The sequence below is a fragment of the Ovis aries genome, chromosome 13 (assembly GCF_016772045.2).
Source record: "Ovis aries strain OAR_USU_Benz2616 breed Rambouillet chromosome 13, ARS-UI_Ramb_v3.0, whole genome shotgun sequence".
Lineage (NCBI taxonomy): Eukaryota > Metazoa > Chordata > Mammalia > Artiodactyla > Bovidae > Ovis > Ovis aries.
This window is the reverse complement of record NC_056066.1, coordinates 37783480-37896514: the sequence shown is the minus strand read 5'-3', so window position 1 is coordinate 37896514 and position 113035 is coordinate 37783480. Positions and strand designations below refer to the sequence as shown.

General features: G+C 47.5%; 3 protein-coding genes, 1 non-coding gene and 1 pseudogene across 14 annotated transcripts; 3 read left to right on the top strand and 2 right to left on the bottom strand.

Moving 5' to 3' along the window:
- Positions 1–6745: 6745 nt before the first annotated feature.
- Positions 6746–33249, top strand: OVOL2 (ovo like zinc finger 2). The gene is made up of 4 exons (XM_015099647.4): positions 6746–8718; positions 9402–9622; positions 19853–20042; positions 32559–33249. Exons 1-4 carry the CDS (start codon positions 8619–8621, stop codon positions 32870–32872), a joined length of 825 nt encoding a protein of 274 aa, XP_014955133.2. The 5' UTR covers positions 6746–8618; the 3' UTR covers positions 32873–33249.
- A 21228-nt stretch (positions 33250–54477) lies between these two features.
- On the bottom strand, positions 54478–65347 carry MGME1 (mitochondrial genome maintenance exonuclease 1). Of its 3 annotated transcripts, none has more exons than XM_004014287.5 (5): positions 64967–65347; positions 62394–62975; positions 58830–59049; positions 55987–56119; positions 54478–55639 (listed from the first exon to the last, which is right to left on the bottom strand). In XM_004014287.5, the coding sequence occupies exons 1-5, from the start codon at positions 64986–64988 to the stop codon at positions 55478–55480; spliced, it is 1119 nt and encodes a 372-aa protein (XP_004014336.1). In that variant the 5' UTR covers positions 64989–65347; the 3' UTR covers positions 54478–55477. The 3 variants fall into 3 exon arrangements, with proteins under 3 accessions (XP_004014336.1, XP_012043896.1, XP_027832529.1); XM_012188506.4 differs by lacking the exon at positions 64967–65347 and adding an exon at positions 64816–64915; XM_027976728.3 differs by lacking the exon at positions 64967–65347 and adding an exon at positions 64370–64688.
- SNX5 (sorting nexin 5) lies at positions 65086–89767 on the top strand. 9 transcript variants are annotated; one of them, XM_042230665.2, is made up of 15 exons: positions 65135–65244; positions 65496–65573; positions 74442–74497; positions 75600–75704; positions 76742–76852; positions 77687–77808; positions 79263–79386; positions 80117–80212; positions 81363–81468; positions 81552–81627; positions 82591–82630; positions 82729–82815; positions 84780–84939; positions 87793–87878; positions 89024–89767. In XM_042230665.2, the coding sequence occupies exons 6-15, from the start codon at positions 77735–77737 to the stop codon at positions 89072–89074; spliced, it is 900 nt and encodes a 299-aa protein (XP_042086599.1). In that variant the 5' UTR covers positions 65135–65244; positions 65496–65573; positions 74442–74497; positions 75600–75704; positions 76742–76852; positions 77687–77734; the 3' UTR covers positions 89075–89767. The 9 variants fall into 9 exon arrangements, with proteins under 9 accessions (XP_012043901.1, XP_042086597.1, XP_042086599.1 ...); XM_042230664.1 differs by lacking the exons at positions 65135–65244; positions 65496–65573 and adding exons at positions 71036–71194; positions 72217–72335; XM_060397464.1 differs by lacking the exons at positions 65135–65244; positions 65496–65573 and adding exons at positions 71036–71726; positions 72217–72335.
- LOC114117660 (small nucleolar RNA SNORD17) lies at positions 71036–71271 on the top strand. Its single transcript, XR_003591325.1, has one exon. It is a non-coding gene; the product is annotated as a small nucleolar RNA SNORD17 (small nucleolar RNA).
- A 12736-nt stretch (positions 89768–102503) lies between the features above and the next one.
- Positions 102504–103044, bottom strand: LOC105613249 (small ribosomal subunit protein uS12-like; annotated as a pseudogene).
- Positions 103045–113035: the final 9991 nt, after the last annotated feature.

The window sequence follows — 113035 nt, the reverse complement described above, 5'->3', positions numbered from 1 at the left end:
GGAAATCAATCCTGAATATTCTTTGGAAAGACTGATGCTAAAGCTGAAGCTCCAATACTTTGGCCACCTGATGTAAAGAACACATTGGAAAAGACCCTGATGCTGGGAAAGACTGAGGGCAGGAGGAGAAGCGGGTGACAGAGGATGAAATGGTTGGGTATCATCATCGACTCAACGGACATGAGTTTGAGCAAACTCCAGGAGATGGTGAAGGACAGGGAAGCCTGGCGTGCTGCAATCCATGGGGTCATAAAAGAGTTGTAAAGAGTCACCAAGAGACATGACTGAGCCGCTGAACAACAACAACAATTTTACACCTGGTCTTCTTTCCAAGTGAACAACATTCTGGTGACTTTTGTATTGATCATTTTCTTGCTTTGCCTAGTGTTTGTTTGTTTTTTTTTTTAATTGTGATATAATTGACATATAGCATTCAATCTGTTTTAGGTGTACAATGCAATGATTTGATACATATATGTGTTGCAAAATGATTACCACAATAAATTTAGTTAATATTCATCACCGCACACAATTTTTTTCCTTGTGATGAAAACTTTGAAGATGAACTCTATTGCTGGGCTTCCCTTGTGGCTCAGCTGGTAAAGAATCCACCTGCAATGTGGGAGACCTGGGTTGGGAAGATCCCCTGAAGAAGGGAAAGGCTACCCACTCCAGTATTCTGGCCTGGAGAATTCAGAGTAGGACACTTTAATTTTGAGATAATACAGTTTCACATGCAGTTGTTTTCCTTTATCCAGTTTCCCCCAACGGTAAGTCATAGAGAACAAGTGAAGTATATTATCAGCAGAATATTGGCATTGAGACAACCCACAGGTCTTTTCCAGACCTACACAGTTTTACTTGTACTCACTGGTGTGTGAGTGGTGGTGGTGGTGTGTGTGTGTTCATTTTATTTATTTTTTCTCTCTCTTTTTTTTTTTCATTTTTTTTAAGTCTTTTTTTTGGAGGGGGTGGGATGTGGACCATTTATTTTTTGAGTCTTTATTGAATTTGTTACAATATTGCTTCTATGTTTTGGTTTTTTGGCCAGAAGGCATGTGGGATCTTAGCTTGGAATCCACACCCCCTGCATTGGAAAGTGAAATCGTAACCACTGGACCACCAGGTAAGCCCCTGTGTGTGTGTTCGTGTGCATGAATGCTAAGTTGCTTCAGTTGCGTCTGTCCCTTTTCGATCCTATGGACTGTAGCCCACCAGGCTTCTGTGTCCGTGGAATTCTCCAGGCAAGAATACTGGAGGGGGTGAGCATGCCCTACTCCAGAGGATCTTCCTGACCCAGGGATTGAACCCATGTCTCTTATGTCTCTCGCATTGGTAGGGAGGTTCTTTACCACTGGCCCCACGTGGGAAGCCTCTGTGTGAGTGTGTGTGTTTAATTCTGTAAAACTGTATCATATATGCATGTTGGACTATTAGCTACTACAGGTATGGAGCAGTTCCATCACACAAGAATCCCTCAGGTTACCTATTTACAAATCCTTAACTCTTTGAGAACCACTGATCTTTTCTCCATTTTTATGATTGTGTCATTTCAAGAATGGGAGACCTGGGTTCAATCCTTGGGTTGGGAAGATCCCCTGGCACAGAGAACGGCTACCCACTCCAGTATTCTGGCCTGGAGAATTTCATGGACAGAGGAGCCTGGCGGGCTACAGTCCATGGGGTCTCAAAGAGTCAGATACGACTGAGCGTTACACTTTATGTAGCCCTAGAAAACTAATACAAAATGTAAAACGAATATGAAGGTAGAAAGTTAATTTTTTAAAAAATATAAATTTATTTATTTTAATTGGAGGTTAATTACTTTACGATATTGTATTGGTTTTGCCATACATCAACATGAATCCGCCACAGGTATACACGTGTTCCCCATCCCGAACCCTCCTCCCTCCCCGTACCATCCCTCTGGGTCGTCTCAGTGCACCAGCCCCAAGCATCCAGTATCATGCATCAAACCTGGACTGGCTATTCGTTTCATATATGATATTATACACGTTTCAATGCCATTCTCCCAAATCAAGAAAGTTAATTTTTTAAAAAAGGAAATGACTAATTTTAGTGGGATCAGAGACTGAAGTATGCCCTGAGTCTTCATTTTCCCACATAGGATGTTAAAAGATAATGCACCAAACTCAAGTATACAGAAGTATCACTGTGAACACATTTAGTTTCTGAACTAAACAAGCAAAACTGGAAGAGATGTTGCTGCCTCTAAGAAAGTGTCAAGGATTACAACAGTCATAGGCAGGGCCTTTTTCTTTTTTTAAGGGAATTTGGAAAGTGTTTTGATTTTTTTAATACTATTTTTATTTATTTGATCCTTACCCGTGGCATGCAGGCTCTAGTTCTCTGACCAGGGATGGAACCTGGGCCCCCTGCATTGAGAGTGTGGAGTCTTAGCCAATGGACCACGAGGAAAGTCATAGGGTCTGTCCTTCTGGTAAACCTACTATAACAATGGACAATCTACCTTCCTGTACATCTTTAATACAAATAGAAGTAGAATAAAATTTAAAAAAATAAGCAATAAAAAGAATGTTATATACATTCTGGAATCATACAGTAGGTAACCTTCGGTATTCGTTGTTTTAAATCAGCCTAGTCTCCAGAGACTCTTCCAAGTCATTGCTTGTTGACTAATGGTTTTAACACATGTCCGTATTCCTAAACAAGATATGGTTTACTTTGATCTGTTTTTTAAAGTAATTTGAATCTTATAGTACACTTCTTCTGTCACTTGCTTTTTTTCTTTCAACAATATGTTTTGAGACTTACTTTTGTTAATGTGTGTGGCTACGAGCTATTCCTTCTCACTGTACAGATTTATCACCATGTTTTAATCACATCAGTTATTGATGGTCGTTTGGATTGCGTTGAGATTCTTTTTTTTTCTAAGTATAATAAATGCTGCTATGATGAGTATTCTCGTCTGTGACTCTTGGTACAAAAGTGCAAGACTTTTTCTAGATTTAGAACCTGAAGTGGAATATCTGTGTCATTTAGCATGTGTATGTCCAATTTGACTAGGTAAAGAAAAACTCTTTCCCAAAAAATTTTAAAAAAATACTTATTTGGCTGTGTCAGGTCTTAGCTGCTGCACTGGGATCTTCAATCTTCAGTTTTCACGTGTAGCATGCGGGAGTTTCTAGCTGTGGTATGTGGGATCAAGTTCCCTAAACAGGAACTGAACCCAGATGCACTGCATTGGGAGCACAGAGTCTTATTAGCCACTGGACTATCAGGGGAAAAAATAAAGGAAATTGAATAATGAAACTGGGAAGCCCCCAAAGTGCTTCCGTGAATATACATACCTACTAGAAATATTTGACCAATTTCATTTGAGTATTGTCAGACTCAAACATTTTGAAAGTTGGTAGTTTGTTCAGTCGTGTTTGATCATTCACAATCCCATTGACTGTAGTTTACCAGGCTTCTCTGTCCCTGGACTTCTCCAGGCAAGAACAGTGGATTGGTCAGCTGTTCCCTTCCCCAGGGGATCTTCTAGGCCCAAAGACTGAGCCCAGATCTCCTGCATTGCAGGCAAACTCTACCATCTGAGCCATCTGAAATCATATTTTGTTGTCATTTTAATTTGTATTTTCCTATTTACTAATGAGGCTGAGTATCTTTATATATGTTGATGAACCATTCATGTTTTCTCTTCTGGGAGATGCTTGTCTAAGTCTTTTGCCATCTTTCTATTGTTTGTCTTTTTCACATTCATTCATGAGAGTTCTTTAGATAGTCTGGATTCTAATCATTTGTAAGATAAATGTGTTGCAAAAAGTTCTCTGCTGTTTAGCTTACCATTCTCTTGTGCCTCTTGATACTTTTTTTTTAGCTAGTAATTTTATTTTATTTTATTTTTATTTTTACTTTATTTTACTTTACAATACTGTATTGGTTTTGCCATACATTGACATGAATCCGCCACGGGTGTACATGAGTTCTCAATCCTGAAGCCCCCTCCCACCTCCCACCCCATCTTGATACATTTTTAATTTTTCTGCAGTCAGCCTTATCAACTTTATGATCTGTTTCAGCCTTATCAACTTTTGTGGTCTGTTTTTGTTTCTTAAGAAATTCTTCTCTACCCTCTGATCATGAATACATTCTTCTACGTTATCTATGTGTGTATATATATATATATATATGCATATTTCAATGTTTAATCCACTGAAAATTGTTCTGTGTGCACGTTATTCAGTTTCCTTTACTTTTTCCCCAAATGGATAACCAGTATTCCACTTTCACCTATTGAATGACATATCTTTCCCCACTGCTGTGCAGTGCCTTCTCTCATAAATCACACGTGTGGGTCTCTTTCTGGGTTCTCTGTTCTGTACTGGCAGTCAACTTGTACACTGATGTCTACTTATGCACCAATCTCTGTCTGTCCACCAATGCCCAGCTGTGCACCAATGTCTCACACTATTTTAATTACCACTGATGTCTGATACTGTCTGCATACCTTGTTTTTCTTCAGGAGTGGGGTGGTTATTCTTTCATATATACTTTACAATAATTTGAGCAGACCCCACAGGTGGCCCAGTGGTAAAGAATCTGCCTACCAATACAGGAGATGCAAGAGACACAAGTTTGATCCCTGGGTCAAGAAGGTCCCCTGGAGTAGGAAACAGCAACCCACTTTAGTATTCTTGCCTGGGAAATCCCACGGACGGAGGAACTTGGTGGGCTACAGTCCATGGGGTCTCAAATGAGTTGGACACAACATGAACACACATGCACAGAAGTGTCTTTTTTTTTAAGTATTTTTAAGAATTGTATTAAATCTACAGATGAATTTGGAGATTTTTTTACCTCTTTTTCATGTGGAGTCTAACAATCTGTTAGTATGGTAAATCTTTCCATTGATTAGCATATTCTTTAACACTTTCCAATAAAAGTTTTTGAATTTTATTCACAGGAAATTTGCACAATATTTTTAGAAAATTTATTTTAAGGCTATTTGTATTTTGGTTGCTGTTGTAAGTCACTTTTTAAATTAGGCTTTTAATTTTTCTGACTGTTTACTATGTAGAAATGCAATTGACACAATACATATACACAGATTTTCTATAAACAACTTTGCTAAACTCTCTTATTACTTTTAATAATTTATCTGAAGATTCTCTTGAGTTTTCCACCCAGACAATCATACTGACTACAAATGATGGTTTGTTATTTCCTTTATAACCCTGTACCTTTATTTCTTCTTTTTTGTCTTATTGAATCCTATAAGAAAGCTGGTCTATTGTTGAATAGAGCAAGTAGCTTTCTCTTGTTCTGGGGTGCTGATTCAAAGATGAATTCAGTTTGCAAAAAGTTATCAAGCTGTGGACTTATAATTTGTGCATTTTTTTCTAATGCTACATTAAGTTGTTGTTCTCTACTAAGTCACCTCTGATTCTTATTTGACTCCATAGACTGTAACCCGCCAGGCTTCTCTGTCCATGGGATTTCCCAGGCAAGAACACTGGACTGGATTGCCATTTCCTTCTCCAGGGGATCTTCTCGACCCAGGGATCAAACCCACCTCTCCTGTATTGGCAGGTGGATTTTGTTTTACCATTGAGCCACCAAGGAAGTCCAACTGTATGTTATATGCTTCAATAAAAAGTTAAAAAAAAAATCTAAGGAATATTTTTCCCAACACCCTAACCTGTCCTCATAACTGTATGCTCTGAGGATGCCACTGAGCAGGTTTGTACCTGTCTATTGCAACTTGACCATACATTACCAGAGAAAAGGAGTCTTAGGACAGGATAGGGGAGGTGTTTTTTTCCTGGTTTAGAACCAGGGGGAGGGGGCGCAGCAGACCCTGAGGACAGAATGGGGAGGGGAGGTAGAAATGCGGGGAAACAGATTTCCATAAAATGGAAGGAAAAGTTTTCTAACAGCAGTGTTGTCAAAATGGAACATGGGCTGTTATTTTGGAAAAATGAGCTTCACAGCTCTGGAGGTATTCAAGCAAGGCTGACTACACACCTAACGAGGGGGGGCCACCTCCTCCCCCTAATACTGGGTGAGCTCTGGACCACTCTTCCAACTCCACACTTTTGAGATTTTTAAAAGAATTGAGTTCATTTCTTTCTCTTTTTTTTCATTTCTTACCCTACTTTGAGGTGATGCTCTATCAATACCTCCCACAAAACTTAGAATACTGACATTACACAAGAGAGAAGTCAACAGAGGCAAAACTGATTCTTTGAAAATGTTAATAATACTGTTTATAAACCCATCTGGTCTGGTCACACACAAAAGAAAGATAACATCAGAATTCCCTTCTTCCAAACAGATATCCAGTAAATGTAAGATTAGGTGTGCATCCAACATGGTCAAATAAAAGTGTGATTAAACCTGTTATCCTCCCCCCTTAACGCCCTAAGTATTGAGCTACATTTTGAGATATCTTGCCTTAGAGCCTGTCATTCTACAGTGTTTTCAAATAATGAACAGAGTGGATCAGATACTCAGTGATTTGAAATCCACTGAAAGAAAAAAGAAAAAAAACAGCTCTGTTAATGGGTGTTTTGTTTTCTTTTTTTTTTTTGTAAAATAAGGAATTTTGAAAAAAAGTGAAGTTTTTAAGGTTTTTATGAGATGGGGCATACGTCAATGATTTCACAGTTTTACTCTATTTTTACTTTCATTCAACCAAGCGTCTTCTTTCTAATCAGGCTCCAGTTTGTTGGTAGATAAAAATACACTCGCAGAGGCTCCCAGAAGCTGCGCCATCGGCCTCGGACGAGAAAAAAGCCTGGTCTCCTCGTGCGGCTATGGAGATGTCTTCCTCTTCCTCCCCCGGGTTCCCTCCGCTCCAAGTTTTTTTCCTTCTGCATTGATCGTTCGCAGAGAAAATCTGGGGTCCAGACAGGGATGAGCCCAGAGATGGGTAGCCCTTGAGGGCAGCCCCGGAGGCGGGGGGCGTCTGTCCCCGGCAGTCGGGGCTGAGCTGCGCCCCTCTCCGAGCACCCGGAGTGTTGCCGCCGAGCCGAGAAATCCGTTACCAGGCTGCCGTGTCCCCAAGGGCCATTCCAGGGCGGAAGAGGACGGGGAAAACCGCTGTGTTGATTCTCCCGCCCTGTGGGCAGGTCGCACTGCGGGTCAGGTTACAGACAGGTGAGTCCGGCGGTTGGGCGAGTGGCTGGCGCCAGGGCACCCCGGGCCGGCCGCGCCCCCGCAGCCCCCGGAGCTGGAAAGTGTCTGATCCCCAGGAAGGGGGTGACCCTGCGGCCGTGGAGGCGGTGCCCTGCACCCCTGGGCACATCCGAGCAGGGGTGTGGGACCGGCGGCGGGCCCTCTATCCCCCAAAGCGGGTACAGCTGTTCTTAGAAACTTGGCATCCTTTTCTTACCATCTCCCCTTCCTTCTCCCCTCCCCGCCATCCCTGGCCCTCCAGGTATAAAGGTAGATTAAAACAAAACAAAACCCCATACAAAACAAAACCCAAACCCCAAACCTAAATTAAACCCTAAGTTATCCAGCCAAGCTCCCAGTAGAGGCGGTAAGGGGAGGTAAACCCATCTTGACTGGCTTCCTGGAAAGTATTTCCCAGCCTCAGAATTTGGGGAGCAAATGGTTGGGGGAGCAATCATGGGAGTGCGCGAGAATAAGAAAATTGTTTTGAAGCTGCGTTTGCATAACTAGCACTTGGCTTTTTTTTTTCCAGAGTGTTTATTTAGGGGTGAGAAGGTTCGCAGGATGGAAGGGGCTTGGGGAGGAAGCAAACGGACTGGTTTTTCTTAGATTGTATTGCCCAAAATAACGTGTTCTAAAGATGCTGAATTTAAAAAAAAAATTTTTTTTTTTTACTGTGTTTACTGGGGGAAGGGGGAGCTGTTGTAGATGAAGGGGAACCGAAGCCCCCAAGTTCCCTCTTTACCGGATCAGAATCCCGGGCGTCTCCCCGCGGCCTCCACAACCGAGACTTCAACAAACCCAGGAATGATCCACAAGGTCCAAAGGAGCTGAGCCATTTTCTGGCTTGCTTGTCGGAGACGAATCCACGGGTGGGGGCCGGGGGCGGGCACTAGCGGGAGGCCCCAGCTCGATGCCCCGGGAAGCGCGCGCCGGGTTTCGTTCCAGGAGATCACCCTGAAGTGCCTGTGGTGCGGCATGGGGCAGGGGGTTCAGAGGGAAGCGTCCTTCCCTTTTTACAAAGGGGAGGGGGGAGAATCAGACGTTAAATTCTTTTGCAAACATTCATGCCTAAGGAAGGGCTGGAACAGGCAGCCCCGGCCGCCGGAACCGGTCGGACAGGTAGCGAGCTTGTTGACACCGTTATGTTGCAGGGCGCATGCTCAATCCCAAGTTTCCTGGTGCCTTTTCTATTCCACCTTATGAAACTTTTTTCCTCGGCGTGGTCTCACCCGCGATTTCAGGCAGAGGTGTCGCTGAGCCCGGAGGCTGGAAGTCTCCCGGCGTGCGGGGGAGAGGCCCGGCCGCGCGGCGGCGGTGGGGGGCGGAAGGAAGGGGCAGGCGGGGCGGGAAGGTGGGCTCCGGCCGCGGGGAGCCGGGGACCAAGCCGCCGCCGCCGCCTTTAGCGGGGAGCAACCGGGACTAGGGGCCCGCAGTCCGGGGAGAGGGCCCCCACGATGCCCAAAGTCTTCCTGGTGAAGAGGAGGAGCCTGGGGGTCTCGGTCCGCAGCTGGGATGAGCTCCCGGACGAGGAGAGGGCAGACACCTACATCCCAGGTGAGCGCCGCACGGGGGCCGGGCCTGGGCGCCGGGTTCCTGGGGTGGGGGCAGGGGTGGCCGGGTCCCCTCTACTCCACGACCCGGGCTGGACTCCCTCCGTCCCCCATGCCCCTCCTTTGGGGGAGGGGGGAGGAAGTTACTGGGGCGCGAGAGGACCGAGAGTTAGAGGCTGGGAACCCCAGACGCCCTGCACCCCCTCCCCCCTAGTGGACGCCTTTAATTGCCCGGCGGCGGGACCGTTGGCTGCTGCGGGCAGAGGTGGCCCAGGAGGGGGACTGGGGGCCACAAAGGGGCAACCTCAAACCCACGTTCTCGTGAGGTTACACAGGGATGGGTCAACCTCTCTGGGGCTAGGTGGCTCGAGATCGGGTCCCCCCATCAGCGTCCCAGGGAGTGGAAATTTGGCGCGCGGTGTCCCCAGCCGCGCTTGGCCCTCGAACCTCGTGGGCATGGGAACTGGGAACGAGGAGTGGACGTCCCCCCACACCACCCAGGACTCCGAGCTTGCTCGGGAGGCCGAGTCGGGGGCTCGCTTGCCCACCCCCGCGGCGTTGCCCACTTGGCGAGGTGCCCAGGTCCGGGGAGGGGCGGCGGCGGCACCGCCCGCAGGTCAAACTGCCGCGGGCGCCCCGGCCTGACGCCGCGTGTCTGTGTGTCGGGGCGCGGCCCTCGCTCCGCAGTGGGCCTGGGCCGTCTGCTCCACGATCCCCCAGAGGACTGCCGCAGCGACGGCGGCAGTAGCACCGGCGGCGGCAGCAGCAGCGCGGGGGAGCCGGGAGGCGCAGAGAGCAGCTCGTCCCCGCGCGGCCCGGAGCGCGAAACCCCAGAGCCCGGCGACGGCGAGGGCCCGGATGGACACCTGGCGGCGAAGCAGCGCCCGGTCGCCAGGTCGAAAATCAAGGTACGGAGTCGACTCTGCCCCCGCCGCCACCTGCACCACGCCCTGGCGTCGGGCTCCCGGGGCCGGCGCCCCTCCCTGCCGCGCCCGCCCGCGCGCCCGGGCACCGGTGCACCCTGCGCGCCCGCTGCGCCGCTCCTGCACCTGCCCTTGGGCCGCGGCCAGGGCGCCTCCGCGTGTCCTCCTGCTTGCGGGCTAGCAGGCCGCTGCGCCCGGAAGACCCGCTCCCCGCGCGGGCACAGTCCTCCCGCGTGGCCTCTGGAGCTGCCCAAAGCGCTCAGGCACAGCCTCCTTCCCCCTTCCTGGGCATAGAGCCTGAAGCACAACCAGGCCGTTGGAGTTCTGAGGGTGGGAAAGGAGGGACCCCAGGCCCTGGGATCCCCTCCTCTGGGGCGCAGTTCCCAGCGCTGTTTGAACTCGAAGGGAGTTTCGCCCGGTTCCTTGTGTTCCGGAGACAGTCGTGGGAGCTTGGCACACAGTAGGTCTTTCACAGTAACAACTATTCCCAGTGCCAATTATGAAGTGCCCATTAGACACGAGGTCTGTGCCGGGCACTTTTAAACTGGTGTTTATCAAATCTTCTTGAATCATATTCACGGATAATCGGATTCAACTGCAAATTGCCCCATGGCTCCACCCGCACTGGCTTGCAATGTTTGTTTCCCTCTGTTCTCGCGATTTACTCCCCACCCCACCACCCAGCCTCTTGGAATTGTAGGCCACAGTTTATCACGACGCCCATCTGCGCTTTCCTGGGTGGAACTTCCAAGATTGCCTGCTCAAAGGTATCCGCTACCTCCAAGATTAAGTCCCATTCCACTGACTCACAGCCAGTCGGAGCCAGGGAGTGGTGTTTTTAGGAATCATATGACCCCAGCTCCTAGCCAGGTGGGCCTTAATGCGAACTTTTGCGGGCTCCAGTCCCTCGGTGTAGGTGTTAATTCTCGGGCGCTCCTGGGCGGTCCCAACGCGCCCCCTGCCCAGGCCGGGGGATGGGGAGGAAGCCCTAGAACACTGTGGATTGGGAAAACTTCCGTTACTTTTGGTGGGAGGGGTTTTCCCTCCCCCGTGCATATTCCTGGCTCCTGGGGCTTGGCTCCGGGATAGGCTGGGGTGATTTGGTTATGAATTGAGGCTAGATGCTGGAGCTGGGAATCCTTAGGAAAGACGGCTTGAAAGGATGCTGCCGACTGGGTGTGGGCATCCTGCTTGGAAAGGTTCAAAGTCAGCTGGTGGGAGGCTTTTCTGGGCCTGGTGGGGTTAAGTGGGAGGGACAGTTTGCCTGAGGCTGCTACCTCTGCCCTCCAGGAAATTCTACAAAGTGTCCCACTTGCATATTTATCACCCGGCTGGAAGGACAATTGAAACGTGGTTTTGGGGATGGTCCTTAGCTAGTTTAAACCTCTATCCCCCAACTGCCCACACTGCCTGGAAAGGAAGTGGCAGGGGAAAATTATCCAGTCCCTTAACCACCGTTTTAGGAGATCTCTGATGCCCCGGGCCAACAGCTCCACTGGGGCCCTGGATTAAGGGGATGAAACTGATCTTATTCCCAGGATCCTTGTCTTTGTGCTGCCCCCAGGGCTGGGGGTGGAGTGTAGTTTGCTCCTCAACCGTTAACTAAATTTCCAGGGGAGTTTTTGTTTGTTTACTGAGGCCGAAGTTCAGGTTCCTCCTCCTCTCTGCTTCCACTCAAAACTAGGAGACATCTTGGTGTCAAGATGCTCCAAGATTATAGAATTATCAGCCATGGTATGGTCCATTTTCAAATGACTGGTCAAACCTCCCTTGCCTTAGCACGTGGTGTAACTTTAGAGTTCTGTGCAAAGTACAACAAACGGTCTAAGAGGGGGAAGCCACTTGAGCAAGATGCATTTTTTTCAATAACTAGAAGGCACTCATTAAACAGTTGGTTCTTAGAACCAGAGAAGGGCAGAGAGAAGCTCCATCCACAGCATTTAGTGCCTGCTGTACGTAAGGCAGCCAGGAGATAAAGTTGTGCCACGCTTGTGTTTCAGAACCATCTGACAGTAATGGTTAGGGTTCTACGCTCTGGCTTTTGCAAGGAAATGGCAATCCACTCCAGCACTCTTGCCTGGAAAATCCCATGATCGGAGGAGCCTGATAGGCCACAGTCCATGGGGTCGCAAAGAATCGGACATGACTGAGCGACTTCACTTTCACTTTCAAACCTTCCAGGCTTCAGTTTCCTCATCTGTAAAGTGGGAATATTAATAGTAATGACATTTGCCTCATAGAGTAGTGAGGATAAATGAGTCAATCAGAAAACATGGTAGGTGCCCAGTAACTCCAGCTAGGATTCTTTGGGTTGGTGGAGAGACACAAATACTATATTAATTATTAACACTATTACAGGAAAGTGAACGCTCAACCAGAAGCACGAGGAAAGATACAATACATTCTTAGCAGAGGGAGGTTTCTTGGTGTGGATTCGAGGGCAGTGAGAGAGTGCGAAGAGGCAGGCTTTAGGGCTGAGCCTGAAGCTTGAGTAAGAACAGGACTCAGAGCTGAAGGGAGGATGGGAAACGGGCCTGGGGTCAGGGAGAGTCAGGGTGAGGAGCTGGAAATATAGCTGGGATAGGCTGAGATGGTAAAGGGGCCAAGCCAAGAAATGTGGATGCTCCCTTGGGGACAGATGCGGGGCCGTGGGAGAAGGAAAACCTCATTTAGGTCCATCTCACCAGCTGTGCTTGGAGATATGTTATCTGTTCTGAGCCTCAGTTCCCTGATCTGTGAAATGGAGAAATAATAGAATGGGCCTCTCAAGCATTGGGGTAGACAGTGGATACAAAATGCTAAGCGATTTTCTTAGTGTACAAACTGCCCAGTGGGGAGTTAGCCAATAGTGACCTGTGGCAGATTTTGTTAACATCCAATATTTTGTTGCCCCCAGCAAGGGCAAGGGACTTACCAACTGGATTGGCTGGATTTAAGTATTATTTGGAAAAAATACACCCATTTGATGTTTGGAAGGCAACATAAGCCTCATCCCTAACTCCTTGCCTGTTGACTTCAGTCTCCCAAGACAGAATTGGAAGCTCCAACCTTATAACTTACCATCTCCTTGGCTAACCAGACTCCTCTTCTTGACTCTAGAGCCACAAAAGGCAGGAACATTCCTAGTGGGCTCATATTTCCAGCAGCTGGTACAGTAATGCCTGACTCATAGGAGGACGTAAGTCAACATGGAAGAGAAATACAGGCAGGGAAGGAGGAGTCAACAGTTCCTAGATATAAGTGACAGTGTTTGGGGGAAAACAGGAAAGGAAAAGGGAAAAATGCTTGGAATGGATACTTGAAAAAGCTTAAATTAATTTAAAGGGGGAAAAGGAGAAATAGGAGAACAACGTGTGAGCTGCAGATGATGGTTAATTATGGGGCATTTAATGGGGTAAGTCTTTCCTGGTGGCTCAGATGGTAAAGAATTTGCCTGCAATGCAAGAGACCTGGGTTTGATCCCTGGGTCAGGAGAAGGAAATGGCACCCCACTCCAGTATCCTTGCCTGGAGAATTCCATGGACAGAGGAGCCTGGGGGGCTATAGTCCATGGGGTTGCAAAGAGTCAGACACGACTGAGCGACTAACACTTCCTTTCAAATTGGGATAAAGAGAGACCAGGCTGAGCTCCCAGGAGTGACTCCCAGAGCCACACTGCAGAACTGGGCTGCCTAGGGAGCTACTGCGGTGGCCACTATGGCTGCTATTTGCCCATCATGATTCTTCTGCTAATGCAAGGTGTAAAAAAATTGCTGCATACTTGCCTTGGCTCAGTTAACTCAGGCCCGCCTGAAGTCAAATCTCCAACAATGCATGTAACTGGTGGAACCCAGGTTACATCTAAAGACCACAGCTGCAAGGGATTCTGGGAAATGTTGCATCACGCTTTCTAGCCTCTCCTATGCAGGATGGTCCACCTCAGAGTGGGGACAGAGGCTGAGCCTGTCCACCCACAGGATCTACTCAAGGACCCAGATGTGGTCCAGTCTCCTCATATTTATGGGGAGAAAGATAAAGCTAGAGAGGTTGTTTTGAGTCCCTCACAGGTGCTGGTGGCAAAGCCCAACCCAAGGCTCCTTATTCTTTAGTATACTGTGCTGTCGTTGTGTGGTGTGTAGTTGCTGTTGTGTAGCTGTGTTGTTGTGCTATCACCTTAGCCACTAGTGTGACATGAGGGAACCTGAAGCAGTTTCTACCACATGACAGGAAACAAAGCACAGGGTTATCCCTTCCGCTCCCACACGTCATGCCCAGACCCATGGGCCTGTCCCTGGGAACTGTAGGCACACATTTTGCAGACTGCAAGCCCCATCAAAATGTCAGTGTGGGCACCTGCAAGTGTTTTAGCCCCTGTTTCTTCTGGATGATAGGGATATGTTCCCTTCAGCATCTCTGCATTTGGGAAGACTACATTCTGCCATGTAGAGGAATTGTGATGCTTAAGGATGCAGGAGGGGTATTTTTATCCCAAAGAAATTGGGGAATTACACTTACCATGTTTTGAGCACTCAGACATAAGCAGATGTGTCAGTGGTAATCTTGTCCACATGGCCATGGAAGGTAGCCTAGACCCACGATAGCCTACTGCAGGAAATAGGTTCATTAATTTAAGGAACTTGTCTGGTGGAAGCATCCACAGAAAATAAAGGATTTTTTTTTTTCTTTAGAAGTTGACAGGTAAGTGACCTTAGCCAGCTTTGAAGTTGGTCAGAGGGCCAGCCCAAGTCCCCACCTCCCCGGGCGCTCCTGAAGTCTTCCGTAGCTCTGATACAATGATGGGTTTGTTTCTGCTGCAGAGGACTATTTTTCAAAAGAACTAGAAGGGAATTTTGTGTGTATTTTAAAACGAAAGCCGAGATCCTGAAGAAAACAGGACAGCATAAGAAAGCGCCAAGCTGCAGGGAATTAACTGTCTCTCTTCATCTTTCTGGCCGTGAGTTAATCACCAATTAGTTAATGAATCTCCAGACTGATGTCACCTCCCACCCTCCATGGTAGCTTCCCCACTTCAGTGCTGAGCCTTTCGGAGAGTTAATTTTGGATTAAGGGTGAGACCATTAAACTTTTTCAGAAGATGACACGGTATCTGGAGCAGTACCCTGTAATTGCACACATTAATAATTTCTATATCGAAGCATGAGTATTGACACCAGACGGTAGCTTCTGGTTTTGTTGCCAATGGAGATAAGAGAGAATGTTGGTTTTTGGAACTTTTTCGATTTCAGAATTGCAGATGAAGGACTAGGGTCTGGTGACCCACGCTGAAGGTTAGTTCCCTTTTTCTTCCATCAGTGAGAGGAAAACTCAAAAGACAGGTGGAGAAACAAGAGGTTTTGTTACGTTTTGTTTAGGATCACAGGACGCTGGAACTTGTCAAACTCTAAGAGTTAGCATTTACCGGGCAACTAGTATTCCTTAACAATCCCAAGAGGCAAGTATCGTTATTGCCCACATTTAATGGGGGGAGGGGTGTGAAATTACCCTTAGAGAGGTTGAGTAACTTGCCTACTTCCCAGACTGTGAGTGGTAGAGCGGGATTTGAATTTAAGAAAAGAGCTCATCTAATCCCATTTGGGGCTTCCCCTGGTGTCTCAGTGGTAAAGAATACGCCTGCAGTGCAGGAGCTCCAGGAGACAGGGGTTTGATCCCTAGGTCAGGATGACCTCCTTGGAAGAGGGCATGGCAACCCACTCCAGTATTCTTGCCTGGAGAATCCCATGGACAGAGGAGCCAGGCAGGCTACGGTCCATGGGGATGCAAAGAGCTGGACACGACTGAAGCGACTTAGCACTCATGAATATGGTGGTCTTAAGAGAATGTGATACATCTATTACCATTCCAGTGATCTGCTGCTGCTTCACAGACAACCCCAGATTTAGTAGCTTGGTATAGTGTGTTATGATATCTTCTAGTTCTGTGACTTGACTGTGCTCAGCTAGGTGGGTGTTGCCTGGGGTCTCTCCTGTGAGTGCAATCGGATGCCAGTGGGACTGGAGTCTCCTGGAGGTTGACTGGGCAGGATATCCAGGAGGGCTTACTCAGGTGGCTGGTAGTCAGTCTTCTGTCTTTTTTGCTAGCTGCTTTTGTTATATGATCCTACCATCTTTTTAAATTTTGTAACAAGTCCCTATTGATGGACATGTAGGTAGTTTTCCCACCTTTTGCTATCCAGACCAAATTTCCAGGCATATGTGAAGTGTGCTCTGTGGGATAAATTTCATCTTTAGAAATTTATCCTCCAAATGTTTTTCTGCAGAATTCTTGGGGATTTTTCCTTTTTTTTTTTAATTGATGTATAGTTGATTTACAATATTGTGTTAGTTTGACAGGTACAGCAAAGACATTCTGTTATACATATATATATATATATATATTTTTTTTTTTTTTTTCTGATTCTTTTCCTTTATAGGTTACTACAAGATATTGAATATAGTTCCCTGGGCTATACTGTAAATCCTTGTTGGTTATCTGTTTTATATGTAGTAGTGTGTATCTGTTAATCCCATACTCCTAATTTACCCCTCTTCCCCTCCTTCTTTCCCCTTTGGTAACTATGTTTGTTTTCTATATCTGTGAGTCTATTTCTGTTTCATAAATAAGTTCATTTGTATTATTTTTTAGATTCTACATTTAAGTGATATCATGTAGTATTTATCTTTCTCTGACTTCACTTGTATGGTCATCTCTAGGTTTGTCTATGTTGCTACAAATGGCAATATTTCATTCTTTCTTATGGCTGACTAATAAGGCATCTCTCTTTTCTTTCTGATGAAGGAATTTTTCCTTCCCCTTTGCCATTAAAAAATTTTCTTTTGGCCGTTCAGCATGTGGGATCCGATTTTCCAACCAGGAATTGAATGCGCACCCCCTGCATTGGAACTCGGAGTCTTAACCAGTGAACTGCCAGGAAAGTCCTATGCTTTCTTTCTGACAAGTGAACTAGTTTGGCAGAAGCTGGCTTTATCAGCCATGACCTTTTGCCTTTTAATTAAGCCTACATCTTTCAAAGAGAGACTCTTTTTAGAGGCTCTGGATACAATTCATCAGTGTCTGGGGCTGGACTGCTCAGGACACATTTACAGGCAGCAGGTGGTCCTTTCTGGGGATTCTCTGGATAAGCATTTAGCAGTAACTCCGTTTTCCATATTGTGAAATGGGGATGCGCATAAATGTGGAGAAATGGGAACCCTTCCTTCGCTGAGGCTCATGGGAGAACTTTTCCTTTTGCTCTGGGAAGACCAGGGGGAAGCTCCCTGAGAATGAGGTGCCCTCCCTCTGGAGTCCCCTCACTCCTCTTTGCTTCCCAAGGTTAGAAAGAAAGCTGTCTATATCTTGCTCAGTCAGATGGCCCGCTGGCTGTGCACCACCTTCAGTGATTACTGACCCCCTCCCCTCTGCCCTCAGCATTTTCTTCTTTTCAAACCAAAAAGTGCCACTGATATGAGATTTCCATCCTGGACAGTATACTGTCCCACCCTGGACAGATACTTCCAGTACAGGAAGTATCTATGTTGCATGCAGAGCATTTTTAAAATAGGAATTTACTGAGAGGATTACAGTAAGTAAGAGTCCAGGTTGGAGCTGTGGTCGGCACGTTCCCTGGGCACGTTGATGCGGGGCTTTCAGAAGACAGCTCTCCCTTTCTTCGCGTTTCTAATCAGAGTGACCAGGGTCATTTGCCTGTGTTCTATTTTATTAGCTGTGTGACCTCTCAAATGACCTTCCTGTATAGACTTGGCTTTGAGAAGCTCCAAGTACCCTTTGCCAAGATTTGGGCTATATTTAGTCTTTTTCACATCCCTTCAATGGAGGCAGTGACCAGAATGGGGACTTGGGCACTGTGGACGAGGAGGAGACCACTACCTGTCCTGGTGACAGGAGAGCCTTGGGCACAGCGGAGTCGCCCTCAGGCTCTGTCACATCCCACCACCTCAGTGGACACAGGGCAGACGTGGGGTATGAGGCAGGAAGGTCTTTAGACTCAAGCCCCGTGGTCCTCTTGTATCTTCCAGTGTGCCCCACCTCCCACCTCCCTCTGACAGTCCAGTTCATCAGGGACCCCAGGTAGAGCCCTGCCCTTCTCCGCTTCTCTGCTTCCTCTGCTCTCTTCATCAGCTGCTCTCCAGGGCTCAGGCTAGCCAGGCTGGACCCAATGCCGCTCCTGTTTCCCAGCCCTCTCCTGAATCTTCTTTGTCCTTCCCCTGTCTTCTTCCTCCTCTGTGGCTGAGACACTCAGTTCCCTAGAAGCATGTTATCTTGCACCAGGACATGCCCCACCCCCACCCCCGTCTGGGGTTAGGTGCCCCTCTGAGCAGCCTCTTGCACCCTGGACTTCCTGGATGGCAGTGGCCTGTGCCTAGACCAGCCGCTTCTTGGGGACAAGCCATCCTGGTGATGGGGCACCCTCCAGCTCAGAGCACAGGCTCTGTCTGCGATTAGGTACACATTAATGTCGGCTGAGACTAAGATGGAACAGTTGAGAATGAACCACTGGAGGGGGCCGATTGAAAAGCCCTGCTCTGGGATCTTCACATTCTGCCACCTGTGAGTCATTGCCCAGAAACTCTTTCTGACCTGCATGGTGCAGGGCTGCCATCTAGGCTTGGGGTATGGAGGCTGGAACCTGCACAAACGCTTGCTGACTTCCACCAGGCATTTAGTTGAGGAAAACAGGTGAACCCTGAGGAAATGCTTCTGTGTGATGGAAGCCTCTGGAATGAGTTGGAATAAAGTGCTAAACCATCTGAAGGCCAGTCCTTCATGTCTCAAGTGTGGTCTGTGGACTGCACGGTGGCGTCTCCTGGGAGCTGGCTAGAAATTCAGACCCCAGCAGACCTCCTGAATCAGAAGTTGCATTTTAACAAGACCCCCAGAGGATTCATGTGCACACTGGGGTTTGAGAGGCTCTGGTATTAGGGATATTGGGACCAGTTTGGGCAGGCATTGCAGAGCCTGAAGAAGCTTATCTGGGAGGGAACAGGTGAGTTGGGGCTTGGTGGAGGTGGTACCTTGGGTGGATGAAAGGAGGATGTTTGAGACGTGGAAGGTGTTAAGCCAGGGAAGGACCAAGTCTTCTTGTGAATGACACTTGTCTGAAACAAGTTTTTCACTGACTCGATGGACGTGAGTCTGAGTGAACTCCGGGAGTTGGTGATGGATAGGGAAGCCCGGCGTGCTGCGATTCATGGGGTCGCAAAGAGTTGGACACGACTGAGCGACTAAACTGAACTGAACTGATGAACAGAATTTTGGCAGAACAATTGGATCCATCTTCTAAAGGATCTAGGAAACCTTTGATGAACATAGCATATCTGGTGTTTTTCATCACATAGAGATTCTGTTTTCTTCCTTTGAGGCAGCAAATGCAGTTGAGAGAATGGAGTGGACCGTTCGGAACCTGGGATTTGATTATGGTTTTTCTGGTAATGAAGCTGTGGGATTCTGACCAAGTCCCTTCGGAAGCCACCTGTCATTTGTTCATGATTCTGGGTCAGGAGCTGGGGCATGGCTGGGCTAGACAGTTCTCCTCTGGGCCGGTTTGTTCACCCAGCTGGTGGTAGTCCTGGGTGGGCCGGAAGGTCCAGTGACCGCTTATCCACACCTGGCACCTCACTGCTCCTCTGCCGAGCTGCTTGGGCTTCCTCACAGCATGGTGTGCTCGGGCTTCTTGGTGGCCTCTGGCTTCCAAGAGGGAGGAGGGAGAAAAGCCGCTGCTAGGTCTCTTAAGATCTGGAAGTGACAGAGGCTCTGCCAGATCCAGGGGGTGAGGAGACAGTCCATTTTGATGGATTCCGGTGCAGGCCCGCAAGGAAGGAATTGACTATGGCTGTCTCTGGGGGCTCTGGGATGTTATCAGACCTACACTCCTCTCTTTCTCCCTTCCATCTTCAGCACTCGCTTCCCCCTCGGGGTCCAAGGTGGCAGCTGGAGCTCTAGCAAGGAGGAAGGACTAAGGCCGGGAAGGGCACCATCCTCCCCCTTCCAGAGAGTGCATCCCACTAGGCTGGTGGTCCCACCCCCACTTGCTGGGGGCGGGGCGCCGCTGGAAATAAGAGCATGGATGTAGGAGGAGCTGCTCTGTTCCACCTGGCTGCCCAAAGCCTACACCTGTTGGGAATTTTTAGTGGGAGGCGGGGCAGCCCAAGCCAGGGCCAACCCCTCCTCTCCCCTCGCCCCCCCACTCCGCACTGGACCTCACGCCCCTCTCTGCCCCAGTTCACCACAGGCACCTGCGGCGATGCGGCCCTGCATAGCTGCGACCTGTGCGGCAAGGCCTTCCGTCTGCAGCGCATGCTCAACCGGCACCTCAAGTGCCACAGCCAGGTGAAGAGGCACCTGTGCAGCTTCTGCGGAAAGGGCTTCAACGACACCTTCGACCTCAAGCGGCATGTGCGCACGCACACAGGTGAGGGGCACGGCGTGAGCTCCTGCGTCAAGAAGGAGGGAGCCCTTTCTGGAAGGATAGCGGAGCGGGGGTGAGGGGAGCTGAGGGAGGGCCATTTGGAGCCAGGCCGCCTGCAGCAGTGCCCCCCGGGGCCCGTGACCACCCACCCCCGCCCCTTCCCCCCGCCCCCGCCGCAGACTGGTCTCGTCCCCAGTGAGATGCGGTTGAAGGCAGGTCACTGGTTGGAAGTGCCCTGGGATGCCCACTCGGAACATCTGGGCGTCAGGTGCAGCCATTGGGCCGGGCTGACGCTGGAACGCGGTTCCTGTGGTCCCTCTGCAGATATTTTGTGCTTCTCTCTCTCGGGAAGTGATCCTGTCTCAAAATAGCATCACGTTGGTTCCTCCTGGGAGCTCAGAAAAAGAAAACACTCAGCAGACTTAGCACACTCCAAGCCTTCTGCGGGGGTGGGGAGGAAGGGTCCGGTGTGGCAGGTCAGGAGGGCGGGCCTGCCCTCCACAGCCTTCCTCAGCGCCCCCTTCTTGTGCAGCGGGTCTGTGTCCCCACCATCTCCTTCCACAGACAGCCCTAGGGGGTACTTGCTCGCTGGTCTGCCAGCACCTCTGATTGCTGGTAGCCTCCGTAGTTTTGTGTAGGAGATGTCTGGTCTGCAGGCTTCTTGAGGACCACACCTTTGCCAGAGAGATCCCTTGAGAATTCTAAGATGCCATTTCCCAGCTTAAAAAAAAAATCTCCAACTCTGGGCAGGATGAAATTCAAAGTCTCCATCTTGTTGGGTTCCATATAAAGGCCCTCTCGGTCTGGCTCCCATCTTCAAATCTGCCTCCTGTCCCAGCCCCTCCGAACCCTCACCCACCCCACTGGGCTCCATCCTCTCATCCCATCCTGACCAGTCAGTCTTATGCGGGTCCCTCTGTCTCTCCCTACAGTCCTTAGAATTTGTTATAGTCCTGCTGATCCCTCAGGCCCTTTCAGGGTTCAGGGTTTCCGCCCCCCTGGCATTTTGGGGGTGGGGAAATGTCCACTCCTCTCTCTCAGTGGGGCTCCCAGCTCCCCAAGCCCCACACAGGGCCCTTCTCAGATCCTTGCTATTGAGATTTCCTTTATAGACTCTGTCACACATTTTGTTCTTAGGGTACTAGCTGTGAGCTCCTTCCTGGCCTCAGAAGGGTGTCCTTCACCCCAAAGAGTGGTCTGGCATGCCAAAAGTTTTTCTTTTTTCCTTTAAAAAAACTTTGCTAAAGTGAAATTTTCATTTAAAATTTCATTTAAAAGTAACAATGCATCCAGAAGAGCACACATGTCATAAGAGCACAGTTTGAGAATGTAGGAGTTTCTGCAGAGTGAACACACCCATCTAACCAGCTGGAGTATTGACAGACCCTGTGAGTCACTGCCCTGCCCCGAACCCGCTCTGGTCACTGTCAGTTTACCCCCGAGAGGCACTGTTAGCCTGACTTCTGGCAGCAGCACTGACTGTTGTCTGGCTTTGAATGTGATGAAAGTGGAATCAGTAGAGGATGCTCTCTGGGGTCTAGCTTTAATACTTTCATTTCAGTCCTGAACATGAGAGAACCTGTAAAAGTTTGACCTCTGTGGCCTGCCTTGGGTTGAGGCAGGAAGAATGCTTAGGGAGTGGCCGGTGGTAGGGTAATTGTGGAGGGTCCTAAATAGGGTGAAGGGTCCTATAGGTGGTGGGAGTCTGGTGTAATTGTGGAGGGTCCTAAATAGGGTGAAGGGTCCTGTAGGTGGTAGATGGTCCTATGAAAGTTGGAGGGGTTCTGTGGTTGATGGGGCAGCCCCAGCTATCAATGGACCCAACAAGTGGCTACAAAGCTGGTCTAACAGGCAACTAACCCAAGAGGTTAAGAAACTGGGGACCGGTTGCCCAGTCATTTGTCGTTGGTTGTCCTGGAGAGTTCCTCAGCTTTGCATCTTTTTCTGAGGATGTCGTAGAAGGCATGGCCTATTTCTTCTGCAGCACCTTGCCTGGTGGGTTCTCTGGCCACTCCCTGATCCTGGGGCCTGGCCTTTAAGACAAAGTGAAGGGGGCTCGGGGAGCGCTGTGGGCTGCTGGTACGGTCAGTTGGAGTAAACATGGAGCTGCCTCATCTGTGACTGAGTTAATTCTCCGTTAGTAGAAATATGAGGGACTGACCACTCTCAGGGAAGAGTTTGCAAGTTGAATCAGTCACATAGTGGTTAAGAAATCCAGATCTGAGCTAGCTGTCTGTGCAGGCTTGTCCAAATTACTTTTTCTTTTTTGCTTTAGTTTGTCCATCTCTAAAGTGGGCATGGGGTTTAAATACCTACCACCTAAGTGATGGCTGTGAGATTTCAGGGCAATAATGGTGTATAAAGTGCTTTGCACTCTGTAAGCACTTAGTAAATATGAGCTATTAGAGGTGGTAAACATTGAAATAGTTGGCAGAGTTTTCCTGAGGCCTGAAGACTCACCTCTGTGCTTCCAAAGACCTCAGCCCACATAGAGAGAAAGAACCCAAACCCTGGACTCCCCAAGAAAGCCAGCGGGTGTGCCAGACAGAAGAGAAAGTGGCATCAGGGAGGCTTCTCGGAGGAGGTGTCCTCTTGGTTGAGCCCTGAAAGAGGAGCAAGAAAGACCTCTAGTGACTACTAAAGGAGAGGCCGAAAATCCCTGGGATCCCACAAGCTAGGTGGTACAGCCCTCCCACCAAAAAAATCGTGAACTATAAAACTACAAAGTGACTTGAATTTTTTTTTTTGCTGTACCATGCAGCATGTGGGATCTTAGTTCCCTGACCAGGGATTGAACCCTCACCCCTGCAGTGGAAGAACAGAACATAACCACAGGACCTCTGGGAAAGTCCAAGTGATTTGCATTTGAGTCTCTATTGGACAGTTCTTAGATCATTGAATCTATAGATAATGATTTTAATATTTTTAATCATAATTTTAACTCTTAAAGTGACTCCTCCTTAAGCTTCTTAAGGGGCCCAGAGCCAGTTCTAGACCTCTGGTCTTCTGATGCTCAGCCGTGTCCAACTCTTTGTGACCCCATAGACTGTAGCCTGCCAGGCTCCTCTGTCCATGGGATTTCCCAGTTAAGAATACTGAAGTGGGTTGCTATTTCTGCCTCCAGATCTTCCTGACCCAGGGATCAAACACACATCTCCTGCATTGCAGGTAGATTCTTTATGGTGTTTAACAAAAAGTATTAAGGAAATGTCTTGAACCTGTTTTCCCTGCTCTGGTTTATTTTCTGATGGAGACTTGCCTCCAGGTAATGATGAACCAGAGAGAGGAGTCAAGGGCTTGTTGACAAATTAACTGCTGGCAGATCAACAAAAGGCCACCAGCTGCGGTGAGGCTGCTGAGCAGGAGCTGGAGGGGCAGACCTGGCCTCCTGGCTCGAGAGGCCTGCCCTGTAAGCTCTGAGCTCTACGCCGAAGGGATAATCGGTAAGAAGAGCAAAGTCTTGGGGGTCTTCTGACCTTGTAGCTCGTGTGAACCACCTCACTAGCTCCAAAGAGCTCACCAGAATTCTGTGAACTTGGCTTTGCCTTTGATTGAGACGCAGATGCTGGATTTTTGCTCTGGATAGTGACAGGTAAATGTTGTATTTGGACCAGAAGCAAAGATGTGGACTCTGTTTTCCCAAGTACAGTAGCTAGTTCAATGAAGGTTACGATTGCTTCCAGTCCAGTTGGGCCAGTCCATGATTAATGTAAAAACTTACCTAAGATCTCTGGACCCTTGTTTTGAGAATTGGAGGGACAGTGTTGAGAGGTGGACAGAGCTGGGTGGGGCCCAAAAAGCAGGATGAATCCCCTCCCCCTCATCTCCTCCTCCACTCTGCATCCCCGGAGAGAACAGGGCATCTAAGGAAAGACTCAGAACAGGAGGAAACATCTTGGAAAAAACCCAGGGAAACCGGAGCCTGGAAATGTCTGACCTTAATATCCAAGTAGATGAAAGAAAAGATTATAGACTTCTCTTTTGGATATGACTTCACCAAAGAAAGAGTAGATCGGGGGTGTACTAGTGAGATGGAGGGTTGGGAGGAGTAGCCACATGACATCTGACTCCAGGTTGAAAGAAACTGGAATAGAAAGAAGCAGCTCTGTTACCATCTTGTGAAACTATATTGGCAAACAAGTGGCTATTTTCAATCCAGATGGTTTTAGGTTGGGTTCCCTACAAGCAGTTTCTGAGATGGTGATTCTTTTTCTTTTTTTTTTAAATAATTACTTTTATTTTTAGTTATTTGGCTGTGCCCGGTCTTAGTTGTGGCATGCGGGATCTTTAGTTCTCTGACCAATTGAACCCGGGCCCCCAGCATTGGGAGCGCATAGTCTCAGCCACTGGATGATCAGAGACGTCCCTGAGATGGTGATTCTTATAAACCAATGTATTGAAGGGTGGCTCTTGGGAGAAGCCTGCGAGGCAGCGGGGAGCTTCACAGTGTAGCAGGGATGTGGCCTTAGCCTGATCCCACTGGGGTCTTGGGTGGGACTGGCTCTATAGGCCTGTCCTGCCCCAGGCAAGTGGGGGCCCACTCAAGGGGGTCTGGTTGGGGAACCAAGAACACTCACTGCACACAGAATAGAGGGATTTGCTCTGTTTGAGAGGAGGTGACAGGGTCACTGAGGCCAGCATCAGGTCAAAATGAGACAGTGGATGGAGGGGGGTAGTGTGGGGGAGAGCTCTCAAGAAAGGAATGTATATTCAGTTCATAGCCCATGAAAAATGTCATGGGTCTGTTTTTAGAGAATATTCTTTTGGCTTTGTTTAAATCTTTTAGGTTGAACCAGCTGGCCATCCATGGAAGGAGACGGTTTTGTTTTTTGGTCGGGGGGAGATCTATCATTTAGAGTAGAATGTAGCAACCAGCATGGGCCAGACTCGGTACTCACCGTCTCTGCCCTCGATGCCTGGGGACCCTGAGCACGATGCCTGGGGACCCTGAGCACCGCTGGTGCCAGGGAGCGAGAGGAAACGCCGAGTCACGTCTGCGGAGGTGTCAGGTGTGTGGTCTGGGTGTTGTTCGTCACTGTGACCAGATGTGCCAGGCTCATCAGACAAATATGGATTTAATTGAAAGCATTTTATTTTCCTTATTTGTACAAGTGACTACTTTTGTGTGAAAAACTTCAGTCAACATAGAAGCTATAAAGGAGAAAGCATAGCTGCTGCAACCAGCTGAAAAGGGCACACGTGTCTGGGGTCACCCGCTCAGTTTGTGAGAGGCTCCAGAGCGCGTAACCCATGTTGGTTATACCTTTACAACTCTGGCTAGAATAAAAGAGTCAGTTCGAGGTGCTTGTCATTCCTGTGGAAGCTTCTGAGTTCCATGGGGGGAGACTGAGGAATTCAGGTTGGAGGTCACTTGAGGGAATGGGGGATGCTGTTAACCAGAGCAGTTGTGTCTGCCCTGCCCTGCCCCCCCGCCCCAGCCCCCAAGGGGCCCTCTGGCCTTATCTTCCATCTGGGCCACATTGAGAAAGAAAGGCCAACAAATCCCGTCTTGATTGAAGAGGAGGAAACGATGGTGTTGTTTGTTTGGAGGCAAAAGGAAAGGAGTGGAGAGATTGGATTGGGAGAAGCACAGGCTGGGAGAGGCTTGAGTGAGGTGCGTGGGGGAACAATAGAGTTACCTCCACCCCTCCCAGCCCAGGGAGCTGAGGAGCAGAACACAGACTCCTTCACTCAACAAGCTCTCCCCTTTTTGATTTTCACTTACTTTTTAGCTACAAAAAATCATATGAAAGGGAAAGAATGAAAGAAAGAAAAAAAAAAAAAAAGAAGCCTCTCCACACCAAGCCCTATTTCCACTCTTGAAAGCAAAGTGAAGTCGCTCAGTCATGTCCGACCCCATGGACCGTAGTCTGCCGCACTCCTCTGTCCATGGGATTCCCCAGGCAAGAATACTGGAGTGGGTTGCCATTTCCTCCTCCAGGGGATCTTCCCAACCCAGGGATCGAACCCAGGTCTCCCACACTGCAGGCAGACTCCTGACCATCTTGAGCCACCAGGGAAGCCCCTCCTGAAAGCAAACTACCATTTAATTTTTTTCCCCAGAAACTTTTAGTACACACTGCGTTTTCATGTGCTATCTCTCTGGGAGACTGTTTCCTACCTGCATTGGTGGAGGTGTCTCACTGTTGAATGGGTGTCAGAGTGTTTCTGATTGTGAGATGATGATGTAATTTCAAATATGGAGGCACTGTCATTTTTTTTTTCTTGCTCCAATTGTAACGCTGTCTTTCATTTTCAGGGTTTTTTTTCCTTTCCTCCCTTCCCTATTTCTTTTGTTTCTCACCCTCTCTTCTAATTTTAGAGAACACAATCACAAATCTTATATATCCTTTGCCTACTTGTGTTAGTCTTCCTGCAGATAGTCTCCCTGAAGCTGGCTGAAGGGTAGACCGCTTCTGATGTTTATTTATGGGCATGGATGTTGCCCTAAATGTCCACTCCCACGAGGAGGCCTGCAGAGAGCTTTTCGAGGAAGCCCACTTCAGTAAAGGAGATTTAGATACAGTAAACAGAACAAAAACAGATATTGCCAGTAACAAAGACTTTTCTTTGGGAATATGTGAGATGAAGCTTGATTTGGCAGTAGAAATAGAACATTTGAAAAGAAGGAACCCTTTGTGATATCCCACACACAGTATTTTCTGGACCAGGTGATACAGGCCCACAGCACAGCACTGAACGTGGTTGGGGAAGGAAGTCTGTTCCTGCCTCTCTCCACCAGCTGCCTAGGGACCACATTTTATTATTATATATATATTGCCATGCCACGTGGCATACAGGATCTTTGTTCCCCAGCTAGGGATCGAACCCAAGCCCCATGCAGTGGAAACATGGAGTCCTAACCACTGCCAGTGAAGTCCCTAGGGACCACATTTTAAAATGTTATCCTTTTTTAAAAATTTTGATTTTTTATAACTTTTAATGCTTTCTAAATAATTTCATCACATGTCTGTTCCATAATGCTTTTTAACAAATGCGGTTTTTTTTTTTGTTTTTCAGTCACTAACATGCTTTTATTTTTATCATTGACAAATGATACTGTGATTGAATCATTGCTTTGGCTCCTTAAATATCACTTAGGTATACATTAAAAATATATGTTTACATTTAAGAAATGTAACACATTAAAGAAGTCCTCTGTAAATATTGTTGTTGTTTTATCACTAAGTCGTGTCTGGCTCTTTTGTGAGTAGGAAATTGCAATCCGCTCCAGTATTCTTGCCTGGAAAATCCCATGGACAGAGGAGCCTGGCAGGCTACAGTCCATGGGGTCCCAAAAAAGACACGACTTACCAACTGAACAACAAGACATTCTAAAGAGTGTCTGCGTTCTTTTGACCTGGATTGTAGGCACTTGAGACTTCGTCCTGTTGAGTTTTTACTGTGTGCTGGATCCTTGGCTCATGAGATCTCAGTTACTCCTCAGAGGAGCCTTATGAGGGGGTATTAATTATTGTCCCCATTTTATAGGTAAGGAAACTGAGGCATGGACTGGGTTGATGAGTGGCTGATGGGTAATGCCTGGGTTTCCAGTGGCCCTGGACTCTGTTACTGTCTAGGTGTCAGGGATGGTGTCTCTCAGTTCTGGAACCCCACTCCCAGCACAGACACGATTAGCCATTGTTCAAGAGCACTCGTGTCCAAGACAGGGAGACCTTGACATTGGTCTCCCTCACCTGGGCTCCTTCCTGGCCATCTTCTTTGCTGACCTCTGAGTCTGTAGGGGAAAGGAGGACTCCAGGAGGCAGGAACTTGTTCCCAGGCCCAGAGTCACCGAGAGGCAGCTGCTATGTGACAGGGTCTGCTTGCTCCAGTGAGTGAGGGGTGAATGTGGTCATGGGGTGGGGGGAGCAGGTTTGTAGAAGGCAGAATTAACTGCAATAACAAGGTGTGGGGGCCTTCTGTCGCCCCCTCCCCGCCTCTGTCATCCACACAACGCAGGTTTCCGATACCCTCTCGCCCTTGCCATCCACTCTGCGCTGGATGCGGCGCCCGTACGATTCAGCTGAGCAGCTGGATGAGAGAGGAAGGAGACATGACTCTGCCTGTGGACTTGTCCGAGGGGAAGGGCTCGGGACAAGCAGTGCAGCCCTGTTCACCCCCCTTCTCAGGCCACCATGGGGTGGGGCCCTCGGGGAGCAGGGTGGGAAAAGCACCCACTTCCAGAATCCAGGAGTCATTGCTCCAGGTTAAAGCTGGTGGAGTGTGCTGGTTTCCCCACCGGCTGAGTTTGGATGTTTTAAAATAGTCATGGGCTGTTTCCGATCCCTCCTGAAAGGAGCAGCTGGTCTCTCGGTGAATTTGTCTTGATGAGCTTCAGGTTTGAAATCAGGGTGATTCTTGATTAGCCAGAGGTGGTAGAAGCCAGCTGCCATGTGGGCCCAGAGGCCTGGGTAGCACAAAGCCCCTTGGGGCCCAAACATGCAACCTACATGGTGTATTCCTTTGGGGCAGGTCTCCTCATAGCCCCTATGTTTGTAGAAAACTGGCCCCCAAGATGTGACTGACCTCTCCTTTCCTGCGCCAGTAGGGCTCATTCATTCATTCATTGAAAGATGATTGACAGTGACAGTGTCTGTTGCCCAGTTGTGTCTGACTCTTAGCGACCCCATACTGTAGCCTGCCAGGCTCCGCTGTCCATGGGATTCTCCAGGCAAGAATACAGGAGTGCGTTGTCGTTTCCTCCTCCAGGGGATCTTCCTTTCTTTTCCTCGGCCAGGAGGGTTCATTCATTCTTTCAAAAGTGATTTCCTGAGCACCTATTATATGCCAAGTGCTGAGCATTATAATGAAGTTTCTTTTGGCAGTTTTTCTGGAACCAGCAGAATATAATACAGGCCTGCCTTCTGCTTGGCTGGGCTGGAGGAACACCCCACCACAACACTGAGCTGATGGGACTTTTTTCACACTGAGTGTAGAGGCAATGATGGAGGCTTCTGGATATGGAAGAATAGTGGAAGCCATTCAATTTGTTCAGGTGGTTGAGTGAGGGTGGGGAGTTTTTTTTTTGTTTTCCATTTTGACTTCCTTTATCATCTGTGTAACTTCATAAACAGATAGAGCTCTCCAGGAAGCACCAGTAAGGAACTGGGGACTTGGAACCTTGGGGAAAAGACTGGGGTGCATGTCTGCCTCAGACACCCCAAGTGCTGTCCTATGGCTTCATCTGGCATCGCTTCAGACCTCAGCATAAGTAGCCTCAGCATCACCTGGGAACCAGCTAGAAAATACAGGTTCTTGGCCCCACCCCAGAACCAGGATTGCCAAGTGAGGGTGGGGGGCCCGGAATCTGTGTTTTGACAAGCCCTCTATCTAGGTGATTCTGTTTTGGACTCAGATCTGAGAACCACTGCTTTCGCTTGAATCAGGAGGTCTAGGGTCGAGGCTCGAGGCTCTGCACTTCCAGCAAGCTCTTAGGTGATGTGATGTGGGGTGGACCACACCTTAGTACCAGGTTGTACAAGGCAGCGTGATGTGACGCGAGAGTGTGGGCTGCAGCAGTGCTTCCTTAATCTCTATAGTCTTTAAAGATGGGATTTGGGTGCAGCTGAACAACAAAACACTGTGGTGCTGCTAAAAAGGGATGAAATCAGGCTGTAAGCACTACCATGGTAAACTCTCCAGGACTATTTACTTATTTTTATTTTTTATTGAAGTATAGTTGTTTTATAACGTTGTATTAATTTCTGTTATATAGCGAAGTGACTTAGTTATACATATATGTTCTTTTTTTTGGCTTCCCTGGTGGCTCAGATGGTAAAGAATCTGCCGGCAATGCAGGAGTCCTGGGTTCGATCCCTGGGTTGGGAAGATCCCCTGGGGAAGGAAATGGCAACCCACTCCAGTATTCTTGCCTAGAGAATCCCATGGACAGAGGAGCCTAGTGGGCTACAGTCCGTGGGGTTGCAAAGAGTCAGATACAATCTTGACTATTGTAATAGTGCTGCTGTGAATATTGGGGTGCATACATTTTTCTGAATTATAGTTTTGTCTGAATATATGCCCAGGGGTGGGATTGCTGGATCATATGGCAACTCTATTCTAGTTTCTTGAGGAACCTCCATACTGTTCTCCATAGTGGCTGCACCAATTTACATCCCCACTGTTAGTGTAGAAGGGTTCCCTTTTCTCCACACCCTCTGTAGCATTTATTTGTTGACTTTTTAATGATTGCCATTCTGGCTGGTACCCTAGGAATATTGTTAAGCAAAAAAAGTAGATTTTGAAGATATCTTTTAATAGTTTGCTTCCATTAAAGCTAGGATAGTAAAATCATAATAAATTTCATTGTTGTATAAGTCAAATAAGCACTTTAGAGTGTGAATTTTAATTTTCACTATTTTTTCAGCAACTCAAACAACTTTTGCTTTTTTGGCTGCACCATGGGGCATGTAGGATCCTAGTTCCCCTACCTGAGATCAAACCCATGTCCCCTGTGGTGGAAGTGCCAAGTCCTAACCACTGTACCACTGTTCAGGAAGTCCTTGAAAATACTTATCTTGATTGATGGTTTTGCATACTCTTAAATTTTGAGCCTAAAGCTTTGGGGATTCCTGTGGGAAGTGGTCCTCCTGGCCACCAGGCCCTGAGATGGTCTAACTACTCGCAGCCTCCTCTCTGCTCCATGGACCTCTCTGGACTTCTAGAAGCTCCATCTCACCCAGTGGGGTACCCGTGGGGGCATGGGGGTGACTGTCATTTGATTGCTGAGCTTCTTGCTCTGCATGGTACCTGTGGCTTCTCCAGCCAGGAGGCAGGCCCCACTGATAGTAGACCAGATTTAAAGTCAGCGTGAGATCTAGGTTGGAGATGCTTTCCTGACTGTAGCTAATGCCATCAGTGCCCTGCCCCTGCCCCTGCCCCTTGTCACTTCTGAGCACATCTGTCCACGTCGAAGCTGACCACTATGGGTGTTCTTGCTGGAGGCCCCCCACCCCCACCTCCAGGCAGGCGGGACCTGCTGGGGAGAGAGAGCCCCACCCACCAAGGGCACTCTCCAGGGTGCTGCCTGAGCGGAGGGACAAAGACCCCAGCTCCCAAGGGGCAGGGTGACTCGGAGGTGTGTGTTCTCCTCTGTCCCCTATCTTGCTTGACCAGTTGAACTCTGGTTGCCCACTGACTGGATGACCTCCCCCCCAACCACCACCTTGTCATCTTCTCCCTGCCCTGAAGGTGGGGAGTCACCTCACACTGTTCCTGGGGTCTCCCTTCCTGGAGGCACCTTCCAAATACCTCCTTTTCCAGGAAAACCCAGACTAAAATAAAAAGTATGGTTTACTCTGCCCACTCTGAAACCCAAACATTAAGGCAGGCAAGTGAGAAGATTAGAGTACCTCCTCTTAAAGCCAGGTGGTAATTTTGCTGTTTGCGTCTGTTTTTATCATGTTTGCTCTGTGGACAATTTTGTCTCCTGCGTTAACCATTTTCCTCATATTCTTCATCCTTGGATATGGTGATTCTTTTTTTCTCCCTGTTTCCCCAACCCGGGAGCCCCTGACAAGTGTGTTTCTCTTGTTTCTCGGGGGAGTTGGACTTTACTGCATCTAAGTGATGCCACACGCTGTCTGTCCTCCTCTGTATGGCTCCTCTCACTGAATATAACGTCCTCAAGTGCATCCACATGGTTGCAAATGGCAGGATCTCCTCCTCTGTCCTGGCTGAATGATTCTCCGTTGTAGATACGCGCCATATCTCCTTTATCCATTCATTTGCTGAGGGGCACTTAGGCTGTTTCCATGTCTTGACTGTTGTGAATAACGCTACGGTGAACATGGGTGTGGAGATAGCTTCCTGAGATCCTGTTTTCACTTTCTTTGGATAAACAAGGATAGTGGGATTCCTGGATCATATGGAAGGTCTGTCTTTAAGTTTTCAAGGAACCTCCACCCTGTTCTCCACAATGGCTGCACCAAACTACATTCCCACCAACAGTGCATGAGGGTACCCTTTTCTCCACACCTTCTCCAGCATTTGTTACCTCTTATCCTGTTGATAATAGAAATTCTGACAGGTGTGAGGTGATTTCTCCTACCTTGTTCAATTGCCAACTCATGTCTGACTCTTTGTGACCCCATGGACTACAGCATGCCAGCCTCCTCTGTCCTTTCACTATCTCCTAGAGTTTGCTCAAACTCATATCCTTTGAGTTGGTGATGCTATCTAACCATCTCATCCTCTGCTACCCTCTTCTCCTTTTGCCTTCAATTTTTCCCAGCATCAGGGTCTTTTTCAATGAGTTGGCTCTCCTACCTGTGTGGTGGCAATTTGTACTTTTCTGATGATTGGTGTTGCTGGGCATCTTCCCTTGTGTCTCTGAGCCCTTTGTATGTCTTCTTTGGAAAAATGCCTATTCAGTTCCTTTGCATGTTTTTTGAATCGGATCATTTGGGGGGCTTTTTGCCATTGGGTTGTATGGGATGACTTTTAATGGCCTTATAGGTGGGAGGCTCTGGCTTGGCCTTGACCCACTGGTTCTGTGTCTGCCCCTCGCCCCTGCAGGCATTCGCCCCTACAAGTGTGACGTCTGCCACAAAGCCTTCACCCAGCGCTGCTCCTTGGAGTCCCACCTGAAGAAGATCCACGGGGTGCAGCAGCAGTACGCCTATAAGCAGCGCCGGGATAAGCTGTACGTCTGCGAGGACTGCGGCTACACGGGCCCCACCCAGGAGGACCTGTACCTGCACGTGAACGGTGCCCACCCCGGCAGCGCGTTCCTCAAAAAGACATCCAAGAAACTGGCAGCTCTCTTGCAAAACAAGATGACATCCTCGCTCCAGGGAAACGCCAACCTGAGCGAGGAGGAGGAGAAGTAGGAGAGGGGCGTGGATGCCAACTCTGCCACGTGTCCACGGATTCCTGGTCTTGTAGGTCCCCTGCCCCACGTGCTTTTCCAGAGTCCAAGTGGTCCGTTCATCTCTCTGTCCTGGGGGCCTCAATGGGGGCTCCGTGCCAACACTGTCATTGATAACAGTGGCATTAGGCCTCTGCTGGAACTGGCTGCTGGGCCCTCAGGAACGCTATCACACTAATGGAAGCTTGTGGAGGGCTGTGATCACCGTCTGGGTCTAGTTTTTGTTTTTGTTTTGTTTTTAGGATTTTCACACATGGAGGCAGGGGTGTTCTGAGAGAAACACCCTTGGAGAGATTGATATGGTGCCTTGAAATAAAAGTACTTCCACTTGAAATGCTACTCCAGCAAGGAAAACGAATTCTGTTATTCTGAAAGCATTGGCCGGAATTATTCTAATAAAGGGAACATCCTTGTGGAATTATCCGGCTCAGGATGCAACAGGAGAGTGCTGACCTGGTGCTCCCTGTCTAGGGCTTATTGCGGGACCTTTGACTTCAGGTTGTTTGGGGGTTGATGTTTTATACTAGTGGGTGGGTTTGAAGAAGCGAATCTTGAGCACTGGGTAAAGGTAAACACATGCCTGGTGAGCTGGGCAGAGGTGCTGGGTTCGACTTGGACGGGCTCACAGACACGCTTGGTGGCCAGGGCGTTCCCATGGAGATGCTCTGGCCTCCGGGGTCAGGCCTGCTGGCTGAAGGCCGTCGTCCACCTTCCTTGAGTCTGGCATTGGGGCCAAGGCTAGAGCATGAAGAGCCCTGGAGCATACTTAGTGCCCTTAAGTGGTGGTGGGGGACAACGGTGGCATCAGTATCTCCTTCACGGTCTGTGAGTGCTGAGCGCAGTGACCTTCAGCCACCTACACGTCCTCACCTGGGACGTTAGCGAGAAAGTGACCCTGAGACTGAGATGGAGCAAAAAGGAAGCTGGAGGGGAGGGAGTGTGGGGTGGTTTTCAGGGTCCCCTCCATGCCTGGAGGGGTGAGAGGAAGGACCCGGATCTCCCCAGAGCCACTGTGGCTGGAGAGGTTTACCCCAATCCCAGGAGCTGCCGGAACCAAGCAGGAGGTCTGATCCACAGAACCTCGCTGCCCCTTGACCCCTAGGCGCTAGCTGAGTGCACAGGTTCATTCCCCCTCTGGAAAGTTAAGAAAACCTCGGCTTTGGGGCTGGTCTGGGAACGTTTCGATGGCATGGCCATTTCTTCTTTTCTCCCTGCCACATCATCCTCCCCTTCTTCCCTCCCCCGCCGCTTCCACCTTCTTTCGCCCATTTCCTCCCCCGGCCCCCAACACTGTGGTCAGACTTCAGGCTACAGTCTGGTTTAAGTGGTACATCCTATAACTCAACACTTCTCTGTGGAGTCAGCAGCACTTTTCTTCAGAAGGAAGGAAGGAGGAAATAAATTCTCTTTTCACACCTGTGATGCACCAGGCACCAAGCCAAGCATGACGTTCTCTGGTCGCTCCTATAGGGTCAGCATCTCTGTGCCTGGAGCTGCGGCTGGAACTGGCTGCTGGAGGAAGGGTCCAGGGATCCTAAATCTGGTCAGAACTCCTTTCCCCCCGTCTCCCCACCCTCCCTTCAGAAGGGAAAGACGAGGCCTCAGGTTCAACATTGACTGCACCTGAGGCTGGTGTGAGGCGAAGGCAAGCTTTGGGGGGTCCTCACCATCTGTGTCATCGCCCCAGGGCAGTGGTGAAGGGCAAGACCGCACCGCGGGGCCACATGGGTCCTCTCGACTGTCTGCAGCTCTGGCTATTTGGGCCGGGGCTGCGGTGCCGTGTGGTCTGAACAGTGCATTTGAGCATCAGCTGTGGCAGGGTCGCCCTTGGGACCCACGGCGGCATGTGGGGTGGGGTGGGGTGGTTGCCAGGTGCAGCCTCCTGGGACAGAGCCAGTGCTGAGGGCTCAACCGTGGCTCCAATGGGCGAGTAGCGTTGGGTCTCAGCACTTAACGCAGGAGAGAGAAGCTAGGAGGCGGCTGGTTCTTTTTCCTCGGTTATCTGACATTCCTGTAAGGGAACACCTAAGTGACTCTGTCTGGACCAGCTGCCCTCTGGCTGGTTTTGCACAGGGTATTGTGAACTGGCTGACGTGGTGTTCTCTTTAGGGTCAGAGTTTTATTAAACAGAACTCTTCCGGTTGCAAGTGACAAAAAGTCAATTTAAAATGACTTTAATGAACAAAAAGAATGTATTAGCTGTAATGTCCGGGGTTGTTCCAGCTTCAGGGGTGGCTGGGCCTAAATCATATGCTTAAATCATTTGATCCTGTATCTTTTTTTCTTTTATCCAGTTTTCCTCCAGGTGGCTTCTTTCTCAGGCAGGTACGAATGGGGGCTGGATGACCATCCACTGTTCCCGATGGGGCCTTATCCTAGGCTGATGCTTCTTGTCTCTGATTGGCCCAGTTTCTCTCTCATCACTGCCTCCACTTGACCCCAGCCAATCACTATGCTCTGTGCCCAGGCCTGACCTGGGGCTCCTGCCTCCTCTGAAGCAGGGCTGAGAGGGCAGGCTGACTACACCTCTGGCCTAGGAGAGGTCTGAGTAGGTCCCCAGCAGGAAAGCAGGGTTCTTTGACCAGAGAGGACATGGATATTGGGCCGGTGTACCAGCTAAGACAGGGCACAGCTGCGGGAACAAAGATTCCCAGCACGGGATGTGGCTTAAAGCAGGATGTTTCCTCCTCACCTGGTGGCTCTGGGTTGGCAGGTAGCTCACCTCCATGCCATTACTTAGGGACCCGGACTTCCCGTGTCTGCCGCTCTGGTTCCTTGTCAATATGTGCTTCGTTGGAGCTGAGCATCTGGGTTTTGGCCAGTAAGAGAAGTGTCGCGGTTTGGTTTCCTCCAGAAGCTGGTTCTGAGGTGAGAGTTCAAGGTCAAGTTGCTGGCTTAGGAGGTGATCCCAGGAAAGAACAGATGTAGGGTGTGGGGGAGTGGGACAGGAGAAGGAAGACAATACCGGAACCATAACTGGGAAAGTTGGGCTTCCCCAGGTGGCACAGTGACAGAGAATCCGCCTGCCAATGCAGGGGATGCGGGTTTGATCCCTGAGTTGAAGATTCCCTAGAAAAGGAAATGGCAACCCACTCTGATATTCTTGCCTGGGAAATCCCCTGGACAGAGGAGCCTGATGGGCTACAGTCCATGGGATCGCAAAGAGGGGGACATGACTTAGCGATTGAGCATGCACACACAAATACAACCAGGAAAGTTACTGGTGGGCAGTCAGTCCCAGCGGGGGGTCTCTGGGAGGCAGTTGCCCACAGGAGGGGCACAGCAAGCCATTGTCCACTGGCTCTGCATGCCTGAGGTTTGGTTGAGGATGTTGGCATGGGAGCATTCATTTCTGGGCCTTTCCATCTTGCCCTGTGCAGTGACCAGGCGTGCCTTAAGTGCCAAGAAAACCCCTCAGGCAGAGCCCGAGGGCTTGGCTGTGAGCAATGTTAATATACTAAGTACAGCAAATGCTGAGGGGACATGGATGGGGCGGCACTGGGTCTGGTTCAGGTGTGGACAGGTCCCTCCCACCCTCTGAATCAGCTGGCCAGAAATGGCACATAGCCCAGTCATATTCCAGGGTGAGGACTTCGCCATGTTAGGGGGGGCGGGTGTGGGGGAGAGAACACAGGTCCTGAGCCATGGGCTCTCGTAGGCCAGGGCAGAGGGGACAGATCATGGGAGCAGCTTGCAGATTCTGCTGTGGCAGGCAAAACCAGCTGACAACCACCCGAGCCTCTGTCCCCTCCTCCCACCCGTTTGCTTGTCCTGCTCTCAGCCAGTTGTCAGGAACTCTCACTATAGCATCCAGGATCAGGATTTAGGGCACTGGTTCTCAGGTTAGCAGCCCTGGAAACTTAAGTCTATAGTGGTGAGGATGGATATGGATGAACTTTTGTTATCTTCTGCCCTCATCGGAATCCATCCATTAGCCTGTACGAAGTCAGGCTAGGTCAGGAAGTTCTCTGCTGTTGATTGATCTTCGGTCAGCACCGAGAATGGAAACGAATTCTTGTGCTCGTCAGAAGTGCCTTCTGGTGGTTTGTTTTGGAAAGAGGGATCTGTTATCACCCATGCGCTGTATGTGCTTGATGTCCTAGGTTGGGTTCCTTGAAGCAGAGCCTGAGACCAGGAATCGAGGGCATGTGATTTCCTGGGGGAGGCTCTCAAGAGAAACTGGGAAGGAGATGAGGGATGCCAGGTACAACAGAGAGAAACCAGGCGAGGATGTGGGTGCAGCTGGAGTCTAGCCGCAGCCTGATCTCAGGAGCCACAGACGGAGTCTCACCTTGAGGCCGAGGGAGGCTGCTGGCTGTGGCTTATCCCTGGGAAGTGGCGGGGAGGCAGGACCACCGGGCTGTTAAGCAGCCAACACTCTTGGCATCCAGGGGTGGTTCACGTGGTGGTTTCCAAGGTGAGGGAGGGAAAGATCATAGGAATGGATTCTTAGCTGTGAAACCGATTGAGGTCCAGTATTTACGTTTTGATAAGGGACCTCTTTTGGAGCTAAAGGAGTGAATCACTTATTGCAAATTATCTTGTGTTTGGGAGAGAAATAAAAAATACTTTTAAATATATGCAAAGACAAGTCCTTTCCCCACACGTGCCTCTCATCTGCCAAGCCTCTCCTCTACCATCCATCATGATCAACCACTGTTAGCTTCTTGGGAACCTTCTGGAGTTTCTTTACTCCTATAGAAGCAAATATGAACATATGTGTCCTTGTTCTCTACCGTTGTTTTTTAAAATTAGCATCATGCATACTCTTTGGAACCCTGTGTTTTTCTTTTTTTCTTTATTTTTTATTGAAGTATAGTTATATTACAGTGTTGCATTAGTTTCTGGGGTACAGCAAAGTGATTTACTTATACATATACATATTCTTTTTCATATTCTTTTCCATTACAGTTTATTAAAAGATTGAATATAGTAACCCGTGCTACATGATAGGACCTTGTTGTTTCTGTTTTATATATAATAGTTTGTATTTGCTAATCCCAAACTCCTAATTTATTCCTCTCCCCACCACTATACTTTTCTTCTAATAATACATCTCATAGCTCTTACCGTAACAGTACAAAAAAGAAGCCTCATTCTCCTTTATAGCTGCCTGCTATCGTATCCCGGAGAAGGCAATGGCACCCCACTCCAGTAGTCTTGCCTGGAAAGTCCCATGGACAGAGGAGCCTGGTAGGCTGCAGTCCATGGAATCGCTAAGAGTTGGACACGACTGAGCGACTTCACTTTCACTTTTCACTCTCATGCATTGGAGAAGGAAATGGCAACCCACTCCAGTGTTCTTGCCTGGAGAATCCCAGGGACGGGGGAGCCTGGTGGGCTGCTGTCTGTGGGGTCCCATAGAGGCGGACATGACTGAAGTGACTGAGCAGCAGCTATTGTATCCTGTGGATATAGCACTAACTGCTAGTGATGGGCATTTATGTTGTTTCCAACATTTTGCTACTGTGAAGAATGCTACAATGAGTAACTTTGTATATTTGTTACTTCACATATGTGCAGACATGTCTGTAGGATAAAGTCCCAGAAATGCAATTGTTAGGGCTAAGGATAGACCCTCCATAGCATTGATCAATATGGTCCAATTCCCTAACACAGAGATATACCAATTTGATTAGCAGTCTCACAAACAAAGTGTGAGATTGCCCTCTCCCCACACCCTACCGACCTTGTTTTGCCATGATTTGAGATTTGGACCAAGCTGATAGGGGACAAATAGTTTTGTTTTGTTCAGTCACTGAATCTTGTCCAACTATTTGCAGCCACATGGACTACAGCATGCCAGGCCTCCCTGTCCCTCACTGTCTCCTGGAGTTTGCCCAAGTTCAAGTCCACTGAGTCAGTGCTGCTATCTAATCATCTCATCCTCTGCTGCCCCCTTTTCCTTTTGACTTCAATGTTTCTCACTATCAGGATCTTTTCCAATGAGTTGGTTCTTCCCATCAGGTGGACGAAGTATCAGAGCTTCAGCATCAGTCCTTCCAGTGAATATTCAGGGCTGATTTCCTTTAGGATTGACTGGTTTGATCCTGCTATCTAAGGGACTCTCAAGAGTCCAGCACTACAATTCAAAAGTATCAATTCTTCGGTGCTCAGCCTTCTTTATGGTGCAATTCTCACATGTTTTGTTTCACATTTTTCTTATTCTGCGTGAGAGAAAGAGGTTGCATGCTTTTCATTTGATTAAGGCCTGTTCGTAGTTCCTTTCCCCATGAACTGCCTGAATGCCCATTCTTCTGTTGGGATGTTGGCCTTTTTTTCTGTCCAACCAGTAGAAATTTGTTTGTTTGCTGATTTTCTCCTAGATCATCATTCATCTTTCAGTTTTGCTCATGCTGGCTTTTTTTGGCCAAGCAGAAGTTTTGTGATGTTTCTGTAGTTTGAATTGATCCATCATTTTCTTTTATGGCCGCTGGAGTGTGAATCGTAGTTAGAAAGGCCTTCCTACTCTAAGGTTGTATCCGAATTCTGTCATGCTTTTTTTTAGGACTTTAATGGTTTCATTTTATCGCGTATAAATCTTTGATCCGTTTGGACCATTTCCTGGCGTATAGTGGGAGGTATGGATCCAACTTTATCATTTTCCAGATGGCTGACAAGAGATATTTTTTAACAGGGAGCTGGTCCAAAACACACCAGAGAACGCTGTCTTCAGGAAAAGGTCTTATGCCTCGGCAGAAGGTATTGCGAATTATAGTGAGGAGCAGTTTTCTTTAATTAGCAGAGATTCGTGTGTTCAACGAATATTGACTGAGTACCCACTGTGTGTGCGGTACTAAATACCAAGGCTGGAAGAAATGGAGCCAAGTCCTTGGCCTCCAGGAGTACTGTCTCTCTTGGGGGAAGACAGATGAGAAATAAGCAATAAACATATACTTTTTGGGGGGCCACGCTGTGTGGCTTGTGGGATCCTAGTTCCTGGACCAGGGATTGACCCCAGGCCTATGGCAGTGAAAGTGCCAAGTCCTAATCACTGGACCACCAGGGAAGTCTCCTATGTTACACAGTATAGAGAAGATCAGAATTGGTGTCCCATTACTATGACCATAAACACTGCCAAACTTGGCTCAGGGCCAGGGGTGGGCAGGAACGGGGACAGGGCACAGCACAGGCTGGCGGGGACGGCCGCCCTCCACTGTGGGGAGTCTGGGCCTCGGGCCCATCTGAAGGCTGGTTCTCTTGAGCATCTGGTACCTGATGCTGGCTGTCGCCTGCGTGTGCCTCCCTGTGTGTCTCTCCTCATTGTCTCTCTGCGGGTTTCCTCTGATGCGGTGGCTTCCTAGGAAATGTTGTGCAGGGAGCATCAGGCTGCTGTCTCCTGTGAGGAGGCTGCCTCCAGAGCCCTGCTGGGTCACTTCTGCCATATTTTCTGTCAGAGGCAAGTCCCTAAGGCCGGTCCACATTGAGGGGAGGGAAATGAGTCTTCCCCTTTGGTGGGAGGATGGTTCTAGATGAGCTAATGAGAACCGTCCATGTCTCTCTGTGGCCCTTTTTAGGCAACGAAATCTGCCATCCACAGCGAGGACGGTGGGACAAGGGAAGACAGAGGGACGAGGGAAGACAGAAAAGGTGGGAGTTTAGGTGTTTTGTGTTGGGGAGGTGGGTGGGGACATGTGGCCTGGCGAAAATGAGGGCAGAGAGGAGAGCCTGAGGCTGGGACAAACATGCGCTCGGCTCAGCATGTCTGAGAGCAGGGGCTGAGGAGGGCTGGGCGAGTGTAGACAGGTCAAAGAGGTGGGGCAGCAGGCAGCCGCTGCAGGCTGTTGCAAAGAGGGCAGCTTTTCTCCTGAATGAATTGGGAGACCATTGAGAGTTCTGAGCCGAAGAGAAAAGTGATCTCACTGAGGTTGGAGCAGGCTGGTTGAGGCTGCTGTGGGAACAGATTTGGAGGCGGGAGGCTTGGGTGGAGGTGGGGAGACCAGCTCGGAGGGCACTGCAGAAATAAAGGCAGGACATGAGGAATGTTTGGACCAGGGTGATAGTGGAGGAGGTGGTGAGAATGTCTAGATGCTGGGTTATATTTTTCAGAATGGAGCTAACTGGGTTAGTTGATGAATTGGATGTGGGTTATTGTCAGACCATACATCTTTCTTCGTCTGGGGCAGTTTCAGTTTAAATATGAATGAGATGATCATCACCCTAGAGTCAAGGATGACTCCAGAGTTTTTGTGCAAGAGTCGAAGTGCCATTTACTGATATGAGGATGACCGGATGACCAAGCGTGAGGAGTTAGGTCTGGGGAGGTCTGGAGTCCACAGTTCTGGTTTGGATCTTTTCAAGTTGATGAGATGTCCAGGAGTCTGGAAAGGTGAGAGCTCTGCCTCGAGATTGGAGTTGGATAGGGGAGCCTGAACCTTGCTAGAGCAGAAAGGGCATGAAGACATGAGGCTAGATGCCAATGTTCCAGGGAAAAGAAATGCTGTAGGTTCGTTCATGGGCATGTGGGCAGGCCTGCATGGGGGTAGGGAGTGAAGGAGGGGCCAGCAACAGGGACTACGAAGGAGCTGCCATTGGAAAGGAGGGGTGCGGTGGGGTGGGCATAACTTCACAGGTATTTTCTATCACATTTTCTGTCACAAGTAGGTGAGCACCTGCTTGTCCCTTCAAATGAAAATCTTTCCCAGATGTGTGTACTTCCTCATCTTAAATGGAAGACGGTGAACACAGTCTGATCTGTTATGAGTGACCCGGTCACTTAATAAACATCACCTGCTGTCACACCATTTATGGGCAAGGCTTCCCGAGCCACCATGGCCCATGGACTGCTTGTCTCCACGCCCTGCAGCCCAGGAGGCCACACCTGCCCTGGCTTCACTTTCTTCATGTCCTCTCACCACCTCTCTGCCTTTAACCCAGGACTCTCTAGGCTGTGATAGTTAGTCTGAGGACTGGCTTGCGGGGCATACTGGGGTCACAGGTGAAGTGGAGGCTGTCCTGTGACCTGCAGTCTCCATTGAGGCTATTTCTAAGGCTATTTTCTTTACTTCTTCATTCTCCCTGGATAATTGCTTACTGGAAGGTGACTGAGATAAATGGAGTGAACTATTAATATAAGAGCTATTCTGTTTCCAAGTTAATTTAGTTGTTCATTATTTACTAGGCAGTCCTGCCCCATATGTCCCAAACATTGTTAGATCAGGACGGGGGTGGGGGTGCTGCAGGGAGTGACCGATTAGTTTGCTCACACATGTATTATTCATGGGCCTGCACACGAAGCCAACCCAAATCCCTGCCTGTCTATTCACAGCACATTTTGATTTACAGAAGGTCAGGAAGATCCCCTGGAGGAGAGCATGGCTACCCATCCGGTATTCTTGCCTGGAGAATCCCAGTGGGCAGAGGAGCCTGGTGGGCTGCAGTCCATGGGGTCGCCAAGAGTCGGACATGACTGAGTGCACGTGCACACAGAGGTAAGACAAATGAGTAGAACCTGGAAGCGCGTAGGGGTGTTCAGAGCTGTGGAGACGTCATCCAGCAGAGGAGGCACACGCAGAGCTGCGGAGGGGAGGCTGCAGGTGAAACAGGGTTGTCCTGGGGCCTTGGTGAGAGTGATGGGGAGTCTGGACCTGAAAGCCCAGGATCCAGCAGCACTGAGACCAGGTGACTGTTGTGGGTCCTGAAGGTCACAACTCCCCGGTCCCCTTCCCTGGCCTGCAGGCTGCCCCTGACCTCACGGCCCAGAGCTTAGCTCTAGCCACAGTGGACTCTGCTTTCCTCTCACAGCCCAGGCACATCCCTGCCTCAGGGCCTTTGCACGCCCTGGATAGCTGCATGCTCACCTCTTCACTTTATTCTGGTCTCTGCCCAAATGTCACACCATCATCAAGGCCTCTGGGTGACCAGCACCCAGTGAACCATGCCCCTCAGTGCTCTGTCCCATGCAGCCCCCCTTCTACGTGGAATCTGAGTTGGTCCCATGACTTACTTTAACCAACATGATGTGTCAGAGGTGATGCTGTGCCAACTCTGGAACTATGCCTTAACGTGGCCTGGCAGCTTCTGCTTTTTTTTTTTTTTTTTAATAAAATTTTATTTATTTAAAAAATTTATTTTGTTATTTTTTGGCCGTGCTGGGTCTTCATTGCGGTGAGGGCTTGCTCTGGTTGTGAGTGGGGTCTCCTCTCTAGTGGCAGTGTGAAGGCTTTTCATTGCAGTGGCTTCTCTTGTGGTGGAGCATAGACTCTAGGGAGCTGGCGTCAGTAGTTGTGGCACACAGGCTTAGTTGCTCCATGGCATGTGGGGTCTTCTGAACCTGTGTCCCCTGCACTGGCAGGCGATTTTTAACCCCTGAACCATCAGGGAAGTCCCGGCACCTTCTACTTTTCAATTTGGGGAGCCTTGAGCTGCCACATAAGATGTCTGACCACCCTGCTGGAAAGGCTGTGGGAAAGGCCATATGGACAGGCCAAGCAAAGAGGGAACAGCCCTGAGACTGCACGCAGAGGGGCTCAGCTCTTCTGACATCCCAGCAGGGCCTGGGCTTCTCATCATCCAGCCGAGATACAGGTGTGTGAATGAATCACCTGGAATATTCCCACCCAGCGAAGCCTCATATGACAGCAGCCCCAGGAATACTCTACGGGGAGCAGAAGAACCACCCAGCTGAACCCAGTCAGTCCACAGAATCCTGAATGATAATAAAGTGGTTGTTGTTTCCATCACTCAGATTTGAGGAGGCCTGTCATGCGGCCCCATGGAACTGGAACACTGCCTGATTACCACTCAAGAGGTAGCCTCTGTTTCCTTTCCTCTGTGTTGTTTTTCTTCACGGCACTTAAAACATGACATTTATACATGCATTTGTTTACTACCTGTCTCTCTCACTGCCCTGCAATCTCCGCGAGGTGGGCATTTGTTTGTTCTGCTCATCATGTTATCCCTGGGGCTGAGGACACTGCCTGGTTCATGGTAGGCTCTCAGTACACGTTGAATGGATGAATGTGTAAGGACCCACTCTTCTGAGATCAAAACAGCCTTGGTGAGAATGACCCCTTTCCTCTGAGGAAAAAAACATCCAGTCTCCAGCTCGCAAGAACACAGAGATCTTAGTTTGGTCCACCTGCAGCCCTCTGCAGTGGAAGCATAGAGTCCTAACCACTGGACCCCAGGGAAGTTCCAAGAATCCACACATTTTTATTGTACTCCTGCCACATGGAAGATTGATTGGAAAACTAATAGATAAACATATTTAATAGCAGCTTTAAACATATCCTGTTTTATATCTGGGGAATTGCCTCTGTTCCCAGAGAGGGGACAAGAAGCAGGAGGGAAAGGAAGTTGGAAGAAGGGGTGGAGGCACCAGGCCTCAGGTAGATGAGTAGAGGGAGATGACCCAACTGCTCACACCTCCCAGGGCCTTCCCTGCACCCCACACCATGGAACAATCCCTCTGGAGAGGCCTTCTGGGCCCCGGAGTCTGGCCTTCTGTGCCGAGGCTCAAGTCCTGTGGCCACCACGACAGTCCACAGGGTTGCTATTTCGGGTTTCTCCTCGGTTCCACCCGCCTGACGTTTTCTCAACCAGTTCCAAGCCCAGTGCACCATTTTAGCTGACGTGGGGGAGTGTTTCGTGGGGACAGCAGATGGATGGGATGACAAATAGCAGGCTGGTGGGGACAGCTGAGAAGCGCTTTTCCTGTGCCGGAGCTGTAGGCTGCACACGTGCCCCGTGTGGTCTGGACGCGCTGGGAGCAGCAGCCTGCATGGGGCGGTGGGCAAGCTGCACCCCTGTCCTTTGCTGCCAAGCGTCTTGTCCGTTCATCCAGTTGACCAGCTCACGACTGTCCGGGCAGCAGACAGGGCTGTGATGTGGTCCCAGGGAAGTTAAAGGGAAAGAGAAGACAGCTCAGGGTTAACCAGAAACAGGTTACTGCTGGGGGCTCAGGGCACCCCAAGGGGTGGGGAGCTGGCTCTTCATCCACCACATGTGACCTGTTGGCTGAGGGTGGCCCCAGGGGCATTTAGCCCCATGGAGCTTTGGTCCACCTGCAACACCATGAAACCTGTAGGCCAAAGTTCTCAGCTTCTTACTAAGAAGCATTAGCTCAGGCTGCTATAACAAAGTACCATAAATGGGGTGATTTAGAAACAACAGAAATGTATTTCTCCCAGTTCTGGAGGCCGCAAGTCCAAGATCAGGGGTTAGCATGTTCTAGTGAAGGTCCTTTTCCAGTTGCAGATGGCCACCAAATTCTCACTGTGTCCCCGAGAAGGGGGAGGTGAGCAAGCCGGCTCTCTGGCTTCTTCCTGTAAGGGCACTGATTCCATCACCAGTGTGCCCGCACTTGATCATCTGTCTATAGCAGCGGCTAGCAGGCAGGCTCTCCCTTCCTCTAACTTCACCCTTTTGCCTCCACTTCTTCATGCCTGGCCTCGGGGACTATCCACATGACCAGCTCTGTTTATACAGTAGTTTACAGATTAAGAAGCAAAGCGACATACAAGTTCGTTCACAATTGGGTCTTATGGCCACTCCATGAGGCACGTAAGAAGTTACCAGCTGCATTCTGCCATTGAGGAAACCAAGGTTTCCTACATACCAATGGATGGGCCCAAGGTTACGTGGCTAGGAAGTGACAGGTCCAGGAGGCACACCTGAGACCTTGTCCCACGGTATGTCCCCCGTCTTAGAGCCTGTCAGAGGCCCATGGCTGTCATGAGGGTAGGAGGGGGCCAGACAGGCCATTCTCTCCCTCTGGTCTCTGGTCTGGACTCAGTGTTTTCCTGACGACTCGAGACCACTCTGTGTGCTGCTCCAAATAACCTGAGCGCACTACGAAAAAGGCCTCTTATCTCTCCAAATATACTAAGAAGGAAACCTCGGTAGGCTGTAGCTTTGGGCGCTTCTTTAACCAAGAGAAAGTGGGACTCAGATTTGACCTTCAGAAAGCAAGGGAACTGAGTTAGAATGAAGAGCACTGTTTTATTTCTGTTGTCTTTATTTTACATTGCCTCCTGTTTACAGCAGGTCATAGCTCCTTTTCAGAGTGGTGGTGAGATACAGTTTGCTTTTGAAATAAATTTCTTCAAATAAGAGAGTGTTGAAAGAAAAACATTGTGTAAATAATTGTCTAAGTGGTCCTTGGGTATGGTGAACGTCCTGGTGGTGGTACAGGATTGACAGAAGTTTAGGAAACACTCGTGCCCAATAGAGATGATACGTCTTCATTACTCACAACAATAACACAGCTACTACTGAGTATCGGTTATGTGCAAGGGACTTTACATTTGTCATTTCTAATCTCTATAAAAACCCTGCAAAGTAGTTATTATCTTGTCCATTTACAAACTGAGGCTCAAAGACTTTGTGTAGCTTGTCTGGGTTATGCCATTAGCATGGTGGACTGTAAAAACAGCCCCATTTCTTCCCTTCCCTGGATTCACACACCTTTGCAATGTTTTGGCCTTTCTTTTCAAGAGGTAGAGTTTAACACTGGTATATTTAAAATGGATACCAAAAATGACCTACTGTAAAGCACTGGGAACTCTGCTCAATGTTATGTGGCAGCCTGGATGGCGGGGGAGTTTGGAGAGGAATTGGATACATGCGTATGTATGGCTGTGTCCCTTTGCGGTTCACCTGAAACTATCACAGTGTTATTAATCGGCTATTGGCCAATACAAAATAAAAAGTTTAAAAATAATAATAAATAAAACAGCAACAAGAAAAGAGGTGGAGTTTATTTCTGTAGCTTTAGACTGTAAACTCCATGTCTCTCTTGTGTCCTTGGTGTCTTGCCCAAGTTGTCACAAAACAGACACTCAGTAAACATTTGTTGGGTGAAGGGGTGAATAAACCTCTAACTCGAACCCTGTGCTCTTATCATCCTGTCCTCCTCTATCCTGCCTCACAAAGCCCCCTCTATAGGCCTGTCTCCTCTAGCCTGGATCTACATATAAAGTGAAAGGAAAGTGAAAGTGAAGTCGCTCAGTCCTGTCCGACTCTTTGCTACCCCATGGACTATAGCCACCAGGCTCCTCTCTCCATGGGATTCTCCAGGCAAGAATACTGGAGTGGGTTGCCATTTCCTTCTCCAGGGGATCTTCCCGACCCAGGGATTGAACCCAGGTCTCCTGCATTGCAGGCAGACACTTTAACCTCTGAGCCACCAGGGAAGAGCTCAGATCTACATATACTACCTTTCAAATTGCCAAGCTCATGAGTGAAGCCACAGCTTCTCAGCAAAGAGCTGACCAGAACTAACCAGAATGTCTCTGGGGGCCACTCTGATCCACCAGGTCTTTTCCTGCTCTCGGGCAGGCTAGCTTCCTTTCGTTGTTTGTCCTTCCACTCATCTCTCTTAAAATTGTTCATGTGACTTTTATCAGTCTCTTTCACTTTCTTGGTCTTGCATTCAGGATGCACACAGGTTCACATCTTGTGCCCACCTGGCCCTTGTGTCATGTTCTGTGGCGGTCACCAAGTCTTGGATTTTTAAAAAATCCCCCACCTTGTGTGTAACTGCTGATTGTGGTGATGGATAAAGAAGCACTCACACGTGGGGCAGTTCAATGAGCGCATACACGGATGTACTGAAGACCCGCATCTGTCAGGCGCCGTTGATGTGTCCTGTGAATGGGGAGGCGACACAGACATCTGGAAGGGTGAAGTGACAGAAACAGTAGGACACAACTAAGAATGCAAATGGGCGGTGAAAACAGTGGCTCCAGAGGAGGCCAGAGGAGGATGGAACCGTCACATGCTGATTGGTGCCAGCTCCAAGGAGGATGGAACGGATGCTTGTCCAGTACCCCTTCCATCTCCAGCATCATCACACGTTTCCTTGAATTAATTTTCCCGACAGCACTGGGGTCAGAACTGTCCCCATTACCTGATGAGGAGAGAGACACAGGCGAGGGGAGTGACTTGCCTGACACTGCAAGGCTGGACTTGGATCCAGCCCGCCCGATGCTGAGGCTCCCCGTCTCCGCTCTGTACTGGTCAGGGCAGGCTGGGGTTCAGGTCCAAGCACTTAAAGAGCTAAGGCTTGGTCAAACAAAGGGATGAAGGGAAATTGTTTTCGGCAAAGGCTTCAGTGCAAACAATAACTCAGAGACATGGGAGCCCATGCTATAGATGGGGCTGGCCTAAATGGATGTTTCTAATCACAGTTGACCTTTGCTTGTTGTTTAGACTTTCTTTTTCTATCGTTTCCTATCCCATTCATTTAGTGACAGTCCTGACTTCTTACAGACATGTTATATGACATCTCAGCATCACTGCTTTTTTAAGTGTGGAAATCAATTAATTAAAATTTTTTATTGGAGTACAGTTTCTTTACAGTGTTATGTTAATCATTGCTTTAACAAAAAATAATTTTATTTATTTTTGGTTGTGCTGGGTCTTCATTGCTTTGTGCGGTCTTTCTAGTTGGGGTGAGCGGGCTTCTCATTGCGGTGGCTTCACGTGTTACTGAGCATGAGCTCTAGGGCACACAGGCTTCAGTTGTTGCGGCTCCCAAGTTTCAGAGCACAGGCTCAATAGTTGTGCTGTCCAGCACACAGGCTTAGCTGCTCTGTGGCATGCGGAATCTTCTGGGACCAGGGATTGAATTCGTGTCCCCTGCATTGGCAGGTGGATTCTTATCCACTGTGCCACAGAGAAGTCCCAGTCATTGCTTTTTAATACCCTATTGTTCATGGAACATTTTTTTAGAGGCCTTTTAATATGTATAGTAACCTTGATTAGTATGGATTAATATTTTCATGTTGGAAAGTGTCAGATTTCATTTTCTTGGGCTCCAAAAATCAGCGCAGACAGTGACTACAGCCACAAAATTAAAGGACACTTGCTCCTTGGAAGAACAGCTATGTCAAACCTAGATAGTGTTTTAAAAAGCAGAGACATCACTTTGACGACTAAGGTCCGTCTAGTCAAAGCTATGGTTTTTCCAGTAGTCATGATTGGATGTGAGAGTTGGAACATAAAGAAGGCTGAGCACCTAAAAATTGATGCTTTTGAACTGTGGTGTCAGAGAAGACTCTTGAGAGTCCCTTGGACTGCAAGGAGGTCCAACCAGTTAATCCTAAAGGAACTCAACCCTGAATATTCATTGGAAAGACTGATGCTGAAGCTGAAGCTCCAATACTTTGGCCACCTGATGCAAAGAACTTACTAATTGGAAAAGATCCTGATGCTGGGAAAAACTGAGGGTAAGAGAAGGGGGTGAGAGGGGATGAGATGGTTGGATGGCATCATCAACTCAACGGACATGAGTTTGAGGAAACTCAGGGAGTCAGTCAGTGATGGACAGAGAAGCCTGGCGTGCTGTAGGCCATGGGGTCGCAAAGAGTTGGACATGACTTAGTGACTGGACATTTTCATGCATTCATCTTTTTCAGCTGTGATCTTAGAAGTCTTCAGAGCAGGCTGTCCAAGGTCTTGGTTTGGAAGGACGTTGACTGGGGCTCAGCTCAGCCCCGGGAGGCAGTTTTTCAGCACAGCCCTGATGACTGCCTGCTCCTGAATCTCCCCCCATGGGACGATGTTTGCTCAGGGAAAGCCTCCCCGGCTGGAGCCTCAGAAGCCACCGTTCTGTAAACAGCTTTGTTCCTAATCTACCCCACTCCAGCACTGGGCAGCCAGGTCTCCACACTGTCATACCAGAAAAAGTGAGGAATCACAAGCTGCCTCAAATGGAAAGAAGAGAAGAGAACTCTCATGTGGTTTGCTTCACTTCAGATGTGTGTGAATGACTGAAATGCCCAATGAGGTATGCGTGGGTCCACCCGTACTGGGGCTTCTTGCCCTAACTGCAGGCCATCTTCTCCCACCACTAGGTGGCAGTCCCGTTTTAACACAGATTTTAGAGGAGCCTGCGGGTTCACTTTCACTTTTCACTTTCATGCATTGGAGAAGGAAATGGCAACCCACTCTAGTGTTCTTGCCTGGAGAATCCCAGGGATGGGGGACCCTGGTGGGCTGCTGTCTATGGGGTCGCACAGAGTCGGACACGACTGAAGCGACTTAGCGGCTGGCTACATTTATTGGGGTTGCAGTTGGACACGACTTAGCGACACAAACGACAATTCAAGCAATAGCACTTTTGAAGCTATAAAGTAAAAATTTTCACCCCATCGTGTTAGCATGTTACGCGCTCCTAATAGTGAAGATGCAGAAAAGCAGGACATTTCAGCAGCACTGGTGGGAGCGGGAAGGGCTTCCCAGGTGGCGCTAGTGGTAAGAATCCACCTGCCAATGCAGGAGACATTAAGAGCTGAGGGTTCGATCCTTGGGTCGGGAAGATCTCTGGAGCAGGAAATGGCAACCCACTCCAGTATTCTTGCCTGGAGAATCCTATGGACAGAGGAGCCTTGAGGGCTACAATCCACGGGGTCTCCATGAGTTGGATACAACTGAAAAGACTTAGCATGGTGGGAGCTGACATCACAGTGGTGGGGGAACTGGGCAGTGACGCTCACGCCGGGCACGATGGGGATCCGGTGGACACGGCAGGCCTTATCTTGATGAAGATGAAGCCTGTCGTGTGCCAGGCATGCAGCCACATTTAATCTGCACAGCTCAAAGAAATGCTCTCATTTCCCATCAACTTACAAATGAGGAAGTCAGCCACAGAGAGGTCCGGTAACTTGCCCAAGGTCACAGAGCTGGTAAGTGGCAGGGCCAAGACCCACATCTGCTTCCGCTGCACTGCATGTGCCTCGTGTGTCCTGTGAACAGGCACACGTGGGCATGCTCACTGCAGCGCTGTTGGCGGGAGAGAACAGTCTAACAGCTCACGGGTGAGACTGTGAAGTAGGAGGGGACATGCAGAGTGGCTGGGGGCCCTGTGCTGGATTTAGGGCCATCAACCTGGATGGTCTTGAGACTCGTGTTGAGACAGAGGTAGAAACCAACACAGAAAGCAGAACTGCCTGTTATGCATGGAGACCAGCACAGGTGTAAGTTTTAAGACTGCAAAAGGACATGCTAGAAAGAGAACACACCAAATTTATGATGGTGTTTATTTATGATGGAGGCTTCCCTGGTGGCTCAGACGGTTAAAGAATCTACCTGCAATGCCAGAGACCCGAGTTCTATCCCTGGGTCAGGAAGATCCCCTGGAGAAGGGAATGGCTACCCATTCCAATATTCTTCCTGGAGAGTCCCTTGGACAGAGGAGCCTGGCAGGCTACAGTCCACGGGGTTGCAAAGAGTCGGACACGACTAAAGTGACTTAACAGGCATACACACATCGCAAGGGAGAGGGAAACAGGATTAAGGAGAAGGGCTTTTATGTGTAATGCCTATTATTTTTTTCTCTGTCTCCCCATCTCCCTCCCTAAACCTCTTGAGCAAAAAGGAAAAATCTCAAATCCCACTCTAACTCCAAATAGTGTTTTATGATTGATCTTCACAAATGCATTTCTTAAACCTGACAGCTATGATTGTCAAGGCACCAGGGAAGCCTTTGCTCACATAAGGTGGTCTCCCTAGAAATTCTCTTTGGTGTAAATAGCTTTCAAGTTGAGCGGTTAGATGCCAGCCAGGACATCTTGTTAACCTGGAAGGAAAGGAAGGAGGTGGTGGGAACCCAGGAGAGTCACTTCTGTCTTTTACTTAGTAACTGATTGGTTTGATTTAAGACAGTGTTTCTCCTTAGGCACCAACTCCAAACGGCTAAGGTATTTCTTAAAACATAAAAGGTCCAACCTACCTTGCTTTGGTTTTTGTGTGTAGGAGGACGGTGGGGTAGGTTATAATCAAATGTATCATTGCTCAGGTGGAAAGATCAGTGATTAAAACAAATTATCCCCTCCAACTCCTTCTAAAGCCTGTAGGCAAATTAAGTAAGAATGACTTTATGTGCTCTCTTTATGCCCGACTCTTTGTGACCCCATGGAGTGTAGCCCGCCAGGCTCCTCTGTCCATGGGATTCTCCATGCAAATGGGTTACCTAGAAACACAATGACTTAGGACTAACCTGCTTCCTGTATTCACTAGGGTGAATGCTTAGAAAATCGTTATGTTGGATTTTGTTGACAAGCTTTCCTAGAACTGGAAGAGGTTTATAGAGGTTAATGGTCCCAGATTAATGGCTCTGAGCGAGAAGCCAAGTCTGAGGGGGGTAAAAAATTGAAATTTGGCTTTCAGTGCCACCATGGAGCTTTTGCTAGCTGCTAAATGCATTAATAATAATAAGGCATAGGAAGTTTCCCCAGTGGTACAGTGGTTAGGATTCTGCACTTTCAGTGCCAGGGCTTGGGTTCAATCCCTGGTCAGGGAACTAAGATTCCACAAGCCACAGGCCAAAAAAAAAAAAAAAAAAAGTGTAGGACTGCAGATGAAAAAGGGGAATAGTTTTTGAGCAGATAGCTTTGCATCTACTGGATGCTCTCAAAGCTCAGGGCAGTTTGGCTGTTCTGCACTTTTGTGAGAGCTATCTGCACCTCCTTTTCAAAATGTTTGAATTATCCTCAATTAGACTCTCTCCGTGCTGCAAGTCCTGTTTCACTTCACTGGAGGTTAATACGCCACGTCACACTTGGGAGCAGGAGGAATCCAGACACCGGTAACAGCCACGGCGACTCTTGAAAACTTAAGAGCACTCTTAGATGTGCTCTTCTGAGCCTCAGCAGTGAAACTGCATTTCGCTTGACCCCCCCCCCCCCACACCCCCAGGGCTGAGCATCCATCACTGGGGAGGCTGAGCGGTGGGGGCTGCAGGGAGGCTGTAATTGTCCTTGCCCCCAGCAGGGCTTCCTGGGCAGATTGAGGGTCCTTCATGGCACAATTGGTGCCACCTTAGCTTGGGAGCAAATTGCCAACATCCGCCAGATCATAGAAAAAGCAAGAGACCGCCAGAAAAACATCTACTTCTGCTTCATTGACTATGCTAAAGCCTTTGACTGTATGGATCTCAACAAGCTGTGGAAAATTCTTCAAGAGATGGGGCTACCAGACTACCTTACCTGCCTCCTGAGAAATCTGTATGCAGGTCAAGAAGCAATAGGTAGAACCGGACATGGAACAACGAACTGGTTCCAAATTGAGAAAGGAATACGTCAAGGCTGTATGTTGTCACCCTGCTTATTTAACTTATATGCGGAGTATATCATGCGAAACGCTGGACTGGATGAAGCACAAACTGGAATCAAGATTGCAGGGGGAATATCAGTAATCTCAGATATGCAGATGATACCACTCTTATGGCAGAAAGCAAGAGGAACTAAAGAGCCTCCTGATGAAAGTGAAAGAGTGAAAAAGCTGGCTTAAAACTCAACATTCAAAACACTAAGACCATGGCATCTGGTCCCATCACTTCATGGCAAACAGATGGGGAAACAATGGAAACAGTGACAGACTTTTATTTTCTTGGGCTCCAAAATCACTGAAACAGTGACTGCAGTAATGAAATTAAGACACTTGCTCCCTGGAAGAAAAGCTATGGTCAACCTAGACGGCGTATTAAAAAGCAGAGACATTACTTTACCAACAAAGTTCCATATAGTCAAATCTATGGTTTTTCCAGTAGTCATGTATGGATGTGAGAGTTGGACCATAAAGAAAGCTGAGCGCTGAAGAACAGATGCTTTTGAACTGTGGTGTTGGAGAAGACTCTTGCGAGTCCCTTGGACTGCAAGGAGATCAAAACAGTCCATCCTAAAGGAGATCAGTCCTGGGTGTTCATTGGAAGGACTGATGCTGAAACTGAAACGCCAATACTTTGGCCACCTGAGGTAAAGAGCTGATTTAGTGGAAAAGACCCTGATGCTGGGAAAGACTGAAGGCAGGAGAAGGGGACAAGAGAGGATGAGATGGTTGAATGGCATCACCGACCCAATGGACATGAGCTTGAGTAAATTCCCAGAGTTGGTGATGGACAGGGAGGCCTGGCATGCTACAGTCCATGGGGTCACAAAGACTCAGACATGGCTGAATGATTGAACTGAACTAGCTTGGGACTGAACTGAACTAGCGCAGGGTGCAGAACGACAGGTCCAGGGTGTGACTATCTTCACCAGAGAGAACTTGCTGGATCTGGGCTTCTGAACTCCAGGGTGGTGCTTGGTGGGGCTGGGGCCACACCAGCTGGGACACTCGGAATAGTCTCACGTGATTCCTGACTTTGGAAATTACAGGAATATAGGCTGCTTGAGAGGCTTCCTTTGTGGCTCAGCTGGTAAAGAATCTGTCTGCAATGTGGGAGACCTGGGTTTGATCCCTGCATGGGGAAGATCCCCTGGTGAAGGGAAAGGCTACCCACTCCAGTATTCTGGCCTGGAGAATTCCATGGATTCTACAGTCCATGGGGTTGCAGAGCTGGACACGACTGAGCAATTTTCACTCATTCACTCACTAGGCCGCTTGAAAAGCATGAGAGGTGTGGAGGGTCATCACAAAGTCTCCCTCAATCCTCCGCCCCACTCAAAGCTCACGTTCCCTGTGAGGTGACCGTGTGTGCATATACATATAACACATCCCAAAGCTACTGGGTCAAGATTAAGATGGGTTAAGATTCTGAATTTACAAACAAAATCTAAACAATTCCAGGTTTGTGAAATCACCCTGTAAATGCACATATTTAAATAAAAAGCAAAACCAAAAGCCTTTACTTCATCTTTTATTTCTTATAATTAATGGCTAATGAAAGCAAAAAGTGATTGTAGCACCTACTATTTTAAGATAGCAACTGTAACTTAAGTGCTAACCTTCTCCATGACACAGGGAGCCATCCCTCAGGGTGGTAGTGGGCGTTTATTTAGGTTTCCCAAACCCAGTGACTACTAATCAATTTTATCACTGATCACGGAAAAAAAGAAACCAAAACATGTCATTATTATTCCCCGTAGCTGGAAAATTTCATAAACAATTTTCTCCATGTACACGGTTCCATGACTGAAACCAGAAGATAGCTACCAAAATACCCAGAAGTATGATTCTCAGAGAAGGCCCAGCTACTTCTGAGAATTACCTGGAAGAAGGCCAAGGGGCAATGCAACGATAGGGGGAGTGTGCACCATCTTTCGGGAGAGCAATGTTTACTGGAGGCTAAGAGATCACATGTTTATTCTTTAAAAATGGTAAATGGATGCTTTCTTCCTCATATGAAATACAGGGAACCCCAAAACCTAAGGCATGATTTAGGAACCTCCACTGGCAGAAGCAGTTAGCTGATAGGAATTCTCACTGCACACACACCCTGGGGGTGTGTGGCCCCATCCCCACTGTGTGCCTCAGGAAAGCACTTGGCACACCAAACCTCACCACCCTGAATGTCTCAGTGCGAAGACTGAATGTCCTGCCCTGGACACAGAAGGTCTGAGAGTCACCAACACTGTGCCAGTCCAGTGCTGTCTGCCCCTTATCCAGGAAAATGCCAGCCAGAGGTAGCAGAGCTGGTCTTTTATGGGCACGAGTCCAATTCTTTGAATTTAACTTTTCTGGCTTCATCTTTTTAGTTGCAATAATTCCAACAAGTTACTGGTTGCGCCTGTGTTGATGTAGCTCTCAGACCCTATGGCACCTGATCTCAGATCACAGCAAACAGCGACACAACTTCCCAACTGTGATCAAGCACTTCCTGTTCCCATGAGGCTTCCTGCCCCTAATCTAGTTTCTGGATATTCTGGCTCTTTTCCTTCTTTGTATATTCTTCCAGTCGAAGAAGCCACTTTGCCCAGTACTGGGAGCAGAGCTCAGCGTCCATGAAATGTGGGTGGGCAGGGGACCCGTTTTTGTAGGCCACCACGATCAAGCCGCACTGAACCTAGGAAAGAGCAGGGCGATTTCAGAGTTTGCAGCGGCAGCAGGACAGAAGCTCGCGCCCTTTTCACTCCAGGGCAAGCCCAGAGCAAAACAATCAGCACTGAGAGCTCCCACCTCAGTTTCTAAGTCGGGCTGATGATACACAAGAACAGAAAGATGAACATAAAGAACCCGCTGTGATCATTAAAGAACTATTAACAACAAAAAGCCCAGGAAGTGGGGAAAGTGCTCTGTGAAGTGCAGAAGGACAGAACAGAGGAAGCAGTCGGACGCACACAGGACAGAACTTGAAGGCGCTATGGCCTGGCATGGGCAAAGCCTGAAGCAAGCCGGGCTCTGCGTCCTGACCTGAAAGCTGTAGTTGGTGTCGTGGTTCAGAGCACCGACATATGCCACAACTTGCAGTGGGTTGTCAAATGTGTTTCGGATGAAAGGCTTTGGCTTCTCTGATGTCTTCCAATCAATCACACAAAGCTTGCCCCTAGAGAGAAACCAAAGGAAGCCCTTGAAGGTGACAGCTCAAACTGAGACTCTGTTAGGTTAACCCTTTTCTTACTATAGTTTGCTGCTTGTCACCCAATGACTATGGCTTCCATTGCCCCCAGTTCCAAGCAGACAGCCCTCCTGAGCTTTCCTTGGAACTGAAGAGGTGTTGAGCCCCTCATTCAGGTCAGTGATGAGGTGTGAAGGGGTTGACCACAGGGCTGCAGCGAGGGCCCAGTCTCCCCAGAGCAAGCCTCTAAACTTTCTAGGCTTCTCTTTGGACCTCCACAGTTTAATAGTTGACAAGGGAACTGAAACTACATCTGCTTTGCTTCTAACGTCTATCAGAATGAACCACAACAGACCAGCAGCAAAGTCCCCATTGTAAGGGACCAAGCATCATGGCGCCTCAGAAACCAAAGCTGGAGTTCAAGTCCATCAACACTTAAAAGTAGCAGCAATATGTATAAATTCAAATGAGAAGACCTGGTTCCTGTCCTAGAAGTTTACACACAGGGAAGGGATATATTATTTTCTATTAGGGATCTTGGGAAAAGAAAAAAAGTCCTGCCACTTCTTTTTTTTTTAGTAAAATAACCAGTACCTTCCTCCCTCTCCCCCATCCTGGTGGGGTTTTACACTTGCCAACCCCATGTTAAAAGGACTGCAGGGCAGATGGGTTGAGAACCAGTGACCCTCAAGCGCGCTTACTGCTCTGCCTTGACTTCAGGTTCAAAACCAGCTGTTCAGAGGGAGATCTCCTTGTTAACATAGCCCTGGAGTTAGAACCTATGCAAGGTATTTAGTGAACTCCGAGAGTTGGTGATGGACAGGGAGGCCTGGCGTGCTGCAATTCATGGGGTCACAAAGTTGGACACGACTGAGTGACTGAACTGAACTGAAGGTATTTATAAAACCAGGCTAGAGGAGCGCTGACTAAATGAAAGAAAATGTGAGCTATACACACCATTTAAAATTTTCCAGTAGCTACATCCAAAAAGAAACAGGTAAAATCTTAACATTTTATTTAACCCAATATATCCAAAATATGATCATTTAAGTATATAATTAACATTAAAAAGTTGTTAGTGAGATATTTTACATTCTTTTTTGTGCGAACTCACTGAAATCTAGTTTGTGTATTTACAGCACACGTCCGTTTGGACCAGCCCTAGTCAAGCGCTTAGCGACCTATGGGGCCCACCGCTACCCTACCGGATGGTACAGATGTGGAGGTAATAACATCATCTTTGTAACTGTTTTCCATCCTGTAAAGCTTGACAATCTCTGCAAACGAAGAGAGGTCCCATCATCCCCAGGGGACTACCATTCCCAGTTCTCTCCCTTGATAAAATCAAAATATCCTACAGTATCAACTTCTGCCATGTACCAGAAATGTGCTATAACTTATAGAACTTAATATTATGTAAAAAAAATCTTAATAGTATAAACCCAAATTAAAATTGCAGTAAGACAGTCCACAAATAGCTCTTTAACAAATGAAAAGGTGCTTAGCCTAGTTAATTTTGAAAAACAGACTGGAATGATGAGACATAGTGTTAAAACACCCGTTCCCTGTGACCCCGCAATTTCCCTTTCAGGTCTGTACCATAGAGCAATGGTTTGCTATGCCGGGTGCAAGTGACAAGTGCCTGGAGAATTTAAGAATTATTTGTGCTCAGGCCTACTTCAGATCGACTGGATTTATTCATATCTCATAGGTCGCTCACCAAAACAAACCAATGAACCTGTGCACCTGCCGGAAAAAACTGTCCGGACAGAACACGAGGAGACCTGGTCACTGCTACAGTTTGTAACTGTGAAACTCTAGAAATAACCCAGAGCTCCCAATATGGAAGTGAATACAGTTCATTCATACTAAACAGCAGTTAAAAAGAGAGAAGAGGGTCAAAATAACAAAGCTAACACTTTCTGAGCAGATAGTATGCATTTTAAGTACTGTACCAGGATTACATTTAACCTCTGTAACAAACCTGTGAGGTAGGTACTATTATTTGTCCTATTTTACAGATGAACGAATGGAGGTACAGAGAAGCTAAGTAAGTAGCCCAAAGTTAAGAAGAAAACCCAGAAACCAAACTCAGGCAGCTTGTCTCCAGAGCCCAGTATCTTTTAACTAGAGTTCCATGGGTTATACTAACAGATTTTGCCCCCACCCTCTTTATTGCTCACATGCTTTTTTGGGGAATATGGATATCTGCAGATTATATCTACACTCGAAATCTGGAATAAGTGGGGAAAACAGTAACAGCAGCAATTTAAAGATCACAGGAAGTTTTAGTGAGCTCAGTGTTCCTATGCATGTCAAACACTGCATGGAAGCCTTGAAGAAAGTTGATTTTCAGGGCCAACAGACCACGGTGTCATTTTTAGCAAAACAGGAAAAACAATGCAGGAATCAGATTGGATCTTATGGCTGGTACCTTGCCTGAGCGTAGGGAGCGGGGGGACATGCTGGAAAACAGGCCATCCTAGCCATACTGGACAGTTACACCTTTCCTCCGCCAAACACCCTGACCTGGGCACACAGATTGACAAGGATGATGTGGCTCTCACCTGATGCGACTTTGCACAGGCTCTACCTTGAAGCAGGAGGTGAGAGGAAAAACTAGTGCTGGATGGGAACCGTGTGTCCACCCAGAATTCTCTCACCTCCACACTTGATGTGAAAAACCAAATATACTTACTGATAATCAGCCACACAGTCCAGAAGACCCACATACTGTAAGGTCTCATGTTTAACCGCACTTTCCAGGGCCCGCACTCCACTGATGTCTTTCAAAACATGCTGCACACTTTGGACATAGCCAGATTCAAGGAGACTTTCATCTCTCTCTTTTAAGTTCCCCTGGGGTGAAAGTATGCTTTCCAAGGCTCCATGAAATTGCTTCCCTTGTAAAAACATGTCTGTAAAGAAAATCAGAGGAAACGGACAACAACAACAAAATATCCCAAACAAAGCTAGTACTAAAGAACAAATACTCTGTAAGACTCTGAACAGTGAAATTAAAAATCACATGAATTTCCTTTAAGTGACAACCTCTAAGAAACCATATTTCAGCCTCCTAAGAATGCCTAAGAATGCATTTTGAGAACAACAGGGACTAGAAGAGCTTAGATAATACAATGGATTAAACTGAAGCATTTCTAGTAGAATTAGGCCAAAGCTAGAATTGAAGATTTGGGGGGCTACAGGACCGTATCTAGTGAATTCACATAGCACTGTGAATTTTAGAATTCATTTAATGTAGGTAACCAGTAAGTTAACCAGCTGTGATAGTTGTTAGACATTTAGAGAACTGCGCTTGTTTATAGTTCTTTTTACAACCAAATCTGACTTATGAACACTGGTGGAGGCATCCTTTACCAATAGGCTTAGTGACAGGAAAGGCATGAAAATCAAGGCATGCAGGAATTAACATTGTGGGGCTTGGGGGAGGGGAGGAAAACATGACATTCTGCACCTGCGCTTGCTTTTAGGACGAAAGCAGCCTGAGATAGCGGCTCTGTCCTCTTTTTTTTTTTTTCTCTCACACACTTTTAAGAAAAGAGGACATAAACATATTCAACAAGTGCGAGATATATTATATATTCACTTGACTCTTGATTAAGGAAGGAAAGACAGAGGGTGTTGCTATGCTAAGCGCTGTTTGGCACTTTCAAACTGTTAACTTTCAAACACAGCAACCTGGCAAGATAAGGCTCTTCACTCCCATTTTAATGAGGCCCAGGCAGTGGCTATTAAATTGCCCAAAAGCAAAAAGCTGCATGGGCCTGGCCTCAGAGTCCAAGCTCATTCCAGCCCATCACCCAGAAGAGCAAGAAGAAAACTCAGGGGCCATCAGGTAGAGTGACACACAGAAACAGAGGAGGAAATATATGTGCTTGGAGACACACCCACAGAAAATGGGGAGTCATCTCAGCTAATGAGGCAATGTCAAACCATGTTACCTTTGCCAACTAGTTTTTACAAAGGTTTTGAAAGGTCAGTTCTATTACTGGCAAAAAATGGAATTGCTTTAGGGACACAACTTAGAAAGTGAAGTGAAATTCAACTGAGGACCTAAGTTATTCCACTCCAAATTTACCTGGCTTAACTGGATTTATCAGTACATAAAAGGCCTACAAATGTTTAAGGCTTATGGAATTAAAACCCAGGGAAAAGAAGTGTAGTTTTCATCTACAGATTAGCTTTAATGAAGCAGAACACAAACATGTTAAAAACAGGAAGGAAAAAAACTGCTTTATCAACAGCCAAGCTAAGAGACAACCCATTCTCCAGTGCAGTCTTTATCCCTGGCGAGCTCTTCACGTGTAAGGTGCGAGGCAACAAACACGAGGATCTGGGTTACAGGATCCCTTAGGATTGTAAAGCTAAGAACATTAAACATGATTCAACTTGTGAAAATAAATTTTAAAAGATTTAAGAGTTATTGCAGATAGCAATTAAGTTAGAGTGTTCCTTGAATAAATTAAAGGAATGAAAGTGCAGTGTTTTCAAGTCTTATATTAACAACAAAAAAATCATGAATCTCCTATATTCTAACTGACAAGCATGGGTATTTTAGAATTAAAAAACTATTCAATGTAGCAAAAAAAACAAAAAACAAAAAAAAGCAACCCCGGAAAAAATAACTGCCAGCTTTCCCTCTAGGATCAACACAAGTATAAATCAAAGTCAGACTTTCTTATCCTCTGCAATCTTCAAAAGGTAAATTGGTGCTTGGGAAAATGACCCTGTTTTGGGGTTTTTCTGGTCACACTGTGCAGCATGTGGCATCTTAGTTCCCTGACCAGGGATGGAACTAGCACTGCTGCAGTGGAGCCACTGGACTGCCAGGGACGTCCCTTCCTGCTCTTATTCTTTCTTCTTTATTTTGGGCCATGACATGAATCTGTATGTGATTGCCCTATTATTAAAAAAAAAAAAAAATTTAATTCTGCCTGTTTAAGGTTGATCCTAAATTGACGGAGAAATCATATCATAGTAATCTAGATCTATAAAGTTGACTTCATGGAGTCAACCAGTTTTCTTTCTGCCTGGGATAGTGGGCTGGCTCAAACCAAACAACTCCTACCCTTTATCAAAGAGCCAGCAAAGTACTTCCTTCCTTTGTGCCAAGAGCTACAGACCTAGGTATGCAACATCCCAGCAGGTTTCTTAGATTCCCACAAGCTGTAATATTTCTGGTTTAAAGAGAATAAAACAAAACAAAACTTTCCATAGGAAACAATGTCCATTTTAAATGCTAGTGTTTCAGATAAAAAACTTTAAATGCCATTAAAATATTTTTTAAAAATGTTGCTCATTTAACAAGCTGAGAAATTTGGTGGTTGTTACTAATTAACCAGGTTAAGAAGGTAGTCAGCTCTGGCATCCAGTCCTTGGCTGAGGCAGCTGAGGAATTTATATGGGGCTTGACCATTTTCGCCATATCCAAACGCCACCTAAATACTTAACATTTTTCCTTTAAAACACATGTGACCACAAGTTTAATGTGCTATGCACACACATATCTTTGTTCTAAGATGCCTCAAAGTATTACTTCTGTATTAAAAATTAAAGTGCTTCTGGACCAGTACGGGTGCATGTCCTGCACTCTAGGAAGCGGGGACTAAAGGATGCTCAGTGCAAACTCAGCTTTAACAACTGTGATCCTGCTGGGACAGCAGCGAATTCACCTGTACTAACAGTCTCTTCTTTCACCTTGCTTTTGGGTGGAATATGTTTTACAAAAGCTATTCTCTTTGGTTGTCCAAGTTAGTGAGTTAGGACAGGAGTTGCAGGCTCTGAACATCTACCTCAGTTTACTAAGATCTAAATACAGATCACACGTTCTCACTTATTGCCAGTCTTTAAATTTACGAGTCAGTCTCTGCTGATAAGCAGACCAAGGGGGCATTTACTAGATTCTGAACAGAATGCCTAGCAACAACTAGAACTCCATTATGTGATGATTGACTATTCCATCAAAAAAACAAAACAAAACAGGAAATTCTAATACTGAAGTCTACAGCTTATAAAACAAATGAATTTTATACATCGTTTAGTCAAAGTGCTTGATCTCTCTGCTTTATCTGTAAAATGGGGATAATTGTAACTGTGCTTCATAGGGTTGTCATGATAAAGAAGTGAGTTATAAAAAAATGCTGTTAATACTATCATCTGAAAGCAGCTCCTCACTAGCTATAGGGGTGCCTTCTACTCTGGGAAACATAATAACTGTAAGCATCAGGATTGAGAAGATTACTTGAAGTATATTCAGCAAAGCCATCCTCTCCCAGTTCCAGAATCATGCGCTGCCTCCACTTCTCCAGGTAGAAAGTCTGTTCTGACGTCATGGTCTGCTGCAGGACTCGGGTCACACTTGGTATCGAATTCCTTTGCAAAGGGATTTTCAGAGGAACTGGAGGATCCCTTGCTGGGTTTGGTTTTATGCTTTTCTCTGGATTGAACAGAGGAAACCAGTTTTGTGGAACTCCTGCTTCTTCTTCTTGCTTTGGGGCCTTACTCTTACTCACCGGTCCATAGAGTAAAGCATCTTCCTCGAACAGAGTCTGTGGAGTCCGAGCATGGTCTCTGAATGACAAGACAGACCTGACCAAATCAGAGTATTTTTCCTGGTCCACTTGTTCATAAGGGTTCACTCTTTTCTTCCGGCCACGCAAATAAGAGGAAGTGGAGAAAACAACACAGGGGGCTGCTTCTACAAAAAACCTCTTTGAACTTTGAAGCTGTCTACAGATGGTCTGAAATACCTTCATCTTTAAACTTTTTTTCACTTCCCTCTGGTATACTTGTAATGTTGAAGGCCTTTTTAACTTCTGCTTTCCTATCAAAGAGAAAGTGGTGTTAGATGTGTTAAATGTTTGAACCATGAAAGTGAAAGCTGCAACTGTATACTGCTCTTTAAAATTGTGTTCAATAACTTTTTAGACATGTTTAACAGAGAACAAACCTGACTCCATATTGGATCTATTCTTTTAAACTGTAGTTCCCTGCCAGGGCTTAATATGGTCTTTACACCTTTTGTAGGAGAATGTTATGCCTATAGCTTGGAATATACAGGAGAGCCCATCCTCAGAGTTCTGATCTTTAAAGGTATTAACATGTTTCCAAGCATAAAAAGTTACAGAACAGAAAATAATTGTCTTGTTTGAGGTTTTTAGGAGCATTGTGACCAGACCTCCCCGGGCAGCTACAACAAAGGATTCCTGCACCAAGAAGTTTGCAACAACCAGTGACACTCCCTCCTTTTAGGATAAAAGGAGTCTCAATTCTAACTCTGGAAAAATGGCTCTTTGGGGCATTAGTCCACCATCCTCTAGGTCTGCTGGCTTTCCAAATAAAGTTGCTATTCCTTGTCTCAACAACTTATCAGTCAATTTCTTGTCTTGTCCTGCAGCTGAGCTTGGAATTGGTACTATCTGTACAAAACTACTTTTGAAGGACCAGCATTTGTTAAACGTGAACTAGTAGACAGCTTGGGACAACGTGTCCCTAAAATTCACTATGGTGCCAACTGCCGCCTATGAAGGGAGCTCTGTGTGATACAAAGAAACACAGGACAGGACGCTAGAGGGGCCTGGTGGTCACACTAGCAGTTTAACCACTAATCCCTAAACATCAGATTTCTGAAAAAAAATTTTTATTGGAGTATAGCTGATTTACAATGTTATATTAGTTTTAGGCGTAGAGCAAAGTGACTCAGTTATACATACACATATATCCCCTCTCTTTTAAGATTCTTATCCCATATAGGCCATTGCAGAGTATCGAACAGAGTTTTCTGTGCTTTACAGCAGGTCCTTGTTTGCCTATGTGCTGTGGTGTCCGACTCTTTGCTACGCCATGGACTCTCCAGACAAAAATACTGGAGTGGGTTGCCATTTCCTTCTTCAGAAGTAGTAGGGTATGTGTCACAACCCTTTCAAATTGCGGTGCTGAAGAAGACTCTTGAGAGTCCCTTAGACAGCCAAGAGATCAAACCCAATCAATCCTAAAGGAAATCAACCTTGAATAGTCACTGGAAGGGCTGCTGCTGAAGTTCCAATAGTTTGGCCACCTGATGTGAAGAGCGGTCTTTCCAATAAGGAAAGATTGGGTCTTTCCAATAAGACCCTGATGCTGGGAAAGCTTGAAGGCAAAGGCAGAAGGGGGCAAGAGAAGATAAGACGGTGAGAGACCATCACTATCTTCACCGTCTGAGCCACCAGGGAAGCTCACCTCACCAACGTGATGGGCATGGATTTGATCAAACGCCAGAAGACAGTGGAGGACAGAGGTCTGGCGTGCTGCAGTCCACCTGCTGGGCTGCAGTCCATGGGTCGCAAAGAGTCGTACACGACTGAACAAGAGCAACAATATGTCACTCCCAAATCTCCCATTTATTCCTCCCCACTTCTCCCCAGGAAACCATAAGATTGAAAACCAGACTCTCTGAAAAGTAGCATGGAGGGAGAGCTCTCATCTAACCCCTCACACCCCCTACAGTGGGCGCCGCTAGGATCCATTCAACACTGGGCACTCGCGCTCCCAACCGGTTTGAACCGCCAGGGGCGGTCAGCAGGGCCCCGCCGCCATGTACGCGCTTCGGCGGAGCCCCACAGGACCAGGCCGGCGGCGGACCCTCGCGCGAGAATCACAGTAGGGAACGGCCGGCAAGGAGGTACCTCAGAAGCCGGTGCCCTCCGCTAGCTTCAGCGCGCGAACGACCCCGCGGGCTGGTCCTTTCGTCCGTCCCGCGCTTTGCCCTCAGGCTAGGCCCCGCCCAGGCACGGCGGCCCCAGCAAGCACTGCGGCGCTCATGCCCCGCCCCTATACCTGGTCCCCCAGCTTCGTCCATTCTCCGGCGCTCAGTTGGGGGGGAACTCTCCCTCCGGCGAGAGCGCGGGCGCCTCCAAATCGCGCCATTTCTCTCTCTCGCGAGGTCTCGTGACGTCAGAGCTCGTCGCCATCTTGGCCTCTGGCTGAGTAATAAATTCCTCCGGCACAGAGGCGCGCGCCCTTTCTTGAGACGCACCTCGCTACTAGAGCTCCTTGGCTTCCGCGTCCCCAGGGCGGCCCTGCGGTTGGCGGCTTCCGGGTGGCCCGGAGCGAGGGTAGGCCCCCGCGTCGCTTCTTTGCCCGGCTCCAAGATGGACGGCAGCGGGGACGGGGGAGGCCGCCCTGGGGGAGCACGTGGGGGCGCCGCTCGCCTTTCCCGGGGCTGCTGGGACGGTGGCGGAATCTCGAGGCTTCCCTCCGCCGTCGGGCAGGGAGGCTGGCGGAGGCGGGGCCGCGGCCGCCCCTTCCCCTGAGAGGCGCCCCGGCGGTGGCGGCGGCCCAGCCTCTTCTCTCCTCGCACACCCAGGCGGCCCCGCTCGAGACCCGCGTCGCCATGGCCGCGGTTCCCGAGGTGTTGCAGCAGCAGGAGGAGGACCGCAGTAAGGTGAGGCCCTGGCCGTGCTCGGGCTCCGGGCCGGGAGGCCCCACCGGGCCTCTGGGCCCCACGCTCCTTTCGCGGGCCCCCAGGGTACCCCGCCGCCCTCCCTTAGCGTGGTCCCGGGCGCTCCCGGGACTCGGGCCGAGGGCGCACGCTGCGCCTGTGCGGTACACAGCTCTCCCCCGGGGAGCCCGGCGGTGCACGTGAGACCCACTTTGCACGGTGCAAAGGAGCTCCGAACCGCCCCCACCCTTCCAGAAATTCTGGGGAAATTCCGCCCAGGCCGAAGTCGGACTCGTGTGCCCTGCAACTTCACTAAGCGCTCAGTGCGCCGCTGCGGGACTTGGGTCATTTTATGAGGTTCTCAAATAGCTGAACTTTTCGCCCTTTACACGTGTGTGGATGTTAAATTATTCTTCCCTGCCACTCGCATCTGGAGATCTAAAAGGTAACCAGTGCAATAAATGCCTGTCATCGTAGCCAATTAAAGATCGAATTAGGTCTCCGCTTTTATTGGTCCTGTCTTGGCCAGTTACTTTGGAGAATACAGGGGTTGGTGTGAGCCACCGCGGTTTGTGCAGAACCGTCAACAAAAAAGTTTTTCTAACAGAAAATTGAAAAACGGTAGTCTAGAAACTCGAGGTGCTCTCAGATTTAGTCTGAAAGTCATCGCTTTAGAAACCAAAGCACGTTTTATGGTCCACAGGTCTTTGGACAGACCTTTTCATCTAGTAGGTGACGGTTGTACCGCTGCTGGGTTAGTTACTGAAAGTGTGAGGAGAGCGTTTTCGTTGGGGGTGTTTTTATTTCTTTCAAAGCTGAAAGAATTTTTTTTTTTCCCCCTCCCTAAAGCCAGAAGTGGGAACTTGAGAAGACTTTTGCTAGACGATTCCAAAGGTAGTTTTCTCTCTAGAAGTTTAGGTGACTGAATAGAAATTTTGATATCCCTCACCTTGCATCTCCTTTTTCGACCCATAATTAGTTTTACACTGCTGTTTAAAACTTCAGTCGACTTTTCCGTTTGTTAGTATTGTATATCCCTGATTGGTTTTAAGTACCTTCACCACCCTCTGACCCTCCAGCAGGACAGGATTGTGAAGGCTACTTCCTTCTGGTTTTAGTGACTACAGGAAAGGACTATATAGAATTATTGCCCCGTTTTTTTTTTTTTTAATTGGAGAAGTAAGGAAATAGGAAATTTAAATGTTACTGTTAACAGCTTCATTTTTCTTTCTCATCTCGGATACTGGTCCTGTGATGTGGATTAAGATGGTTTTTGAAGTGAAAGTTCAGGCTTGTTCGACTCTTCGACCCCATGGACTGTATAGTCCATGGAATTTTCCAGGCCAGAATACTGGAGTGGATAGACTTTCCCTTCTCCAGGGGCTCTTCCCAACCCAGGGATCGAACCCAGGTCTCCCACATTGCAGGCAGATTCTTTACCAACTGAGCTCTGAGGTTTTTAAGAAACCAACATTAAAATGGTTTTTAATGTTCACCAAAAAAAGGGAGTTCCAAATAGGACAAGAGTGAAATAACAGACGGACAGATCTTGGGCAGACAGTTATATTGCTGTAATACAGCTTTGTTAGTTAACTGAAAAATTTTGCTTTTCTGCTGAAAATATTAGAAGTTTAAACTTTGCGATTATCTGCTTAGGGATTTCCATGAGGATAGGGGTTCTTCAAAGTTGGCCCCACTAATAAGTCAGGGAGCATAGTTGATCTCTAGGATTTTTAATCCCTCTACAGAATTTTTGGCTTGCAAAACAGGAGAATTGGCCTGTATCCAGTAGCCTGGTGCTTCCATTTAGTGGTTTCCATTTGAGCTGATGGTGTTGATTTGTCCCTTGCCCAGAAAGCAGTTGCATGATTAATTTGGTTTTTAACTAATCCTGTACTGATGGGAAAGGTTGTGTTATGGTCCTTAAGTTTAGAAAAGTAAGGTTTTGCCAAGTCCAGCCCCTGGAACAGTTAACTAAAACTTTGATACCATTAGGTTCATCTCCAAGATAAATTAGTGCAGTACTGAGGCCCCCCCCTCCCCCCACCGTCCGGGCCAAAACATACACTGGCTGGATCAACATCCTAAGGTGTCTGTAGTTTTTAATGGTTAGGGGGAAAAATTGGGTTATGCAGAACCTTGTTCCCCTGAGATATTTATTCAGGCCTCCAGTCGTTTGCATGTTCTCCAGGTCTCCTTTGACCTCAAGGTCCTTTAAACATCACACTTAGGTTCCCACCCACAGACTGTGTGTCTGTTGTGATCCTGTGAGTCTTGCCAATCTGTGGCAAACGGAGGGTGGGTCCTGATTGTCTCCTGGGGTATTTTGTGACTCTTGTTAGTGAGCTGGAGTCAATGTGCCAGTGTACACAGCTTTGTAAGCCCGCTCCCCACCGCAGCCTAGCCTTGTTACTTTCACCTTAACTTTTCACTAGTTGGTTACCTAGGCTTTGGATGGTGTTTTCCTTTTCAGAGCCAGTCATTAATGTTTTACCTGCTGATGCTCTGGTTTGTAGGCAATTAACACGTGTGGAAGTTGTCTGTAGGGATACCACTCTACCAGCCTAGATGGAGTGTCCTATAACTTACATTACAGAGACAACCTGAATTTTCACCAATACTGCAAAGTCCAGAGTAACTGATTCTTGTGGGCTGAAATTTTCCACTGTTTATGGCATGACTTTAAATTCTAGAAGTATGACTTCTCAGAGTTGCCCACGCCTTAGTTCTGGATCAGCAAATTGCACAGAGTGTCTTAAGATCTCCTTTTGTGAGTATTACCGTGACAGATCACGATCTGCCCACTTGATCTGCTGCGGGAAGAAATGGCCCAGGGAGAATTTTTTGGATTCTGAGATCTAAGTTCTTTGGTATGAGACCTAGTAAGACTAAGATCTAATAATGTAGAGCTTCAGCTTGAACCAGGGTTTCTTAATCTGAGCACTGCTGACAGACATTTTGGGCTTCCTTAGTGGCTGTCAAAAATAAATGCAGACATTGTCAAATGTCTTGGTTGAGAATCACCAGTTTAGACTTTCTAAGATGGTATGGTGGGTAGGTCAGCTTATGTTAGAGGCTAATCTTTAATGTGCCAATTTGTTTCTAGGTTTTTTAGATGTTTGAGAAATTCTAAAGAAATAGCATAAAACATAAGCATTGTTGACTATCTTTGACATTAATAGAATTAGCTTTCACTCAGTATTGAGGAACCTGATCAAAAGATGCTGAAGGGTTCTGGGTAGTGGAGGGTTACAAAGGCTGCTGCGCTTAGCCTGTTGGAGTTCCCCGGCCACTTTGGACAGTGGAAACCTGAGGCTCTGATGCCAAAGTGGTGTGGGGCAGAATTGAGTTGACTGAGACTGTGCTGCAGGGTAGAACGTGGTTTAAAAGCCTGCTTTTTAAATGTATTGCTCTCTGTTGTCCTGATTGCTTGAGGAAATTAGGATATAGTACCATTGAACAGTGGTGACAGGCACAGGCAGTGAAGTTAGGTAGAATTTACGGAAGCAACCTTTCAGTGAACCCAGCTTTATAGAGGGAAGGGATGCTGGGACAACTTGTCTTGCATGAATAGCAGATTTGTTTTCTATGGGTCTAAATTGAGAAGTATCTTTACATTACTGTGAGAAACTTGCTCCTTAACCCCCACCCTGAAAAGGATACTTCACCCCCAACACCTGTATGTTTTCTAACTAGCCATTGAGTTACTCCTTAAAAAAAAACAAAACACAATTATTTATGTATTTTAGCTGCCCAGCTCCCTGACCAGAGATCAAACCTATGCCCCCCAGCACTGGGTAGCGCAGTCGCAGTCACTGTACCATCAGGGAAGTCCCCACGGAGTAACTCTTACGAAGAGATTTCCCCCTCTAAAAGGGGAAAGTGAAATTTCTCAACTGTCTCGTACCCCAAAGGCAAAACATAAATACATAGGTAAGAGTGAAGGTGCAAGAGCAACTGACCTTCAGTGCAGACATTGGGTCCTTGGCTTGACTTCCCCTCTTTCTTTTTACGCATTTGGTGTAAATTGTTCAGACACTGATACATGGTCTGGAGAGAAAACTGTAGTTTTCTCGATAGTTGCTTATGCTAAACTGTGGTACGTGTTTTCTGTCAGAAGAGTTTATGGTTTACTTGTTTGTGAGGGGTAGCTCCACAAGCCCTTGTGTCTAGTTATAGTGCCCGTGGTATGGGGCACAAATGCAAGTGTTGCCAGCCTTATCCTCAAGAGCAGGACATAAAAAGTTCGCATGTGTGCTGGGGGGTGCCGGGTAGCTGGTGAGTGATAAAATGAGGTTAAAATACTTACATCTGAAAGATCTGGGACGTGTGGTACCTTTACCTAAACACAAGAATTCCACCAGGAACAGGCAGCCTTCTATTCTCTCTGTTGCCTTTTGTGTCTCAAACTCAGACGACATAATCCTAAGCTCTGGCAGCTCTATCCATGTTGCTGAGTAATCTTTGTTGGTAAAGGTAGATTTTTTTCTCAAATTTTCCTCTTTGATCTTGGGTTGAACATAAAGTAAGACTGCTTTGTAAAGAGTTGTGGACTTGATAGAGTGGGAGCTTTTGGTAGGGAGACTTCATGAGATCAAATAGTAGGTGAAGTGAAGGTCACTCAGTTGTGTCAGACTCTTGTGACCCCATGGACTACACAGTCCATGTCGTTCTCCAGGCCAGAATAATGCAGTATTCTGCCTTTCCCTTCTCCCGGGGATCTTGCCAATCCAGGGATCCAACCCAGGTCTCCCACATTGCAGTCAGATTGTTTACCAGCTGAGCCACCAGGGAAGCCCAAGAATACTGCAGTAGGTAGCCTATCCCTTCTCCAGTGGATCTTCCAACTCAGGGATTGAACCAGGGTCTCCTGCATTGCAGGCGGGTACTTTACCACTTGAGCTATCAGGGAAGCAGTAGATGAATGGTTTTAGCCACTCCAGTACTCTTGCCTGGAAAATCCCATGGACGGAGGAGCCTGGCAGGCTACAGTCCATGGGGTCGCTGAGGGTCGGATATGACTGAGTGACTTTCACTTTCACTTTTCACTTTCATGCATTGAAGAAGGAAATGGCAACCCACTCCAGTGTTCTTGTCTGGAGAATCCCAGGGACGGGGGAGCCTGGTGGGCTGCCGTCTGTGAGGTCACACAGAGTCGGACACAACTGAAGCGACTTAGCAGCAGCAGCAGCTGTGAAAGGAAGAAACTAGTCTGTGTGTGTGCACACGTGTGTGGCAGCTACATCCTCTGTAGTAGTGGTATGTTGATTCTCAATAGAATTTCTGTGCTAGGAGATGTTTATAGGTCTTGCAGTTCAGCCTTTCACCTTGTGAACTCTTGAAAATAATCCAGATATCTTGTAATTAGATGGATTTCTCAGTGAATTTCACTTTAGCCAATGATTCATCTTAATCTCTTTTTGGTTCCATCTTGGCATCTGACTAGCTCATGGGCTTGCAGCCTTGTGAAATGATGATCCAGTTTATCCATTCGCTGAGTACGCTGCACTGACCTTCTTCCAAGCCTGGGTTCCTGTTCTAGGAACTCTGGGTTACGTGGTTGCCAAATGCCCTGCAGTCTGCTGTGTTCTACTGTGGACGGCTTGTGTGTTGGTGGACTACCGGTAAGAATGGCTGGTGTCGGCAGGGATGGGTCCCTGTGGGCTCATCTCACCAAGATGAGTGGTGGAAATCTGATCACTTGCTGCAGCTCTTTACCTGGTTTTTAATTAGTGACTTTCCATAGCTGTTATGTTTGTGAGTAGAGAGATCTCAAAGTCTTTGGTTCTGTGTTCCTTGAAGACTGAGGTACAATATTAGCAGGGCTGGAATTGCAGGGAGGGGAGAGACAGTGGAGGGAGGAGATGAACCACAGATACAGTGCTACCTGGAAGGGCAGAGCTCTTGTGTTGCTCATAGTTCAGTTTTTCCTGTACTGGTGCTCCAGGGCTGAGCTGGCATAGAACACAGACAGGTTTCAGTTAGCTTCAGGGCAGAAGAACTAAAACCATAAAGAGAAATTGAGAGAAAGATAGATGTGACACTAGAATTTCTTTCAGAACACTTCCTTCCTGTGAGCTGAAACAGTGACAGAGCAGTGTCTGTTTCATAAGGCTGCCTCATGTGAGTCTGCGTTCAGAACTTGCTACAAATCCGGTAATTTGGATTTTCTGCAGCAGAGCATTTTTGGATTTATTTCCTTACTAAAGTGTATTGGACTAGGCATGGCATCCCTCCCTTTCCAAATGAAATAATGGCTCCATGCTGCTTACATGGGTTATCTGTGGTTTTGGTCCTGTCCCCAGTAGGGGTCTTCGGTATGTTAGGCAGTCAGGTGAAGGGATAGCAAAGGAGCATCCTTCAGAGAGCATCAGTTTGATGGGAAGAACCTGGTGTAGCCCGTACTGGCTGGGTGCTTTCTGCTCTGGGGCTAGAGAAGGGAGAAGCACTTAAATGTGAAAGGCAGGCATGTATACAGGACTGGTTAGATTTAAGTAATGTTAAGCTAGACCCCATTCTAGCAGATGAGAGTCACTGTGGAGATGGTTTCTTCACATTTTTTTGGTCATTTGGCCTTATGGTAGTAGTGTAAACTGGAGTCTGTACCCAGTGGGTAACGTTTATTATACTTTATCTTCCACCGAAGGTTCTGAATCTAGCTTTGTGTGTTGTCCAGCCACAGAGGTGTACTCTTTGCCATCTCTGAACTGCTTCACCTTTTGAAGAGGGGGTTTTGCAGATGGTGTTAACTTGGCCTTGTACCAGGTGAGTCAGGTGTGAGATCCGGACCCTGAGTGTCCTTGGCAGCTCAGAACTCTGCAGACCATCCTTTGGGCAGGGTCAGGTGCCCCAGCTCTGATGAACAGGTGAGGGAGTGCGCAGGGGTTTGGTTTTAGTTTTTCTCCATTTCAAGTTCTCTTATCAAGCATTCAGATTCCCTTTCTGCGGGGTCACGAGGCATGTGAAATCTTGATTCCCTGACCAGGGAGCAAATCTGCACACCTCGTAGTGGAAGCACCAGCTGGTAACCACTGGACCATTAGGGAGGCCCCCCAGATTTCTTAAAACAGTTAAAATTTTGTTTTCCAAATGAAGAAATGCTTGTTTACTCCCTGTTCTTCTCACAAAGATCACTGTAGTCCTTTACAACTTGCCTTCCACATAGAGTAAATATATTTTAAATTTGGTTCTCACAAGTGGCCTAAGGGGATGAGAAACAAAATTAACTTGCCTAAGGTTAGACTTGGTTCTGAAGCCTCCCTTCACACGCTGAGGCAGCTTGGGGATGCTTGCTGAAACTAGGGAACAGGTGGTGAGAGGGGCTTTGTGTGGAGGCGTGCCACCTGCTCCTGTACCCTCCACCCTGTTGGTTTATGTATTTAGGAGGTACTGTGGCATGGGACTGTGGGGTGTTGGTTCTGTTGATGGATCAGAAAAAGGAGTGCTGAGCTTTTAATCACAGTGGATTCTTCCGGAGTGAGGATACAGTGCTGACTTAGAAGCTTGAAACATTTCGCAACTTTTTACTCCTCTGTGATGTATCTCTTCCTTGTCTGGAGAGCTACAGTACAAGGAAGTTCCCTTGACTTGTGAATAGGGGCGGTTTTTGAGTTAGTGAGGGTTTGCATACTCAAAATTTTGCACCTAACTTTTCAGACAATTCCTTAAGGCCCAAATGCAAACTTTTCCTGTTATCTGTTGTGAGATTTTTTTAAATTGTTGATTGCTTTGTCTGTGGGAGAAGGGTATTATATCATGTTAAGGGGTGAGATTAAGAAGCTGGGTGCTTGATGTCTTGTTAAGGTGCAGTCTTTCCAACCTCGAATGGGCTTTGTTAACTTTGTGTCCTTATCACACTGCTGCTGCTGCTGCTTCTGCTAAGTCACTTCAGTCATGTCCGACTCTGCAGCCTACCAGGCTCCTCCATCCATGGGATTTTCCAGGCAAAGTACTGGAGTGGGGTGCCATTGCCTTCTCTGCCTCATCACACTATCTCACAGTAAAAAATGAAATAGCTTTTGCTGACCAGAAAGGAAGACAGAAAAAGTCTGGGGTTACCTGTGTGGTTGGAGGTGTGGGAACAGGGCCGACCTCAGCGTCCACCTGTGAAGCCCATTGCAGCTTTGATTCCTGCTGTGATGAGCCCATGTACATCCGCCTGGGTGCTCCACCCCTAATTCCGGAGGCAGTGCTGGTGGTGCTTGCTGGCTTATGGGGCTTAGCACTTAGATGGAATTGTCAGCATGTTCAGAAATTGAGAGGAAGCCAGGATTTGTGACCTCTTGAGGCAGCAGAGTCTCAGGAAACGTGACCCTTCTTGCTGAGCTCAGGAAAATGCTCTTTAGTCTTGGCCCCGGGTCTGCCCTTTCTTTCCACCATTAACCAGACGAGCTTTATTCATGTACCGATTCTGACACACAGAAACGTTAAGATCAGGCGGTGGCCAGTACTCTTTGCAGTCAGACTATTGTGAGTTGTGTGTGTGTTGTGAGGTCTTTCTGAATACTGTATTTGCCCAGTCATGAATTATCAGGAGGGAGGTTTTATCAGAAATGTCAGGAGCCAGAGTCACAGCTCTGATGAAATGAAGTATCCCTGACCTTGAAGCTTTATCTTTGTTTGCAGAGATTTTGTAAATGGACATGTGAAAATTAAGCCAGACAAGCAAATATTTCATAGGTGTCATCAAGAATTTATTTGAAATACATGTTTAGGTTGACATGGCAGGAACTGTTAAGTATGTTGTGGTCTCAAATAGCTGATGTTAAAATCAAGTTCTGGTGGCAAGAACATGAGGCTTAGTTCTTCTAGCTAGGAAAGCTGTTGTTACAAGGCTAACTCTGGCTATTGCAATCAAAATTTTTTTCTTAGTCACAGTGCTGAAGAAAAACGGGACGTACTGACTCTTCCTGAGATACTACAAAGAAGTAAGAAGTAATCCCATACATTTTTAGAAAATATATTTAGTCTTTTTATACTTAATGGAACCAACTTTCCTGTCTTTGGTGGTTTTATTTTGAAGAAAAGAATTCAGAGGGAAATAAATACTTGGGATTCCCTGTTCCCTCATCTTCTTAGGTCCGATCTCCACTTGGCATCTCCATCTTCCTGTGTTCAGTAACACAGAGTATCCTGGCAGCCTCCCTTCAGCTCCAGCTTACAGTTGTGGGCCTGGGGAGGGATGAGATGCTTAATCCATGCAATTTGTCATCTGACAGGCCTTCAGATCCACTGTCAGCCTATCTGTCTTAAGAATGAAAGAATTTACCATATTTTAGATTCAGTAGGAATTTTCTTTTTAAGAGAAACCATTTAGCCACTTTTTCCCCCAAAATACACTTTAAAGAATTCTTTTAAAACTGGCAAAATTGGAGTTGAGTATTTTCCTCTTGAATTTCCAGCTCACAAAAATAAGTTATTTTTGTTTCCATGGTAGTGCTCACCCGTCTGCTTTATTTATATGTAATCACAGTGGAGTTCTAATAGTTTATGCCTTTGTTGGTTTTTACAGCTCATCTCCTGTTCTAGATCTCTCATCTCCTTGAGACAGTCCCTGAATATACATAGGTCCACTCTGGAGCGGATTTTTTTCTCCATCCAAGATCTCACACCACATGACTGTTCTTTGTACCTTCTGTCTCTAGGTTATCCCAGCCTCTAACACCTCTTGAATGTTTTTGTAATTTGGGCATGTATGTAGGAAGTTCATGATTTCATTTTTATCTATTTGAAGCCTTCTTAGTACAGTTCTTTAAGTATTAGGTTAAATTTGTTTTTCATACAAAGTATATAATGTACATGAGATGAGAATCACATAGTTGCTTTTTTTAGATTATGGGAATTCACGGGACGCACCCATGCACTGAAGAGCAGTTGTCCCCACAGTTGCAAATAGATATCTCAACTGGCTGTGTTTTAAATGGTCATGCATAGATTACTAAAAGTTTTATTACTAGCACCCCATTTTTGGAAGGATGCCTTTTAGGACTAAAGTGGACTTGAGACTAATAGCTAAAAAATGTATTTCAGCTGAGATCTGTGTCAGTGGACCTGAATGTTGATCCCTCGCTTCAGATTGACATACCTGATGCACTCAGTGAGAGAGATAAAGTCAAATTTACAGTGCACACCAAGGTAAGTGACAGAATGACTGCGGTGGTGAAAACAGTGCCAGGTTACATCTGCCACAGTGGGCGTGAGCTGAAGTGCTGCTGAAGGGTAGCACTCCTGAGGGAGGCCCCTCCTCACTCATCAGATGCCTGCTCCTGGTAAGCCCTGTGCACTGTGGGGGAGCCTTGGGCCCACTCTGCTGGTGTGAGTGGGGCTTGTGTTCTGCCTGGGAAGCACACCAGTCCTGCACAGCTCCACCTTTGTTTCTAATTTGCATGCGTGGCAAGTGCTTGCTTTTCCCATCTTTGCTCAGTTCTTGGCCATCACTTAACCTGTTATGATTCAAGACTTTTTCTCCAAATTTTAAAAATTCCATTTTCAAGTGTAACTGATTTACCATGTTGTATTAATTCTCCAGGTTTCTAATTTGACAAAAGCACTATGCCAGTCTGAAAACGACAGAAAGTTTAACTTCTCAGAGCCCTTTCAGGAACATTTTTAGCCCTTCTTCCATGCTAGTCAAGTGTACTCAGTGCTTGTCTTATGCCAGGCACTGTTGTAAAGGGGTTACATGGACCTGATTTTCTGGACATGATTTCCATTATGATTTTTTCTGATGGCCATCTTACAGGTGAGGGACTGAGGTATAGGTCTAGATAGAGTGGTGTAGGCACAGTCTGAGGCAGGACATTTGGAGCGAGAGCTTTTGGCGGGTGCCTCCCCCAGCACATGTGTGTCCCTGAGGTCCTCTCCCTCATGGGTTTCTCTGCTGCCCTGGTGCGTGATTAGCATACCTGTTCCTCAGGAGGCAGTGTGCATATATCTGTCTTGAGTCAAGCTGAAAGGTGGAGCTGTGTGACTAGAATTCTTTGAAGAACACATTGAATCTTAGCTCTGACTTTCCTAGTGGTAGGGAGGTCATGTGTTGCCACTTTGTTCTTTATTAGATCTCTTAAAAACCAGATGATTTATTGTGCATTTTTCCCATTGTGCACTGCATGAAACCCAAACCACTTTTTCGGAAAATGGTAGTTAACTGTCACTTTGTTTTCTCTTTACAGACCACACTGCCCACGTTTCAGAGCCCAGAGTTTTCTGTTACAAGGCAACATGAAGACTTTGTGTGGCTACATGATACTCTTATTGAAACTACAGACTATGCTGGGCTTATTGTAAGTGCATTTTGAATAATCAGATAATTATCGAAGCCAGTTTCTAATACCTTGGTATTCGTTTTGTTTTGAGAGATTTACCCACTTTGTATAATGGGTGTGAAAATAGTCTGAGTTCATCTGTCAACTAGAGTATATGTTAGCTGTTACTGGTAAAATCTAAAGTAACTGAAAACAATGTTAGAAGCACAGTTTTATAGTCTACAGTCTAAGAGGGTAAGCATTTCCGTGGTGTAAAGTCTTGTCTACTTTTGGGTGTGGCATTTCTTTCAGCCATCGAGTTGAATTGATCCTGGTGGTGGTGGTGGTGGTGGTTGGTGTGTGTAGTCTGCTGAGAAGGCAGTTGTCTTTGTGCTCAGCTGTGGAGAGTTGATGCCTGGCTACAGAAAGAGAGCTGATTTTAAATGACAGAGAAATGTGGCTTGACCTGCCAGGCCAAGAATCTGGCCAAATAGTTAAAATCAGTACTGAAGCTTTTAAGAATGCTCATGCAAAATTAGAATCTTTCGTCCTGGAATAAAAAAAGTACTTGTAAGTCCAGAGATTATTACCTGGATGGTGCTTCTTCATTGGTTTTATTTTAGCCTTGGTTGTAATATATCAATTAGATAGTTGCAGCAGGATATACAGTTTGCCTTACAAATTGTTAAGCTGTTAACCGAACAGATGTCAAAGTGAGTGGCCAGTTGTAGGGAGGACCCTTTTTTAAATGGCCAAAAGGAACGAGGGTAAGAGAAAGCACAGTTGACTTTCAGAGAGCCCCGCATCCCCCACCTCCTGTGGGGTGAGGGGTGGGCCGTGAGGGTGCTCAGGAAGTCAGTACCTTGCCTGCAGATCCCGCCGGCGCCGACCAAGCCTGACTTCGATGGCCCTCGAGAGAAGATGCAGAAGCTGGGAGAGGGTGAAGGGTCAATGACGAAAGAAGAATTTGCCAAGATGAAGCAAGAGCTAGAAGCGTAAGTGACTTTCCTTGATGGGGCCCTGTCTTCTGAGGAGAAAAATGACATTGTACAGCAAAGAGAATCTGCCAGCTAAGGTTTTCAAGTGTAGCAGTTAATGAATGGCATGGCTGCTGTCAATGAGTTGCATGGGGGTATGGGGGCCTGGTCTTTAGATGATTCCCTGATGATACTTGGAGAAGGAAATGGCAACCGACGCCAGTATTCTTGCCTGGAGGATCCCACGGACAGAGGAGGCCTGGCAGGCTACATACAGTCCATGGGGTTGCAAGATTCGGACACGACTTAGCAACTGAACCACCTGGTGATACTGTTTAGACTAATTTTTCTCTTTGTAAACAATGCTAGTCATGGAATGTTGGTCTGGCAAAGTGAAGAACTAAACTTTAGACTGTAATGTACAAAAGCTTTTTTCCCTGACGTTTATTTACTGGAAATACAGTTGAAATTAGATTGTAGCAAGTGCTGTTAACAAGGAAGCATTCTAACAATGGCTACATTGATGGCTTGAAAGAAGTCCGGGTCTGCAAGAAGCCTACTTTAATCTGATTGTAATTCTTTGAAACAAAAATGGATTCTTTATGCCATAGTTGGAGGTTTGCAAGAACTATCATCCTGCTCCTTCCTCTTGCCCGTCTCCTATTCACTGGGGTCCATTTCAGCAGTTCTTGCCAATATGCTGCCACAGGCCCAGGTGAGCTAGGCCCGGGCTCACACTCCTGCCAGGCCTGCACGGGCAGCTCTGAGGATAGAGCACCAAACTTGGAGAGTTGGTCTCCTGCTGTTGAGCGTAGAGTGTGTAGGTTGAGATAAAGCCATTTTGTAATTTCTGATAGTTCCCAGCTTTGTTAGACTCATGGCTGTGTACATGGCTGCAGAATTAAAGGACTGTCCTGGTTTTAAAGAAGCCATTGTTGTGTGCTGTAATTGCACGTGGGTTTGGGCTTGACAGATGTGTCCACCAACTCTGCTTATGCCACTTCCCCTTCCATGCTGCTGCTGCTAAGTCACTTTAGTTGTGTCTGACTCTGTGCGACCCCATAGATGGCAGCCCACCAGGCTTCTCCGTCTCTGGGATTCTCCAGGCGAGAGCACTGCAGTGGATTGCTATTTCCTTCTCCAATGCGTGAAAGTGAAGTCGCTCAGTCGTATAGCTTCAGTTGTGTCCGACTCTGTGCAACCCCATGGACTGCAGCCTACCAGGCTCCCCTGTCCCTGGGATTCTCCAGGCGAGAGTGCTGTAGTGGGCTGCCATTGCCGGCTCCATCCCCTTCCATGGCTGTTCCAAAAATTCCCAAATTAGAGCTGCCTCATTACCTAGCTGGATGCTGCATTAAGCCAGGCTGCTTGGGGCCAGTTCAGGTGGTGTGTGTGGCTGTGGGGGAGTGCGCTGGCGCCCAGGAGTGGTGCTGGGTGGTGGGCTGAGTGGCACTGTGTGCCTTGTGTTGCAGGGAGTACCTTGCTGTCTTCAAGAAGACGGTGTCTTCACACGAAGTCTTTCTCCAGCGGCTCTCTTCCCACCCTGTTCTCAGTAAGGACCGCAACTTCCATGTGTTCTTGGAATATGATCAAGATGTAAGTTATTTTAATTCCATTTCCACAATCTAATTGGAATGTACAAAAAAATACATAGTTTCTGAAAAACTGACTTTCAAAGTTGGATTTTCCTTTACCCCTTCAGTTAATTTTGGGGTTATTTGAAAGTTGATCCACATTTGTTTTTTTTTTTCATTGAAAGCAGACATATGGTTGCCTTAAAAGGATACATTCTTTTTCTTTATTATATATGAGTCAAGCACTGACTTACAAATTTCCTCATAGTCTTCTAACCAATGAATAATAGCATAACAATTCTACCCAGAATTTAAGGGCACCAAGACTTGATGCCTAGATAGTTTTTCAAAGTATCTCCAGAGTCATAGAATATGCAAGAGACTCTGGTTCAATCCTTGGGCCAGGAAGATCCCCTGGAGTAGAAGATGGTAGCCCACTTAAATATCTTGCTGGGAAAATTCCATGGACAGGGGAACCTGGTGGGCTATAGTCCATGGGGTCGAAAAGAGTCAGACATGACTGAGCACTCACACACAAGACTTGACGCATAGATAGTTTTTCAGAATACCTCCTGAGTCATAGAATTATCACCTGTCCTTAGGTTTAGTTGTTTTGCTTAATATTGTAGATGCGGTTACAATGGGGTTTAAGGTGTCTTGGGTGTGCTTATACTAGTGAACAGTTACTATAGATGTGTTCAGAACTTGATGGAAAATACATGTACCATTAACTGTTTTGAATTTCTTTTCAGCTAAGTGTCAGGCGAAAAAATACTAAAGAGATGTTTGGTGGCTTTTTTAAAAGTGTGGTGAAAAGTGCTGATGAAGTTCTTTTTTCAGGAGTTAAAGTAAGTGGCTTCTAACTGTTTAAGAAAATTCTCTTCGTGTGAATAGGTGACCTTTTCTTTCTTCAGAATAGGTATTTGTGAAACAAATGGTGTTAGCTTCTCAAAATGGAAATATTTTCAAGTTTTGGTTATTTTTATCAGCTTACTGAACTTTGGCTCATTTTCCCAAAATACCTGTTCTTTCCCAGGAGAAGGGATAAGAGCCTCACGCTTCAGTTTTTGTTGTCTCCTTTTCTGTAAGGAAGCGACACTCCATTATCCTTAAGAACATAAGCTACGTGGCCAGTCTTTGGTGCTGCTCTCCACAGCTGCGCATCCCTGCAGCCCCTGCCTTGTGTGGAGCTGAGCACCTGACCAGTGCGGTGCCCTGATGTAATTAAGGGACCGAGGTTTCTGTTTTGTTTACACACTGGATTTGTAGGCCTTTGGTAATGAAAAAAACAAAATATGAGAAGTAATTTTACCTGTTTCTTTTTATACTGTGGCTACTAAGTAGAAAGTTCTAAGTGGCATGTTTGGCTCATGTTATCTCTGTTGGACAGTGCTGTTCTGGAACATAAATAGATGTCCAAGTTTCTCAGTAGCATCCTAGGTGTGGTTTGTTTCTTTGCTCCTCAGTTACTGTCTGGTGTCTGATTTTGCCACTTGTGGTCTTGAGTAAGGAGACTAGGATGTGGGTAACACAGGCCTTGTCAGAAGTTTGGAAGCTCTTGGGCTGTCTCTGGATGGTGGTGACGGTGTGCTGATACCTGTCTGTAGTAAGGGTGTTCGGCATCCCTGGTCAGTGCCCCCCAGATGCCAGTATTGCGTCCCAGGCCATGTTTCAGAAATGCAGGTATCTGAGGCAAGGTAGCAAGACCTAGCTGGACCACCACTTTAGTGGAATTGCTGCTGGAGGTCAGCAAGGTTTACTAGGCTGTGCTAAATGGCTCTTCAAAATGGTTCTCTCGATGTTTCTTGCCAGCCTTTCACTTTTGCTAATCCCTGGTGTGAAATGTTAATTTTAAAAATTATTTACATTTCCGTGGTCCTTAGAGGTTAAACTTCTTATGCCCAAGCTTATTTTTAAAATATAGAATATATGTTCTTATGTAGAAGTTTGCAACTTTGAAACTTCGCAACTTTGAAACTTTTTTTCCTTCCCTTTTAGGAGGTGGATGATTTTTTTGAGCAAGAGAAGACTTTCCTCATTAACTATTACAACAGGATCAAGGATTCCTGTGCAAAGGCTGACAGGATGACCAGATCTCATAAAAGTGAGTGCACTCACCCACTAGCCCCCTACCTCTGCTCAAGTGCCAGCTCTGTTCACATGAAAGGGCTGTCCCTGTTCCCACAGATGTCGCAGATGATTATATCCACACCGCAGCCTGCTTGCATAGCCTGGCTTTAGAGGAGCCTACAGTCATCAAGAAGTAAGTTTTTGTTGGGAGACATTTTTTCTCATCCCCTAATTGAAAACTGTTGCACAATTAAGAGTATGATGGATAAGGGCTGCATAGTTCAGTGCTGTCTTGAGTATAAGCCCATTGAGGGTGGATGGTCTCCAGTATGCATTTTATACACCCTCCAAACAGGAGTACTTCTAAGCCATCTATAGGGAATTCAGGGCACTTCTGTACCAAGTGTGGTAACTGCTGTCAAGGATTTGATTGCTGTCAGACATATATGTGTCTGTTTTCGTGGTTTTTTAAGTTAATCGTTGACTGCTCTGGGGCTGTTCTCATTATGGTGCATGGACTTCTTGTTGTGGAGCTCAGGGCTCTAGGCATGCAGCCTCAGTGGTTGTGGCACACCGGCTTGGTTTCCCTTTCACGGCATGTGGAAGCCTCCCAGACTAGGGGCTGTCTCCTGTGTTGGCAGGCAGATTTCTATCACCTGAACCACCGGGTGGTTTGATTAATTTGTTTGGATTTGTCACTGAGTGAGGTTTTTCAGTGTCTCTATTCAGGTTATTTCTGGTATGAGATGGTACAGTTGGCCCCCTCCATATCCATGGGTTCTGCATCTGCAAACTAGAAGAAACTGCAGATAGATAAACATTTTTTAGAAAGTTCCAAAAAGCGAAACTTGAATTTGCTGCACATCAGCCACTATTTGCATAGCATTTACATTGTACTTAAAACTGTTTGCATCCATTTACATTTTATCAGGCACAGGAAGTAATCTAAAGATGGTTTAACATATATAAGAGGGTGTGCATGTATTATCTATGTCAGGGGCTTGAGCATCTGGATTCTAGGGTCCGGGCAGGGTGGGGCTGGGTCCTGGAGCCACTGCCCAGCTGTTACCATGGAATGACTGACTGTTCTACTAGGCTTGGTCTGGTGGGTGGTAGTGTATTTAAGACCTTAAGTCAGAATTGTGTATATTTGCAGGTACCTGTTGAAGGTGGCTGAGCTGTTTGAAAAACTTAGGGTAAGGATTTTTACACTGGTCTTCATAGCATACATTTTATAGTCTGTAGATTCCTGCTTAGATGACGGTGGCCTTTGCTTTGTTTTGTTGTTTAACAGAAAGTGGAGAGTCGAGTCTCCTCAGATGAAGACTTGAAGCTGACAGAGCTCCTGCGATACTACATGCTCAACATAGAGGCTGCCAAGGTGAGGGCTTCTCCCAAACAGGGCCTGGTGATGCAAGTGCATTCTCTGGGTTAGAAATGTAGGGAGATGGGAATTTGTTAGGATCGTTCATGTAAGTGATGTCACCCTAAGTAAAGAAGTAAACTGAGGCAAACACCAGTTTATCCAGGAAGAGCAGAGGAATTGCATGCTGCATGGGAAGCCACAGGAGATTGCATTGAAGGTCTGGAGTGGGCTGTATTTTGGGGCAAGGAGTGCAAAGACAGAGAGTCTGGGAAGGCATGTCATTGGCATGAGGGCACTGGTCCCAAGCAGAAGCTCATTGGCTAGGCGCTCACTGCTCTGGAGGGGAGGTCAGGCTGGGTCTTCAGTGCCTCAGGTATTTGTGGAAGTCTCTCAGTTCGTTCTATTCTGAGGGTGTGTGTGTCTCCCAGGTCCATCTTCGATTGAGATCTTCTCAGTGACGTGCCTTCTTAGGTGTGATACCAAGTCCGTAGTATGTGTTCTTCAGGGGCCTGGAGCTAATAAGTGTTTGGGGAGTTAATACAGACAGATAAAAGTTTGGGGAGTTAATATGCTGCTGGATGGGGACATAAGTTGACATACACCTAAGGGGCTCTTTCTGAGGCAGGAAGGGCTTTGGGGTTTGTGTTCTTTTATTGAATTGTAGTTGTCACTGCATCCTTTGAGTCATGAAGCATCGCTTAACCAAAAGCAAGATGAAGTGTAAGCAGAGTGACATTTGGAAATGGAACACGCATTCTTCACTGTCTACACTGTCCTAACGACATGTTTAAATTATTTTTACGTCATCATTATTTTTCAGTCACTAAGTCATGTCCAACTCTGTGACCCCATGAACTGCAGCACACCAGGTTTTCCTGTCCTTCACTATCTCACATTCATCTGTTGCTCAAACTCATGTCCATTGAATCGGTGATGCCATCCAACCATCTGTCCTCTGTTGCCCCCTTCTGTCCCCAGTCTTTCCCAGCATCAGGGTCTTTTCCATTGAGTTGGCTGTCCGCATCAGGTGGCCAAAGTATTGGAGCTTCAGCGTCAGTCCTTCCAGTGAATGTTCAGGGTTGACTTCTTATAGAATTGACTGGTTTGATCTCCTTGCTGTCCCCGGGACTCTCAAGAGTCTTCTCCAGTGCCACAGTTAGTATCAATTGTTTGGCTCTCAGCTTTGTTTATGGTCCAAATCTCAAATCTATACATGACTACTGGAAAAACCATGGCAAAGTGCTGTCTGTTTTTTAATATGCTAAGTTCATCATAGCTTTTCTTCCACGGAGCAAGTGTGTTTTAACTTTGTGGCTGCAGTCGTATCTAGTGATTTTGGAGCCCAAGAAAACAAAATTTGTCAGTGTTTCCACTTTTTCCCCATCTATTTGCCATGAAGTGCTGGGAACTGGATGCCATGGCCTTTTTTTTTTTTTTTTGGATGAGTTTTAAGCTAACTTTTCCCCTTTCTTTTCACCCTTATCAAGAGACTTTTTAGTTACTCTTCACTTTCTGCCATTAGAGTGGTATTATTATCTGCATATCTGAGGTTGTTGATACGATTTTTATATGAAATGTACTAAATTAGGCAGCATAAAATTTTAAGCTAATGGGGAAAGGTCATCAGGAAGTAGAAATTCTTTTCCCCATAGTTTAGTTTTATTTTAAGCGATTAGTCTTTTGACATGTTTTCTTTTGGGAAATGACCCTGTGGTCATCACTGTTTGGTTCCTTCTCTTGATGCATTTTGAGAAGTCTGGGAAGACTCAACATTGCATTAATTAATTGCCCTTCCCTGCCTCATGTTGAGATCTTAAGGGGTGGAAGTACCTGAGGTGGCTGCCATCTGACCTTTCAGGCAGTATACCAAGGTACTTGTCTTGTTCTTAGAGACTTTAGATGGTCTTCCTGTTCTGTTCTAGAGATTCTTCAGTATAGGTTTAACTACCATGTATCATGTCTGTTGATTTGCCTTCTAGGATCTCTTATACCGACGCACCAAAGCCCTCATCGACTATGAGAATTCAAATAAAGCGCTGGATAAGGCCCGGTTAAAGAGCAAAGATGTCAAGCTGGCCGAGACACACCAGCAGGAATGCTGCCAGAAGTTTGAACAGCTCTCTGAATCTGCAAAAGAAGGTGAGTGAGTCCACTTCTTTGTTTTTGCTTTCTTTTAAAAAAATATTTGTATTTGCTCTGTCAGGTCCTCATTGCAGGATGTGAGATAATCTCGTGGCTGCGCATGGACTCCAGTTATGGCACGCTGGCTGGCTTTGTTGCTCCTCGGCACATGGGATCCTTGTTCCTGACCAGGGATCCAACTCATAGCCCTGCCATTGCAGTGCTGATTCTTAACTCACTGGACCTCCAGGAAAATCCCTACTTTCACTTTTCACTGGGAAACAATTTTAGAAGTTTTCGGAGAGAAGTTGTCCAAATGGTGCAGAGGATGCGCACGTGTCCTCGGTGCCACCTGCACACGTTCGTGAGCTCCTCCTGTGTAATTTTATAAACACATCTGGGTGTTTTTTTTTAACTGTTTGAGATTAAGTTATATCCTTAGTTGTTTTATCTGTAAAAACTTGGCTTTGTTTCTGAAATACAGTTACCATTGTGGGTTGCATTTAGTTTTCACTCTAAAATCTCCCTTAATCTGGAAGGAACACATCTCAGGTTTAGTTAGTTTTTTTTGGTTGGTTTGTTTTAAATCACATTTGTCTTTTGGAAGACTGATTTCTTTTTACAAATATTAACAGATGTCCCTCACTTTTGTTTGGTCTATCTCCTCACGATTGGGTTCTGGGTGCTGTGTAATTGTGTCCTTTCGAGGGCATCACATTTGAGGATATGTTGAGTCCATCATCCCCTCATATCTGTGTGTTTTGATGACACGGTCAGGGGTTTGTCCACTGTGTACTTGACTTTTTTATCCTATGAGCTGCTGATGAACAGACTGTAGGAGACTGAGACTGGGCATCGCCCTTCCTGGATGTGGCCAGAGGCAGTTGTCTCTCCTGCACTCCAGCCCTCCTTTCCAGGCCAGCCTTCAGTGCTGTCTATCCTTTATTAGCACAAGCTTTCCCTTCTCTCCCTTACTTTTTTAAAATCATTTTTACTAGAATTCTGGATTCCTATTTTCCAGAAGTTTTAAAATTTTTCAGTGTATTAAGCTATTTTGGTGTTTATATTGTCCAGAGTGAGCCCATGGGCATGCCTTTAAGCTGTGTGTGCTATGACACCCCCCTTTTTGAGCGTTTAGATACTCTGTTTTAGTCTTAGACTTCTACTCCAGCCCTGAAGATCACCATTTCTTCCAGGAGCCCATATTGAGTACACTGTGTGCCCGTTGCTTCTGGGGTGCTGCTTCTCCTAGACCCTTCCCCTGACAGTGAGCAAGTGTCAGGGTGTGTGCATACACACCTGCTCCTCAGGAATCATGAGTCCATGGTAGTGACTCGGTTCTGGTCCATGTCCAGGGTTCTTTCTTGCCCTCTACCATTCCTGGATAATGGGCTTTTTAAAATAATTTAGGACTTCCCTGTGGTTAAGATGCCACGCTTCTAATGCAGGGGGCACAGGTTCAGTCCCTGGTCAGGAAACTTAGATTCCACATGTCAAAAATAAGAAGATAAAGCATAGTTTTATAACTTTATTGGGAGATGGCATACCATTTCCATTAAACATGAGTGTAATAGGTAGTCTTTTCCATAGGGGATCTCACTACCGTGAAGCTCTTAGGGGCTGTGGAACATAGCAGAGCAAAAGTTGAAGACTGGTCTTACAGAATGTGAATGTGCGTTATGGTGGATTGTGTACTGGATTCATCCTCAAGACAGCCTCCCCCTTCAAAACTCTAGGTTTCCATGTAAAATCCATATCTCATCATAAGACTGTTCTCTCAGAACATTCCCCTCCTCCGTGGATCTGGGGGGTTCTGCTCCTTTGTTTTGGCTGAGTCTGGCCAGGACCATGGGGCCCTCCCTGGGAGGGACTGGGCTCCTCTGTGCAGAATCTCTGCTCATGGCCTGTGGACACACCCATGCGGCTGCCTTTGGGATTTCTTTTGGAGAGGCACCTCCTCCTTACTGCCCTGTACTTAAAGTAAAATTCTAGCTTTAAAAGAAAAAATAACTAATTTAAATGTATAAGGAAAAAGGACACTTCAAAGCTACTGCATTGAAATCTCAGGTAATTATATAGACCAGAGTTAGTGGCTTTGATAATTTTTGTGTTTTTCTTAAAATGGTGCCAGTTTAGGCCAAACTCTGTTGCGGAAGGTTTGTGCTGATGGCATTTGATAAGCCTGGGTGTACTGCTTGTAAAAGTGCAGTGTCCTGTAGGGTACCAAGATGAGGGGCTCTTAGCCTCGTGGCCCTAGGTTGAGGCTCTAAAGTTGTGGCTGACTAGATGGGAGCTGTTGAACAAGCACAGCAAGGTGGGCAGGCGTCCTGGGAGACGGATGGATGTCTCTTGAGTTCTGTCTGGTCCTGGAGGGAAGGAGGAGAGCTTATTATGACATCCTGCACGACCAGCCTGATAACATCTGAACTACTGTCATTAATGTCAGTATATGTTTCTGAGTTTTTACGTGGCTCTTAACGTGACATTTCTTTTCTACTGTGTAGATAAGGTTCGAGAGCGTGAGTTTACTTCTCAGACCCTCAGCACCCCCTGAGGCTGAGGGGGATTTGATCAAAGGAAGTTTAAAATAACCCATAAAAAGACCCTTGCTGCAAGTCAGTGTGGCCCCCTCCCCGCCCACTCGCCACACACACTGCATCCTGGAGGGAAAAGGCCAAGCAGCTCAGCTCAGGGAACCCCAGGTGCTCAGGGACAGTTTCCATGTCAGGTGTGTGTTCCGATGGCAGAGAGAAGTGAAAGGTGAGGTGTGGTGGGAACCAGAGCTCTGGAGATCATTTTGTTTGTGAAAATGAGGTATGGAAGTTAAAGACGGAAATTGCTCAGTTTTTCTTGGTAAACGTTGTTTTGTAGAGCTAATCAATTTCAAGCGGAAGAGAGTGGCAGCGTTCAGGAAGAATCTAATTGAAATGTCTGAACTGGAAATAAAGCATGCCAGGGTAAGTCTTATCTTCACACGAGTCAGCTTTGGAGGGTGTTTTTCAAATTAACTTCCAATTCACTATTCCAGTATCATCATGCAGTTGGGGCTGGCTTTGTGGTCTTACTCCCCTGTGGGTGGATGGGAGCCACTTGATGGAGTATTTTTTCCACTGCAAACTAGAAATCTGAAATGCAGTCTTGATGGAAAGCTGCTTTGTGAGAAGAGCATTCTTGGTGGCGGTTACCCTGCTTCCCTCCTGACGCCCTGTGGGCCATGCTGTGGAGGGCTTGTCCTAGTAATTTGTAAGCAGCCATCATAGCAGTTGCAAGCTTAAATTTGCCAATTTGCTAACTTTAGACTTCTGTTACTAATTCCTTTTTGGTTTAAAAAGGAAGAAAAATGTCCTTATATATGTATTGTGTGAAGGATAATTTAGCCCAGAAGAGATGGAGAGCAGTGCTGGAGCATGTTAGAGTCCTGCCCGAGCTCTTCAGGGTTTTTGTACCCTGGCCCGAAGCTCTTTGGGTGGTTGCTGGGTGCAGCTGATCCTGACCCCCTAGGGTGCTGTCTGGCCCAGGGCGGTTGGGTCAGTGTCACTGCTCATCTGCACTGGCTAAAGCAGGGAGACTGGACATTTGTGGTGTGTTGAATTCCTTTATTTTGACCACAACAGAGATGTTTCCTCACTTGGTTCTTTATATCCTACCATATCTGACCTTCTAAATTGAGTTTTAAAGTATCGTCTGTATGTGATTTATATATAATGTTCTGAGTATTCTAAGTTATTTGAATTCCTTTAAAGTGAGAACTTTGTAAAACATATCCTGCCAAGTCCTATGTGAATATTTATCATTGGTAATCTCACCCACAACTGATTTTTAGCAACTTTTTATCCAGTCTTTCCAAGGCCTTTGACCTCTCATTTATGTTGCGTGTAGGTTCAACCACATGAGTGGGGTTGGCATGGCTACAGTGGGAGCAGACCTGGGGTGGGCGTGGGGTGAGGGTGCTGAGGGCAGTGACCAGGGCGAGGGGACTTGTGGCTCAGGTGTCACTGCATGAAAAACAAGCACCAGCCCAGATGTCCGTGGGGCTGAGGCCTGAGCTCAGGTGACTTGGAGGTGGGAGGTCTGGAGCATTCACTGGATTCCTTTCTTCCAGAACAACGTGTCCCTCCTGCAAAGCTGCATCGACCTGTTCAAGAACAACTGAGTGAAGGACTGAATGTGAAGAAAGCCAGCATCACTTGCACTCAAATCATTACCACAGAAGATTGACTTGATTTATCTTGACTTCAGTTTAAAATTATGTGAATACATATTTTGATTTCTAAAGATCTTAACACTTAACCATGTTGGTTTAAAAATATTTCTATTGCATGCTCCTTGGACATAACTAATCTTGATGCAGTTAATACCTCAGTGGGTAGAATCTTAAGTACTGGGTTCTCCTTTAATTTGTAGTAATGAAGAAGGGGTGCGGAATCACGTGCCTTCTGGAGCGAGTGTAATCAGCAGGGGCCCTGCACATGTACATGTCATCTCAAGTTTCATGTGCCCGCATCCCTGTAATTTAGGGTAGGTACCTGTTAATGGCAGATGAGTCAGCTACTCGTTGCAGGTAACAGACATTCCATCCCTTTGTCAAGTGATTTTCCCCTTTCTTACTCATAGATCGGTAGTCACCTTCAGCTGTTTGTACTATAACAAGAGCAAGAAAAATACCGTATCTTTATATATACCCTTTGCAACTCCATTTTTGTAGCTGGGGATACAAATATTTGTGGGGAGAGGCTTATCTTGAGGGTATAAGAACAACTAATGTGAACCCCTCCCTTCCTGGTGGGGGCACAGTATGTGTGTGCTTGGACTTTTTATAAAGCATCCAATAAAATAATCCATGCTCTCCTGTCTGTGGAGTGATTCTGGGGGAAACAGGCCCAGTGCGTCGAGGCTGCAGCCCAGCTTTGGGGTGGTGGGGTAGTTGCCTGGCACTGTCCTGGCCTCTCTTATCTTCACATTCAGGGGACAGGCCTGTTCATAAGGGTCCGTCTGCCCCATCATCCGTAACAGCCTTGAGGTGGTATCTGCCAGATTTCCACCTCTGAAGTTTTATTACATCTTTTATAATTATTTGAAAGATATACTTGGAGACTGTAAAAAAGTTCACCCACCCCACTGCTTTTAGCAGTCTTAATCAGTTATAACTGGTGTGGGGGTTGTAAGACATTGGTTTTGAACAAATGTTAAACTGATGCTGAAGTCTTGTCTTCCCAGCCAGTTTAGCAGCTAAAATTTACTCAACAGGCCTGGACACAAGCCGTTCCTGCTCTTGTTGATTTAAACAGTCTGGGTTCCTAACCGTGTCTCCGTCCTCACCTGGCATCCCGGTAACCAACACTCAGGTGTGTCTGGGGTTGCACCTGGACCCAGGAGTTGTGGCTGCCGGCCCACGTTGCCTCAGGGCTTAGCGAGGGGCACTTAGGTTTGGACAGCCATTGCTGGGTGTGGTATAGGCGGCCAGGATACTGGGGACCAAGTTCTGGTCGTGCTTGGTGGCTCAAGGGGCTCCCCTTCTGAGCCAGCCAGGTCTGTAGTGCAGCAGAGCTTTAAACTAGGTGCCCCTCACGGTAATGGGTTGTGTTTGCCTTCTGCACTAACATCTTGCTGGTCGTGAAGCTCTATGGGGTTCGGCGGGGGGGGGGCATTTCTAGTCGTACCGCCTCACCCCATGTCTGTCTGGAGCCATTACTGCCTTTCTGCAAACCTGGGCTCTTCCCCAGGGGCCAGGAGAACTGGGTGCTGAGAGGACAGGCTCCCACCCCCACACCCCTCAGCACGGACAGAGCCAAGTGATTGTTGCCATTCAAAAGGTGTTCACTTTTCTGTTTATAATCTTTACTTCTGACTACTAGAAAGGAATTCAAACTATAAGCTAGGAAGGAGAAATCCTCAATCATACTGCATCCCATGAAAGTCGGTTACTGAATGTTTCTGATTTCCCCTCTACCTATGCATGTGGTGGTTGGTATTTTACAGAAAATGATCCAGGGCTTGGCTTCTTCAGCCTTGGAGTCCAGAAGCCCGAACACTTGTGCATCTTTTTGTCTGGACTGTCAGTCCCACCAGAAAAGGCAGGGCCCCCCTGTAGGCAAGTGTGGAGGAGGTGAGGGTGGGCCTCACACACAGCCCTACCCCCGTTCCAGCAGCCTTCCTCCCCATCCTGCAAAGGCTTCACTTAGACACAAAGATTTAGCATAGCCGTTTTGGGAGGATTTTAATTTTAATTGGGTCTTTCTTGCTTTACAAAACCTCTTTTTAAAGCTTGTTAAATTGTGAGACCTGTAATCTTGGGAAAAGAGAGCCCTTAATCCCAGCCTCCAGCCACTCATCCTACACCTGCCTTTCAGCTCTTGCATTAATTCATGTGGTGCACCCTCAGCCTAACGAGGGTTTTTAGCATCAAAGAGGTGGAGGTTTTGAGGGGGTCAGGAAAGACTGGCCTTATTTAACTCCCATGTCGCAGACTTGTCATTTTGGTAGAGTTTGAAGACTGGGGTGGGAATGATGTGTTTGAAACCTGGCGTGCTGCAGTCCCTGGGGTTGCAAAGAGTCAACAACTGAGAAACACTGCAAGGTCACAGGAGGGGACTCCTCCCTGTTCTGAGACCAGGCTAGATTCCAGAGCAGCAAGTTAAAGCCCTGCTGAGTTTAGGCTAGGGCCAGTTTTTCCCAGATTCAGACCTAATATGCTAATTCCTGGCCTAGTGATGGAATGCTCAGCTCCCTGCAGGCCTGGCCTGCCAGGGAAGGGAGGTGCCTGCAGACAGCTGAGGGAGTCACTCGGGGATGAGTCACTCATCTCTGCTCTGGGCAGTTGATTGTATCATCAACCTTGTCAGTCTCTCTAGCAGGCAAGTGTCCAGGCATGGACTTAAGGGCAAGAGTGGGAGGAAGAACCCAGGAAGAGGCTCCTGAGGACCAGGGGAAACACAGCCACTGAACGCCCACAGGCGGGTGATGGATGAAGTCCATTTGTTCCGGGAAGCTGCCCTGGCCCAGACAGTGGTAAGTCGGTGGATTTTTCCAGAAGGAAACTGCTGCAAAGCCTGTGGGGCTTGCTGCACAAGTGTTTCTTGTTTGTGTCTTCAGTCCTCTGGACCTGTCTGCGCTGCCGCAGAGTGCTTGTCCCACAGAGCTCGGCTGGGACAGAGTCAGGGCCCCAGACAGGCCAGTGTGGGCAAGCTGAGGAGGGCGGCAGGGGTCAGGGTTGTCAGGAAGCCCCTGCTCACTGCCCTTCCCTCTAATTTTATTTTGTCTCCCAAGTTTACTCGCCGCGTCTGATTATGACCTTCGTCTACAAAAGACCCTTCTGATGCGACATAAAGGCCCAATCCTCAACTGCAAAGCCCCACCTGATTTTCAGACGCTCCCCTGAGGAGGTTTGCTCCCGAGGTGTCCATACCCGATGTGTGCTTCTATAATGGGACCACCCGCCCCAGGAGTCTGATCTCCCTCCCCTTGAACCCAGGCTGGCTTTGGTGACATGCTTGTAATCCGTGGGATGGGACAGAGCAGCACTGTGGGTGGGTGCGGGTGGAACCTTCCCATAGGGACAGGAGGAAGCCTTGCTTTCTGCTCCGTCTGGTCTCTCCCAGTGTCTGTCTATCTGTCTCTCTAGCTGGGATGCTGGGAGAAGCCAGGCCACGTGCAGGAGGGGCCAGCTAAGCCCAGCCTTGAAGCCCTCCCAGCCCGGGAGCCAGGCAGGTGAATGAAGGTATCTCCAGACCCACGGTGACCAATGGGACTTTCTGTATGATGGATGGGAAGGTTCAGTGTGGTCCAGAGGGGTGGTAGCTGGTTCAGAGCTACTGTGGGAGACTTAAAATGCTGAAGCCTGGGGACTCCCCTGGTGTCCAGGCTTAGACTCCTAGATCTACGTGACCTACCCCCCCCCCCCCAAAAAATAAGGAAAAAAATGTGTTAAAATTGCTGATTCCTGGGTCGACCCCCAAGTTTCTGATTCCAGTGTAGGGGGTTAGTGGACAGCACTCACCCCTGGTTCTAATGTAGAGGCAGAATCAGGGCCCCTTGTTTAGGTGAATCCAGTCATTACCATGAGCCAAGTGCTCATTAGACCCATTTTACAGATGAGGAACATGAATCTCAGCTTGACACACAGGTCAGAGGGTGCCTGTGGGAACGCTTGGTCCTGCTAGAGTGAGAAGCCAAGCTCTGTCCAGAAGGCTGTGGCTGGAGCCCCCTGGGTTTTGACGAGGAAGCCCTCAACCCATTAGGAGGTGGGTTACGTCTCCCCAGGGCCTGGGCTGGGACCGCATCTAATCGGCCTGAGGAGAGACTGAACCGCCCACTCCTGCCCTGTGAGCTGCTCACTGCCCTTCCCTCTAATTTTATTTTGTCTCCTCAGCAGTTTCCCAGGACCTGGGGGCTACAGTGGGAGTCCCCTCCTTGCCTTAATGAAGGGGCTGCTTTTTCCAGCTGGCTGACTCCTCTGGGGGTTGGGGGGTGGTCTGCAGTTGTGTGCAGAGCCCTGCAAGGGGAGGGAGAACCTGTTAGCAAGCTCTCTGGAGTAGAGTGGGAGGCAGTGGTCCACCTAGTGCTGTTCTAGGTGCTTTTCCAGATGCTTTGTGGAAGCATCACAGGATTGGAAAGAGAGCAGGGGCATGGCAGTCGGATGCCCAGCATCTGGCTCTGGGTGGTTCCCTCTCCTGCATCCCTGCCTCGTGTTGGGGTTTAATTCTGCTCATTTTCTTCCCAGGCTCGTTCCTCTGACTGGTCTGTGTCTCCTGGGGGTGAGGACACTGATGCTTTCTCATCACCCAGTTGGTTTGCTTCTGCCTCCCTCCACCAGCCACTGCCAAAGCTCACACCTCTGCACTTTTACATGGGGACAAGGGCAGGGTTGGTGGGGGGGCGGTGCTCTAGTGGTTGAGGGGTTGCTCTGAGCACAACAGGAGGGCCAAGATGGAGAGGTTTGGGGGCCCCCTATGTATACCTAAGGGCCGTTGGAACATCAGTTTTGTCCTGGGTAATAGTCCCAACTAGTTGGAGGAGCTGTGAAGACTGAGGGAGGTGGTCCAGGCAAAGGCTTTGGAAGCACAGTACTCAGTGCATAGTAGGTGCTTCTTGAAAGTGACGTTGTCCCCTTATTTGTCCCCACCGGCTCTTGATTGAGGGCCGTGCACACAGCAGACTCCCATTTAGGGCTGTTTGTTCCACTGGTTTGGAGCCATTTAATAACAGGTGCTCAGATGCTCAATTGTGTCCAACTCTGCAGCCCTGTGGACTGTAGCCCGCCAGGCTCCTCTGTCCATGGGATTCTCCAGGCAAGAATACTGGAGTGGGTTGCCATGCCCTCCTCCAGGGGATCTTCCTGACCCAGGGATCGAATGTCTTACATCTCATTGAGTGTGAGATAGTGAAGGACAGGGAAGCCTGGCATGCTGCAGTCCATGGGGTTGCAAAGAGTCAAACGTGACTTAGCGACTAAACAATAACAAAAAGACCATCTGGGAAGCCATTTACCTGGGGGCTAATTCTAGGAATTCCATCTCTGCCTGGGTTCCTATCTCAGGCGTCCAGAGGGCAGTCAGAGGTTGACAGGTGGTGACTTTTCTCTGGCCAGGCAGGCAGCCCCTGCAGCCCCTAGACCCCGGCCCCAGACTGGAGCTGCATACCCACAGGGGCCATTTAGCAGGTGAAGCCCCTTGGCTGGGGGTGGGGAGGAGGCAACCCAGCACTTCCCCCGAAGGAGGCGAGTCAACCACATGAGCCCTCCGCTCCCCGGCCCTGCTCTGTGGACACCCCACGCCCTGGGAGCCACTCTGGTCTCTGTCCCGCCGGGCACTGCAGGTGCCCTGGGATCCACACCAACCACCAAGGCCACCCACTGCTGCCCCTGCACACACAGTGGGCCCTCTGTCCCGGGGCCCAGCTGCTCCCCCAGGGAGGGACCCACCCAGAAAGGGGCAGGAGCTGGGAGTCCTCGGCCATGGTGGGGTGGTTGGAGGTGGGAGTCCACAGGCCCAGACCCCGGCCCCCTAGCCTCCGCACCCCCTGCCAGGCCTCCCGACCCACATCCTCTGCCCTGATCATGTGAAGAGCCTGAACCCCAGCAAACAGTGCTCTCGGGAGCTCCAGAGACACACTTGGTGGTTTTCCTCCCCAGTTACACAGGAGTCTGGCAGGCTACAGCCTGTGGGGTCACAGAGAGTCAGACAGGACGGAGCACGCAAGCACTCCTGAATGACCAGTATCTACTTCAAGGGGCCCACAGGGGTGAGGGAGGTTGAGGGGCAGGAGGCAGCTGCCCGGAGGTGGCAGGTCACCTGCTCCTTGCCCCTCTCCCTTAGCCTCTGAAGGTCTCAGTGCAGAGGTGCCCTGAGGCCAAGGTCCAAGAGCCCTGCTGTAGGCTTCACACTAAACAAGTCTGAGCTGAGGTCAGCGTCTTGAGGCACCAGGGATGCCAGAGCTTCTACTGCAGGGAGGGCAGGTCAGCCGCAACCTTGAGGGTTCTGGTGGGGTCTCCTGGCTGGGGGTTCTTTGGGGCCCGGGGCCAGGAAGCAGGAGGCGCCTCTATCCAGTGGTCTGACCGAGCACTGGACAAGACGTGCCTCCAATTACCCCCATCTCCTTGGACAAGTCACTCAGCCCCTGATTTCCCATCTGAAAAGTAAGAGTGGAAGTGTACCCAGGGGTGAAAGCGTCCCCAGTGGTGGATGGAGGGAAAGGGGACCACTAGGTGATGTGGAGTCCCATTCACACTCTAAAGGCATCAGCATTCAAAGGCAAAGACCAGGGCAGTGAGTGTCTGGAGTGAGGCAGGCTGAGGGGGGGATGCCCAGAATGACTCTACCCAGGGTGGTCTATAACCTGATGAATAAGAGTCACAGGAGCATGAGGAGAACTCATCACTCACTCTACCAACAGCCTGAACCACGTGCTGGGCACGAGGGACAGCAGGGGATGAAACACACACCATCCTTGCCCTCCTGGACTTTATTCTGCTGTCAGTGTGGGGGCAAGAGCAACAGTAAACAAACGAGCAGGTTCGTAGAGGTGTTGCAATGCTGCTTTGCTGAGACACGTGTCTGGGAGGGTGAGCAGGGCTGGAGCCGTTATTTTACATGAAATTGCCAAGGGTAGCTTCACTCATCAGAGGCCTGAAGGTGATGAGAGAGGCCCGTGGGTGTTTGGGAAGAGAGTCCAGGTGGAGGAAAAAGGAAAGAAAGAGCAAGGATATTCAAGAGGGAGGGGACATACATATACCCATGGCTGATTCCTGTTGATGTTCGGCAGAAATCAGCAAAATTCTGTAAAGCAGTTATCCTTCAGTTAAAAATTAAGTAAATTTTAAAAAAAGAGCAAGGACGATGGTTGTCCAGTGGGGCATTTTTAGGGTCTGTTTCCGTTAGCTAGTGCTGTGTAACAACCGCTCCAGCACCTAGTAGCTTAAAATAACAGCTCTTGATTTTTAATGGCTAGACCCAGACAGGCAGTATTTCTGGTGCCTGGGCTTACTCCACCAGCCAAGGTTGGCTGCCAGGCCGGTGGGGGTGGGGGCTTAGAATGACCGTGCCTGGGAAGGGTGGTCTCGGCTCTGTGGAGTCCTGGCCCTCAGCAAGCCTCACCCAGCATATGTTCGTGGCCTCTGGACAAGCTTCCAGGAGAGTGAGTCTGGGCTCGGAACCGGCACTGTCACTCCATTTTTAAATTAATTTCTATTGGAGTATAATCGCTTTTACAATGTGGTGTTTCTACTGTACAACAAAGTAAATCAGTCATACATATACGTATATCCCCTCCCTTTTGGGTTTCCTCCCCATTTAGGTCACCACGGAGCACAGAGTAGAGTTCCCTGTGCTATACAGTAGGTTCTCATTAATTATTTTATATTAATACACAGTATTGATAGTGTATGTTTTAATCCCAATCTTCCAATTCATCTCACCCTCCCAGCACGGTCACTTCTGAGGTATTTTGTTAACTTATAAGATTCAAGGGGAGGGCTATTTGTCCCCGCTTTTTGATGGAGTGCTGCAAACATCAAGGCCACGTTTGCAAGTTCCTGCAATCCCCTGTGTTGCAAGTGAGCAGCCAGGGCTCAGAGTGACCCACCCGAGGCCACATGGCCACGGAGACTCCAACTCAGCCTGGTTTAATGTCACAGTTTGTGCTTTTTTCGTGAAAACTTCTTCTTGTCCCCCAAGTTTACTTAAATTGTTTAATTTCCCCCAAATTACATGCTAAGGGAGAAACTACAGAAAAGTAAGTGAAGTCACTGAGTGGCAGGACAGAGGGGAGACACCCAATGGTCTTGCAGGCTTTCCTTCTGCACAAGTGTGACTTCCCCCTCCCCTGCTGACACCCCACCCCCAGGGCCTCCTTCCTGGGCTGGAGGTGGGGGTCCTATAGGCAGGGATGAGACCCCCTGGTCAGAGGGATGGTCTGGACAACCTGGTGGAGGGAGGGAAAGGCATTCCTGGCCAAAGTGGTGGAAGCAAGCTCGCTGCTCCTGGGGGCTGGGAGAGGTGAGGAGGACGCCTGGCCCCTCCACCCTCCCTAGCTGCCCTCCCTCCACACTCACAACCAAAGGAAGATGTGCCCACCCACTTCCCACTGTGGGTCTCGACTTACTCTTCTGTGAAATGGGTCTAATGGGCCTCACACCTGAACGGGCTTAGAATCACCAGGGAAGGTGCTAAAAATGCACAGTCCAAGGCTCCGTCTCTGGGTGAATGGAGGGGTATGGGGGCGGGAGTGCTCGGGGCAGGAAAGTACATTTTTACCCAGAGCCCTTAGGGGGCCTCTGATGACAGCCCTGCATGCATATCAAGAAGCTCCTTGCCCCCCGAGGATGCCCCCAGGACCCATGAAGCACCCGCTGCAGTAGGATCAGATTCACCTAGGATCTTCCAGACCTGGTGCTCGTCATAGACCACAGGCGGCCCTTTGGTGCTACGCCTTTGCCAAACACTGCCCACCGACCGAGCCCCTGGCGTGGCTCCCATCCTGGCCACTGATCCCAAGCGCCCCAGCAGCATCTCAGCCAAAAAGCCTTGAGGGCAACGTGTAAAGGCCTCTCTCTCGGGCCCTGCAGGGGGGAGCTCTGTGGCCTGGGGATCTCGGGGCTCCTTCCAAGGACTCTTCTTTGGCCAGGCTCCCTCTGTGGCCTCAGCCTCCTGGCCTTGTGCTGCTCCTCACTCCATCAATATTTGTTTCTCCCCTGGCTGCAAACAGCTCAGTATTTGCTTAAAGGGCTGAGCAGACGTGGCAGCCCTGGGGGCTCCCTCCTCTCTGCAAACAGGCTCCTCGGACAGCCCCACCTCTGCTGGGCCCAGCACAGCTCTCCCAGGTCACTTCACATTGAACCGGTCGTCTGGCCCCCCACACATCGAGTCTGGTCCCAAGCACATTTCCCCCAGATGTCCCCCAAATGCTCCTGGCTGCACCAGGGCTCCTGATCCCAGCTTGAACAAGCCACATGGAGGCTGTGGGGACAGGATGTACTCTTGAAACAGATTTGCATGTGGTTTTCTAGGAAACCAGCTCCTGGCCTGGGTGGGTGCGGCACACAAGCCCGGGAAGCCCCAGCTGGGACCCCAGAGTTGCAAAATGCTATTGATTAGTGTGCAACTGGCCCTTGGACAGGCCACTGAACATTTTTGTCTGCCAAATTTATTCATATTGGTGTTGTTCAGTTGTGTCTGACTCTTTGCAACCCCATGGATTGCAGCACACCAGGCTTCCCTGTCCTTTACCATCTCCTGGAGCTTGCTCAAACTCATGTCCTTTGAGTCAGTGATGCCATCCAACCATCTCATCCTCTGTCACCCTGTTCAGATAGGATCTTGTAATTTTTGTCTCCTCAGAACCTAGGGACCTTGGCTCTTACCTCCCTCCCACACACAGCAGAATATTTTGCGGTCCGTCGCCCTAGTTTTGAGCATCGCTCACATCAACACAGGTGTGGCAGTGGTTCCTTTCCTAAGATGGACTTTGATGGCAAACTGCACGTTTGCTGCTTCTTAAAACACTTCATTTTGAACTACATTTCAAGAAGTACTGGTAGCAAAGTTGCGAGGACAGTACAGAAAGCTTCCCATCCTCCTCTACCAGCCTCCCCAAACTTACAAACACGTAGCCCAGTGGTCAAGTCAAAGTTTAACTGACACTAACACCCTGAGTCCAAGCTGAGACCCTGTGTGAACCTCGCCAGCTTTTCCACTAAAGTCCTTCTTGGCTCCAGGAACACATCCAGTACCCTGCACATGCATCTGCTTGTACTGTCTCTGCTGCGTTGCCCTTGGCAAAGGTTCCCAAGCTGTTCCTTGTCTGTCAGGACCTGAATACCTGCGAGGAGTGTTGACCGGTCACCTGGCAAAGGCCCCTCAGCCCAGGCTTGGTGGGGTCCTCACAGCTGGGTGGAGGACCTGCGCCTGGCCAGGGCACCACAAACATGGAGCCTGGGATCCCGGGCCACAGGGTCACGGTGTTGACTTGTGCAACGATGCCTGGCTCTTGGATTCCCCAGTGGCTCAGCTGGTTAAAGAACCTGCCTGCCAGTACAGGACATGCAGGAAACGAGGGTTCGACCCCCTGTGTCTGGAAGATCCCCTGGAGAAGGGAATGGCTAACCAGTCCGCTATTCTTGCCTGGAAAATTCCATGGACAGAGGAGCCTGGTGGGCTACAGTCCATGGGGTCGAAAAGAGTTGGACACGACTGAACCTGCACACGTGTGCACACACTGGGCTCTCTGGTCAAGAGGTCCCAAGGGGCTTTCCCTCTGCGAGGTCATAGTCACTTCTCACCCCTGCCCCATGAACAGACACCTCAGGGGAGATTCCTGGAGGCTGTTCAGGTGCCTTTTCTCCTCAAATTTCCACAGTTCTAGCCTCCATCAGCCAGCAGATTTTGTCTTCAACATTGCTCTGTTTTTCCCTCCCTCCTCACCTTCTCTCTGTGTATTGATCAGATTGTATTGATCAGATTTCCACAGCAAAAAAGAGCTGTCCTTTCTGCTCCATGGACTGACTTAATCAGGTAGCTATTTCTATCAAGGTGGACTTAGGGATCTTCTGTTCTGTGACTGATAATCTGATAGAGTCATTTTTTTTTAAAATTTTTTTGATAGAGTCATTTTTTACTTTATTCCCAGTCCTGCAACCCTGGTTGCTAGGAGCGCCGTCAGGACTCCTGAGTCCTGTGGACGAGCCCCCATGTTTCCTGGCTCCTTATGGTTTCCCGGGATTTTGCTGCCCTTTCTTCTCGCTTGGCTAATCGTTAGATATTCTGCTTGGGTTCTGTGGGCCTTTGAGGGCAAGGTCACACCTTCTGTTTGATATCCATTATGGGCTAGATTATACGTAAAACATATTCCTTAGTTGACTGGTGTGTTGGCAGAACTGTGTATTTGAAGGAATCCCTGCCACGTGGAGTTAGAAGTTGTGATTTTTGTATGGGGAGCTGTTCAAACCAGGCAGAGTCCAAATCAGCTCCAAAATGACTGCCTTTTACAGTTCCTGTCCCTTCTATCTTGGAGTCCCCCCAGGGAGCTCCCTGGGGACTGAAAGCTGGAGGACACTGGAGTCACACTGACTAGGAGCTCCTTTTGTGTGGCACAGGGGGGCGTGCCGAGAGGTCATGAGGTTAACCTTAACCTTTGTTTACAAGCTTCACCTGATCTTACCAACTCCTGAGAGAGCTGGGAAGTCCTTAGTTTGGGTTCCTTCAGAAGTCGACCTGTTGCAAGGATTCAAAGGCAAGGGCTTTCTAAAGGGTGGTGATCCCGGTGGGGCGTGGGGAAGGGAGACAGAGCTTAGGGTTAGAGTTAGTTCTGGCTTCTTCTTCTGACTCCTCACAGCCTGACCTGCGTTCCCAGCCTGTTCTGCTGAGCTCCTGGGCCTGGGCTTTTCCTTCTGGGTCTGGAGTGAGAATTCTGGGCTGGGAGACCTGGGCTTTGCCATCAGCTGTCTGCGGTTCGTTGTGGGCCCCGGGTGCAGCCCTGCCTCCTTGAACAACGAGGGAATCATCCTGGTCTGGCCCACCTCCTGAGACCACCTAGGACTTCAAAGCAGATGAGGTGAAAAAAGGGCTGTCACAGTCCAGGGCCTGGCTAACTTTCTGGGCTCCAAGAAACGGAAAGAGACAATGAACATATAAAAAGAAGTCCCACCTTCCTGGTTTTCAGGAACATGTGAGTTAAAAGTTCAACTGTGGGAATTCTCTGGTGGTCCAGTGGTTAGGACTCTGTGCTCTTACTGCCAAGGGCCCAGGTTCCATCCCTGGTGGGGAAACTAAGATTCTGCTCAAGATGGCCAAAAGAAAAGAAAACACTAGTGATTGGTGTGTGTGTGTGTGGAGGTGGGAGGAGGCTGTCTTGGCCCCTTTGAGGGGGCAAGTTGACACGGTCTATTATAATACAAAAATGTCCACATCCTATAACCAAGAGAATCACTTCTTTGAATCTGCAGAAGTGTGACATCGTGGGTGGGTGAGGCTGGTCACAAAAGCACGACTTCTCCGTGATCCTGAGCAAGCTCCAGCCTTTATTTCCAACCTGTCACAAACTAATACATTTTTTACTCTTACAGTAGAAATGAATTGCTAGAGGGATAAAGTTTCTAAAACACAAAGGCTTACAAAATACAATGCCCCCTGTTGAACATGTCTATTGGTGCCACTTTCTCAGCAGCATTTGCTCACCTCGTGTCTCTGTGTCACATTTGGGTAATTCTTGCAATATTTCAGAATTTTTCATGATTATCATGTTTGTGATGGTGATGATTTTTTTTTTTTTTTTGGTGATGATTTTTATTGTGAGATTTGACATAGCATCACTCTACCAAATTGCTATAAAAGTTTCTCAGTGTTTACCTCAGCCCGGGGCACAGGACCACAGACCCTGTGCTGTGATGCTCAGCTGTGCTGCTTGCAAAACAAACAGGAAAGAACCTAAATATTTATTAATTAAAGAATGACTATATAAACATGTTATGTGCACAGTATAAAATCCAGGTAAGGGTAAAAAAACTAAAAGTGAGAAATTTATAAGACCTAACATAGAAAAGTGGCTGAGACTCAGAACTGAAATGATACAGTGCTCTTATGTGTTAAATGTTAAAAAAAAAAAAAAGCAAACAACCCACAATAAAACAACACTTTATGTTTCCTATGGGCTTGTGAATACATGTGAAAATGTATAAGAACGGGACTGCAGACACATCTGTCTGGTACAGACACCTTGCTTGGTTGCACATCACTTTATTGTGCTTTACAGGCATTGCTTTTTTTTTTTTTTTTTTATAAATTCGACGTTTGTGCCAACCCCACGTTGAACATGTCTATTAGTGCCACTTTCTCAGCAGCATTTGCTCACTTCCTGTCTCTGTGTCACATTTGGGTAATTCTTGCAATATTTCAGAATTTTTCATTATTATCATGTTTGTGATGGTGATCTGTGAGTGGTGATCTTCAGTGTTAGTACTGCAAAATATTATGACTCCTTGAAGGCTCAGATGATGGTTATCATTTTTTATCAAGAAAGAAGTTTTTTGGGGAGGCTGCACCACATGGCCTATGGGAAGGAAAGTACTTTTTTTGGCATATGAAAATTTATTACTATTGTGCTTTCATCATCAGAATGTATGAGCTTGGTCTTTCCTTCTTACCTTTGTATAAGGTCAAAACAAATACATGGCTACTTTGATAACCTTAAAGTGGACTCCAGGAATGTCGCCAATAGCATGTCCTTTGTGACCAAAGCCAACAACCAGAACATCATCATTTTCCTCAATAAAATTTAAGCCACCATCATTGAGTACAAAAGCTGTGATCTTTTTTTTTTTTTTTTTTTTACCATTCTTGATTAGCTGAACCCTGGGACACTTCCTGATGGCAGAATCTGGCTGTTTGGTTTCAACCCCTGCTTTTTCAAGCACAGTTCCCTTGGCATGAGAAGTGCCTCCAAAAGGGTTGGCCTTCAGTGCTGTGCCCGCATGGGCTTTCTTGTACTGTTTATCATGCCACTTCTAGACTGGTCAGTGGCTATGGAGCTTCCTGGCAGTATAAAGGCTGTGACACTTGCCCATCCTGCCGGTATCACAGGCCTGAGTGAAAAGGAAAGTACTTTATAATTAAGGTATATACATTGCCTTTTGGACATAATGCTACCACACTTAAGAGACAGTGTGAACATCTTTATGTGTCCTGGGAAACCAAAAGAATTTGTGCGACCTGCTTTATTGCTGTGGTCTGGGCCCAAGCCTGCAGTATCACCAAGATCTGCTTGTATTGGGAGTGGTGAGTAAAGGGGGAATCTTTCATAAGGGCTTAATGTTTATGAAAAGAATATAACCAAATATTACTTGCATAATGTAAAAAATATGACATCTGAACTGTGGTGTTGGAGAAGACTCTTGAGAGTCCCTTGGACTGCAAGGAGATCCAACCAGTCCATCCTAAAGGAAATCAGTCCTGAATATTCATTGGAAGGACTGATGCTGAAGCTGAAACTCCAATACTTTGGTCACCTGATGTGAAGAACTGACTCATCTGAAAAGACTCTGATGCTGGGAAAGACGGAGAAGGGGACAGCAGAGGATGAGATGATTGGATGGCCTCACTGACTCAATGGACATGAGTGTGAGTAAACTCCGGGGGTTGGTGATGGACAGGGAGGCCTGGCGTGCTGCAGTCCCTGGGGTCGCAAAGAGTCGGACGTGACTGAGCAACTGAGCTGAGCTGAACTGAGGCAACGTTGATCTAAGGCAGGCAGGTTACACTTAAAAGTGAATTTTCCAGACTCTTCCCTACCTCCTAACAGAGGGATAAACCACCCACTCTGCCCTGCAGTGAGATGCGATTAAATGAACAGTAAAACTCAGGTGCAGACTGGTGAGAAAGAAGGCACAGTTGCAACCTGAGAGGCTGGGAGGAGGAGACTGGCTGGCTGGTTGTAAACAAGCCTTGTGTGAGGGGGCCAGCAGTCAAGGAGAGAATTTGGATTTTAGGTTCAAACAGAGAGTAAAATTCTAGCTCCTGCCTTCTGAGTTGAGGGTAGGCTGAGCAAAGGTATTAGTCTTGGCTCCTTCCCGAATCCCAGCTCACATGGAACAGTAAGGGAGAGAAACCCTCAGAGCTGAAGAGGGTGCAGAAGTTGTTAGCTGGCTCAGCAGCCAGGGTTAGGGTTAAGTTGAGTCAGTTCCTCTCTATTTCTATTTTTCTGACAGTTTTTGTTTTTTAAAAAATTATAGATAGAGGTTGAATTTTCTCAAATGCTTGTGTCTATCCATTCATTCATTCTGCATTCTGGAACCCCATAACACAACCAGCCCCCCACCTCCATCTAGCAAATTCAAAGACATCATGACCTCCTTCCTTGCTCCACTTCTGTGCCTCCCCAGCATTGTCCCTGATCTACTGAATCATTGACATCATTCAAGGAGTATTTTTTTTCCATCTTTAAAATCTCCCTTGAGAAGCTCACATCATCTATGTGGTAATCCTGCCAAAAATGTTTAACCTGAGTCCAGTCATGAGGAAACAATCAGACAAAGTCCCCAGTATTTGGGATGAGCTACGTGACAATCAACCCGGACCCTTCAAACGTGTCAGTGCCGTGAAAGACAAACAGACAAAAAAAGCCAAGGACTGTTTCTGATTAAAGGAGAGAACAGAGATGTGACAACCGAAGGGAATGCGTGGACCCCGATTGGCTACAGGATGGGAAAAAAGAAAGCAAGTGTAAAGAATGTGTCTGTTGCTGGGGCATGTCCACACGGTCTGTGCGCGGGATGACATTATTGATTCAATGGTCCGTTTCTCTGAGTGGGATGTGGCATTGAGCTCACGGAAGAGAATGGTCTTGTTCCTAGGAAAAGCACACTGCAGTATTTAGGAGTATCTGCACCCCAAAATGACTATGTGTGTGTGTCATGGGGAGGGGTAGTAAATGAGGCAGAACGTTAACAAATAATGAATTTAGGTAAAGGGTGAAGTGATGTGTGTTATACTCTTCTTTCAACTTTTTGCAGGTTTGACAGTTTTCACAATAAAATATTAAGCAGAAGAGGATCTTCCCTGGATGCACATCTGCCTACAGCTACACCCAGTTTTTCCACCGATTGACGCAGCCAACCTTCCGCATAGAGTCTTTGACACTTGGGCTTTCACTCCTCCCCCGGCCCATTCATGCGTCTGTCTATTCCCAGCTGGTTTCTGCCCATCGCCACACTGGACCTGCCTGGCCCAGATCCTCACCGCTTCCATGCTGCCCACCCTGCAGTCACGTTCCACACAGGTGGCCACTCCTTCCTCTCCAAACCCTCTTGTCTCTCAGCCTCCACAACACTGGCTTCTCCTGGTTTTTCTTCTGCCTCGCCAGACTCTTCTTGCTCTTCTTCACTTTCTCCCCTTTCTCTACTCACCCTCGGAAGCCTGGGTTCCTAGGAGCTCAGACCGTTTCTTTCATTAAGTGGTTCACTGATTCCTATAGATTTAAAGAATGAATTTGTTCTAAAGATGCCCACACTTAACAGCTCTCCTTTTTTTTTTTTGCTCGTTCTCTTGGTGTTTTAAAATTAATTTTTTTTTGCTTTTGAAAACTTTATTTCAACATAACTATACTTATAAAAATTAATTTTAGTTGAAGTACAGTTGATGTACAATGTTGTGTTAATTTCTGCAGTACAGCAAAGTGCTTCAGTTATACACATATATACCTTTTTTTTTCATATTCCTTTCCATTATGGTTTATCATAGGATATTGAATATAGTTCTCTATACTGTACAGTAGACCTTAGACAGTTCTCATTTGACATTGCTCCTTGGATATTTTGCAGACATCTCAAGTTGAACTTTTATTCATTTATTCATCCATTGAGTACATACTGAGCCCTTACTATTTGCTAGGCACTTGCTGGAAACACTGGGGAAGGGGAAGAAGGAGCCAGTTATAGCTGCACTGTTGGAGACATTCTTAGAGACAGGTAATGAACAAATAAGAAAGAATTTGAGGGTGGTAAGGACTCTGAAGTTGGCGCTAGTGGTAAAGAACCTGCCTGCCTGCCAATGCAGGAGACATAAGAGAACTGAGTTCAATCCTGGGTGGGGAAGATCCCCTGGAGGAGAGCATGGCAACACACTCTGGTATTTGCCTGGAGAATCCCACAGACAGAGCCAGGCTACAGTCCATGGGGTTGCAAAGAGTCGGAGACAAGTAAAGCAACTTAACACGCATGCATGCACATGGACTCTGAAGAGACTAAAATGATGAAAGGGATGTGTTTTAGAGACTGCTTGGGTGGACTTACATATTTAGGGTTATCTTAGATGTATTTTGAGGGAGGTGCATTTAAAAGAATGAGCTCAGGATGAGATGCAGGGGTAATGTGACAAGATTGTGAGAGGAGGGGTTTAATGCCCTCTGGATGGGAGTGTGCTTGGCATGTTCTGGAAATGAGATGTGTCCCCAGAATCAGAACCTTGATCCTTTCTTTTCCTATCTGGTTTGTATTTTAAAATTTCAGGGCATGTAAGACCCTGTCACCAACTATATCTGAAAAACCTTGAATTGACCTTGCATTCTTATTTTGGGGTCTTCTTCAGATCAAGAACAGTTCCCTCTCTGAGCTGGACAGTACCTTGATTCTTTTAAGGGCAGTGAGTCAGAATGTCAGGACAAGATGCAGATGTTTGTCAGAGTTTCACCTGTCCTTTTACCCGTGTGTAAAACACAAGGAATAAGCTGACATCTGCTTGAAGGGGGATGGTTTCCATTGTCGGCTGGCTCTTGGAGACCCACTGCCAGCCCACCCCAGTCTTCTCCAGCTGGTCTTGTGTTCCTGGAGACCAGGAGGGACAATGAGGGAGAGTCCTGGGACTTATAGCTAAGACATTGCTGAAAGTATCCTTCCTGGCAAAGTGGAAAGAGTGACCTGATTCTTATAACCTTTCCCAGTAGAAGTTGCAGCAAATGATGATAAAATCTTTGCACCTCCCTCAGGGCTGGATCCTATTAGGCCTTGCTAATGAGGCAAAAATCCATCTTTTTTAAAATAGGGAGTTGAAACTTATCTTTAAAAGGATCAGAAACATGCTTAGACCTTAAATTTTTCTGAATGAGCAACACATTCATATCTTTCTAGAATTTAAAAGAAATTAAAAATGTGCCCCAAATATTTTCCTTTTATTCCTGTCCCCAACCTCTCAGTTTCTACCTGCCTCCATCTCCTGCTCTACAAACCCATAACCACTATTATCACTTTTCTGTGCATCCCTTTGTGAGACCTGCAGTTGATATAAGATTATTTTATACTGAAGATATTTGAGATTCAGTAGAGGCAGAAAGAAGTCTTCTTGGAGCTTCCTTTATCTGACTAAAAGGAGAAATTTCTGAGAAACGAGGATCATCATAAATTTCCTCTTTGGGGCAGGAGAGAGACCAAGAATAAACCTTCCAAAAGCCCCTCTTGGGAGAGTTTCACAGTGTATGAAGAAAATGGAAGGACCTGCATGAACAAACACCATCACAAATGTTCTACTGGCCAGTTTGTTTTCCTAAAACCCATTTTTCTTTCCTAAAGAAACCTGCTTGTTCTTCCTCTAGAAGTCTTTTTCCTCCTCTTCCATTTCCCCTACTAAGTGAGGTGTGTAAGTAGATAAGGCCCAGATTCTAAGGACTACTCTTGTTATTGAGGACTCTTGCATGGATGAATAAATAAGCTCTGCTTTTTCTCTTACTACTGTGCCTTTTTCAGCTTAATTTACAGGCCCCAATCACAAAGCTAAGAAGGCAGAGAAAAGTTTTTCCTCCTTGGCACTTGCAAAGACTTTTTGGGAGTGGTATATAAAAATATAGCCATAAGTCTTTTTGTGGATATTTGTTTTAATTGCACTCTGGGAAAGATCTGAGTGGATTTGCTGGGTCACAGGGTAGATATATGTTTAATGTTAAAAGGAACTCCAGAATTTCCCCAAGTGGTTGTTCAATTTTCAGTTTCTGCCAGCAGAATATGAGAATTCCAGATGCTCTCCCTTCTGTCAACACTTGGTATTGCAAGTTCTTAATTTTAGCCATACTTGTGGGTATTACATGGTATTTGGCTGTGGTTTTATTTTGCATTTCCCGGATGACTAGTCATGCTGAGCGTCTTTTCATGGGCTCGTCAGCCATCTGTATATCCTTTGTGAAGTGTCTACTCATGTCTTTTGCCCATTTTTTTTCCATTGAGTTGTCTGCCTTCCTACCAGTAAGCTGTGCAACTACTCTCTATGTTCTAAATGCAAGTTTTTTCCTAAGATCTATGTGTGGTGACTGTTTCCTGCCAGCCTGTGGTTTGCCTTCTTAGAACAGAAAGCTTTTTTCCCCCCAAACTTATTCATTTTTAATTGAAGGAAAATTGCTTCATAATATTGTGTTGGCCTCCACTATACATCAACATGAGTCAGCCACAGGTATACATGTATCCCCTCCCTCTTTAACCTCCCTCCCACCTCCCACCCCTTCCCACCCCTCTAGGTTGTTACAGAGCCCCAGTTTGAGCTCCTTGATTCAAATAGCAAATTCCCATTGGTTATCTGTTTTACACATGGTCGTATATATGCTTCCAAGTTACTCTCTCCATTCTTCCCACCCTCTCCTTCCTCCCCCTCCACCCGTGTCCATTAGTCTGAAAACAGGAAGCTTCAGTCCTCTGCCACTGACCCCTTCCCCTGGCCAGCTGACCTCCCCACCCCCTCAGTCCTTTCAGATCCCTCTGGACTCACTTCAATCCTTTTCCTTCCTGCTTTGCAGATCAGCCTGCTCCATTCTTCCCTCTAATCTTACACAAAACCCTTCATGGGGCTCAATTTTTTTTTTTTTTTAAGAGTCAGTTCTACTTGGAAAGATGTGTCTCCTCCCCTCCCCCCACCCCTCCCCCTAGCTCTCTCTCTGCCAGCCCATGACTGGCTCGTGCCCAGCCCCACATTGACTCTCTTCTTCTCCATCCCCTTTATTCTTCAGTTTCCCCACCCTTGCTTCCACATCCATCATGGACCAAAGATTAACCTTTGAGGATAAAACCAGGCTTTTTCCCCAGCTAAGGCTTTTGTACAAAGTGTTCTTCCAGAAACCTCTTCAGTTCCTATCTTGCCAGAAGATACTAGGGGTAGACACCTAGCAAGTAAGTCCTACCACACCAAGAACCCCAAGTTACAGTTTCACTGGATGAGAAGAAGCCCCCAGAACAAATTTCATTTCTCCTCCTGCAGTGTCCTCACCTCTGTGGGTCTCCTGCCACGTTCAATGATTACAGTCCATGGAAGCATTTATGAACCCTCACCTGGGTCAGAGTCACTCGCCTGGGCAGCTTTTAATCCCCACCTCTCAGAGCTGGGTCTGCCCATTAGACAGTTAGACAGTGATGGTTCCCAGAACATCAGTGTCTGTACCACCTGTGAACCCGTGAGGAATGCAAATTTCTAACCACAGGAGAGGGCCTCGCACTAGAGCATGTATCAGTCACTGGGAGGGCTTCTCAGAACAATTATGACAGAGATTGCTGGGAGCAGTTCCAGAATCCAGGAGGTCTCAGTGGGCGTTTGCATTTCTAACATGTTCCTGCTTCAGGAGCACGCCTTGAGCATCACTGTGTGGGAGGGTCTGATTCAGCTGGTCTTTGGGGGTGGGCCTGGCACCCTACGTTTCACAGCTCCATGGGATTCTGATGTACAACTGAAGTTGACATCCCCCGGTCTGTGGGCTGGGGTGCAACACGGCTGAAACTATGCAATTTTAGCAGAAAAAGGTGTCTGGTTTATTTATTTAAAAATTTTAAAAAATTGAAGTATAAGTGATTGACAGAAAAGGAGTTTTAAATACAGGACCCTCCTAAAGCATTTCTTCCTTTGTCTAACCTTCCCTTCCAGAGCAGTCCTGCATGTCCAGTGTACTTGTGGCCCCGTAAGCTTTCGCTGAAGTCCAGCAGTACCCACTCTGAGGTTCTGAGCAGGCCTGGCTCCTGGGTCCAGGGCGGGGCCAGCAGCACTTGGGCCCAGGGGCTTGGGAGCTGTTGGAGGACAACTCCAGGGAGGGGGTCCCTGGAGACCTGCAGGAGGTGCCACAGCCTGCTTGGCTGGAAAGAGACACGCCATTTTTGGTGCCAGCTGAGCGGTAAGGATGGAAACTGTTGCCAAGGGCCTGGGAACTGGGTGTTTGAGACTGCCTTAGTAAACTCCCAGGGGATGGGGTCACATTAGTACAGGTGAGATTTTGCTGTCCAGCCATGCCTCTGTCAAGGGTGGTCACCAAGACGTTTGATTGTTTTTATTTACTTTTTTATTAAGGCATCATTTACAGATGATAAAATAGACACATTTTAAGTGGACAGGGACTTGGTGATCCAGTGGCTAAGACTCCGTGCTCCCATAACAGGGAGCTTGGGTTCAATCCCTGGTTAAGGAACTAAATCCCATGTCCCGCAATGAAGAGTTCATATGCTGCAACTAAGACCCACTGCAGCCCAACAAACAAATATTAAAGCAAAACAAAACAAAAAATTCTTAAGTGGATGGTTTGAAGAATTTTTACCACTGTCTACACCCATGTGACCACCACTCGGGTCAGCACAGAGGACGTTCCATCATCCAGTGTGGCCCCTCAAGCCCTCTTCCCAAGCCCCACCGCCCACTGCCCCCCTGTTGTGACCCCAGTGTCACAAACAAACTGTCAAACTCCATATAAAAATAGTTAGATGTGATGTGCTGCTTCATGTCTGGTTGCTTTTCCTTTACGTTGTTTTTGAGCTTTATCCATAGCATTGTGTGTAAGAGCAAGTCACTCATCTCCCCTCGGTGCTGCACACCATGTATTCCCGTGTTCTTCCACTGATGGGCATTTGGGTTGAGTTTGCTGCTGCTGCTGCTGCTGCTAAGTCGCTTCAGTCGTGTCCGACTCTGTGCGACCCCATAGACGGCAGCCCATCAGGTTCCCCCGTCCCTGGGATTCTCCAGGCAAGAACACTGGAGTGGGTTGCCATTTCCTTCTCCAATGCATGAAAGTGCAAAGTGAAAGTGAAGTCGCTCAGTCATGTCCGACCCTCAGCGACCCCTTGGACTGCAGCCTTCCAGGCTCCTCCATCCATGGGATTTTCCAGGCAAGAGTACTGAAGTGGGGTGCCATTGCCTTCTCCGGGGTTGAGTTTAGGGTTTGGCTATTCGCGGTTCAGCTGCAATGGGTGCTTCTGAGGAACCTGCTTTCCTTTGGCTCATCCCCAGGAGGGTATCTGCTCAGTTAGATGTTACAGGTATGTTTAATTTTAGCAGAACTACCTGACAGGACTCTGCAGGGCTTGGACCAATCCACCTTTTCACTGACGATGTGTGTGCCCTTGTTACTCCCCAGCCTCACTCCCCTGAATGTTTCCAGAGCTTTGGTTGTAGCCATCCTGGTGAGTACACAGTCCAGGACTCGGAGTTTTAATCTGTAACCCCTGTAACCACTAATGTGAATCACCTTTTCATGTTTCCCGGCCATTTGGCTAATTGCCTTGTCTAAGTTGTTTGCCCACTTTTTCTATTGGGTATCTGAGAAATTTTTATTAAGGGAAAAGCATCATGAAACAGTGGCCTACTTATGCCAGGAATTGAGAGGGGGCTCAAGTGGGTTTGTGCAGAAGATGGGAGTGAGAGAAGGGATCTTGGTAATGAGTCTGCTCCTGGCCCCAGAAGTTAATGGATCTATCTCCCTAATACTGAGAACAGCCTACGAGCAAGACTGAGAGTCAGTAAAATTCATGAAATAGGGGACTGTTCTTTTTTTTTTTTTCCTATTTGAAAGCAGGCTTTTGTGGACCTGGTAATAAATGGTGTTCTCCATTTTCTACTTTCCCATCCCCCTGAAGCTAGGCCAGATCGTGGGCCCCCTCCAGTTCGGGACAGCAACCTGTAAGCAGCCTTTGGCCACCAGATCACTAACACAACCCTGGCTCAAACCTGTTGATCGGCTTGCTCGGATCCCATGAAAAGCCTCCCAGTATCTGGGGGCACTGGAATTGCATCGCCATCCACACTCTAGTTTCTTCAGTGTCAAGATCCATAGCCAGTAGCCCAGGCATCCCAGCACCTGGATCCCTAGATCCCCAGGAGACATCTTAGAGGCTGCCCTGTCCAGGTCTTTGCTGAGCACTTGCTTTGCGCAGGGTGACTTCCAGATCAGGGATGGATTTTGTGTCCCTTTGTGTGCAGGGCTCAGGTAAGTGGCCACCTGGCTCCCGTACAGCCCTATCAGTATTTGTGAACTGAATGGATGAATGAATGATTTGGGGTTTGATTCATCTCCCAATCAGGCAGGCCATCTTTCATTCCTGACACTGTGGGTCAAAGGAAAAACCAGGGATGTCTTTTCATGTTTTACCAGAGACTCAAAGCCATGTTTTTTTAGGTTGCAAATGATATTTTATGATTTTTTAAATTGGAAGATGATTGTTTTACAGTGCTGTGCTGGTATCTGCTGTGCAGCAACGTGAGTCAGCTATCAGTGTACATATATTCCCTTCCTCTTGAGCCTCCCTCCCACTGCCCCATCCCTCCCCTCCAGCTCATCACAGAGCACTGAGCTGACCTCCCTGTGCTTTGCAGCAGCTTTGCACTAGCTACCTATTTTGTACATGGGACTATATATATGTCAGCTCTACTCTCCCAATTCATCCCTCCCTCTCCTTCCCCCACTGTGTCCACAACAGAGACTCAGAAAACTTGACATCTTGTTCCTGATGATTTCATGAAGTTCTAACCTCCCTTGGTTATTGAACACTTTCATGTCAGCTAAACAGAGATCCCTTGTTTCTCCATTGACTTCATAACATAAAGGATATGTCCAGTTGGAGAAAAAAAATGATAAGAAGGTTAAATGCTCGGTGGTGCCATTCTAGAATCCTAAGAATCAAGCAATCAATCCAACAATCAGTCATTTAAGTCCTTAGTGTCAGGCACGTGGTGTATAATGCTGGAGATTTCAGCTTGCTGATGGATGAATTCTCTGGCTCCGTGTCTCCTCCTGGAGCCTCATCCCGGATCTCCTCTTGACATGGGTTTTCTCCCACACCTGTGGATTCCTGGATCCCGCAGTGATGGCTGTTGGACGCCAGCCTCTGGCCAGTTTCCAGTGTCTG

Bases quoted from the DNA above. Each gene is read 5' to 3' on its own strand.
- MGME1 (XM_004014287.5), bottom strand. From the start codon at position 64,988: ATGGACGAAGCTGGGGGACCAG. The intron at 59,050-62,393 runs GTAATCTTCTCA...TTTTCTTTACAG, and splicing joins CTTTGCTGAATATACTTCAA to ACATGTTTTTACAAGGGAAG. The intron at 56,120-58,829 runs GTAAGTATATTT...GTTTCTCTCTAG, and splicing joins GACTGTGTGGCTGATTATCA to GGGCAAGCTTTGTGTGATTG.
- SNX5 (XM_042230662.1), top strand. From the start codon at position 71,138: ATGCCCTGCAGTCTGCTGTGTTCTACTGTGGACGGCTTGTGTGTTGGT. The intron at 75,705-76,741 runs GTAAGTGACAGA...TTCTCTTTACAG, and splicing joins AATTTACAGTGCACACCAAG to ACCACACTGCCCACGTTTCA. The intron at 84,940-87,792 runs GTGAGTGAGTCC...GTTGTTTTGTAG, and splicing joins CTCTGAATCTGCAAAAGAAG to AGCTAATCAATTTCAAGCGG.
- OVOL2 (XM_015099647.4), top strand. From the start codon at position 8,619: ATGCCCAAAGTCTTCCTGGTGAAGAGGAGGAGCCTGGGGGTCTCGGTC. The intron at 8,719-9,401 runs GTGAGCGCCGCA...CTCGCTCCGCAG, and splicing joins GGCAGACACCTACATCCCAG to TGGGCCTGGGCCGTCTGCTC. The intron at 9,623-19,852 runs GTACGGAGTCGA...TCTCTGCCCCAG, and splicing joins TCGCCAGGTCGAAAATCAAG to TTCACCACAGGCACCTGCGG.